This window comes from Oryctolagus cuniculus, chromosome 4 (assembly GCF_051225735.1).
Source record: "Oryctolagus cuniculus isolate XC-2025 breed Fujian yellow rabbit chromosome 4, ASM5122573v1, whole genome shotgun sequence".
NCBI lineage: Eukaryota > Metazoa > Chordata > Mammalia > Lagomorpha > Leporidae > Oryctolagus > Oryctolagus cuniculus.
Genome location: NC_142870.1, coordinates 88,131,151 through 88,275,329, shown reverse-complemented (window position 1 = coordinate 88,275,329; position 144,179 = coordinate 88,131,151). Strand labels below are relative to the sequence as shown.

The 144,179-nt window shown below is 36.9% G+C and overlaps 2 protein-coding genes across 3 annotated transcripts; one reads left to right on the top strand and one right to left on the bottom strand.

Moving 5' to 3' along the window:
* Nucleotides 1–61,518: 61,518 nt before the first annotated feature.
* On the top strand, nt 61,519–98,665 carry OSTN (osteocrin). 2 transcript variants are annotated; one of them, XM_070073176.2, is made up of 6 exons: nt 61,519–61,736; nt 75,120–75,218; nt 78,107–78,321; nt 94,912–95,009; nt 96,197–96,230; nt 98,347–98,665. In XM_070073176.2, exons 2-4 carry the CDS (start codon nt 75,120–75,122, stop codon nt 94,994–94,996), a joined length of 399 nt encoding a protein of 132 aa, XP_069929277.1. In that variant the 5' UTR covers nt 61,519–61,736; the 3' UTR covers nt 94,997–95,009; nt 96,197–96,230; nt 98,347–98,665. The 2 variants fall into 2 exon arrangements, with proteins under 2 accessions (XP_069929277.1, XP_017202195.1); XM_017346706.4 differs by lacking the exon at nt 96,197–96,230.
* Nucleotides 98,666–100,024: 1,359 nt separating this feature from the next.
* On the bottom strand, nt 100,025–126,783 carry UTS2B (urotensin 2B). The gene is made up of 5 exons (XM_008266658.5): nt 126,430–126,783; nt 119,967–120,065; nt 118,768–118,805; nt 109,302–109,395; nt 100,025–103,340 (listed from the first exon to the last, which is right to left on the bottom strand). Exons 1-5 carry the CDS (start codon nt 126,530–126,532, stop codon nt 103,315–103,317), a joined length of 360 nt encoding a protein of 119 aa, XP_008264880.1. The 5' UTR covers nt 126,533–126,783; the 3' UTR covers nt 100,025–103,314.
* Between the last annotated feature and the right edge of the window lie 17,396 nt (nt 126,784–144,179).

Below are 144,179 nucleotides of genomic sequence, written 5' to 3'. Positions count from 1 at the left end.
ATATGATGGAATGCTATTCAGCCTTAAAAGGAAAGGAAACTCTTGCACATGCTTCAACATATATAAATCTTGAGGACATTACTATACTAATTAAATAAATCAGTGGAAAAAATAAACTTTGCAATTCCACTAGTATAAAATATCAAAAGTAGTCAAAAATCATTAACATGTAAATTAGAATTCAGATACCAGGACATGGATGAAAGGATGAATGAGAATTTAGTGTTTAATAGGTAATATTTTCAGTATAGGAAGAAAAAAAACTTTGGAAATGGATGTGGTGATGGTTGTATTATGTGATTGTACTTAATGCCAATGAATTGCATGCATAAAATGGTTAAAATGGTAAATTTATGATATATGTATTTTACCACAATTATAATATTATTTTAAGTGTAGAATTAAAAAGTAGGAAAATTTATATGACCTGCATCAACCCATACCAAGAAACAAACAATATAAAATGATAATTAAAGAAGTAAGCAAATAATGTTGGACACATACAGTGATGGCACAAAAATATAGACTGGAAAACCCAAAAAGAAACATATTATATCTCCTCAGTTCCTTCTAGCATGCCTCTTCACTATATTTTCATTGTGCTTTATATCCAACAATAGGTCAATAAGAATTTCACAGAAAAGACTTTTCTGTATGCCCAAGTCTGTGTTCTATAGTATGGGGAATTCACAATAACTAAAATCACCTGACTATGATGTGCATTAGACATTTCAGAGGCATAAATATTATCACCGACTTTTTTAAATTAACTTGCCATTCCTAAAAGTGTCCTTAAATTTCCAGTCTTTAGACCTGTTTTTAGTCACTGTAAGTGACTGTACATGATTCTATTCATATTCCACACTTCTATATCCAAATGTTTTATAAATATCTTGCTTATCATTATACCATAATGTAGAAAAGAGATTTACAGGGACAGACATTTGTCACAGGGATTAAAATGTTACTGGGGACACCAACATCCTATAGGGAAGGACCTAGCTTTAAGTCCCAGCCCTGCTTCAGATTACAGCTTCCTATGAATGTTCACCTTGGAGGAAAGCAACTGATAGATCAAGTGCTCAAGTTCCTACAATGCATACCAATGACCTATGTTGAATTTTCAGCTCCCAGTTTGACCTGGCCCAGACCTAGCTGTTGTGGGCATTTGAAGAGTGAACCAGCAAATGGAACATTCTCTCTCTCTCTTTCTTTCTCTCTCCCCTGTTCCCCCCCACCACCACTTTCAAATAAAATAAAAATAAATGAAGAAATTGTTTAAAATAAAAGATTCACATATTTTGTTGGACTTTCCTACAGTTGTTTGTAGATTAATACTAAACACATCATGCTATTAATTAAAAACTTACACATAGGGAGCTCGGCAGACATTTCAGCTTCCTAGAAATCTGTTTATCTGTTTGGCATGATCCTATGTGAATTTGCCTTTCTTGAAGGAAGATATTTAATTAAAATGTTAATTATTGTTATTCTCTCCCTAGGAATGTTGATTCTGAAAGTATAAAGAGAAAATGTATACACACAGGTTGTTATTTATATATGCCAAAAATATATATTGAATAATTTCTATGTACATCAAATTATAGGAGACAATAGGAAGTGATGAAAAATACAGAGCTTAGTAAGAATATACATTTCTCATGAGTAATGAAGCAAACTATAATATAAAGAAGAAAATGACATATTGTTGAAAGAGAAATAGAAGGCTTTAGTGTTAAAAGCAAGAAGAGCTTGCTTCTGCTTGGAAGGAACCCAGAAAGCTTCCTATTAAAACAAGATATTTCCATTTGTCTTCAGCAAACGTCAACCACAATGGAAAAACATCCAGACAGCTAAGTATAAAACCCTTCAAACTGGATATGTTTCCATGGTGTCAATTCTATATGTTTACGTAGGCTTTTTTTCTTAGTCTCATGAAGATCTTAATAAATGTACATATAATAAAGCATTGAAAACCACATACACCACAAAATACCAAGGTTCTTAAATCTGAGTGACTTGGAATATTACTGTATATTCCCACCCTAGACTAGTAATTTTTAAATATTTCATGGATTATTGTCAGACTACTCCCTCTTTGAAACTATTAATGCTCATCAACTGCATCAGCATAAAATGCTTGAAGAGTAGGAATGTAAGTTTCAGGAACTCAGTTCAGCCTTTCACAAATGTAATGGGCTACAGGTGACCTTATCCATCAATATCGGCTCATTTTTGGACTCGCCTTTAAAGACGTGCTCTAGAAACTGTGCATTCCTTCTTTACTTGAATAGATGATGAAGGAATGAGCAACAAGAAATCCTGAGCAAATCATAAACTTTGAAATATTGCTACTGAAGAATAATAAACCAAAATAGTGATGATTTTTAAAAACCAAGCAAAGTAATAAGCTTTTAAAAACCTTAATAAGTGTTAATTTAGTTTCTTCTTGGTGCCCATTTCAGGCATAACAAGCACAGCAATAGAAATAAGGCTCAAGCTCTCTATGAACTCCGTATCCTAGATGTGTATGACACGGATTATGCTGGTACAGGAGGCAACAGGTGAGAAAGAAAAGGAGAGAAAATACGCATAACAAACACAGTTCAAAATATAACTTCCCATAGTATATCAGTGCTATGAAGATGGAAACTTAGATTGATTTGATATTAGATGAGATGTACATTATGGTCTAAAAACTGAGTTCACCTAAAGTTTTTATGTTAAAGTTCTAATTCCAAGGGTGATGATATTAGGATGTGAGGCCTTTTCGGAGGAGATTCTTTTGTGAAGATAGAGTCCTCAGAAATAGGATTAAAGTCCTCACAGGGAGGTGGGTGTGGAAAGCATTCACCACATCCACATTGTCAGATGACAGCTAGAAGACAATGAAATGGGAAACAAGCCCATGTCAGACATTAGGTTTCTTGGCACCTTGATCTTGCTCTTTATAATCTCCAAAAGTTTCAGAAATAAATATCTATTGTTTTAAACCATTCAGTCAGTTGTATGTTGTTATAACAGGCTGAACTGACCAAGACAGTGGGCAAAGAAGTCCTGTGTTCACTTCAGATTCCAGCTTCCAGTTAATTGGAGAGCTGCAAGTGATGTCTCAAGTACTTGGCTCCCTGCCATCTGTGTGAGTGACACAAATTGAATTCCTTGTTCCCATCTTTGGCTTGTTTATATGTGATACTTGAGTTGATACTTTAGTTACCAATTTATATAACAACAAGCCATATAAAAATCTAAGAAATAAAGCAGCAACAGCCAAAGCAATTATTGAAGAGCTCCTATGACTTAGTATCTGGAGTAGAAGGAGAAGGGGATAGATGGCGCAAACAGTCCAGACTTGTAATTGTTCAACTTACAATATTTTGACTTTTCAATGGTGTGAAAATGATATGCATAAACATTCAACAGAATAGATATGTTGAACTTTTATTTTGTTTCCTGGACTACTGATAGGTGACATCAGCAAGCCACAGCAAACAGGAGGGTAAACAACTGGTATTCTGCAGTGTGCTGTCTTGTTAAGCTATTATGTTCAGCAGAATAAGTATATTAAATGCATTTTTGCTTATGGTATTTTCAACCCATAATGAGTTTATCAGTATACAATCTTATCATAGGTTGAGAAGAATCTATACTTACTATGTAAATATATGCTTACTTAGTATACACTAAATGAGCTAACCACATTACATTTATAAAGAATTATCAATATTCCAAGGACTAATATAACTTCCAGTGCATAGGATGCTTGCATATAAACAGCCTTGAAAAGTAAGTATGATTTGAGCATACAGAAAGGGAAGTCATTTCTTACACAGTATAAATATGTAGAATAATGGAGAGAAATTCAATCAGTCAGTGAATATTTACTGAGCAAGTACTTGTGAAAGTACAGTTCCAGCTACTGATGAGCATTAATGGAGAAAAGTATCTGTGTTTATGGATCAGTCCAGTAGGGGGAGACAGACAATAAACAAATAAGTAAATACAGACTACAAGGTGGTAACAAGTACTATAGACAGAATTAAAGCAGAGTTGAAGGGAAGGCAGTATGTAGGTGCTACATTTACAAAGGGCAACATTAGAGCAGAGACCGAAAAGACATTCAAATAAGATTCAACCAAGCAGAGGGAACAGGAGGGGAGATGCCTGGAATATTCAAGAAACAGTGCCAAGACTAATAAAATAGAAATATTATAAGTGATCCTGAATGTGATAGGAGTCAGGAAGATGGGATTAAAAGAGGGGATATAGACACACACAGTACTTTGTAGATGAAAAGCAAAGTGACAACCCTTTGGGGATCAATAAAAGAAAACATACTGTAAGCTGACATTTCATCTCAAAGAAAAATATGAATACTGCTTTGAGAAGAATTCAAGAGGCAATAACAGGTAGATGGATCAACTAGTATTCCATTGAAGTTTTAAGAGGTAAAAAGTAGTACTGCCTAGGAACTGAGTGATTATAGAGGAAGTAATGAGAATGCTCAAGTCCTGGATATACTTTTGACTGATTGGATTTTATAATGTGTCAGTATTTGATCAATTTGACACCAAGTTTTTCTTTGTTATCTTTGCATAAGCAACTAGAATGAAATTTCCATTCACTCAGATGAGGAAGGCCTGAAGAAGAGCAAATACTTATCAGACAATACAGATTCAGTTTTAGATAATCTATTACCAATTTGAAATGGTAAAACATATTGCTATGGACATAGTGACTTAACATAGCAGCAGGCATTTTTATCTCGCTATTCTCAAGGCTAGGAAGTCTAATCAAGGGACCAGTATCTCTGGTGCCTGTGTAGGATACTATTCCTGCTTTGAAGAGGCATTCTTCTCTGTTTGCATCCCAAATGCTGTGAATACATAGTAGGTAGGGAGCGGGAATGAGATTGTGTTTCCAATTCTCTTAATGGCATTATGAAATCAATGTAGATTTACCTAATCAACATTAATTTCCTATCAGAGGTCTCACCTGAAAATTTGAAGACCTTGGGAATTAGGAATTCAATGTGTGAATTTTGAGGAAATACAAACATTTAACTCATAACAGAAAGTTGAAGATGTCTGTTTATAACTAGCTAGAGATGTTGATTAGACACCTAGATACGTTCATCTGGAGATCAAGGAATATGTATGGATTAGAAACAAAAGCTAAAGCTCATTAAGATATAGACTTTAATGTCTTGAACTGGATTATGTGAAGCACATAAAATGCCTGTATGGAATGGAGCCCTGAGGCATTGAAAATTTTAGAAGTCTCATCACTATTACACTTAGACAAATGAAGATTATCAAGAATTATGTGACAGGACCAAAACCAGAGCCAACATCATCTGGTAATTGGTTTTTCTTTGCACTCAGTTCTGCATCCGTATAATGACTGGGGTTGGGATGCTGACATACTTAGTAACTGTAAGGTTCTTTCCATGTCTGAAAATGTGATGATGGTACTAACAGGGAGAAAACTACAACTAAAATCCCATCGTGAACATGCACATACCATAAAATAAAAGTGGCAGTTCTTCTTTTCTCAGCTAAAATCAAAAGGTAAACCTAGCTTACGGAAATAGTAGTTGTTCAGAATACTTGGTCAAGATATAAAAGATAAGCAATTATACAAAATACTGGAACACCCAAACTGATTTCCATGAGTAGGATGAATCATTGTTGGCTAGTCTGATTAACATAATTTGGTTGATGCTCAATTTTCACTGAATATTTCATTTGAATTCGGAGAAATAAAACCAAAACTTTAAAACAAAGACAGCAAGTTTTTCCTTTATGTATATGTTTACATAATTTTTGTAACAGAAAGTTATGACAAAAAACAATTTTCAGTGGAAAAATTCAGTCTAAGTTTTTTCTACTCAAACTAGGACCAGACATGAGGAGTAGTGAAGATACCAAACATCAAATTACAAAACCAGAACAAAACCACTGTCCAATGTCTTAGACTTTGCAAAGCACCAAAATGACATGCTTTAAGAATCAACACAAATCTGAACGAAACCATCTTATTCCAAGAACAGTACTGGATTAAATGATCCAGGGATTTGGATTAAATAGTTCCATCACGGATCTCACAGGAATCTCTGTTAACGTTTGATCAAAGTTATGGAGAATGATCATTAATCATACTGAAGTGTTTACTGTTCTACAGACACCGTGCTTGTATCCACTTTGATATCCTGTTTTTAAATATTCCCTTGTGAGTCTGCTTTCTGCTTTTCTCCTCATCTGTTTTATTACTACTTATCATTTATCCTCCAGTTCAAATTCAATTATGACATAACATTTGCCATAAATACTCCACTACTCCTTTGGAGATAATCAAAAGATCATCCAACCCTCTTATTTTATAAAGTTGAAGTTATAGCTTAATAATTAAAAATTTATTTGAGATTCACAAATCTCTGTAGTTATAAATATCTATAAACCAATATTTATCATAACCAGAGAAGGGCATCCCTTCTCCCAGTTTATGAACATTCAATGTGTGAACAATAGAATCCCATGAACATTTTAGGAGCTACCCATCAAAAGCCCTAGGATGCTAGAAAAGCTCTTTAAGTGCTACAATCTACTGCCCATATTGCTCTTTTCTTCATAGGTACAGAAGACTAAATGGGTAAAGTAATTTTTTAATTCTTTTAAAGTGATTCTAGGATCAGAAACTAGTGCTTTAGTTTATTACAAAATGCCATAAATTATGGTAACGTCATAAGTTACTCACCACACTATTACACTGAAAATTTTTTTATTATTCTGGTGTGTTAGTCCATGTAGAATGCCAGAAGAAAAATACAATAAGCTGGGTGTTTTGTAGACAGAACTTTATTTCTCATAGCTTTGAAGGTTGATATATTCAAAATCAGGGTACCAGCATATTTGGTGTCTAGTGTGGACCTGTTCACAGCTGGTACCTTCTTAACATGTCTCTACCTGATGGAAGGGGTCAACAAGCACTCTGGGTCCTCCTTGACAAAGACACTAACCCTGTTCATGAGGTCCCATCACTTCCCCTCATCTTCTACAATTATAAAATCATGGTTAGGTGTCAAAGTAGGAATACAAGGGAGAGGGGAAGAGAAACATAATTAGACTATATAATGCAATATTTAAAACCCGAGTTTTTTTATTTTCTTTTTGTCAAGTATTCAACCAGAGAAGAATAACAAGATAATTTATGTTTGTCCCTGATCATAAATGAAGATTCCAAAATCAATAATGTCAAGTCACTTGGAATCAAGTAGCTACCCAGGAGATAAAGAAACTCAGTAGCCTAAAATTTCTTCATAATATATGTATATACACATGTACAAATGTATATATACATTATTATACATATATAAACATTATATGTGTATATACATTATTAAGAAATTTAAGTATATATATATGCCTATAGTATGTGTCAAATTCTGGAACCCAAGTGTTTCAGTTCTAAGCCCAATATTATTCCTCCTTGACATACAAATGTGGCATTGCCATTTGTTTCTGGCTCTTCAGGCAAGGATTCTAGTACCATTTCATCTATAGTTCATTTACAATGGGCATAGTTTCATTTTGTTTGTAACGATTTCTGGAAAGGACAAAAAATTGTTTTCTTTTTTCAAAATTTTAAGAACCTTATAAGACATGGGATAGAACAAGGATATCTACGTGATAGATACCCAAAAATGGATATATGAGTCAGTCCTCTGACTCATATCCTGGAAGCCATGCATTCATGGTGTTGTTAAAGGCTTAAACACTCTAAATTTTCCAGAGTGATTGTCTCACTTCTTGAATTCCCTAAGGGTATTTTTCTCTGATACATAATCCTTAATAAATTAGCAGATTTAGGTAAACAGCAAGGGTATAAGGATTTAAGATAATAACACCATCAACTTTGAGAAGTTAGATGTGAAGCCTTCAGGATCAAGGATTAATATCTCAGTAAATGAACTTCTTGTTTATTTATTCTTTCAATTCTCTAATTTGAGAAGGTCACATGATAGCAATTCTGGAATAATTGGATGACAAAAGCATAAAATTACAACTTGCCTTTATTAGTTAATCTATACGTAAGGGAAAATTCAAAAATGTACAACCTGATTTCATAAGGCATACAATTAAGGAGGAGAGAAAATGCCTCCTTAATACGGACTTCATATTAGTTTACTTATATAAAATTCAAAATACCAAATCTGACAAGTGGAAATAAGAATGAAAACATAAATTACTGTTATTTTATATCTCTAAAACAAGAGGGGTACAATTTTTTTTCAATGCTGGTCTCATATGAAATTACAGATGGGAAATGAGAGGCTGTTTCAATTTTATTTTGGTGTATTTAAAAATTAGAAAAATAGATTACATATGTAACTCATAGATGAGCAATATTTGTACATGAATAGACTGTAAAACTGAAAATCCAATTCAGTAGAAGGAAAAGGTAAATATATTCAAAGGTATATTCTGAGCATAAGGTGTGTTGGAATGAGAAGGCCATGCCAAGATGGCCGCTGGCAAGTAAGCTCAGTTACTCAGGAATGACTTTGAAACCCACCTGACAACGGAGCCTGCCTGGCAACAGGCTGTGATTGGATGGCTTCAGAGCCTGCCTGGCAACAGGCTGTGATTGGATAGGGCATAAACCGCCCCTTGACCAGATTGGCTGTCTTGGCTATATAAGCTGTTGTACCAACTGACATAAACGAGTCTGCAGGCTGCTCGCCTCTGGCCCACTTTCACCCAGCTTCCGGGGTCTGTGTGGTGACTCCGCGCCTCTTGCCCCCACCACACTCCTCCTCTCAGGAACAAATCCACTGCAACAATAAGGAACAAATATTTCCTGTTATATTATCTCTCATAGATAATCAACTGAATATGGGAAAGTTCTTTATTCATTATAAGAAATTAGAAACCCAAACTACTGCTCTCCCAACACACACAGAACTCTAGATAAAGTCTTATTTACATGCCTAAATTCAAAGTATCTTAAATAATGCACTTAAAAGTTTGGCAGGCAGAAAAATTAAAATATTCTGGAAAACAAGGGCAATGTTCCAAATATGTTCATAATATTATGATTGCTTCCTTAATGTTTCTAATTTATTGTTAGACTTCTTTTAACATTTGTCTGGCCTATGCTAGGTTTTCATTTCATAATTTAATGATGTATTAATTTATTTGAAAGACAGAGTTATAGGGAGGCAGAGGCAGAGAGAGAGAGATTTTTCCATCTGCTGGTTCATTCCCCAAATGGCTGCAACAACCAGAGCTGGGCTGATCCTAAGCCAGGAGCCAGGTGTTTCTTCCAGGTCTCCCATGTGAGTGCAGGCGCCCAAGGACTTGGGCCATCTTCTAGTGCTTTTCCAGTCCATAGTAGAGAGCTGGATTAGAAGTGGAGCAGCCAGGTCTTGAACCAGCACCTATATGGGATGCTGGCACTGTTGATGGCAGCTTTATCCTCTACACCACAGTGCCGGCCCCTTCATACCATGTTTTGGTGGATGTTATCTAACCTGCCCCAATTCCCCCTCTCTCACCCATCACAGTCTCTAGTAAGTTCAGATCTATTATTTTTTGATTTCAATGTATGAAGTCAGAACATCAAAGAGATAATTACACTCCCATGATCATTGCAGTATTAATCACAATAGTCAGATATGAAATGAACCTTGGGTTCAAATTGCCAGATGAATGGATAAAGAAAACATGATGTAAACATAAAATGGAATATGAATAATGTGCAATTTAGAATAAAATCCTGATACTTGCAATGAAATGGATAGGAGAAGACATCATTTTATTAATGTGAAATTAGCCAGATATTTAAATCAAATGTATGTTCTCATATGTGAATTTAAAAAAAAAAGAAGAGAAGAAAGGAATGAAGGAATTCATATGTAAATTTAAAAAAGAAAGAAGAAAGCAATGACCTACAATGAGGGAGGGAGGGAAGGAGGGAGGGAGGGAGGGAAGGAGGGAGGGAGGGAGGAAGGAAGGAAGGAAGGAAGGAAGGAAGGAAGGAAGGAAGGAAGGAAGGAAGGAAGGAGAGAGAATTAAAGAAAGACATAAATTCATTTTTTATAGCTTTCCTTTTCTTTGATGATGTCTTTTTCTGGCTTCTCTCTTTTCTCCTTCTCAGACTCCTTTTTTCTGAATTCTACTCAAATTCTGAACATTAGCATTATTCTGTATTTGTTTATTTGTTCTCTGTTTACTTCAAACTTGTCCTCTTTATCCATCCCTGTAGCCGTAAATTTTTTTCTGTATAAAAAGGACTTCAAACTTATATATCCCTATCTTAGATCTCTCTTCTTGGCCCCAGAATAAAATATAAAATATCTTAAGGTCTTTAATCATATTTCATAAGCCTGTCAAGTTGAAGTGCCCTCTTCAATTATAACCCCAGGAAAATATCAATTTACCAACAAATATGACTAACTTTCCCTCCACCAGTTTTACATATATAAAATATACACTCCACTGAAGTCACTTTAATCTAAGAGGCCATATTCCTGCATTAGAATTACTACATTAACTTCTTTAAATAGTTGTTCCTTCTTCTATTTTTACATCCTCCTTATCAACTTTCTTTATTACATTAGACTTATCTATTAATATTATAAGCAATCTCATATCACTAATAGTGATCCCTAAAGACTTAACATATTTTCCAGTTCATTTATACTGAGTAATATGAACTTATGAACTTTCACCCTTTACTTCATGGCCCTGAATTATGCAAAACTTCTATTCTGTTCCTCCAATCATTTTTTTCTCCCAACTTACTCCTCATCTTTCGTGTTCAAATGATTGTACTTTCCTTTTTGTTCCTCAAATATTTTGAAATTCCTTTCTGTCTTAGAGCTTTTACTTATATACCCTGGGCTTAGAATACCCTTCTCTATACTCTATCATTTGCTAATTTATTCTCATCATGGCATCTCAGTCCAACCTTATATTTGCAAGGGAAGAATTCAGGGAGAATAATATTTTCTTCTTCTCCATAGAGAATGTTGTGTTTCCAAGGGGTAGACTCCCTTGTTAGAGTGAAAGCAAATACTCTTTTGAACTGTTAAAAGATAAGCTCCTTCTTGGTGGCAGAAAGTAAACTGGAATGTATCTATTGTCTGTAAAGACCAGCATGAAAAGGATTGAACCTCAGAGAATTGAGGGAGAAAGAGTACCAGATCTCATATTTGGATACCTAGATCCTATCCAAGTTGCAATTCAGAGATCAACCAGTGACCTACAACCAAAGGACCAGAGTTGAAAGAAATTATCAAAGCAAAGCATGGAATTATCTACATTTATCCAAGTTTTGAGCAATAGTCAGTACAATTGCCAAGAATGTCTCATCTGGGTAAGATAAAATTATCATTCCAACTCAATATTATCATATTTGCACATCACTTTATCCTTATATATTTTATCAGTTGAAGTAGTAGTCTCAAAGAGTCTTACGTTATTTATAATTATCTATCTAAACTCTGTAAGGACATATCTAAACTGTAAGGACCAAATTCCTAACAAAAGTATTTGAGCCTATATTACTTCTGTTTATCACTTATGACAACAAGAACTGAAAATTCTTTTGGAAAAGGGATCAGTAATTAGAATATTCTGTGTTTGTTTCACTGTATTATCACTTTATCCCATCTTGAAGTAGCCAGAAAAGCACCTGGTATAGTACTCACTTTATTCTATTCCCCTCAGGTGACTTTGAAATGATCATACCAGACACAAAAATACAGATCTTGCAAAAGATTTCAAACAATACAGCTATAATTTTAGGAATAGGAGAGTAGTTACCATTTTCTTGTTCTTCAATTAGGTAGAATGTTTTGGGCTGGAGATCTACTTTGATCTCCAGTTTATATGATAGATCTCTGGGTGTCAGAGGACCACGTCAACTCCAGAAAGTGATTTCTATGAGCCTATTTAACCTTTACGTTTTCACTAGGATGGTCATTATGTCTACTGTTTTTTTTTTTTTTTTAAGAAAGGTCTAAATTGAATTACAATGTCAAATATTAGATTATTATTCAAATGTTTTGGTGGTCTGCATATTGAATAAAAGGGGTTAATAATAATCCTGTGCATGTAATTGTCCATTTAGCTGACTGGTTTGAGACCAGGGCATACTTTTGAATGTCAATTCAACTTGTGAAAATAACTTGGACTCCCAAACACTTGTGTCTGTATAATAATTTATAAGCATCAGATTAGAATCTCAGAGTAATTTGGAAATTTATTTAGGTAGATTTTATTCCAGGAAAATCTCATCATGTAAATTTGATAGCTAAAACAGTGTGCTAAATGTTCCATGCAATTGCCTGCAAACTTGAAATCTTGCCCACTCAAAAACTATGATCATTGAATTTTCAAAAAAATGTTTTATTCTCTTCAGTTAGGCAATATACTTATATTATATGCTCATCTACCTACTAATTAAGGGTAATGAAAAGGTCAGATAGCGCCTGACATTGTCTCTATTGTTTATATAATAAAACTAAAGTCTGAGGGGGAAAGTGGCTAATCTGGTTATACAGATAATTACTGCAGAGCAAAGAATAGAGAACAGCTTCCTCTACCAGTGCTCTCAATAGAATCACATATCTTATTGGTCTAACTATATATACATGTGATTACTGTTCATCATTTAAAGTTTCAATCTCTAATTGTGGTATATCAACTAGTAAAATGAGACAGACTATCTTTGTATTCAAATAACAAGTATAAAAACATTTTTCTTGAAAATTGTTAAGAAAAAATAATTTGCCATTATAAAAAAAACAGTTTATCATTTGAGTTCTAATAAAATTTGAGTTTCAAAGTGCTGGTTTTCAAGTATAAAAGAAAAACAGGCCAAAAATGATGGAATTGGACAGCCACCAAGGGATATTTACTCAAATATAACTAGGCAACCTTTTAATATGCTATGTATATGAAGTTCAAATGACTAATGATACAAACTACTTGGAGGAAAATATTTTCCCCACTGAGTCTTTTAGTTTATTGGCTTATAATATCTTGTTCTGTAGTTAAAAAGGTCATACTAAGTAAAGAATTTTTTGATATTTTACCTTTAATGATTTTAGGCTTATTAGGATGTTTAACTAAAAATCACTCAGTTTCAATAAGGTTTAAATGTACTCAAAGTAGGTTATTTTTTTCCATAGAAAGAGCATGTAATGAGAAGGATTTTTGAAAATAGAAATATCATAGGATGGTAATTTGGATCAATTAACAATGTTATAAGTAAATTTTGTATGATCTCTTGAACAATAACAAAATCTTTTCTTTAATCTTTATTTCTTTATTTTTATTTTATTTGAAAGGCAAAAAGATAGAGACAAACAGAAACAGACATCGCTCATCTGATGGTTTACTCTCCAAGAGCCAAAGTTGGGCTAAGCTGAAGCCAGAACTTCAGAATTCCATCTGGGTCTCCCACATGAGTGGCAGGGACCCAAGTATTTTATAATCACCTGCTGCCTTCAAGGCTGCACCTTACCAAGCAGAGTAGCCAACACTTGAACTCCAATGTGGGCTGTGTGTGTTCCAAGAAGCAAATTAACCACCATGTTAAATGCCTTCCCCCCAGTCACCAAGTTTTATTAAAGAGTTACAAAAACTTTATTCTCTCCCTTTCATTTTTTTCCAGAATATTCATAGGGTTGTAATTGTAAAAATAATGGCCCTCAAACATTTTTAATCCAAAACATAAAGTCCCACAGGAATTGTTTCTTTAAGATTTATTTGTTTGAATGGCAGAGTTACAGAAAGAAGAGGCAGAGAGAGAGAGAGGGAGATAGAGGCAAAGAAAGATCATCCACCCCCTGGTTCACTCCCCACATGGCTGGAAAGGCTAGGACTGAGTCAAGTTAAGGCCAGGAGCCAAGAGCTTTCATCTGGGTCTACCATGTGGGTTGCAGGGACCCTAGTATTTGGGCCATCTTCCACTGTCTTCACAGACACATAAAAGAGAGCTGGATCAGAAGTGGAGTAGCAGGGAATCAAATTGGCTGTCATATAGGATGTTGGTATTGCAAGTGGGAGTTTAACTCACTGCACCACAATTGCTGCCCTTACACAGGAATTTCCAAAGAAAATTATGATGGTTTGAGGAAATATTGCTTCACATTGGTGACTCCACAGGAAGGAAGGGCTTCACAACAACGCTGCTGATAAACATAAATCCAAAAATCCTCAACAAAATGCTAGCTTATCAAATCCAACAACATCTCAAAAAGATCACTTACCTACACCAAGTGGGATTTATCCCTGGTATATAGGGATGATTCAACATTTGCAAATCAATAAGTGTGATATATCACATTAACAAATGGAAGAGCAAAAACTATATGATTATTGCAATAGATTCAGATAAAACATAAGAAAAAATACAATATCTATTCGTGATAAAAGCCCTAAGCAAGTTGGTTATAGAAGGAACATACCTCAAAACAATCAAGGCAGTATATGACAAACCCATATTGAATGGGAAAAAGTTGGAAGCATTTTCACCAAGATCTGGAACCAAAGATGCCCACTCTCACCATTGCTATTCAATATAGTTCAGAAGGTTCATCCAGAGCCATTAGACAAGAAAAAAGAAATCAAAGGAATACAAATTGGAAAGGAGGAAGTCAAATTATCCCTGTTTGGAGATTATCTGATCCAATACACACAGGAACCAAGGTACTCCACTAAGAGACTATCGTAATTCATAAGAGAGTTTGGCAAAATTGTAAGACATAAAAATCAATACACAAAAATAGTATTTGTATACACAAATAATGCCATGACTAAGAATGGACTTGTGAGATCAGTACCATTCATAGTAGCTATTTTTTTTATTTTTCATTTTTTTATTTTATTTATTTATTTTTTGACAGGCAGAGTGGACAGTGAGAGAGAGAGACAGAGAGAAAAGTCTTCCTTTCCCATTGGTTCACCCTCCAATGGCCGCCGCGGCTGCCGCGCTGCGGCCAGCACACCACGCTGATCTGATGGCAGGAGCCAGGTACTTCTCCTGGTCTCCCGTGGGGTGCAGGGCCCAAGTACTTGGGCCATCCTCCACTGCACTCCCTGGCCACAGCAGAGAGCTGGCCTGGAAGAGGAGCAACCGGGACAGAATCCGGCGCCCCGACTGGGACTAGAACCTGGTGTGCCGGCGCTACAAGGCGGAGGATTAGCCTAGTGAGCCATGGCGCCGGCCACAGTAGCTATAAAAGAATTAAAATACCTTGGGCAAATTTAATGAATGATGTGAAATATCACTATAATGAAAGCTACAAAGCATTAATGAAAGAAATGAAAGACACAAAAAATGAAAAATATCTTCTGTGTTCATGGATTAGAGCAATACCATCAAAATGTCCATACTACTCAAAGCAATTTACAGATTCAATGCAATCTCAATCAAAATACCAAAGATGTTTTTGAATCTGAGAAAAATAACTCTAAATTTTGTATAGAATAACAAGAGGTCCTGAATCACTAAAATGTTATTAAGCAATAAAAATAAAGCTGGAGGCATCATAATGCCATATTTCAAGACATATTACAGGGCTGTTGTAATCAAAATAGCTTAGCAATAGTGTTAGAATAGATATGCTGAACAATGGAATAGACCAAAACCCCAGAAATTAATCCACACATCTATAGCCAATTAATCTTTGAGAAAGAAGCAAAATTGACACCCTGCAGAAAGGAAAATCTCTACAACAAATGGTGTTGGGGAAATTTGATCTGTGAATGCAGAATTATGAAAAAAGACCCCTGTATTACATCATATACATAAATCAATTCACAATGGATCAAGGATCTAAATCTAAGACCTAATAACATAAAATTACCGGAGGAAATCATAGGGGAAACACTGCAAAACATTAGCATAGGCAAAGACTTCTTGGAAAAGATCCCAGAAACACAGGCCATGAATGTAAAAGTAGACAAATTGGACTACATCAAGCTAAAAAGCTACTGCACAACAAAGGAAACATTCAACAAAGTGAAGAGGCAGCCAAAACAATAGGAGAAAATATTTGTAAATTATACATCTGATAAAGGATTACTATCCAGGATATCTATGGAGCTCAAAAAACTCTACAACAACAAACAAGCAGTACAGTTAAAAATGGGCTAAGGGTGTAAACAGGCATTTTTCATAGGATGACATGGAAAGATGCTCAGGATGACTAGTCATCAAGAAAATGCAAATGAAAACCACAATGAGGTTTCACCTCACATCAGTTAAAATGGCTATCTTCCAAAACTCAGAAAATAACAAATGCTGGAGAGGATGTGGAGAAATAGGTACCATAATCCACCATTGGTGGGAATGTAAACTAGTACAACATTTATGGAAGACACTATGGATATTCATCAGAAACCTGATGAATATCCAGCCATTCCGTTCCTAGAAATTAACTCAAATCAACTGAAATTAGCATGTGAAAGAGTTACTTGTACCCCCATGTTAATAGAAGCTCAACTCACAATACCATAAGATATAGAATCAATCAAGATGCCCATCAACTTATAACTGGATAAAGAAATTGTGGCATATATTAACTATGGAATACTACTCAGCTGAAAAAAGAATGAAATCCTGTTGTTTGCAACAAGATTGATGCAACTAGAGATTATTATGTTCAGTGAAATAAACCATTCCCCAAAAGATAAATATCACGTTTTCTCTGATTTGTGGTAATTAATACACAGAGCACAAAAAAATGCAATGTTATATGAGTGAAATTGACATTTTGAGATTTGATTATTGTATAGAACCTTTGTATATACTCTTAAAAATTAGTGGTCTTTTTACTTACTACTTGTTGAATTATTTATATAAGGAGAGTTAAGTTTATGATTATCAAATAAATTGAAAGTATTTCATTGCAAAAATTAAAAGAAAAATAAAGGAGGAGGAGGGAGTGTGGGATTAAAGGAGGAATTTAAGGTTGGATGGGAAGTATTATTATGTTCATAATACTGTGTATATGAAATACATGAAATTCGTTTCCTTTATATAAATCAAAAAAAAATTTTGCACCAAAAAGAAACCAAAATATGAAACAAACTAGAAAATAAATGAAGGGGCCATACAGAGCTGGCATTAACTAAAAATTATAAAGTTAACCACATTGAAAACAATATAATGAAAAATTTTAGAATTATTCAGCTGAAATTCTCAATTCAAGATTAAATTGAAAATTGTAATAGCAATTATTTAAATTAAAATTTTATGTATTAGTTGTATCCTACTGTTGTATTAGATATTATCTACAATATACAAAAAATAGAAATTCACTTAACAAAGAATTTATTTTGGAAAAGAAAGAAAATGTAATAATACAAATGGACACAAATGATATAAGATGGACTAAAAGCATTATTTTTGTGTTTATGGAGAAAATTAAATATTGTACATATGAAAGTGCTCCTAAAATTAACCTATAAATTCCTATAATTCCAAATTAAAATTAAGAAGACTCTTGAGGGACTCAAAAATTTATTTTAAAATTTACCTTAAAGAATGAAAGTAGGCCGGTAATCATCTGCCTGAGGTGCCAGTACCCAGGCTTCTAGTCCCAGTTGAGGTGCTGGATTCTGTCCCGGTTGCTCCTCTTCCAGTCCAGCACTCTGCTGTGGCCCGGGAAGACAGTGGAGGATGGCCCAAGCGCTAGGCCCTGAACCCGCATGGGAGACCAGGAGGAAGCACCTGGCTCCTGGCTTCGGATTGGCGCAGCAAGCCAGCCATAGTGGCCATTTGGGGGTGAACCAGCAGAAGGAAGACCTTTCTCTCTGTCTCTCTCTCGCACTAAATCTCCCTTCAAAAAAAAAAAAAAAAAGAATGAAAGTACACAATAATTATTTCAATTCTAAAACGGGCAAAGATTCATTTTATCACATTATAAAGCACATTAATAAAAATGTTATAGGGCTAATTAATAAACATTTGTACTTATAAATGAACACTGTACTTATAAATCAAGCAGATAATTCAGAAGAATATTCACACACATAGAGAAAAACGATGACTAAAATGTTTGTGTTAAGGGCATGGAGCTAGACAATTTGCACCAAAAATAACATTCTGGCATTTAATAGTTGCATGGCCTTGGCCCACTTATGGACTTCTCCACCTTTTGCCTGTTTTTCATTCTGTAATACAGTAATTAAAACAAGTACCTTCTTTATTGGGTTATTGTAAGTATTAAGTAGAATACTTAGAGGACTACCAAGTACAGGGTAGGTGCTCAACAAATACAAGTTTGAAAACCTATTAGAAAGGAAAATGTGCACTCCTTAGTAAGTACTTCTCCCTTTCCAAGTTGTATCCTTTTGGTTTCCTTTTCTTGCCTAATAGCTCTGGATAAAATGTCCAGGACTCTTTTGGATAGCAATGATGAAAATGGGCATCCTTTTCTGGCTCTGAATCTTAATGGAAATAATTCCAAATTGTCCCCATTCAATATGATGTTGACTGTGAGTTCGCCATTAATTGCCTTGATTGAGTTGAGGAATGTTTTTTCCATACCCAATTTCCTTAAGATATTCGTCATAAAAGGATGTTGTATTTTATCAAGTGCTATCTCTGCATCTATTGAGATAAGCATATGCTTTTATTCTTCAGTTTGTAAATGTGGCATATCACATTTATAGATTTGCAAATATTTTTTTTTTTGACAGGCAGAGTTAGACAGTGAGAGAGAGAGACAGAGAAAGGTCTTCCTTCTGTTGGTTCACCCCTCATATGGCTGCTATGGCCGGCACGCTGTGTCAATCTGAAGCCAGGAGCCAGGTGCTTCTTCCTGGTCTCCCATGCAGGTGCAAGGCCCAAGGACATGGGCCATCCTCCACTGTCCTCCTGGGCCACAGCAGAGAGCTGGACTGGAAGAGGAGCAACTGGGACTAGTACCCAGCATCCCAACTGGGACTAGAACCAGGGGTACTGGCACTGCAGGCATTGGATTAGCCTAGGAAGCTGTGGCTCCAGCCTAGATTTGCAAATATTGAACCAGCCACGCATACCAGGGATGAATCCCACTTAGTCTGGGTGAATGGTCTTTCTGATGGGTTGTTACATTCAATTAGCTAGTATTTTGTTGAGGAACTTTACATCTATGTTCATCAGGGATATTGGTCTATAGTTCTCTTTCTCTGTTGCATATTTTTCAGGTTTAGTAACTAAGGTCTCATATAAGGAGTTTTGGAGGATTCCCTCCTGTTTAACAGTTTTAAATAGCTTGAAAACAATAAGTTCTTCTTTAAAGGTCTGGTATAATTAAGCAGCTTGCCTGGAGACCCAGCTACACACTGTGCCCTACCATGCAATCACAAAGTTCCCACAGTATCAGAACACAAGGCTCCCATGGTCATGTGGTATAGAGGATCTGTTCCACCCCACTAGCCTGTCGGGTCCACAGAGAGAACAGACATTCCAAGAGCCAGCTGCCTGTGCATGCTCCACCTTGGCGGTTTGAACACTTAATTTCTTAAATTTCCTGCAACTCAAGCCAGAACTGATTATTCCAATTTTACTATCCCAGTTCAAGTCATTAAGTATTTCCCCTAATCCTAGTTTCATGAAGGAATTATATTTATAAAGAGTTTCACTATATCCATAATGCATCTCTTCAAATTTATTTTCTGTTCATCCTTATAACTATTATAAATAAACTTATTTGTCCCTCTCTTTGCTCAAAAACTTTAAGTAGGTGAGTCTGTGCTGTAGAGTACTGGGTAAAGCCACTGCTTGTATTGTTGCCATCCCATATGAGCCCCACTTCAAGTCTCAGCTGCTGCATTTCTCATCCAGTTCTCTGCTATGACCTGGAAAAGCAGTAGATGACCCAAGTCCTTGGGTCCCTGCACCTGCATGGGAGACCAGGAAGACACTCCAGGCTCCTGGCTTCAGATCAGCCCAGCTCCAACTGTTGTGGCCATTCGGGGAGCAAAGCAGCCAATGTAAGACCTCTCTCTCTCTTTCTCTCTCTCTCTCCTTCTGCATCTCTATAACTCTGTCCTTCACATAAACAAATAAGTGTTTTTAAAAAATTTTACAAGGGACAGACATTTGGCATATCAGTTAAGGCATTGTTTTGGACACCTGTATTTCATATCTGAGTGCATGGGTTCAAGTACTAACACCATTGCAATTTCCTGCTTATGGGCACCCTGTGAGGCATCAGATGATAGCTTAAGTTGTTGGGTCCTTGTCAACCATGTAGAAGACCCAGATGGAGTTCCTCCCTCCTGGCTTCAGCCTGGTGCCGCCCAACTGAAGCAGGCAACTGGAGAGTGAACTACTGAATAAGAGATTCTCTGTGTCTCTGCCATGCCAACAAAATTAGTTAACTGATTAGGAGTGAACCCAGCACTCTGTCTCTGCCTCTCTCTGTAACTCTTTCAAATAAATAAAATACTTAAAATAAGTAAACAATATATTATCACCTCATAATAAAATATTAATTCCTTACTATGAGCAGTAAGGCTTCAATTAAGTTTTCCTAGTATATATAAAAGTTCTGGGGTGCCCATTGTGGCACAATTGGTTAAGCTGGTGCTTTGGGCATCCACACTCCATTTCAGAATACTGTTTCCAGTGGTGGCTACTCTTCTTCTCATCTGACTTCCTTCTAATGCTCCGGGGAAGGCAGCAGATGATGGTCCAAGTATTTGATTTCCTGGGTCCTTGCCACCCATGTAAGAGAGCCAGATGTAATTCTAGGCTGGAACTCTAGTCCCATCTGTTGCACACTTTAGGGGATGAAACAGTGTATTAGTATTTTTTTTTTTTTGACAGGCAGAGTGGACAGTGAGAGAGAGAGACAGAGAGAAAGGTCTTCCTTTGCCGTTGGTTCACCCTCCAATGGCCACCACGGCCAGCGCGCTGCGGGCGGCGCACCACGCTGATCCGATGGCAGGAGCTGTGGGGAGCAGCCCGGACTGGACTGAGTTACTGGAATTAAGACTTATTCTATGCATCTGCTCTCCCACAATATGGCGCTGGGAGAGAAGTAAACAGCTTCTGTACAGCTGCCTCCAGTTCAACCAATAAACTGTAGGACTTGCTCCTGATTGGAGGAGAGCAGCGTACTCGGCGTGTGGGCAGCCGAGTTGGGATTGGCAGAGGAGGACTATAAAGGAGGAGAGAGACGGCATGCACCAGGAACATCTAAAGGGAACATCTGAGGGAACACCTGTGCAGCCCCCGAGAAAGCCGGCCGGCGGTGTGCCGCTCCCCTGCGGAAGTGGGGAATGTGGCCAGGGGGAGCTGCCCTTCCATGGAGGTGGAAGGGATAGTAGCCAACCCGGGAAGAACCAGCAGCAAACCCGGGGAGGGCCGAGCAGACGAAAGAACAGCGCAGGGTCCTGTGTTGTTCCTCCACGAAGAGGGGGAGCGACAGGAGCCAGGTACTTATCCTGGTCTCCCATGGGGTGCAGGGCCCAAATACTTGGGCCATCCTCCACTGCACTCCCTGGCCACAGCAGAGAGCTGGCCTGGAAGAGGGGCAACTGGGACAGAATCCAGCGCCCTGACCGGGACTAGAACCCGGTGTGCCGGCGCCACAAGGTGCAGGATTAGCCTAGTGAGCCGCGGCACCAGCCAGTATTGTTTTTACTAATCCTGTGATTAATGTCCTTGAAATTTTCATTGGGATTGCATTGAATGTTCAAATGACTTTGAGTAGTGTGGATATTTTGATGATATTAATTCTTTTAAAAAAAAAGAACATTGAATATTTTTCTATTTGTGTGTTTGTTCTATTTCTTTCATTGATGTTTTGTAATTTTCATTGTAGAAATCTTTCACATCCTTCGTTAAATTTATCCCAAGGTATTTAATTTTGTTTTTCACAATTATGAATATGTCTGATCTTAGAAGTCACTCTGCAGGAACTTTGTTTTAACATAACAGGTTAAGCCACTGCCTGCAATACTGGTATCCCATATGGGTACTAGTTCAAGACCCAGCTGCTCTACTTCCAATCCAGTTCCCTTCTAATGCACCTGGAAAAGCACTGGAAGATGACCCAGTTGCTTGGACTCCTGTACCCACTATTTCACCCACATGGAGTTCTGAGTCCCATGCTATGCCTGGGAGAAGTGTTGCTTTTCTAGACCAGAGAATCCAGCATGCCATAATATTGTGTAGTTAGGCACAGTACAAGCTCTCTTGGAAGTCCTGAATGGTGAGGTGTTGCTGGGCCAGGTAGAGCAGGTAAGAACCTGAGCTCCAGCAGTGTGTACTCATTGGGGCCAAAGTAATCCAGCCACTGTGATGGGGGAAAGGGTGAGACTAACACTGGAGATGGGCCAGGTGAAGCACCTCTGGCAATAGTCAATAGGAGGAGTGTGCTCAGAGTCCCACCTTTCCTCTGTGCCCAAGTGAGCTAAAGTAAGCTCAAGGTGACAGCACACTTCTTTTTTTTTTTTTTTTTTTTTTTACAGGCAGAGTGGACAGTGAGAGAGAGACAGAGAGAAAGGTCTTCCTTTGCCATTGGTTCACCCTCCAATGGCCACCACGGCTGGCACACCGCGCTGATCCGATGGCAAGAGCCAGGTGCTTTTCCTGGTCTCCCATGGGGGTGCAGGGCCCAAGCACCTGGGCCATCCTCCACTGCACTCCCTGGCCACAGCAGAGAGCTGGCCTGGAAGAGGGGCAACCGGGACAGAATCCGGCGTCCCGACCAGGACTAGAACCTGGTGTGCCAACACCGCAAGGCGGAGGATTAGCCTAGTGAGCCGTGGTGCCTGTGACAGCACACTTCAATTGCACAAATGTGCTCACAATTCAGAGCACTGACTTACTCCACAATGACCCTCTGTCCTCATTGTGAGAGCCATCCCTGGTGTGTAGGAGCTCTAAGTCTCTACAGACTAAGTGGCATATAGGAACCCATCTAAACCTGTGATAGAGTTAACCTAGGAACTTTCCTAGGTAACAATTTAGCTTCCCCTTCTGTGAAGTCCAGAAGCACTGAATTTTCCAGGGAGTGCTCCTCACTGAGATACTGGTCTGTGAGAGCAGGATACCTCTCCAAGGATAATGGGGTAAGAGTTCCCACCAATAGGCTATGCCTATAATCTTTTTTTTTTTTTTTTTTTTTTTTTTTGACAGGCAGAGTGGACAATGAGAGAGAGAGAGACAAAGAGAAAGGTCTTCCTTTTTTCCATTGGTTCACCCCCCAGTGGCCACTGTGGCCGGCGCACCTCGCTGATCCGAAGCCAGGAGCCAGGTGCTTCCTCCTGGTCTCCCATGCGGGTGCAGGGCCCAAGGACTTGGGCCATCCTCCATTGCCTTCGCAGGCCACAGCAGAGCTGGACTGGAAGAGGAGCAACCAGGACAGAATCCAGCACCCTGACCGGGACTAGAACCTGGGGTGCCGCAGGCAGGGGATTAGCCTATTGAGCCATAGCACCGGCCTCTGCCTATAATCTTTTGTTCGCCCTTTCCCAGGGAACACAAAGACTCTGGTCCAGGACATTTGACAATGCTTTGTGCTCTTTACAGATACCCCAATGTATTCCTACTTCTCTCCTACTATCCCTGGTTCTCTTCCTGCTGTACTCACCCTTGACATAGCTGCTTTGGAGTATCTTAGTGGAGGAGCAGGTAAACACTGCATTTCTCTACTTGGTCATCTTGAATCTCCCACTCCTGGTACCAATTTTTGAATCCATTACTTCAGCTCTCCAATCAGAGGTCTAATTCAACCTTGTTGTTTGCTTCAAAGGCTCTTTTTCAACTCCCACAGATTCAGCAACATGGTTCTGGAATTTTTTGTTTTAAATATTTATTTCATTTATTTGAAAGAAAGGCAGAGTTACAGAAAGTGAGATATATATATATAGAGAGAGACAGAGAGAGAGAGAGAGAGAGAGAGAGACAGAGACAGACATTCTTTCATCCACTGTTTCTTTTTAACTTTTATTTAATAAATATAAATTTCCAACGTACAACTTCTGGATTATAACAGCTTTTTTCACCCATGACCTCCCTCCCACCCACAACCATCCCATCACCCACTCCCTCTCCCATCCCATTCACATCAAGATTCATTTTCAATAATCTTTATATACAGAAGATCAATTTAGTATATATACATAGTAAAGATTTCAACAGTTTGCACCCACACAGAAACACAAAGTATAAAGTGCTGTTTGAGTACTAGTTATAGCATTAATTCACATAGTACAACACATTAAGGACAGAGATCCTACATGGGGAGTAAGTGCACAGAGAATCCAGTTGTTGATTTAACAATTGACACTCTTGTTTATGGCATCAGTAACCACCCTAGGCTCTTTCATGAGTTGCCAAGGCTATGGAAGCCTTTTGAGTTCACCGACTCTGATCATATTTAGACAAGGTCATATTCAAAGTGGAAGTTCTCTCCTCCCTTCAGAGAAAGGAACCTCCTTCTTTGATGACCTGTTTTTGTTTTTGTTTTTTTGCCAGAGTGTCTTGGTTTTCCATGCCTCAAATACCCTCATGGGATTTTTAGCCAGATCTGAATGCCTTCAGGGCTGATTCTGAGGCCAGAGTGATGTTTTGGACATCTGCTATTCTATGAGCCTGCTGTGTATCCCGCTTCCCATGTTGGATTGTTTTCTCCTTTTTAATTCTGTCAGTTAGTAGACACTATTCTTGTTTATGTGATCCCTTTGACACTTAATCCTATCATTATGATCAATTATGAACTAAAACTGATCACTTTGACTAGTGAGATGGCATTGGTACATGCCACCTTGATGGGATTGAATTGGAATCCCCTGGCACATATCTAACTCTACCATTTGGTGCAAGTCTGAATGAGTATGTCCCAAATTGTACATCTCCTCCCTCTCTTATTCCCACTCTTACATTTAACAGGGATCACTTTTCAGTTATATTTAAACACTGTGCCACAATGCTGGCCCCTTTGCAGAGTACTTCTAAGGAGTACAGAGGGAAAAGTTTGAAATTGCACAGTACTTAAAATCTTTCACCCTATAGTATGCAAGCTGTTATTTAATAAGCAACTGCTCTGTTTTTCTTTCCCATCCTCTCTTCCTTACTCAATGAGATCTATCCAGGTATCTTTTTCCATTTCTTCTGTAGGATCATTTAGCCTTATTTATGATGTTTTTAAAGTAAAATCATATACTTGACTTCCAATCACATCACCAGAAATAGCGACAGTAAAAATATTGATAAACCTTGACAATAATATGAAATCTCTATAACCTATTTCATTGACATTAATACAAATAGAAAGTCTGTGGGTTTCATAGTTCCAAGATTACCACTTCTTTTTCAATTACCATTGATAATAACTTGAAATGAAGAAACCCATGATATCTTAGATTGCATGGTTATTGTTTTTTATCCTAGTGCAAAGAAAAGAAATATATAAATTGAAAAATAAATTCAAAAGACAATGTTATAGAAAGATTCCAAGCAGAAAATTAATCTTGAAAATAATAATAGTCAGCCAGTGCTGTGGCTCAATAGGCTAATCCTCCACCTAGCGGCACCGGCACACCGGGTTCTAGTCCCGGTCGGGGCGCCAGATTCTTTCCCGGTTGCCCCTCTTCTAGGCCAGCTCTCTGCTGTGGCCCGGGAGTGCAGTGGAGGATGGCCCAAGTCCTTGGGCCCTGCACCCCATGGGAGACCAGGAGAAGCACGTGGTTCCAGGCTTCGGATCAGCGTGGTGCGCCGGCCGCCGCACGCCAGCTGCGGCAGCCATTGGAGGGTGAACCAATGGCAAAAGGAAGACCTTTCTCTCTGTCTCTCTCTCTCACTATCCACTCTGCCTGCCAAAAAAAAAAATAAATAAATAATAATAATAAGAAGAAGAATAGCAAGTTGCTTCTAGATTGATTGGTAAAATAAAGTTTCCTTTAGTATGATCCACTTGAGCCAAAAAACCTAAACAGTAAGATGCAAAGATCTGATTACACATTGTGGTTGGTTATAAACCATACTATAAATTGGTTTAATTTTCATACAGACAAAAAGGAAGATATATTAGGATAAAGCTAAATAAGCATTGACTATGCAAACTAATAAAAATCTACTAATGTTTATGCACATGCCTACACTTAAATATACATATATATATATATATATAGACAGAATGAAAATCAACAAACACAACAAATATCATTTAAAGTGTGGTAAATCCTTTGAACATTTTAAGAGCAAGGTAAGAGTATTAATTAATATGCTAATGCTAAAATATATGAAGAATATTAGCCAACTAACAGAGGAGAAAATGGACCCAATTGAACACATAATCTTATTCAAGTGAAATAGACAGAAATTGAACAAAAAGAGGAGGGATAAGTAGGGAACAAATTAGGAATGTGATGAACTTAGTACAAATAAGTCAATAATTAAATAACTCTAACTGGTCTACGTGTAATAATTAAAGAAAATATATGACAATACATAATAATATGTCATTAACAAAAAATTTCTAAATTGAAAGAGTACAGCAAGATTGAGATTAAAGTTTGATAAAAGATGCACAGAATAGAAACACTAATCAAAGGAAAGTTTTTAAGTTTCATCACATTCAAAGTAAAACTTATACAAGAAATCATTGTTAGAAATAAGTGAACATACACCAAAGGGTAAAATTAACCTACTTTTAGTACATGGGATAAAGATGTAAATACATATTTGTATGCACATAATGTATATATAAGAAAAAAATGCCAGTGTCTGAAAATAGAGTGTTATTTATAGGAAAATATCTTAACATAGATTATTCTTGGGCTAAGAATCAACAGAAAAATAAAACATAAATAGGGAAGAAACTTGAACAATGTAATTGATAAACTTGACCCAACTGAAATATATAGAACACTATACAAAATATCAACAGAAAACACATTCTTTCAATAACACATAGAATATCCAGAGAAAATAGCAAAACAGAGACCAGCTCTGTGGCACAGAAAGTACTTGTGGTGCCAGCATCCCATAGGGAACAGGTTCAAGACTTGGCTGATCCACTTCCAATACAGCTACCTGCTAATGTGTCTGGGAGAGTAGTGGAGGATGACCCACTTCCCTGGGCCACAGCACTCAGGTGGGAGCCTCAGAGGAATTTCTGGCTCCTAGATTTGAAACAGCCCAGCTCTGGCCATTGCTGTCATTTGGGGAGTGAACCAGCAGATGGAAGATCTCTCTCTGTCTCTCTCTGTCTCTCTGTCTCTCTCTGCAACTCTGCCTTTCAAATAAATAAGTAAATAATTTTTAAAAAAGAACAAAACAAAATATTTTACAATAAATGACGACATTTTCTTCTAAGGTTGAAGAAGTACATGCTTTAGGAAAGGAATTCCACTCAATGTATATTAAAAATTATACATATATGCACCAAAAGACACATGCAAAATTGTTCCTAAGAGCAGTATTAGTAATGGCCAAAAGCTTGCAAAAATTACATGGTCCATCAGCACAAGAATGAATATTTAAATGACAGTATATTTAAACAATGAAATACTATATGGTATGGAAACAACTGCTAAAGGCAGCAAAATATTTGAGTATTACTATTTCCTTTGAATATGATGAAGCTTAAAATATTATATATATTACTAAATAATCTAATATTGATTAAAAATTATGTTAAGGGACAATACATACTGCACATTGTCATGTATATAGAATTGAAAAATTAAAGAGTGATGAAGTCAGAATAAAGGATCATATTAGAAATTGCTATTCTTGTTATGTTTTTTGGGAGAAAAGGAACAGTGAGGAAGAGGAGTAATGGGTATTGAGAATATTCTTGTTGTTTGACCACTGCAAATAAGTTTCCTCTATTTTCAGTACTATATATGAGTGAACGTCAAAAAATGGAATTAAAAGGTAAGTTTATCTTGGTGTGAATGTTTTGAAATCCATGCATACTTTTGTCATAATATGCATTCTACATGAACCCTTGATATGTTACAAATGTATATGAGAATGTGAAACTGCATATGTATATACTGTGTGTGTATATACACATATACAAATACATATGAGTATATGAGTGTGCATGTTTGTGTATATAAATGATATCATAATACATATAATTTGATATTAGAGGAAGAAAGGTGTAACTTTATCTTCTCTAATTGATGTCAATTTACTATCAAGCCACTATGACAACCGATAATAGATAGCACTTGACTGAACAAATAAATGTGTCTCAGTCTCATCTTTTTAAAATATTCTATTTTGGTAGCACCAGCTGTCCTTTCTTCTTTAGCTCAAATCCTTCCTCTAATGTGTGCTCAGTACCAACTCTAAATTAATATTGAAGAAATATTTAAAGTTTATAATGCTTAAGCAGTGTCAAAAGATTAGATTTCATAAAACACCTTCATAATTCACTTGTTACTGTATGTCAACTGGTTGTGTGTTCTGTTTCCTAAAAATCACTGTTATTTATTTCCCTTAAAGGTTGGCTCTACATGTAATTCTTCTTTATATGTATATTAAAATAGTATACCTTATAGATTAGAGATTAATTATATTTTGTAAATACTAAAAAATGATTTTTTTAAAAAATGAGTCAATTTGTTTATTTTTGAATAGCAGAATGACAAGAAAGAATGAGAGAGATGGGGGAAAAAGAGAGAGAGAGATCAATTGATCTTCCATTACTGATTCATTCCCCCAAATGCTACTAACATTCAAGGCTAGGACAGGTTGAATCCAGGAGCCTGGAACACCTTCCAGGTCCCTACATGGGTGATAGTGACTCAAGTAGTTGGGCAAATATCCTCTGCCTTCCAAAACACATCAACAGAAAGGTAGATCAGAAACAGAATAATCTGGACTGGAATCAGCCCTTGGGTGGAGGATATGGGCATCCCAAGTGGCAGCTTAACCCACCACGCCTCTCCCTCTCTCTCTCTCTGTAACCCTCTCTCTCACATAAATAGATAATTTTTTTTTTTTAATTCACAGGCTTTTATTGGGGTTCCGCTCCCGGGCGAGGTTCCCCGGTCCCAACAGAGCAACAGAGCGGGGACCGGGGAAGTCCCGTGTCAGAGATTGGGAGAGCTCCTTTTATAAATTCAGGGCATGGGAGTTAAAGGTTGAGGTGGGTCTGATCCTCATTGGTTGAACTTTAGGCACCCTCAGGGACCTTGACAAGGACTTTCTGCCCCGGAAGTAGGCCTCTCCATTCCCGGAAGTGTAGGCCTTCCCCTTTGCAGATCCCAAAGCTACCATCCCAACCTTTTGATGATAGGAAAGTGGGCAATGATGAGTCTCTCTGGCTACTTCCTGTTGACTGGGGACGTCGTCTACAGGGGCCCACTGGGGGTATCTTGGGGCTCTGCAGGGACAGGCATGTATGGATGGAGAAGCATCTGGTTGACTTCCTGGCTGCTGAAGGCCTTGGTTACAAGTCAGGGTGAGAATAGCAACCAATGAACCTAAGAGTGGCATTAACCAGGTAATGAAAGGATTTCACAGAGGAGAGGAAATGAGGGGGTTCTCTGGACCCTTATGGGGACAGTTTGATGGATGTGGTTTAAATCTGATCCCAGCCAAGACCGGGAGAAAGGACACTCAACTTTTGCAGGTAGTGGGATTTGTCTGTAGAGAAATTCTGAATAATCATACAAATTAAGTGGTGGAGAGGATCATCAGTACATACAGGTTGGGAGTAGAGCCATTGCTGGTAGAGTAGAGGCTATGATTACAAAGGAATGAGTCCCAAGTGGGCTAGACAGGGTCTAGGACAAAGCACAGAGTCATTATTAGAGGACCCAAGAAAGGTGCTATCTCAGCCACAACTAAGTTCTCTGAGAGACAAATAGAAACTGACAGAAGGGGCTTGATAATAATCTGGTGGGCTTTTGGCCTTGTAAGTTAAAGAGGCCCAAATCTGTCTTTCTCTTCACATGGGGTACATCTTAAGGGAGGTGTGAACCTTCTTGGGGGAGGCACCCTGTTGGCTGCCATTACCTAGCTTGTCTGGGAGGAGAGCTGGCCAGGTAAAGGCAGGTGGTATCTCTAACAGGAAATCTACAGTTCTGCCTGCAGTGTTGCTGACCCTACTTGACCATCCCTTCAGCTGCAGTGGTCACCTTGGAAGCTGGGCCAAGTGAAGGGCTTTTCAGCTTGGAGCCAGCAAGATTGGTGGCTCTGACCTGAAGTCCTTCAACTCCAGGGCAGGTCCATTTCCAGTGATGCAACTCTTGGCTGGCAGAGCTGCCAGGGCTCTTCATAAGCTGACTTCTGCTGAAGCCCAGGCTTACCACATTGCAAGCCGCTGCAGTGGACTGGCCTGTTGGGTCTCCTTGAGGGCAGATCACTGTACAGAGCAGCCTTTAATAGGCCTGCCACCCATTGCTTGATGCCTAGCTTTCTTTTCCTCCTGGTTTTTGTTAAAGCAGACCAGAGGATGCAAGTCAAGGGGGTGCTCAAGTCCTAGATCACTTACTGACAATAGTAATATCAAATGAAAATTTAGAAAGCAGTTTCAATCATTAGATAACAAATATAGCAGTGACAATACTAGCTTTTTAAACCCTTTAACTATTTTTTAATTTACCAATTGATTCGAATTACTTTCTGCTCTTAGCAACCTCAACTAACCATACTTTCAGTTGGTACCTATAATACATTATTGGCTTCATCTGTTTACAGCACCATCCCAAAGTACTGAATACAATAGAAGTGCCTGGAAAAAGTCCATCGGAACCTGTAAGAGGACAGCTAAACAAAGAACCAACAACACTTTAGTTTTATGAGCAGCAAATCTGATATATAAAACTGTAGATGACAAAAGGCTTTAAGTTGCCAGGTTTAAAATTATAAACTCATTATAAACTCAACAAGAGGCACTTGCTTACTTCACATAGCATTTTTGAAAGCACCTGTAGGATTTTACAGAACATTTAACTCTTTAGGCCTCTGTGGCTTTCTCATTAAGATCCAAGATTTCTTTTGTAACCTTCTGTGACTTCCACACACCCTCTTCAACTTACTTGAAACATTCCATCATTTCCATTCCAGTCTAGAGTAAACTAGCCATCAGGATGAAGTCAATCTTACAAACTTTGTCCTTTTTTATACAAAATAACTCTTTCCTTTTAACCTTCAGTACCAAATGCACATTTCTATAACATTTTTAACACAAATTTAACATGCTGAGGATACAAGAGTTTACAATAAATTAGCAGTTACACCTAAATGACTTAAGATGCTGATATATCTCTACTTGAATTCAATTAAAGTAAAAATTGCATTCATCTAAAACAAGTACTAATTACCCATTGCTGTTTCATTGAATACTGATTACCCAGAAACCTGTTAAAATAAATTGCAAAAATAAGCTCAGCAAGTTACAAAGCAATATTTTCAAAGGTAGTGATCTTAGATTCAAAGAAAGGAAACCAGAGGAGGAGGCTAGAGAGCCATGTGTCCAGGAAGAGGTCCTTTTAAAACTTTGCCAGAGGGTGGCCAGGGAAGCAAGAGCAGTGAATCCCATTAGGATGAGGGTGGGGAGCTTGACACTGGTGGTTGGGCCACGTGGCTACCTGGCTTCCAGCAATGGTGGCAGGGAGAGGCAGGACATGGGGTGGGGCAGGGGGGAAGAATGTGCTATGGGGACGGGAGGTTCCTGGCTAGCTGTGGGATCCCCAGGAACTCAGGAGGGTCCAAAAAGGCGGAGGGTCAAGAGTTTGGCAGTAACACAGAAGAGGCATCCTTAGGCAGTGGGGGCCCGATCTTGGCCAGCAAGACCTGGGCCATGGAGCAGGCAGAGAAGAAATTAGGGGAGAAGAGGGTAGGACAGGAGTGGAGGTTTCAGAAAGCCTGGAGATATGGGACCTTTTTCTCTTCCTGCAGCAGAAATTCTCAAGGTAATTAGGCCATGCCTGGGAGGAGTAGAAGATTAGGCGTTTATGCCATAGGTCCTGGGCCACTCCCAGTTTCTTCAAGTTCTTTAGGAGGCAGGCCAGGGGGCATTTTGAATCCCACCCGCAGGATTGGCCAGATCCCATGGTCTCCCCGGTAGCCCGGATCTACTGAAATTTGGTCAAGGCGTCCCCTGTCCTGGACTTCAGCAGATGGATTAGAGGTCAGTCCTCTATGGGGCCAAGCCAGTGGCGGGACGTCTCCACAGCCACTGGGAGGCTAAACAGCGGAGAGAACAGAGCCCACATACACACGATTTGGAGGTCTCTGTCCGGACGGAGAGCTAGCCGGAGATTGCAGAGACTGGGCCAACACAGAGGAGGGAAGGAGAGCAAGGGAGGAGTTACTTAAAGTTGGTCGAGCATGGTCCGTAGTTAGCCTGGGGCACCAGACAGGTTCAATGAGTGAGGGGGCCTCGAACCCAAAAAGGGGAGGCTGTAAATCTCAGCTCCTGGGTTTCGGCACCATCTGTAAGGTGTCCGGCGTATAACAGATCTTCCCCGGGCAGACGAATCGATTAATTCACAGGCTTTTATTGGGGTTCCATTCCTGGGTGAGGTTCCCCAGTCCCAACAGAGCAACAGAGTGGGGGCCAGGGAAGTCGCACATAAATAGATAAAATCTTAAAAAGAAAAGAAAAGAAAAAAATGATTTTATATATGATACTAAATTTCTCATTTGAATATCTATATATTACTTTGTACAGCATCATAAAAATAGGATATATTCATCAGAATCTACTCAAGAGATAAACAAATACACACATGTTATCTGCACAGAACAACTTTAAGATAAAGAAATGTAAACTATATGGGCGCCGGTTTGAGACCCAGCTGCTCTACTTCTGATCCTGCTCTCTGCCGTGGCCTGGGAAAGCAGTAGAAAATGGCCCAAGTCCTTGAGCCCCTGTACCCACAGGGGAGACCCAGAAGTGCCTCCTGGCTCCTGGCTTCAGATCGGCATAGCTCCAGCCGTTGCAGCCAACTGGGGAGTGAACCAGCAGATGGAAGACCTTCTCTCTCTCTCTCTTTGCCTCTCCTCTCTCTGTGTAACTCTGATGTTCAAATAAATGAATAAATCTTTAAAAAAAAAAAAAAAAAGAAGATAGTTAACTACAAAATACAAAAGGAAATACAAAAGAATTCAAGAAATCCACAGATATCAGGTGCAAAAAAACAGTAACTACTTTCAGATGAACAGAGAGAACACAACAAAGGAATTAAGGATCTTCCCCTAAAGCTAAAATCAGACCTCACTGGCATGACATGGCAACCAATGGAACACACATATCTCCCCATCACCAAAAATTGCATGAGAGTTTAGCCTGTAGTTGGTCTGCAGAAGCAGCCAACATTTGCACAACGTATAGGCAGGCCAGAATTGCTCTAATGAGACACTATGCTGCTTGGAAATGGTATCTTCTAAGGAAGTATGGTCTGAGAACAAAACTTGAGCTGCTTCTCAGATAATAATAATGGAGGCTCAATCAGAAGGGAAGCACTATTTTCCTCCATCATCTTGCAGTTTCACTCCTGTGGCCTTGATTAATGAAGGCTTACAAGATCAAACCTCAGAATCATAAAACATCAAAAAAAGGTTAGTATAAATATGAGCAACTATAAATTGATAACAGGCAATTTGTGGAAGATTAGGTTTACAGAGAATAGGTAAATGGCTTGCACATCTCTCTTTTTTTAAATGGATTCAACTAACATTTAGGTCATACAGTTAGATTAGATGCAGTGGGAACATTTTCTGAGAGAAGGCTGAAGTGTGAAGAGCCGGTTAACTTCTTACTACTGATCTAACTTGATAATAAGAAAATGTTAAGGGTGGGGCCCTGTGGCATAGCAGGTAAATAGGCCTCCTGCAGTGCCGGCACCCCCATATGAATACCTGTTGGAGTCCTGGTTCCTACACCTCCAATTTGGCTTGCTGCTGGGACATGGGAAAGCTAAAGATGGCCCAAGTCCTTGGGCACCTGTACCCATAAGGGATACATGGAAGAAGCTCCTGGTTCCTGCCTTTGCATTGGCCCAGTTCCAGTCATTGCAACCATTTGGGGAATGAACCAGCGATGGAAGATCTCTCTCTCTCTCTCTCTCTCTCTCTCTCTGCCTCCTCTGCCTCTGCCTCTCTGTAACTCTGCCTTTCAAGTAAATAAATAAATAAAAAAGCTTAAGGTCCATTGGACATTCATTGTAGAAAAAATTGTTCAGAAAATGCAAGTTTAAAAAATGTGTTATATGTAGATTCTATAGAAATATAGTTTAATTATGCTTTGTTTTTCTGTAGGGAATCTGTATTGGAAAGAGTAAATTAAAAAGAGAGATAGGTGATTTTATAATAAGAGTACCAAAAATACTCTGTTTTGCTTTGATCCTGTGCTGTGAAAATTTCCAAGCCTCTTCAAACTCTGCCATACTAATTCATAGTATTTGCCAAAACTACCAAAAATGTGCTCACAATAATATGATCCCTCCCAGTAATCATGTGTTATCTGCCATGTTTCTCCTCATCTGTTCCAGATAAATGGAAAAGATTGCTGCTGAGAATGCTAAAATCACCACTAAGCCACAGAGACACTGCCAGAGCAGCCAGTGCTCCCTGTACCCAGGCCAACATTGTGGGTGCTTTTGCAGAAGATGACATGCCGCCTCTGCTGTTGTCAGAGCTGCCCATAAATGCTAAAGCTTGACATCTTCCCCTACATTTATTCTGGCCCATTTGCTGAAGGGTGTTACCCATTTGGACTACTTGCCTTACCACCACTGTGAATTGAACATATGCAGTACTCCATATACATTTTAGCAGTTATTTAGAGACTCAGATCTTTCTTCTCCTTTTTCTCCATTCCTTAGGGCCAAACCAGACGTCTGCAAGAGGAGAGCCAAAAGAAAGTCCCTTCTTCCTCTGAGATACAGACCTCTTTTATACATCTCAATCCATTCTTCTACTTGGAGGTCTTTACCAAAACACTTTTCAGTCTCTCGTGCAAAGAAATTCCAAATGAGTACTCCTACTGAACCTTCAGGAAACCATATATAAATCCTCTAGTGCCTATTGATGCCAAAATCTGTGAGTTCTTAATATAAAGGTGAAGGGTTTTTTTTCTTGTATAAAAAAGTGGAGATTTAACACTGTATCATGTGACTTCTTATACCATCCTTATACAAATCAAGGATCTATATGTGTCTCTGCCTCTAATTGATAAATTTCTCAAAAGCAGATTTTTTATCTTTTTAAAAAATCATTTCCTGAACACTTAACACAATGCTTAAGATTTAATTAATGTTTGTTCATGTCTACGTGAAAGTGAAGTAAAATAGCGAGTGAAGGCAAAATACCAAAAGGAAAATCCAATATTATATATCTATTACTAAGGCTATTCATTTTGGCTTAGTTTATATGAAATAATTAAGATAAGTTTCTTTATTCACATCCACTTGTCTTATATTAAAATGCTCACAAAGAATATTAAAGATCACTTCCTCTATATGTGTAGAATTATTTCCTGAAATATTACCTTTGCAAAGCTTTCCACTTTTCCAGGAGGATTTGGTAACTGATGGAACATGGAAGGTGGGATAACAGTAGTTGCTAATGGTAGCGAAAAGAGGCCTTGTTGATGTATTGGTCAAAGCTGTTAAAGTAACTCTTATGGTCAATTCCTCCTTCTCTGTCGAAAGTAGCAATTTCTGGCCACATTTAGCTGCCATTGACTACTTAGTACTGAAAGATCTTATAAGCTGTGACTTGATTCCTGGAAGTTGCTGCTTTAATATCTCAAATAATGTTCCTTACATAAAATATCTGGTACAGCAGCTAAAAGGTGAACTTCAGCATATGTTTCTAACTAATCCCTTTTCTTTTGGTGGATCTCAATGGACCCACTGGCTTTTGATGTTGCTGGGTCCTTTATTGCTGCTCCTGCCTTTTTGTCCATGCCTCCCCTGTATATTCCAAGGCCTCTCTGTCATTTGGTGCCATTTGGTCTGAGATTTTAAAGTTGCATTCACAGCTTCACCCCCGAGCCAAAAAGGATGGCATTGAATTCCAATGATAGGTAAGACTCTGTCTCCTTGTATCAACCTAAGAGAGGAGCTTCAGAGAATGTCTGGGGTGTCCAATGATGGGTAAGGACAAGAAGAGACACTGGCAACCCAAGACAGGAACAATGCCTTAAAAAAAAGGGGGGGGAAATGTGGGCAGCCACAGGTAGTCACTCCCTTTGTTTACATTTAAACATATGAATGGAGACTTCTCGGCACAGACAGTTGGGCTAGGGAGATTCCGGGAAGAGGCAGGAAGAACCTAAACCTCTCACAAGATATAATATAGATAATCAGTCACACCTGAAACCTGCATTTATCACCTAAGTGTTTTATTGTAAACTTAAAAGCCTTTTTGATATGTAAATCTTTTGTGCTCCTCTTGTAAACAACTGGTCATGTTTAAATACTACTGGATCTGTTCAATAAAGGAGCCTTGATCAGGAAAAAAAAAAAAAAAAACAGGAGGGAGATCCTGGGAAGCAGCATGGAGAAAATTGTAGAGTTCCAGGGAGGATATCAAAGTAAAAATAGAATAATTTAGAAATCACCATCTGTCTTTGAATGGATATCCTGGCAGGCAAAATCCCTAAACAGAAGCTACTTGAGCCAAGACTTCCTTTGAAACCACTTCTATTTCATGGAAACTAATTTTTAAAATGCTCTGTGGTTTAGGAACATGAAGCGTCGGTTTACAAATCATCCTCCACTTCGTGAAAAGAAAAAGAGAAAGAAATCGTCAGGAACCCAGATTCTAAAACCATATAAGAGTTAAACATTAAGTCATGTGACAAATTAGAGGGACACCAGAGTAATTTCAACACAGTCAAATCATCAGCCTTCAGCCCTCATAGTGATTATGCTCTCAGCTTACATACATCTCTGGGTTACTGTGGCATCTTAATAACATCTGTTAAAAATCCTGACATGTCAGTAATGTGAGCAGAGGGCATCCTTCAGTGTACCTATGCCAATAGGCAAATGTCTGTCTAGTTCCTGAGGTTTTGAGTCTTTATGACTATATATATTTTATGTTTCTCTAACCCCCTTACTTCAGAATGGGATATACTTAATAGCTCAATGAGAAACATAAGTTGAAATTATTAATTGTAACTGATCCCTAAGTTGTTTTACAACCCCAGGTCTATTCTAAAATGCTTTAATAATAGGTATAACGTGCATATGTGTTAAATATGGATATGAAAAGAGAGATACACTAATTTTAAATTATGTCTGAAGTTCTCATCTTGCTACTTAGTAGATAGGGTTTTCTTTAATTTTCAAGATTAAGACATTACTTCCCCAATTATTTTATATTATTTCCCAAATATAATATTCACTTCTCCTAAACCATGCTCTTTCATCCAAGAATGCCTTTCTAGATAGTGTTTACTTAGCACTTGGTCCTTTTACATACCCTTCAAGTCCTAGCTCAAGCATCTTCATTATGAAACTTTCCACTAACCCAGGGAGAAGCAGTTAGGGTACTGTACATTTTTAAAATATTTATTTATTTATTTATTTATTAGAAATGCAGAGTTATGGGGTGAGGAGAGAGAGAGAGAAGGGAGAGAAAGAGAGAGAGAGAGAGAATCTTCCATCCATTGGTTGAATCCCCAAATGTTCTCAATGGTCAGAGCTGAGCCAGACAGCCAGGAGCCGGGAGCTTCCTCTCTGTCTGCCAAATGTGTCCAAGGGCCCAAGTACTTGGAACTGCTTTCCCAGGTGCATTAGCAGGAATTTGGATCAGAAGTGGAGTAGCCGGGACTGGAACCTGTGCGCATATGGGATCCAGTGCTGCAGATGGCAGCCTTACCCACTACTCCACAGTGTCAGCCCCAGTTAGGGCTACTTTCTTTATGCTCCCACTGAACTGACAGCATCCATTGCACTTGTTATAACTTGCTTCTTTCTACATTTTCTTCCAGAATGCATCTATTCTCAAGGGAAAGAATGGCATCTTTTGATCCCAATCCACCTCTATTGTTTATTTGATTCTAGATCTAGATCTAGATTACATTCTAATTCTAGATCATAGCTGGGAACAAATAATTATTTATTTAAATAAGGAAATATGCAGAACCTGCCTTCTGGAATTTGTCTCCTATATGCCTCACTCCAGTACCATGTATGCATTTTGTTTTGCTTCAGACACATAGTATTTGCATTGTAAAGTCTTCACATTTCTGGTATAATAATTTTGTTCAAAGAGTTGTGTCAGTAACTCTTGCTCATCTCTTGGCTTAGACAGAAAGATTCATACATATCAATATAGGAGCTCTGTTCCCTGTTAAATTCTAAGGTGCTCAACAGAACCTACTTAAATTGTGCATCTTCATTTACATTACATGCCAGTCCTATTTTAGCTTTCAAATTCTTCTAAACAGATCATTTATTTCTCTGCATGTTAGCATGTCTGAAACTTTCCAGTGTGTCTGAAATTGAGAGAACAGTTTGCTCAAATTTGAAGAGAATCACTAGAATTTATTGGAAACATGATTTTGGAGCAGGTCACTTCACTTTGTTTCAAGTTCTCAACTAAAAATGTGCTAATGATAAATACCTCAAAATATCACTATTTTGAAAAGTTCAGTTGGATGGGAAAATGTAATGATAGTTATCACTTATTCAATATATATAATGCATTTACACCCACTTTATATAAATCATTAAAGTATATCATCCAAATAATCTTACATGATAAATATTATCATCTATCTTGTATAGAAAACTTACTCAATATCATGGTGTGAGGGGCTGCCTCTGTGGCATAATGGGTAAAGCCACCACCTGTGGTGCCAGTACCCTTGTGGGCACTGGTTTGATCCCCAGCTGTTCCACTTCCAGTCCAGCTCCCTGCTAATGCACCTGGGAAAGCAACAAAAATAGCCCAAGTTCTTGGGCCCCTGCACCCACTTGGGAGACCTGGAAGAAGCTCCTGGCTTCAGATCAGCCCATCTGCTGTTTTGTGGCCATTCCAGGAGTGAACAAGTGGATGGAAGATTTCTCTCTCTCTCTCTCTCTCTCTCTTTGTGTGTGTGTATGTAACACTGCTTTTCAAATAACCAAATCTAAAAAAGAAGCATGGGATGTGTGTGTGTGTGTGTGTGTGTGTGTGTGTATTGGAGTAAGGTACAGGAGAAAACAAGATCAGTAGAGTAACATGGTCAAAATTAGCTGAAATATAAGTGAACAACTGGAATATGATATGGAAATAGAATCACTTGATTAATATGGATTTTATCAAGTATAATACTAAATATTATATAATCATTTGATTAATATGGATTTTTATCAAGTATAATACTAAGTATAATACTAAGGGTGTTAAGACATTAAACCAGTAATGAATTTTCAAATAGGACTGACTTCCATTAACACAATAATAACAAAGCTAAGAATATTGTAGCATACACTGAAAGAAATTATGAGGTAGAACTCCAAGAACAGGTCATGTAATCTTGGTAAACTTTAAAAAAAGCATCACTTAAGAGAAAACTTAACACTTCCCTGGACTTTGGCTGCGGAAACAAAGCTTGTAAGACACTGTTAGGCCAGCCCTGCAGCTCACTAGGCTAATCCTCCACCAGCAGTGCCGGCACTCCAGTCTCTAGTCCCCGTTGGGGCATTGGATTCTGTCCCGGTTGCTCCTCTTCCAGTCCAGCTCTCTGCTATAGCCTGGGAAGGCAGTGGAGGATGATCCAAGTCCTTGGGACCTGCACCCACATGGGAGACCAGGAGGAAGCACCTGACTCCCGGCTTCGCATCGCCGCAGCACACCGGCCGTGGCGGCCATTTATGGGGTGAACCAGCGGAAGGAAGACCTTTCTCTCTGTCTCTCTCTCTCTGTCTAATTCTGCCTGTCAAAAAAAAATAAAAATAAAAAAGACACTGTTATTGCCATGAAGCATGTGGTAGTAGAGCTAAGAAATCAGAAATACAGTAGAAATTTGAAATTAATAAGTGATTATAAAACAAAAGTATTTTATTATGGAATGTCAGAGTAAGAAACAACTAATTATTCCAATGGAAAGATTAGATACTCATGGAAAAATATAACATTTATGTGGCCTTTGGTCGCTGAGTAATGGTTAATAGATAGGAATAGGGAGATATTAAACCTAAGGTTGTTATGTCTTATTTAGAAATATCTAGTGTATTTGGAAAATATTGAGAAACTATTTTTGTACCTATATCTTTTAAGAGGCAAATGTGCCAAAAATTGAATCAAAATCTAGATAAATCTTATCACTTTATCATGTGACTGTTAAATTTTGATCACGTGATCAAAACATATTAACCATCAGAATTTTACCAATAATATAAAATGTTATAGGGCTGGCACTGTGGCGTAGCAGGTAAAGCCACCACCTGCAGTGCAGGCATCCCATATAGGCACGGGTTCAAGACCTGGCTGCTCCACTTCCAATCCAGCTCTCTGCTATAGCCTGGGAAAGCAATAGAAGATGGCCCAAGTGCTTGGACCCCTGCACCCACATGGGAGACCTAAAGAAGCTCCTGGCTCCTGGCTCCAGATCGGTGTAGCTCTGGCCATTGCTGGCATCTAGGGAGTGAAGAGCATATGGAAGACCTCTTTCTGTCTGCCTCTCCTTCTCTCTCTGTGTAACTATTTCAAGTAAAATAAATAAATAAATCTTTAAAAATACATAAAATATTATTTCATAATTAATATAAAATATGTCACACCCAAAAAGTACTAAAGAGAGCTTTTAACTTGTGTTTTCCATTTCTTCCAGTAATAAGCCAAATTTGGAATTAAACTATACTTAATTTCTCTTTAAATAGGATCTATGCAATAGGAAATGAGAACAATATATTCAAAAATAAATTATGAGATTAAATTCTAAAGTAAAATTTAGTAAATAAATTTTTTAAAGATTTTTGTTTATTTATTTGACAGAGTTACAGACAGTGAGAGAAAGAGACAGAGAGAAAGGTCTTCCTTCCATTGGTTCACTCCCCAGATGGCCACCATGGCCGGAGCTATGCCAATCTGAAACCAGGAGCCAGGAGCTTCTTTCCTGGTCTCCCACACAGGGCCCAAGCACTTGGGCCATCCTCCACTGCCTTCCCAGGCCACAGCAGAGAGCCGGACTGGAAGAGGAGCATCCAGGGCTAGAACCCGGTGCCCATATGGGATGCCAGCAGCACAGGCAGAGGATTAACCTAGTGAGCCATGGCGCTGGCCCCAATAAGTAGATTTTTTAATATCAGTTTCTTGCATACTTTTCTTTCCAACTACAGTACCCTGCTTCTTCTACTTATCCTACTCCATTCCTTGCCCAGGATAAAATGAATTACAGGGAGTGCTAGTTAGGACAGTTTCAGTTACTGGGCTGAAACTGAGCTCAGAAATGGGAACCTTGTATTATGATGAGTTGAATATAGAAAGCAGATGTCAGGAGATACACACCAAAGACTAAAGTACATTGACAAGGTGTGAACATTCAGCCTAGAAGTCAAGACATCCATGTCTTACTTTTGAGTTTCTGAGTTCAATTCCCAGCTCCAATTCCTGACTCCAGTTTTCTGCTGGTGTAAACTCTAAAGGCAGAGGTGATGAATCAAGTAATTGGGTTCGTGTTACCCATATAGGAAGCCTAAGTTTAGAGTTCCTGATTCCAGGCTTCAGCCTGGCCTAGCTCTAGCTGCTGCGGCCATTTGGGAAGTGAACCAATTAATGGGAGATCCATTTGGTATTCTCCTTCTCACTCTCTTGCGCTCTCTCTCTCTCTCTCTCTCTACCTCCCTACCTCTCTCCCTCTCTCCCTTTCTTTCTTTCTTTCTCTCTCCTTCATATTTAAATTATATAAAAATACAATGACTAACAAAGTCAAATAATTCAAACTAAGTGCATTTAGCGCAGCAGTTAAGATATTGCTTAGGATACCTGCATCTTGTATCACAATGCCTGAGTTTAAGTCTTGGATATGCTTCCAACTTCAGTTTCCTGCTGCTTTGCACCCTGGGAGGCAGCAGACAAAAGGCTCGATTATTTTGGTCCCTGTCAAACTTCTGGAAGATCCAAATTATGTTCCATACTCCTGGTTTTAGCTTAGCCTAGCATCAGCTGTTATAGGAATTTGGGCAGTGAACAAATGATGGAGGATCTCTCTCTCTCTCTCTCTCTCATTTTTCAAATAGACATAAAACTTCATAAATAAAAACTTAAAAAAATTTAAACACACTAAGCAGGTGATCAGTGGGGGACAGTAACAAAGGCAACTGATGATTTAAGAAGCCAGAAAATCTAAGAACAAATGTAGTGCAGTGCACATAAAGTGACCTGGACATTTTCTGAAACAGAACAAAGGTGTCTGCAGAAGCCAAACCAAGCCAGGTATGGATTTTGTAGGTTAGGGGTACTTGATTAAATAAGAGAAGAAAAGAAACAGCATCAAACAAATCCTATCAGAAAAAAAGAAAAATATGTGCCAGGAATCAAGCAATACCTTTTGGAATTTTGGTCCCCACATACTGACCTAAATCAGCCTGTTCTGTCATCAGGATATCTGGCAGCAATTTTATTTCAGTAAACCTACCTGCAGAGATATAGCTGAAGAACTAAGATTGTTGTCTCTGCCCCAAGAAAGACTTGTTGATGTATGAGAGGACTTCACACCAGATTAAACCGCTATTTGCATTGCCCACATCAATAATTGGAGTGCTCCTGCAGATAAGGGCTATCCAGCTTCCTGGTAATGAATCATGGGAGGCAGCAGATGATTCCCAAGTACCTGAGTTCTTTCCCTGTAAGTGGGAGACCAGCAGGGAGCTCAACTTTGGCTTGGCCAATCTTAGCTATTGTGGCCACTTGAGGAGTGAACCAACAAAGGAAGATCGCCTTTTCTGTCACTCGCCTTTCAAGCAGATGAAATAAGTAGACATTTTTAAAATTAAAGATGCTTAATTTCTTACCAAAAATGTGAAATTTATGCCTAATATTTCATAATTTACATATTACATGAACTTTTGGAAAACCCTTTGTGCAAGAGAAGATAAGGCCTTTTTGAAAAATTGAAGTAGATGTTGAAGACGACCTAATGAGAGAAGGTAATAATGGAAGTATTGTACTGCTTCTCATTTTGGAACTCACTTTTAGTATTCTTGCATTTAATCATGTAATTTTACATTTTATATCTAGAACCAATATTTCAACCAATTAAAAAGTATGTTAGATCAATTTTTTATTATATTGATAAATGAATAAATGTTTAATTTTAAGATATTCAGTATATGAAAATATTTCCAATAGACATTTGCTTCATGATAGTTCAGCATATCAATAACTCTTGCATTTTGCATTCCTAATTCTTACAGAGAGCTTTCTCTCTGGATTTGGAATTCTTTGCACTAAGGCAACAGATACTTGGCCAGATTCTATGTTCCTACCTCCAATTTCAACTTCTTTAGTCTGACCTGTTTCCAAAAAGAAATTTCTATATATATTTGTAGTCAGGATATCCTTTTCCATATGATTTCTTCTAAATTTTCTCAAACACTTTTTTTACCCCCAGCATAATATATCAGAAGAAAAAATAATAATAAAGAAAAAATAGGTGTGTAACTGTAGATAACTTGTTCTAATTAGAAACAAAATATAAAGAAATTACCAATATTTAGGTGTCATAAAATATATAGCTAGAAGTGTAGACTCTGAGCACAAAGACTGGAATACCAACTTTCCCACTTACTTGCTGGGTGACTTTTGATTAGTCATTTCAACAGCTCATGCCAAAATTACCTCATTTTAAACCTATGAATAGTAGTACTACCCCCCTTTTAGAATTTCTGTGAAAATTAAACAAGATAAAAATATAACACCATTGGCAAAATGCTAGTTCCAAATAGATAATGAGCAATTTTTATAATTAATAAAATAATAATGTAATATTAGTTATTGTTATTATTAATAGATTTCATGTTTTGATAATATGGAAGTAAGTATGTGTCCTTTTTTACCTTACTTTAATCAAAAATATCACCCTGTGGTTTTCAGGAATGATGGCTTATGAAGTTGTTTACATTAGATGATCACAAATAAACAAAGGTATTTTTCCTCAATGAGACAAAATTCAATGAATAATGATTATTAAATAGTTTTATGCCAAAGATTTCCTGAAATAATTCAGGTAAACATTTCTTGAGGGTTCTGTAGCTTAATGAATACAGAATCTTTGCAATGGTAACTAAAAGACTCATACTTTCAAATTTTCAAATTAGTAATTTTAATACAGTAATATTTGACCTTTACTTTTTTTTAGTATTTTCACTTCATTCTGTTTAGTGTCAATAATAAAATCAACTTTTCTTCCAATAATGTAATTTTACTATTGTTTCATGCTATATTTTAAGCATGTGTAAAAAACAAAAAACAAGATGACAGCACTCCAATGCTTCTTAGAAAGAAGTAGATGAAGTTGGAAATTATTATGAGACACACAGGGAAAAGGATAATTTTGTTTGCAACAATATAACTTTCATTTGGCAACTTTAGACAATTATAAGCTCCAGTTTTACATTTACTTTCGTGTTACCGTATCTAAATTTACAATTAGACTTAAGAGTACAGTTTACACTTTAACTAGAAACGTATTATTTTCCTTCACTTTGGCAGATCAGTGAATTCTAGTAACTTGGCAGATGTATGGATGAAAATTTAGTTCAGGTAATGAGAAAGACTGTTACAAAAGTTAGAGGGAAAAACACTCAGTGTGATGAGTAGGAAACAGAATTGTTTTATAGCCTAAAAAATACAGAGGAAAAGGGCTAAGCAGGTGTGCTGTCTCTTCAAGGAAATAGTTTATGATGATGATGATAATTTTATGAAAAAGCATTTTAAGTCTAGATTTGACTTATAGTTTCAATTTTTAAAAAGAATCCATGAAAATGAAAGAGAATGTAAATCTTATATGTAAAAAAGTTACGGGCCGGCGCCGCGGCTCACTAGGCTAATCCTCCACCTGTGGTGCCGGCACCCTGGGTTCTAGTCCTGGTCTGAGTACCGGATTCTGTCCTGGTTGCTCCTCTTCCAATCCACCTCTCTGCTGTGGCCAGGGAGTGCAGTGGAAGATGGCCCAAGTGTTTGGGCCCTGCACCCGCATGGGAGACCAGGAGAAGCACCTGGCACCTGGGTTCGAATCAGCGAGGTGCGCCAACCGCAGTGGCCATTGTGGGGTGAACCAATGGAAAAAGGAAGACCTTTCTCTCTGTCTCTTTCTCTCACTGTCCACTCTGCATGTAAAAAAATAGTTATGTTTGTGCATTTATAATTTTAATGATGTGAACATTAAAGGCCTCATCTTATTCTTGTCTTTGTGTTTTAAGAATCATCCTTATTCCAAAACCATATGTGCACATGATTAATGTTGAGTTGAAATCTGTCAGCCACCCCTCAGATACCCTGGCAACTAAAATAATATGACAGAAGGTAAGTCTCTCAAATTTTGTTGAAAGAATTTCCATAAAATGCCGTGTCATTTGTAAAGCACCAATCACATTGAAATACCATTATTTCTTAAAATTAATCGTATCATCTGTAAGACTTTAAGATACTTGAAGACACAGATAGCCCCACACACAGTCATCTACTGTTTTTCAATGTTAATTATTTTTAGCTTTAAAATTTAACATTTAGCAACATTAGTTTCATATATAAACATCATATACATACTTATATATATGTAAATATATTTTTTCTTTGAAAAACAGATGGACATACATTTTGCCTGTTTATTAACTAGATCGTTTGTTTTGAAGGTTAAGTTTCTTGATCTGTTTACATATTCTGCCTATTAATCCTTTATGAGATGCATAGTTTGCAAATATTTCTCTCCATTCTGTGTGTTATCTCTTCACTGCTGTGCAGAAGCTTCTTAGCATGATGTACCGTATAAACTCTTTATTCTACACAGTGACTTTCTCAGGAGGAGATACATAAATAGTACTGGGAAAATATTTGTGGGAATGAAATACACAATAGTATAGTTAATGTAGACACTTTCTCAAAAAAGTTGTTGCCTGACTTCCAAAGTGATTTGAAAACTGCAAAAGTTTTGGATATCTCTTGAATACATTTCTTATTTCATAGATAAGAAACTGGAAGTGTAGGAAACATAATATTTGTCCAAGACCAGTACAGGACAGCAGAGATCCAATCTCACCAGGCTAGGTTCATGAAGAGCCAAAAGCACCACAGAATTATTCTAATGAACACCCCACAATTAATCTGCTTAGGGAAAAACTGAGGGGATAATCTTAAATTAGTTCGTGGCTGGAAGCCAAAAGTCTAAGTCTGTAGAAGTGATGTAAAGATTCTAATGGAGAAGAAATGATTTGGTGTCTCTGTTATATATCTATTCACCTTTAATGCATAACATCATGAATGTGCTCAAAATCCAAAATCTTAGTGTGTGTATAAGAGAAAGGGAAGCAATGAGAAAAAGAATAATTTGGATGAGAAAATATTCCCAAGGAAATTATCATAATTAATTGCATGCAATTCTAAGCATAAATATAACATTTAGATATCAATTTTGACTTCTAAGTGGGTGCTTGACACAGTGGTGAAATTACCACTTGGTATACTTGCATATCATATCAGAGTGCCTTTTTCCAGTTTCTTCTTCTCTCCTTCTAATTCCAGATATCTGATAATGCACACTTTGAAGGCAGCAGATAAGGGCTCAAGAACTTTGGAACATTCCACCCACGTGGCATACCCGAATTGAGTTTTAGGGTCCTGGCTTTGGTTGGGAACAGCCTTGGTTGTTAAGGATATTTAAGAGTGCACCAGTGGATGAGAAATCTTTCTATGTCTGTTGCTGTGGATTCATTCCTGAGAGGAAGAGCGTAGTGGGGGCAAGAAGCATGGAGTCACCACACAGACCCTGGGAGTCAGGTGAAAGCAGACCTGAGGCAAGCAGCCTGCAGACTCGTTTATTTCAGTTACTACAGCAGCTTATATAGCCAAGGCAGCCAATCCAGTCAAGGGGCAGTCTATGCTCTAACCTATCACACCCTGTTGCCAGGCAGTTCCGAAACCATCCGATCACAGCCTGTTGCCAGGCAGGCTACACTGTCATGTGGTTTCTGAAACCATCCGATCACAGCCTGTTGCCAGGCAGGCTCCGTTGTCATGTGGTTTTGAAACCATCCAATCACAGCCTGTTGCCAGTCAGGCTCTGCTGTCATGTGGTTTCCGAAACCATCCAATCATAGTTTGTTGCCAGGCAGTTTCTGTTGCCAGCGGCCATCTTGGCATGGCCTTATTCCACCACATATGTCTTTCTGTATCTCTACATAAAATGCTAAAAAATATAATGACCTTAAAAAAGGAAATGTCATCTTCACTAAATATTCCATATATTTTATGTCTAAAACCAAATGCTAATACTGCTAAAACTGCCATTTTGTCACTGTCTTGACACAATGTGTTTTCTCAATCAATGGAGTAATGGCTGGTATCTGTCCTCTGCATTAATCAGAATGTGTTGATTAACTTTTCTATACTTCATTTTCTCTATTTCAAAATGAACATATTGTATTGATTAATGTTATAAAGATTAAACGTACTGGGCATTTAAAACACCTTAGAGCAATGTATGGTTCCTACTAACTACATTGAGTTATATATTCCTCAACATGCTTCCTGACTGAAAATGAAAGAAAAGAATATTTTGAATTTAAAGAAACTATGAGATCACTTGTAACACATCCCTTTCTTCTTCAAATTGTATTTATTATTAAAAATGATTTATAGAAACAGACAAAACTAAGAGTTTTAAAATATCTTATTAAAACAATGATGTTTTTGCTTAATATCTAAAAGCTTATAATTCTAGAATCTCTTGCAAATAGTTTCCAAAAAAGTGTTCAATAATAATATAATTGATAGTTTCTGTTACAATTTAATTCAAACTTATATTCCTGTAATTTAGAACCCATAGCTTCAATATATACATTTTTGGCCTTCAAACTAAGGTGATTATGTTTCTAAATGGTCCTTAGATTAACTAGCTTCCAGTGCTTGTGCTATACTGGGCCTCATTTGGGGAATTTCTAATTTATTTATATCTATATCTTAACAAATATATAAACTGACTAATAGAATAGAGTTGGACTATTACTTCCTTCATTTGGATTTTATGTTTCAGTATCTATATCTAGCCATGATTGGCACTGAGTGTATGAGCTTCACAGGACACGTGGAGAAATTGGCAATCTTGTTAGCAGCATGTTGTGTTGACTTTAGAGGTTCCAGTTGATTTACCTCCATTAGCATGGCATACTGAACAAAAAGTATTTATTTTGTGATCCCTGAGGATCTTTCCTACTGTAATTTCACAGAAAAGAGTGAAAGGAAGGCACAAACCACAGGGGCACTACTCCTTCACATGATCGAAGTTGATGGTCTAGATAACTATCTACCAAGAATGTCGTGAACAGCAAGAGCTGTTGAATTTATCTCTCAGTGTCATTGGTATAGTAGAATGCACAGCAGGAGTGTTCAGTAGGATTTAGAAAAAAAGGTTTTGGAGTCATCTTCTTTGCACACAAATCCAAGCTCTGGCATTTATACCTATATAACTTTGAACATATTAAAAATCTAGTTAACTATTTTTTTGATTTTGGATAATACCTACTTGGTAACGCAACTTTTAGGATTACAGAAACAATCAAGTATAGTTGTCAAAAACGTAGGCTTTAAGATCAGTAAAAAAAAAATTGAAATTCTGACTTTATGCAAATACTTTATTGATTTTAACAAAATTGTGATTTATTTTTCTATATAGGGTGGGCAATGATAACAATTTATCCTTCACTGAAAAGAAGTGAAGATTCAATAACATAATGAGGGCATATGGTAGTTCTAAATAAATTGTGTTGTTACAATGACTGTAAAAATAATATAGTACTGACTCATAGAAGGTAATTGATAAATGGTTATTATTACCCAGTGTCCACCCTTAAAATATCCTATAATTTTAACTTAAGACAAATAGTTCCTGACTCAACATGAGAGAAAATACATGATACATGATGGTTGTTGGATAACTTTCTGGAATTTCAGAAGAGATCCATTAGGAAAAGAAATAAAGTGGAGAAATAAGAACTTTAAAAAGGAGGGTTGAATTTCTCATAGAAATATGGAGGCCTTTCTGGAGTTATCTGCATTTAAATTTTGCCTACCCCATTAGAATACAGAATCCTAGAGCACAGAACCACTTGCAAAGACCCAGCAAATTCCTTGCACATCAAATGGAAAAGGTAAATATGGTTCTTTAAACTTTGGATTTTTTATCTGTCTGATGCTGTTCATAATAGCTGCTCCATTATTTAAAGTTTTTGTACAAATAAGAGCAGAGTTACTAAACAATAATGTGGATATTATGTAAGATATTATTACTGGTTATGAATATATTAATACCTCATTATTGTTGATAATTTCACTGGGAGGGTCCTGTATCTATATCATTCATTACATTGTTTTATGTTTAGGCACATAGAAAGAATGTGCATATATGTATGTGTGAAGTATGTGTGCATGTGTGTGTGTGTGTGAGAGAGAGAGAGAGAAAGAAAGACAGACAAAGAAAGAAAGAAAGAAAGAAAGAAAGAAAGAAAGAAAGAAAGAAAGAAAGAAAGAAAGAAAGAAAGAAAGAAAGAAAGATTGGTGATAATGGCAATCGATCTTCTAATGTGGTTTTGATGACCCTAGAATTTCTGTATTTCCATGTCCTCAAACTCAGGGTCAGGATTGAGCAGTTAGAATTTATCAGGTAAGATTCTGAAGTTCATTTTACTAATAAGGGTGATCTTAATTGGGAAACTGTGTAAAGGGTGGAGGTATCAAATGGCAGAAGTATTCTGTCAAGGACAGAAAATAGTATGGTTGTAAAAACTTCTTAAAATAATTCCTACAAGGCTGAGTGCAGCTCTAGCCTCACAAAAATAAAGGTGAAAACTTGGGTTTTGGCTCAAAGATACTCTGTAAATCCCTGGTCTGTTGAAAAAGTCTCTACCACAGCAATTCCATAGGCTCAGTGAGCCCAAACATGGAATACATTGAAAATCAGTGCAAAGCCAGAAAAACATAAGGAGTGCTCTAGTCCTAGAAGTTCAGAGGTGTAAATCAGTCCTGTGACCTGGGAGAAATGTAAGCTTCTGAAATTCATTTCGTGACAAATACAAGGAGGCTTGCGAATGTGTGACTCATACTTCTCTGAACTCCAGGATTAAAAGTATGATTGATGCAGGTGAAAAATGTAGAGAAAAAGGTAGCTAACAGACATACTTTGTATCTTATTTCTGTATTACAAGTGCTTTTAAACTATTTTCGTATTTACAAAATCGGGTTAATAATTAAAGCAATAATTTCAGAAAATAATGGAAAAGGATTACCAAAATGTTTTTATCCTGAAAATAAGCATAAAATAATAGGTAGGAAATGTGTGTTCCTACTCAGTATATACAAAGACACAACCTAATGTCATTTCCACAAAATCATTGGAAAGCACAATCGTTTCTTTAGCACATCAGAAAGTTCACAAGACATCTAGCATTACTAAATTTAAACAGTTATAAGCCCTTCTAAGAGTAATGAGATCACACGCATTTTTCCATTTGGGTACATCACTGAAGAAGGAATTTTATGGTGGGGATCTATTCATAATAAAAGTGATTTAAAGTTAATAAAAATTTTAGTAAAAGTTTAAGATAAATCTGTAGACTGTATAAAATTTGAGAATTCTTATAGTCCTGAGGTGTTAGTGAAATTCACATTTATTTATCAGACTCATAATATACTAATACACACATACACACACACACTATTTAAGACCAGATTCAGAATAAGAAACAGTAAAACAATTTGAATCCAGGTTAATAGAAATTATTCAAATTAAAACACATAGAGGAAAATATTTTAAAAAAACAGATTTGAAAAGAGGTGTGGAGCAATATCAAAAGATCTAACATACACAAAATTAGGATAACAGGAAAGAGAAAGAGAGATTATGAGACAAGAAAAGTATTTAAGGAAATAAGGTCTTGTAAGTTCCCAAATTAATGAATCAAAACAACAATTTAGAAAACCACAAATAGGAAAAACATGAAGAAAAGTACAAGTACATCATAGAGAAAAAGATGATAGCAGACTTATTGTCAGACACAGTGCAATCCAAAAGAAAAAAGAGCATCAACTTTAAAATATTAAAAGAATAAAAACTGTCAACTTACAGTTGTATTCATGAGAAAATAGCATCAAAATATAGATGAATTAAACATGGTTTGAATAAAACACTACAAGAAGAAAACACTAAAAAAAAGTTCTTCAGACAAAAGATCGGTACTACTTGGAAAAATGAATCTACACACACACACACACACACACACGAACAACAGCACCAGTGTAGGCAAACATGAGAATTTTTTAAAAATGTGTATGTCATGTCTGGTGGTGAGAGACAACAGATTAAGACACTACCTTCGACACGGGCATCCCACATGAGCTCGGGTTTCAGTCTCCACCACTCCACTTCCAATCTAGCTCCTTGCTAATGTGCCTGGAAGGCAGTGGAAGATGGCCCAAGTGTATGGGCTTTGTCTACCCATGTGAGAAACACAGTTGGAGTTCCAGGATCCTGGATTTTGCTTTGACCAACCCTTGCTACTGCAGACCTTTGGGAGTGAAGCAGCAGATGGAAGATCATTATCTCTGTTTCTTTTTCTCTCTGAACTATGCCTTTCAAATAAATAATTCTTCTTATTCTTTATTTTTTTTAATTTTTGCTTATATTTTTAAAGATTTATTCATTTATTTGAAAGTCAGAGTTACACAGAGAGAAAAGAAGAAGCAGAGAAAGAGAGAGAGAGAGGTCTTCCATCCACTGGTTCACTCCCCAATAGCCACAAAGGCCGGAACTGTTCTGATCCAAAGCCAGGAGCCAGGAGCTTCTTCCAGGTCTCCCACACGGGCGCAGGGGCCCAAGGACCCGGGCCATCCTCTACTGCTCTCCCAGGCCACAACAGAGAGCTGAATAGGAAATGAAGTAGCTGGAACTTGAACCGGCAACCCTATGGGATGCCAGCACTAAGGACGGCAGCTTTACTCGCTACACCACAGTTCAACCCCTAAATAAATCTTTTTTTAAAAGAAGGTTTATGTCACTAAAATTGTTAAAGCAAAAATAGAAAAAATTGTGGAGCTATGGCATGCAAAATTAAAATATAGGAAGTAATGGTTATATATTATAGAAAATTGTTATTACATGTGAATTGGAAAAATATGATTTGAAGGGAGACTATAACAATATTTTTATTCATACTGTACACATATAGTAACAACATTAAAAAATAAACCTCAATAATAATGCAAAATGAGTTAGAATGAAAAGAAATGGTGAAAAGAGACTAGATAGTATAAAAAGAAAATATTGTCAAGATGGTATTTTTATATCCTACTATATCAATAATTACATTAAATGAAATGCCGAAGACTTACCTATTGAAATCTAGAGCTTGTCAAGGGGAGAAAAGAGTGAATTAATTTGTGGTCTATACACCAACCTATTTCAAAGGCAGCATGGATCAACTAAAAGTGAAAGGATAAGTATACCACACCAAAAATAGTCAAAAGAAAGTGCAGTAAACAGATTTATATCACCAAAAGTTAACTTCAAAACATTGAATTTTAATGGGCTAAAAGACAAAGGGATATTCACCTAATTAAGAGTTTGAAATTAATAAAGTGAAAAATAACAGAACATAAAAGAGAAATAGAAAACTTTACAAATATGCTTAGAGCTATCAGCAACCCTTCTTTAGTAAAAGGGAAAATAAGTAGACTAAATTATTAACATGTAACATTACCACCTAACCACTTAGTTGAGATTTATGGAACATTCTAAAGCAATGATATGCATATTTTTTAAAATCACAAAGAACTTCACCATGACATAATATATTGTTTAATAAAGCAAATATTGATAAATTTAAGATAATTGAAATAAAACAAATAATTATTGAAAACAAAAGAATTAAATCAGAAACTAAAACAGAAAATAACTTAATATTTGGAAATTAATGACATATTGCGTAATGGCAAATAATAAAAAATTGGAAATATTTTAAATTAAATAAAATCTGAAGACAGGATATATCAAAACATACAGGTAGAGTGGTAGTTAGATAAAAAGTTATAACACTAAATGCCTACATTAGAAATTAAGAAATATGTTTATTCACTCATTTAAGCATCAGGTATTATAAGAAACAGAAAAATAAACAGATTAATGTCAAATGGGATGGAAGGAAAGAAACAATACAAAGCAAAGATCAATCAAATTATATGATGCACATAATAGAGAAAATCATTGAAATGAAATGCTGATTCGTTGAATAAATGTAATTACTAAAACTCTAGGTTGAATGACCAAGAAAACATTGAAGAAAGAAATTACTGATATAGGAATGAAATGGAGACATCACTACAAATAACACAGACATCAAATAAAAAAGGATAGTATAAATAACCTTAATTTGATAATTATTAATATAATCGTATTTATAAGACAGATGCTATAAACATACCAAAAACTTTGAGACCTACTATATGTATTCAAGTATTTGAAGATTTTTAACAAAATCTCACAATGACAAGCAACAGCTCAGATGGCTTCACTCACTAAAGCGTCTTCAAAAACTTTAAGGAAGAAATAATAAAAATTCCACACAAACTCCTCTAGAAAATAGATGCAAGTATGATTCTTCCTAACTATTTTATGAGATAAACAAAACAATGGCACCAAAACCTGAAAATATATTTAAAAGAAATTAAAGGCCTACTTCCCTTAGGGATAAAGATTCTTTAAAATATTAGTATCTCTCTTTTGATTTCTTCTATGACCCACTGTTCATTCAGAAGCATGTCATTCAGTCTCCGTGTGTTTGCATACGCTCTATGGATTCCTGAGTTGCTAATTTCCAGTTTCATTCCATTGTGATCTGAGAAGAACTCAAGAGGCTTCCATTGCCTTGGCAGCTCATGACAAGGGCCTCGGGTGATTACTGACATCATAAATAAGAGTGTCAATTGTTAAATCAACAATTAGAGTCACTGTTTACTTATTCTCCATGTAGGATCTCTGTCCGTAATATGTTGTACTACGCGAGTTAATGGTAAAACTAGTCTTCAAACAGTACTCTATACTTTGTGTGTCTGTGTGGGTGCAATCTGTTGAAATCTTTACTTAGTATACACTAAGTTGATTTTCTGTATATAAAGATAATTGAAAATGAATCTCAATGAAGAATGGGATGGGAGAGGGAGTAGGAGATGGGATGGTTTGTGGGTGGGATGGTGGTTATGGGGGGAAAAACTGCTACAATCCAAAAGTTGTACTTTCGAAATTTATATTTATTAAATAAAAGTTTTCTTAAAAAAAATTAGTATCTCAAATCCAAGAACATAAAAATATAATAAATAATGGTCATGAGGAGTTTATCTCAGGAAGCCAAATTATATATTCACCCTATCAATAGAGTAAAAACAAAGATAAAAAGATGTCTACTTAGAAATTGAAATTTTTAAAATTACTGTTTACAATAACATCAAAAACATGAAAAATTTGGGGATAAACTTACCAAAACACTTGAATATTTTTATATTGAAAATAGAAAATATTATCTAATAAAATATATAAATAAGAGCACTATCTTATATTTATTAACCAGAAGACTCAATTATTCTCAAATATATCTATAGGTTCATTCAAATCCCAACCAAAACACCAGCAGACTCTTTAGTTCACATTGACAAACTGATTCTAAAGTTTATATGGAAACGCAAAGCACTTAGAATAGTCAAAAGAATTTTGAAAAAAAAGGTTCTGGAAGAAAACATTGGTGAAAGTTTTTATAAACTTGCATGAGAATGCTTTTTTAGGTAGAGGACAAAAAAGTAATCCAATTTTAAAAGGCTAATTAGACTTCAGCAAAATTAAAACTTCTTGCTCTATGAAAGAACAATGTATATGTTTTAAAATTATAAAGTAATTAAATGGGCAAAGTACAAACCTTATAAAAGCTCTATCTAGAATATATAAAGAATTCTTGCACCTCAATAGTAAACAAAATATTTGAACAGACACTTTACCAAGGAAAATATAGAGGTATTTTAAAACATCTTCCCCATCATTAATCACTAGTGAAACAAAGAACCAAACAAAAAATCCACAATGAGATGCTTTACAAGTATATGCTTATTAGTTACTCTTTTCAAATGTTAATGTTAAATGATAGCAAGTATGCTGAGCAAATACAGTTCTCATACATCACAAGTGGTGATGCAAAATTGCATAACCCTTTGGAAATTAATTTGGCTATCCCCTACCAAGTTAAATGTGCATGTACAACATTATTTAGGAATCCCATGTCTTTTTTATCCCATGTGACATGAAAACATATGTCCACCTAAACAACTCAGTATTAACCATGTGGCAATTTTATTCATGATTGTTGAAAACTAAAGCAACTCAAATTTTCCACAAGAATGAAATTTCCGCAAGAATGAAAACTAAAGTTGTAAAAGTCATGGTACATCCATTCAACAAAAGAGTAATCATTTAAAAAATCATTTTTTGTTTGCTTTGTGTTGCATTTTGATTTAATCTATTCATTTCAAAGCCAGAGACATAGAGACAGAGAAAGCAAGAGATGGAGAAACAGGGATCTCGCAACCACTGTTTCACTTCTTAAATACTTGCAATGGCCTGGATTGGGCCAAACTGAAGCTAGGAGCTAGGAATTCAATCCAGGTCTACATGTAGGAGTCAGGGACCCAGGTACTTGAGCCATCACCTCCTGGCTCCCAGGGTGCACAATTTAGAAAGTTGGAATGTAGAGCAGAGCCAGGACATTAAGCCAGGTATTTTGATATGGAATGTGGGAATCCTACATCATGGCTTAACCACTGCTAAATGCCCACTTCTGATATGAAGTCTTATACTGATTGGTGGAACTGAGGTCCTTGCTTGTTCAAGAAAAGAATTTCAGACCTGAAATACAAAATAGCAGTAAGCAAAGCAGCCAAGTTTGTTGAAGAAAATACACTTAACAGACCAGGCGACCATCTCAGAAAGGACTGTGAGACCATTCAGCTATCAGACTGGAGTTTTTATATAAATATAGGACCACAGTTTCTTCTCCTCCTTCCCTCTTCTAGGAAATTGTTGGGCAGTGGGGTTTCTGGACAGAGAATTCATGAAGTTTCTCCCAAGACTTTATCAGCACATTGTTGATGGCCCTACTATCCCTCCTGAGGAGGATGATCCCAGAGGAGGGCTGGGACCCGCTGAACAAAGTTATTGGACATCAACTAGGCTTTTGATGTGCAAATGCTTGGCCTGCTTCCAAGCATTTGGTCTCCACACTTCTTCCTTCATTCAACTACACAAAATTCCCATTTTTGTTGTTCAGCTCCTCTCCCACATATAGGTTAATGACTGCCTTCCAACCTAAACTTCCCCTCTCAAATGTTAAGCCCTAATCTCATGGTGGTAGAATGGGAAAAGGTCTGTCTTCTGTACCTTCTTTGAGCTGGCATATGGGCATAGAACTTGGTGTGGGTATTATTGTGTTGCTTTGTTGTTTGGGGTTGCCATGAGGAAAGATTCTTCTGCATGGCCACAAAGGATGGACAGAGCACACAATGGGATCTGATAGAAGCCCTGCCTCACGACAATCTAGAACTGGATAGCATCTATTCTGTTAGATCAAAAATGACTGAGGCTATTAAGAACACATGGTCCAAGGAGAGGTAATAAGAATATGCAGCTGGGGCTGGCACTGTGGCATAGGGAGTAAAAGCAGCTGCCTGCAGTGCCGCCATCCCATATGGATGCTGGTTTGAGACCCGGCTGCTCCACATTCGATCCAGCTCTCTGCTATGGCCTGGGAAAGCAGTAGAAGATGGTCCAAGTCCTTGGGCCCCTGCACCCACATAGGAGACCCGGAAGAAGCTCCTGGCTCCTGGCTTCGGATTGGTGCAGCTCCGGCCACTGCAGCCAATTGGGGAGTGATCCAGTGGATGCAAGACCTCTCTCTCTCTGCTTCTCCTTCTCTCTCTGTGTAACTCTGACTTTCAAATAAATAAATAAATCTTAAAAAAAAAAAGAATATGCAGCTTCTAGGGCCAAGAAAATGAAATGGCCAGAATCTTCTTGATCCAATACTAGACAAGAAATTCCATCCCTGTTCAGCCTGGAAAGAAACGACTATGGTTTTATACTCATCTAGTTTTATTGATCCAAAAACGGCATTCATGAGGATGGCACAATTCCCCTGTGAGCCACAGTTAGCATGTCTAAGACATACCTGCCCTGTTGAAGGGGTCTTAATTTTGTTCCCATAGCAAAAGATCTATAATCCATTAGCTTCAAAATACTAGAGGTGTGTTAAGGTTGTAGGGGCATGAATCTGCTGTGTCCCTCGTATCTTCCAGGACCACTTTCATTCCCCAGAGAAGAAAATGAACTCCTAATTTACCTCCTAACAGACCAGTTGTGATTTTTCCTTGGAAATCTGTTAGCTATATTCTGTTAGGAAGTTAAGCATACAAGTCGAATACCCAAAACTGGAGTCTTAGGTGAGATGCCAGACTATCAAATCATCTACATTTTAGATCATCTCTCCACACCCTAAAGAGGTTGGTCCTTAGATCCTCCACAAGGGCTTGTCCAAATAGGTGGGGGTATCTAAACATTCTCATGGCAACACTGTCCATGTTAGCTGTTACCCTATTCCCTGTCTGCTAACCTATTTAAAGACAAATAGGAACGGAAACAAGAGGTTTTTATACTTAATGATAATAATGCAGGCTTCACACAACTAGGTATCCCACTGACTCCCATTACCTGGCTAGACTGGGAGAACTGGGCCAAATAGGAGGTTAGCAGAGTAGATGGCTCCCGTATCTAGTAGAAAACCCATGGTCCTCTCTGATATGCCAACAGTGACCCTAGGCTCCATCTCTACAGCAGCAATAGTGGACTTGGGAGCTGGGCAGAGTTAAGAGTGTCCTCAGCTTAGGGTCAACAGTGTCACAGTGTCTATAGTTCTGACCTGGGAGTCCTTCAACCCCCAGAGCAGTTGTTTCCAGTGAGCCAGCGTTTGGCAGAGTGGATAGGCTTTCTCAGCAGCCAACTTCTGTTAAGACAGCTGTTTTCCCAATGCCTTGGCTTCCCACACGGATGATAGGTGCTATTTCAGGGTATACTGGGCTTGGTGGGTCCTTTTGACAGCAGACCATTGTGTAAAGCAGCTATTAGCTGGGCCTGCCATGTATCATTACAATGCTCCTTCTGCCTTGCTTTCTCCTCTTCCTCCTGGTCTCAGTTAAAGCAGATTATGGTGACAGCTTTCAGGATATCAGCCAAGGGGTTGCTTGGTCCCATGCCTAATTTTTGAAGCCTCCTTCTAATATCAGGGGAAGCCTGAGCCATGTATCTACAGTCATGGGCATATTATGGGGATAAATATTGAACATAATTCTAAGTGAAGAAGTCAGACACCAAAGACTGTATGCTACATGTTTATTTCATTCCTAGGGCCTCTGGAAAAGGCAAAATGATAAGCATAGGAATCAGATCAGTGGTTATCAGGACCTGGAATAATGGTGAGGATTGACTGCAAAGGTACATGGGGTAAATTTGGATGGTAATAGAATGATCCATGTCAGCATTGTAGTAGAAGTTACATACAATATACATTTGTCAAAACTCTTCAAACTGAGCATTCTAAACAGGACAATATTGTTTATTAAAAAAACTCAACAAGGGCCGGCGCCGTAGCTCACTTGGTTAATCCTCCACCTGTGGTGCTGACATCCCATATGGGTGCCGTGTTCTAGTCCCGGTTGCTCATCTTCCAGTCCAGCTCTCTGCTGTGGCCAGGGAAGGCAGTGGAGCATGACCCAAGTGCTTGGATCCCTATACCCTCTTGGAGACCGGGAGGAAGCACCTGGCTCCTGGCTTCAGATCAGTGCAGCGCCGGCCGTAGCGGCCATTTGGGGAGTGAACCAACGGAAGGAAGACCTGTCTCTCTCTCACTGTCTATAACTCTACCTCTCAAATAAAAAAAAGGGAAACAAACCTGAATTACACCTCAAAAAACTTGATGTTGTAAAATAACAAATCTGCACTTTAAAAAAAGTATTAGATAATAATGTGAATAATAATGGCATTTTAGATGTGTTGCCCTTTACAAAGTACAGTTTTGAAAATAAATAACGTTACTGGATTTCTTTCATTGCCCCTTCCTCAAACTTGTTTCCAGTTAGATTTTGCCAAAGGGAAAGACAACAACAATGAACTAAAGAAATACAGTGAAATTCTGGTGTTCACTCCTTACACTCACCCCCCCTCCATAGATTGCTCCGGACTCGCTGTGTCCTTGAAAAGAAGTCACACTATTGCCACGCAATTTCCTCTACCCACATCCCTTTGTCTCTCGGTCCCTGTAACTACCCTTTGCTGGATAAGACCAGGAGACTGGAGAGGACTGGGTCACTGTACTGCACGATCCCTCTAGCTCATTTATACCTAGGCCACATTGCATTCTCCTCAAATGATTCAATTTAGGCCACCACTTTCCTGCTAAAATCCTAACAGATATAAATAGCAAGGTCTGTAACCTTTGTCCCCTGACATCCACTTAACAAATGTGAACTTCAGTTTTCTCATCATAGTAATACACCCTTAGCAAAGTTGTTATGGGAATTACATAATGATATGCTAGCTGGAAAAGTTTTCAGTAACGTTTTCTTTATTTCTCACCATAGTCTCTCCCTATGCATGATTTGAAGTGAATTCTCATCATCTTTGTATTTTTTGCACGCTTCCATTTTGCCTCTCTCTTTTAAAATAATGGAATTTTTCCAGCATGCACAAATGCATAAGTAAATCACATAAGGGTGTTTAATGCACAGAAGCCTGTGTAAATGGCTTAAATGTACCATGGTTATGTTCCTGGAATAAACTGTTGCTATTTCTACTGCTGTAGGACAGTTAAGTCAAACTTTTGAATTAGGTCAACAAAATCCACAAATAGGGTGGAATCTTTGGACTGTCTAAGCAGGGACAGATCTGGAATAAATCAGCCACAGATATCACTTGTCAGCATGCTAAGGAAGGCATTTCAAATAAGTGTAGAAGGTGCGTCAAGAATATTGGCTTCTGGTGGCATTATGATGCATCCGTTAAATCTATATTGAGAGTTTTCCATCATGTGGATTCAAACTAACATAATTGTTTTATGGCAGCAGCGTCTAAACAAGGGTCCACAATTAGGCTGTATTTTTATCTTGACTTGTGAACTGTTGCTGCCAACTGCTCAGATTTCAAGCTTGTTGAAACCCATGTTATCCCTGGAAACCCTTCATAAAAAGGAAGCATTTTACTGTCCCACCAATTCAGTGTGCTCTGGTCAGTTTCCCCATCTAGATCCAAATTAACCATATAATCGTTTCTATCCTTGTGAGTAGTATTTTAAATGGCTTTTTAAGCAAAACCAAAAAGAACGATTTTATTTCTATTTGCACAAAATCATAATCTGGTTTGGATTCTGTTTTCTACCTTTTAAAACTAGACAGCGAGACAGAATGCAGTTGTGGAAAAAGAATTGGATATGGAATTAGGAAGATCTGTATTTTAAATTCAATTCTGCTGTAATTGCTTAGCTATAGGATCTCATAAAGTCACTCAATTTACCTGAGTCTCAGTCTCTTTCTCTGTCAGACAGTGGGTCTCATGGGTGAACCAAATGAGCTGATAATTATCTGATAACATAACAAACTGCCTTTAGAATTTAATAGTTTATTTGTAATTATTTGTGCATCCAAGAATGCCAATATGATTAGTAGGAAATGAAAATGAAGGAAACCTATGGACAGAAGCAGGAATATCCTGGTTTGAAAGGAAATTAAAATGCTTGAAAACATGAGCATGATAAGAATGATTGCAACATCTGCAATTATAGTTCACATGTCACAGTTCAGTATTTATAGGTTTGTTAGTGACAGTCTTCCTAGTATAGCAATGTTAATTATGAAGTAGCTGCCATCTCACTGAGAGCACTGTGCACCTGACTGAGGCTGAAACTACTCTTCATTTGCATAGATGCCATTTAATTTAAAAGTCAAAAAAAATGCCAATAAATAATCAGTTTGAGTGATTATGATTTCCTTAAATCTTACTTTGAAATGCCTTACTCATTTTTTAACAAATCTTAGTGCATTTTGTTTCCAAAACATGACTTGTAATCGTCAGAGCTGAACTAAAACCTCAGGAAGAATTGATGGGTTTGCAGCTCAACACATCTCTAACTGTACACCCAAATTTTCCAGAGTCCAAGCTCCTTTGCTACTTAAATGCAATGATCAAAGCAATAGATAGAATAAATATGGAAAGTAAGAACAGGGGGAGGAAGGGTGAAAGGGAGGGAGGGAGAGAGAGAGAGGAAAGAGGCTTGGGAAAATGTTCAGTGGAAAATCTGTAGAAATGATGTAAGAGAAAGCAAAGGCAGGGATTGGAGTAAGGGGTGTATAACTGAGACTATAAAAACTCAAAGAGAAATCTCACCATCAGGGCTGAGTTTGGGAGAAGCTGCACAGACAGAACTCTATAAAGTTGGAATCTCCTGATTTTTCAGAAGGTAAGTTAGTTGTAAAAGCTGGTGAAGATTCAGTGTTTATTTTTGTTTTAACTATTATCTTTACTTTCACATACTTTTTAGTGTTTTGATTATAGCTTGATTTTTTTAACATTAGAAATGTTTTGGTAATATTTTCCTATCTAAAATGAGTAGAAAATCTATGCAGCTTTTGTGATGCAAACTTAAGCTGTAACTAATTGTTTGCCCAGAAATTTCATATTTATTTGCATTGTTTTTTGATTTTTCATTTCAAAACAAAGATGAAGGGGAATCAAGATAACTATCTTATATGTAAAGTTAATAGTACTATTTTGACTTCATAACGATGTATAATATTAAGAAATGATTCAGCATGCAAAATGATCTGATTTAATCATCTAAGTATAAAAAGTTTTTCTCGTATCTTTATTTTTATCAAAATTGGAGATTAAGAAACAATGCCAAATCAATCAGATTCTATATCCCGTATTCCTAAAACATAAAGCATCCTCTATTTTTCTTCCATTAAATCAAGTATGAAAATATGACATTAATGTTCTTCAGTGCTTGCAATGCTCTTGCCATGTAGTGATGCAGTTGAGTGTTAATGTGAAACATGCATCTGAGTTCCATTTGAGACCAGATTTAAAATTCTGCTTCAGATTCTGATCTGTGGAAATATGTGTGCACTTAACAAATTCAATTATATCATTGCAAATATTGCTTCTGTGAATTACAATAGTAGACTTTATAGGTTTAAAATGTGCTTATTATTCATGTCTGTTATCCTTCTAAAAATTAAAAATAAGTAATGGATTATGATTACTGTAATGCTCGTGTAAGCTATACAATTGGTAGAGTTATATTTGATTGCCTATGAAAAATACCAGGCACATTTTCTATCTTCTCTTTGCTTTGATACTACTATTCAGCATGTTTCCAGAGCTTTGCTTTGGACATGAGTTCAAGTCTCCTGTCAATGAACTGCACCATGTCTTCATTCAAAAAGTTACTGAAAGTACTTAAGGGTGACGTTTACTCCTCCTCCCTTACCTTTATTTTCCAGGGCTCTAACCTAATTCTTTATATAATGAAATGGGAGAAGTGGAGAAGCAGATATCTTCAGCTACTAGGTCTGGGGCCTCGAGATTATAGTCTTACATTCTTGTTCAAATACCTGGTTATTCAAACATTTTATTAATGAAATATTAATAGAGCTTGCCTCAAAGGAAAAGGACTCTAAGGAAGAAGTTCTAGAATATTGTCCTAGCTCTGCCACTATCTACCTATGCACCTTCAGGCAAGTCTTAAGAGTAAGTGCTCCACAGTTTTCTGTTACTGAAAGTTATGGGAGAAATAGTAGTGTAAGGGATCCTGACTGTGAGAATGAAATGAAGGCAGTTCCCATATCAGTCCTCTCTTTATTATAGAATAAGGACCCAGTAATACAGACTCATAGGGCTAATCACTAGACAGGATATTATTAACTTATTTGCCAAGGTGTCTCAACTGTGTGATCCCTACCCACTAAGCAACTTTGGTTAAATTCAGTGGTACAGTCAAAGGGGCACAGAGGCGTCAGAAAACCAGAATTCTCCTCCTACTCCTGACTCCAACAGCAGTGTGACCCTGGGCACATAACTCAGCCTCCCCAGGGCTTTATTCTCTCCTCATTAAAATTGGATTCTGTGAAGGAATACTAGGTGAGCTACAAGGGAACCCCTGAGCCCAGGCACCTCTGTAAACCAACCAACATCCCCTATGCCTGAAGAAATCTCTAATCACTGTTTTTATCTGACCCTTGCTCTCCTTTCTCCAAGTAAGTCTCAGAGTGTCTTTCTGGAGCAGTGATTAGCATCACTTGACAATAATTTCCTGGTGTCTTATTTGGCTTGAACTGGCTGTCACTCAGCTTTCCCCTGCCCACTATTGATAACCCATCAGAGAAAGCCCTCAACCTAGAACCTCCTCCCCATAGTGGCAACACCTCTAGAGCTACCACCTCTTTCTGCTCCTACCCTTCCTTCATCCATTACTGTATACCCATTATCTCCTCTCCCTTGTGCAAGTTCATTTTCCATGAGCCTCACTTTTTTCATCTATTAGCTGAGGATTTTAAATCTCTAATGTTTGATCTCTTCCTTTCCGGAATTTTTTTTGACACATAAGGCTTTAAACATGTGAAAACTGCAGTTATAAAATATCATAAAAATATACTAAAATTCAGTTTAGTCAATATAATTAGAGTTTGAGGAATAATTATTCTTAGAGTGCGTCTAAGTTATTTGCTCATTGTGTTCTGCTCAGGATGATATTCTCTATAATTTATGCTAATGATTTCAATATATATTAACATTGAAAATAATGATCATGAATCAAATGTTAAAGTGAATGCTACTTATAATGCTTTTTAATGAAATTTCCTCCCTCCTCTCAATATCATTTTTATTATATTTTTATTACTAAGCTATAATTCTAGATTTCTAGGGATCAAATCATTTTTATAAAAATAAATATACATATGTTTTAAATTGCCATATTTTGAAAAAATAGGGTAATGATAATCATTATTTATTCAGTGAATCTGTGCCAAAAATATTACCTTTATTATTTTTAATCCTCATCATAAAATTGCAAACTAAGCCTGTGCCCCATTTTACTCATGAAGATGCTAAAACAGAGAAAGACTCAGTAACATTGCCAGGGAGGATTTAGATCTAAATCTACATAACTTGAGGGCCACCAGATTTCTACATATTCACTTGTATTAGAAAGTGTACACACAGCTAGCATACCAACATTCTCAAGTAATTCAGCTTGTTTTATTTCATCAATTAAAAATACAATTATAATATGTTTTCATAATGATCTAATATGACTCTTCTAAAGAAGAAGGGAGATAAATTAACACATGATAAGAAATAATTACACAAACATTATTTCTTTTAAAAAAGTTATTTACAAGAATTGCCCTTGAAAGAAATGACAGATTCTGGAGTCTGCTCTTGCACAAGGAAATCCTTGGGAAGGGTCAGTGTTTGAAGGGTTTCCACTTCAATGAGGCCGCCAGGAACTTCAAGGATAAGGATAGTGCTTTACTCTATCCGTGGTACCTGACATACACATTTGCATAATTAATGCAACCTGTTGTGAATATTATAAAATTTATCTTTGCCTATGTTACATTTTAAAGAGTACTTTTTCATTTATCTTATTAGTTAAATGTAATTAAGATGTGAGATATTTATTAAATATGCATTATATACAAGTACAAAGTAGGATAACAAGTGAAAGGGGTAGTAATAGCCATTTTGCCCTGAGGATTATTAATGCTATATTTAAATTCACTTATCCAACTTTAATGTCTAAAAATCTTTTTATGCCATGTAAAAATGATCCATCAATCAAATTGCCAAACTATTTCAGATTATCGATACCCACAGTTTTAAAGCTTCTCTTTTCCCATTAGTGAGCAGTAGAATTAATCAAGAAATCTCCTTAGCAGAATTCTCTACAATCATATACCAATGTTGCTCTCTGCTTGTTGGTGACAAAGTTTAGTACCAAAAAATGCTTAGTAAGTCAGGGACCTCGGTTCACATTGTTTAGTAAGGGGAAATCTTAAATGGCAGATAAATGCTTATAGGAAAAAATTGATGTATTCTACTTCATTTGAATGAAAACCTATGACGTGAAACTTTAATGGACAAACCAGAATTCTAGCATGAGCTTCACACAACTTCCTGGAGATTTAAAAACAGGTCAATCACTTCTCTCCTCCAAGCCTATATTGGATAATCACTGTGTCTCAGTTTCCACAGCAATAATATTGAAACATTAAAATTTGCCTTGTATATCGGTTTAGTCTCCTCATAGGACTTCATTCCTTCATTCAGTGCATTGCACTGACTCTTTACCAGGCCTTGCACAAGCTACTGAGATGCTTTAGTAAGTAAGACATAGTCCTAGTCCTGCCCTGTTGTTGACAGCAACAACTTAGTAATTTGTGAAACACACAGAGCTGGGGTCTTCAATAATGGGATCTTTCTTTAAGGTGGTGTTATAGGTTTCTGACTTTTTTATTTATTTATTTTGCAAAAAGAGATAGGTAGTAAGGTTGAAAATTGGGAATAGAAAAAAATAAAGATACTAAGCACAATTATGAGGCTTTGGAAGGAAAAAATGTCTAAAAATGGTACCAAGTAGAATAAGATTTATTTAATGCATGTACACCAGTAAATTATCCTTCATCCCGATTTGTAGCATTTAGGGAGTCATTTTAAAATTCAGGCATCTACTATTAAGAGTACTTCACACATTAAAAATACTAATTTATGAACGGGGTCATCAAAGAAAGAGGTACCTTTCTCTGAAGGGAGGAGAGAACTTCCACTTTGACTATGACCCTGTCTGAATAAGATCGAAGTCGGTGAACCCAAAAGGCTTCCATAGCCTTGGCAACTCATGACTAGAGCCTGGGGAGATTACTGACGCCATAAACAAGAGTATCAAATTGTTAAGTCAACAACAGGAGTCACTGTGTACTTACTTCTCATGTGGGATCTGTGCTTAATTTGTTGTCCAATGTGAAGTAATGCTATAACTAGTACTGAAACAGTATTTTTACACTTTGTGTTTCTGTGTGGGTGCAAACTGATGAAATCTTTACTTAATATATACTGAATCGATCTTCTGTATATAAAGATAATTGAAAATGAATCTTGATGTGACTGGAATGGGAGAGGGAGCGGGAGATGGGAGGGGTGCAAGTGGGAGGGAAATTATGGGGGTGGGGAGCCATTGTAATCCATAAACTGTACTTTGGAAATTTGTATTTATTAAATAAAAAAAGGAAAAAATTCCTTTAAACATAAAAAATACTACTTTATAAGAAATTTGTTTTGGAGATGAAAAATGTTTTATACAAATACGTTGTTTTCTAGCTTTTCTTCTAGTTTTGTGACGAGAAACTATGTACCTTCTTTTTATGATCATACACAGCCTTAAGTAAAATACCTAACACACAATGTATCAAAAACAACAAATTTCACAAGGAGAATTTTATATAAATGGCTAAGTACTCTGAGCAGTTCTCAGTATTTTTGTAAGGATGTGGAGGATGTCTATGCTACTGTTAGGAGCTATAAACCATTATTTAGTTGCTCTCAGGTGAAATCAACCCTCAGTGGTTTTAAATCTCTTCTTTGAGTTTATGAGGATCTTAAACTAATACGCCACTTCTAAAGTGCTAAGTGCCATGACCACACTAGCTGTCCTGGTTACCGGGCCAAATTCACTAGACTGAGGAATTGTAGCTCCAGGAATGAAGTGGCCTCCAAGAGCAGGAGGTCTGAGTCTCAGCTTTCAGCAGATAGGAGTCCTAGTCATCAAAAGACTAGAAAAAGCCTTCATTAGAACTGTTTAAAAATTGTTATTCATTGACATATCAAGATTATCTATATAATGACATTCTGTAATTCATCTTCTTGATTCTTTCAACACAAATTCTGCAGATTGTCTCTATGAATGGCTCTAAATTCCCTGGATGGTTGTTAAATGTAAGCTTTGTGTTCACTGCATGAACTTGGCTTCAAAGTCCCACCTTCAGCTCAGTAATAATATAATACGTGGTTTATTTTTTCATATTGTTTTATAGCTCACAAAATACTTGTATGTATCATTTTAGAGTTTCCATTGAAAAGTTTTGAATTATGATAAAATAAGCATGAATATATAATGAATATATAATATATAATGAATATATAATATTATATATAATAATATATGGTGAATATATAAGCATGAATATAATGAATTTTTCATAGATAAATTTATATATTCATATCTTTTAGTAAATTAAATAAAAATGTATTATATTTATTGTTCTTAATCACAAGTCTAAGCAAATGTGATTATTTGTGCTATTTGTAAATTTATTAAATAACTTGAACTACAAATCAATTAAAATTTTGTAAATCAATAAGGTGATTTTTAAAGGTATGTTTCAAATCTTGCTGTAGGTCACCAAGCCAACAAGGAGTTCAGCAAGCATACCTCCTTACCCATATGCTCCCAATATCACCTCAAATTTTTCCCTCACCAACCCAGAAATAATTTTCTGATGTTACTGGAGAACTATTTATGGGCTGAATTATTTTACTCTGAAAATATTTATTAATTTATAGAGAAGTTTCAGAGAAATATTATATGAACATGTACATATTGGGGATATGTGTGGGACAATTGTACAAGTTTCAGACTTACGAAAATTCTTATCAAAAATTGCTATTTTGCATCCATGTTTTGCATACACAATGTGACAACTGAAAGAATACTCAAATTATTATTATAACTTGACTAATGCCAATTTCAAATGCTTGGGAGTAGGACTCAATCAAATCTTTAGAGTCTATTAAAATTAATTATGTGATTTTTGAAATTTATATCCAAAAATCAGGGGAACTGTCCTACCAACCTTTCCTTCTATAAGCCCCCAAAAAGGGGATAAAATTCTACTCTATGGCATCTGATACCTCAATTCTAACAATTTTTGTTTTAAAATTAAACTGTAGAAGAATGGTGCAGTCACATTTATGAGGGAAAAAAACTCAAGTAAACATAGTATTTCATCAGTTTCATCAATTTTGCCTTGCATTTAATATCTCTGAACCTGGAATGCGTCACACTTGAAAATATGACATAATTCAATTGGTGGCATTCTTTTCCTTCTTAAAATACATTTTTAAAATGTAACATCTGAGAGTAGGCATTTGGCTTATAAACGAGGATTCCCAATCCCATATCAGACTACCTGGGTTCAAGTTCTGCCTCTAAGTCCAATTCCTATCTTCAGATTACTACTCATGTAGACCCTGGAAAGCAACAGGTGATTGCCAAAGTGCCTGGGTCCCTGACACCATGTGGGAAACCTGGACTGAATTCCTAGCTCCCTGCTCCAGACTTCACCCTGGCCCAGCCAGGCTCTAGCTACTGTGGGCATTTGAGGAGTGAACCCCTGGATTGTACCTCCATCTCTCTTCTATCTCTGTATGTCTGCCCCTTAAATTCTTTATTTTTTTCACTTTTATTTAATAAATATAAATTTCCAAAGTACAGTTAATGGATTACAATGGCTTTCCCTCCTCCAATAACGTCCCTCCCACCTGCAACCCTCCCATCTCCCACTCCCTCTCCCATTCCATTCACATCAAGATTCATTTTCAATTCTCTTTATATACATGGGATCAATTTAGTATATATTAAGTAAAGATTTCAACAGTTTGCACCCACACAGAAACACAAAGTGTAAAATCTCTAACCATAAATGACATTTTAAAATTTGAAGACACTTTCTTTTCAGCTAAAAGCATTAAAGGGAGTATCTATTCCACAGCCTATGTGCAATCTTCTGCATAGACTCCAGGTGATTTGAGGAGCAGCAGAAAGTTTTTCCAATTTAAACCTGCACCAGCTATTATCATTACCTAATAATATGTCAACACTTCCACCAAAAAAGAGCCACTTCACAAAAAGACTTTTTAAGATTTTTTTTTCCATCTGAAAGGCAGAGTAACAGGGAGGGTGAGAGAGGAAGATCACACACATGAGATTTTCCACCCACTGGTTCATATCCCAAATGACCAGAACAGCCTGGAGTGAGTTAGGTTAAAGCCAGGAGGTTGGAACTCCTTCTGGGTCTCCCATGTGGGTGTCAGGGGCTCAAGTACTTGAGTCTGAGTCATCTTCCATAGTTACCCACTCACATTAGCAGGCAGGTGTATCTGAAGCAGAATAGCTGGGAGAGGAACCCACACTCAAATAGGATGCCAGTGATGTTAATCCACTGCACTATGATGCCCACACCACTGAAGTACTTTAAAACCTAAAAGCAACATTATAGGCCTGTTAGATCAACTCAATTTCACTTGTCTTGCTGAGGAAAGCGTTTGCCCCGCATCACATCATTCAATAGCAATACTGTCAATGAAGAGCCTGCCTCTCCAAACTGTTCCCTAAGGCCTCTTTCTATTACAGTGATGTAATAGATTTGGAGCCAAGCATCAGCCCTCTTAGTTCTGTCACTCTGTTATCTCTTATTCTTGGAGCTCTTCTCTGTTATCACAAAGATATGAGTGACTGTAACTAACTGCAGTGGAGTAAAAGTAAGCTGAAGAAATCACTGTTTTACAGATCATTTTAGGGGTCAACTTGCCTAGAAAACACTAGAGAAGGAAGAATATAGAGAGTATTGTCAGAAAGCACTCATGATTATGTCATGGTGTAGGATGAGGACCTCTCCATTATATCCTGTTATATCTCTTTTAATTATTTGTTCTATCAAAGCGGCAAGACAAATGAAAGAATAAATAAAAGTTGAATTAGTTTATAAGTGTTTATCTTTAATTAAGTCCTTTACTTTTAATTTTTATTGAACATAAGAGTATATTTTGAATACTTTCAATGAATAAATTAAAGAAGAAATTAGAGTAAACAAAGACTCACAGATGCTAGAAGATTCAAACATAAACCCAGTACTCTTGTGAATTTCCAATGATTGGATCAACTGTAACTCAAGTTAATCATAGAGTCTCAAAGTGAAAATAAATTTCCTTTGCCATGAGTGTCTTTTTTTTAAACTCTTCCTTCCAATGCCAGTCTTCAAATATAGTTAGTTTAAAAGTTTTATCAGTTAAAAACTGCATTAGCTCAGATACTAGTCCAATTTTTCAACTAAATCACCTTTTATGTTCAAATCTGCCTATATTCTAGAATGCTCTTTTTTAAATTAGTGATTCTCAGTCTTTTAGTCATCTGTCCTAGCCCACCTGAGAAATTTTTTGTTTACATTAACAATTGCTCATTGCTGCACTGATTCTTAATATTGAAGACATGTTTCTTCATTTTAACAGGCTTCTCATTAAACATTGATTTAAATATGATTGGACCAATTTCACTGAAGCTAGACTTTCACAGCAGCATGTCTATAGGAACTTCCAATGTTCTAAAGAGAAAAAACAATAAACATAATTTCCCAAACTTAATGATGAACCTTGGGGCTACCATTGTTGTGTAGAGGGTTAAGCTGGTGCCAGCTGGAGTCCAGCTGCTCCTATATGATCAGCTCCCTGCCGATGTCCCTGGAAAGTCAGTGGAAGATGGCCTGGTGCTTGGGTCCCTGCTCTGGCTCCTGGTTTTCAGTCAGCCCAGCCCCACAGTTGAGGCCATTTGGGAAGTGAACCAGTAGAAGGAAGATTCTCTCTCTCCTTCTCTCTCTGTCTCTGTCTCTGTCTCTCTCTCTTTCTGTAAGTCTGCTTTTCAAATTAATTAATTAATTAATTAATTTAAAAAAATTAGGAAACCTCATCCCTCCCCATCTTGATCCACTCCCCACCAACCCAGTAACACAATCTCTTCTTGCTGCTACACAATGTGGTGGGTTCACATAATAGTCCAGTTGGCTAAAAATGAATGAAGTACAAATGGACGCGTCTGTAGGGCAGAGTCCATGTCCATTGTCTCTTTAGAAAGAATTCAGTATTCTTAGGAACACTGCTCAAGAATTACTCATAAAAATGGCTGCTATTCTGGAAAACCTACAAGCACCTCTACCTTGGTGTATTCATATGGGCAGTGAGCACCTTTTTAGTGTCCTTTCTGTGATCTGGAATATATATGGGGCCAAAGAGATTTTTAAACCATGGGCTATATTTATCTACTATCAACAAAATAGGGAAATGGGCCGAACCTTGTCTTTTCCTTTCCTCCCTATAATTTCCCAGGTTTCTAATTTTGTAGCAATCAAGTTTCAACTAGTTAATCAAATGTCTTTTGTGTGGCAGGTGCCAGGGAGCTTGTTTTAATTTGTGTACCTAACGCCATATTTAGGAACTTGGCCTTTTGGTTAACTGGCTATAAGCATGGCTTTAAACCATTAAATGTGTGTATTTAACTCAGCATTTATTTTTACATCACTATCCAAATAATCAGGATGTGGTTATCTGTAATATGAGGCATTATGACTTTTTTCCTATACACACCAGAGCACAAAAATATACGCCTCAGACATAATCAGCAATTTTATAAACACCCGTCATCCTGTGCCATTTATAAGATGGTAGCAATGAAGAGAAACATGGTTAGTATACGTGCATAAAATAAAGGAAGTCTACATAGAAAGCTTATAAAAGTGGACAATTTTACACTTTGTAACCTATTTTTAACATGAGAAGCAGCAAAGAAGGAAAATATCACAGTTGTAGTTTATCTTTGATTAAATACAAAAAATACTGAAAATAAAGATGTTTCAGAAACATGAGATCATTTTAAAAACAGTTATGTTTTTAATATGCCATCCTTTGCGTGAAGGAAAGGCAAAGAAATATCAGCAAAATTAGAAGGAAAAAAATAATCAGTGCCAAGTTTTTTTTTTTTTGACAGGCAGAGTGGACAGTGAGAGAGAGACAGAGAGAAAGGTCTTCCTTTGCTGTTGGTTCACCCTCCAATGGCCGCTGCGGCCCGCGTGCTGCGGCTGGCGCACCGTGCTGATCCGAAGCCAGGAGCCACGTGCTTCTCCTGGTCTCCCATGTGGGTGAAGGGCCCAAGGACCTGGGCCATCCTCCACTGCACTCCCGGGCCACAGCAGAAAGCTGGCCTGGAAGAGGGGCAACCGGGACAGAATCCGGTGCCCCGACTGGGACTAGAACCCGGTGTGTCGGTGCCGCAGGTGGAGGGTTAGCCTATTGAGCTGCGGCGCGCCGGCCAGTGCCCAATTTTCTAAGGGAAGAGCTAATGAAGTCTTTTGTTGGGATCCTCACAAAGTAACTGTTGCATTCTTCCTTGTTATTTCGTGTTTTCTCAATTTATAGACCTAGTTATATTTTGTTTTATGTTGATACTTACCAAAAAAATCAGCTTAAATATCAGTTTGGCAAAAAAGAGAATAAAAAGAGAATTTACTGCACCTTCTAGGGAAAGACAGAATACAGAGAAGTAGCTAATGACTAGCATTATATAACAAGGTTCCAAAACAGACTAATGGGTATCATAATCAACAGCTGGTTTAAACTATAGTACATGAAAATTAAAGTTTCATTTAATAAATAAATGTTATAGGCAATGCTAAAATATTCTCATTTCCATTTTAAGTCTTAATAGACATGGTTAATGTGGATGCTACTCTGTCTATATAAAATATTTGTTCTTACTTTAATATGTAATTTAATTTTTAAAATCAACATTGAGGTTTCATGGTAACAATAGTTTAAGTGTCATAAAGAAAATCTAAGTCACACCAAAACAAATACAGTGCCTAATAAGTACTTACTAATATCTGATTGGTATTACTTCACTTAAAATTTATGAATTCTATGTGAGATAAAGGGATCATGCATTAATCAATTCAATTGCCTCAAAGCTGGCTTGAGGTGGCAATACTTACCACTTAATAAACAAGGAAAAGGAAACTCAAATGCATTAAATTAGGCATATTCAAGATCACACTAATGTGAAAGCAAAGATAGACTCAAGTCTAGTTCTTCAGATTTCATGCCAGCATCCCTATGACCCCAGCAAGTTCTCCAAGTGACTGATTTTAAGGAAATAGATGTTTGCTAAGGCTGCTTATCCATAAAAGATGGACCCTAGATGATTTTTCCAGTGCCAAGTACTATGTGGCAAATGAGTCAAGCTCACTCTCTTCTAGCCCATATCCTGTGATCTTCCTTTAAGAGCTCAGTGTCTCTCCCCCTTTTGATATAATATTGAGAGTTCCAAGGCCAAACTGGCAGCCAACAAACACAGTTTTTTAATTGCATAGTGGTTTTTTGTTTAACATAAAGAGCAAGTATAGGTGCACGTGACTCACATTTGTGCTTAATACTGAGAATTAATAAATATAATATTTTATATATTTGACTTCTTAAATTATAGATTAAAAATTGAGTCCTTATGTTTTCTCCTTAATCATTCATTTTCACTCTCCACAAAAGCAATCATAAACATGAATCAAGGTCCATTTTTTATTTATTCCAAGATATATGAAACTGCTTTGTGCATTTCCAGTTTAGGTAAAGGTATCATGCCATATGTATGGTCCACATTTCCCATATCCTAACAAAACTGCTCCTTTGAAATCTGTGCATATATATATGCACATACATTTAAGTCATTTGTTTTATAGGAAAAAACACATGTTAAGATGATTCAAAATGTCTGTGAAAGAATAAAAGAAATGTTTTGGGGGGCAGGTGTTGTGGGTTAAGCCACTGCTTGGGATGGCCACATTTCATATTAGACTATTGGTTCAAGTCCTGCCTGCTCCTCTTCTGATCCAGTTCTCTGCAAGTACTCCTGGAAAAGCAACAAGTACCTGAGTCCTACTACCCATGTGAGAGCTCCAGAAGGAATTCCTGGTTCCTGGCCTTGGCCTGGCCCAGCCCCTGTTGTTGTAGCCATTTGGGACATAAACCAGCAGATGGAAGACTCTCTCTCTCTCTCCCACCCCCAACTCTAGCATTCAAATAAATAAATCATTAATAACACATTGGTTTAACTTGGTGCAAAAAATTTTCAAATCCATGGTTATTTTCTTCATAATACACATTTATATGAGCTCTTAAAATCTTAATTTACTTAACTCATTTACTTTAATTCCATAGTTTGTATCTCAACTGATAAATTTATTTTCTTTTAAATGAAGTACTTCAGTTGATGCTAATCTTTTACTACTATAAACCATGAGGCAATGAACTTTCAGATGCATGTCTCTTCATAAACGTTAAAGTTTCTGTGGGATTTATAAAATAAAAAAAAAGTCATAAGCAGGACATAAGCATTTTCAACTGTTCTATATGTAGATCAATTTTCTCCAAATGATTGTATTTGTTTAAGTTTCCACCAGCATTTTTTATTTTTACCTATTTCCTAACACTCTGCCTGTCAAAAAAAAAAAAAAAAGAAAGATATCTTCCTATTGGATGTGTAGTGTCTTCCAAATTAAATTATTTTAGATGTACACACTCCCTGTGATTTACCGCATACCTTCTTTTATACCTTGCAAATTTTCCTTATTTCTCCTTAGGTACATGAAGTTGAACTCACTCTATTTGACAAAGAATAAAGCTGCATGAGCTGGATTTCTCAGATCATGGGTTCATTTGAAATACATTATCATTGTAGCTGTATTATTCCAACCTAGGTTTCCATGGAAATGAAGCCTTGATAAAATTCATTCTGGGAGATTGGTAATCTCTATAAGTATTATTTAAGTTTTGTAGAGATGTCCTCTAGTGCCTACAAGCTGAATAATTTGCCTTCTCTTGTTTCAAACAATCTTTATAAGAATGTTTGCTTTAATCTGTATATTCCAAACTAATTAATGCTAATACCAATTTATGTAACCCTTAGATGCTGGACTGGAGATTGCCATGTGTGCATTTCACCCTGGCTGTGATGTTGATGCTGTGGGGCTCAGGAAAAGTGCTCTCAATGGACGTAGCAACAGAGGTATTGGAAACTAGCATAAGTCATTCCTGCTAGAATCAGAGACAGGTGCAGTTGACACTTAGGAAAACGCCTTGATGACACAGAATTAAAGAAATAAATGTGTTTCTATTGCTTTATTTTATTGCCAACCTGATATTCAAGATAAAAAAATTAATTGTAAAGAGCAATAACGATTGATTTTCTCTTCACAGTGCATTCAGAGCAACCCAGTTATCTAAATTTTAGAAGACACTTAAAGCATGTATAACGATGTGCCTTCCTTGAACAAAAAAGTGTTGAGGAAATATATTTTCACGTTAGTCACTTTTTTTTAAGATTTTATTTATTTATTTGACAGGTAGAATTACAGACAGTGAGAGGGAGAAACGGAGAGTAAGATCTTCCATCTGCTGGTTCACTCCCCAAATGGCTGCAACGGCCAGAGCACGGCCGATCCAAACCCAGGAGCTTCTTCTGGATTTCCCACACAGGTGCAGGGGCCCAAGCACTTGGGCCATCTTTCACTGCTTTCCCAGGCCATACCAGAGAGCTGGATAAGAAGAGTAGCAGCCAGGACTAGAAGCAGTGCCCATAATGGATGCCAGGGACACAGGCGGAGTATTAACCTACTGTGCCACAGGGCCAGACCCCCAGCCACATTTTAATTACATCAATTAACATCAAGATGAATTGCTTTTATTTGAAAGTTGAAGTACTTGTCATCCCAAAGTTTCAGTAGTTTTGGTCAAACTTTGCATTACAGTACCAGTTCTGGGTACCATGAAAAGAGGTATAAAGGGAATTGATATTTCTACTCAGAGAAAAGTTAATTTGGTGTATTACATCTTACTGGAAATATATTTTCTATGTAAGTCTTAACAACAAGAACCTGAAGTGCATTTAACAAAAGAATAAATTTTATATAGTTCTGTTTGTTTTTTTATATTATTTATTTGAAAGAGAAAGAATGAGAGAGAGAGAGAGGAAGAAAGAAAGAGATTTTCTCTTTTTTATTTTTTATTTTTTGACAGGCAGAGTGGACAGTGAGAGAGAGACAGAGAGAAAGGTCTTCCTTTGCTGTTGGTTCACCCTCCAATGGCCGCTGCGGCCAGCACGCTGTGGCCGGCGTACCACGCTGATCCGAAGCCAGGAGCCAGGTGCTTCTCCTGGTCTCCCATGGGGTGCAGGGCCCAAGTACTTGGCCCATCCTCCACTGCACTCCCTAGCCACAGCAGAAAGCTGGACTGGAAGAGGGGCAACCGGGACAGAATCCGGCGCCCCAACCGGCGCCGCAAGGCGGAGGATTAGCCTAGTGAGCTGCGGCGCTGGCAGAAAGAAAGAGATTTTCAATCCACTGATTCACTAACTACAGTGGCCAGAGCTGAAGCCAGGATCTGAAATTCCATCAAGATTTCCCCCGTGGATGACAGGGACCAAGTACTTGAGCTGTCACCTGCTGCCTCCCAGGGTGTGCATTAGTAAGAAGCTTGAATTGAAAGCAGAGTTGAGACTGAAACTCAAAAATTCCTATATGGAATGGGAGTGTCTCAGGCAGAGTCCTAGCTAATGTATCAATAACTACTTCACTATGATTTTTGTGTGTGTGAAAGTTAAGAGTACAAAATAAAAGCACTTTTTTTTTTGAAAAATGCCTTAGGATATAATTAAAAATCCTTTACCCTTTGAAAGTCTCTTGCTGTCTAAATTTTTTCCTGATGAGTATGGAATCCTGTTCTATATTTTCTATGTTGTTGGGCTTATATAGGAAATAGAACTTGAGAGTTTAAGATAGTTTTAAACCATTTTGGGTTCTGCATAGTAAGTAACAAGGAGCTGTAAGAGGTTTTTAATTTCCTCTTTATATGATGAAAATAGTGTTGGAGATAACTCATTTGGTAAGAGTTTTCAGGGTGGCATAGAAGAGAGGAAACAGGGAGATACAGAACCAAGCTATAAGGAAAATGATTAAGTGGTAATCCCTGAACTACAGAATGACGGGGGAGCATGAAAAATGCTCTCTGTGGGCCTCGGAAGGAAACAGATACATTTCACAAATTAAAACACATACTTTTGTGACTTGGATAAAGTACAAAGTGGCACTATACACAACAAATTAATAAATAAGAAATTTTACATGGGGTAATGAGGTTATAGGATACCTCTGACATGTTGTTGGCACTTTTTAATATCTATCAATAAATTAGATGCACAGAGTTGGTAATCTCCTTGGGCTCAGAGACTAGATTCTGTTCCCTTTTGTATCCTTTAAATCTAAAGCAGACCTGGTACATAGTGAATTCCTAGTAGCTTCCATCACTATAGAATGAATGAGTGGTGAAAAGAAAATAGCTTGAAGTTCAAGTTTTTTAAGAATTTATTCAACAAACACTCATCAGAAATAAACTGAGTGTCAGCTCTCAACAAAATACTAGCTGGGCCTGAGAGCAAATAAAAGATAAATACACAAAGTCATTATCCTCAAGTTATGATTTAACAAGGAAAACAAAAACAAAACATTACAAACACTCTAACACAAGGTAAAATGTAGTGAGTGAGATGATGAGAGAGGGATGGATGACACGCTGTGGGAATGAATAGGAAGAATGAAGGGAATGCTAATGGGAAAATTTGAAAGAATGATCAGTTAACATCCTGTATTTTAGAGGTGAGCCTGGAGCCCTTTCCCTCTGTGTTCTGTTTTCTTTGGTTTTCTCTTAGATATACCCCACCTCTGCATGTTTCAGTTCCCAGAAGTCTGGCTTTTTCTCTGGAACATGATTCCATGAGAAATTATAAAAACTTATGTGATGAGCATGTTAGCAAAAGGTAGCAAAAGCCAGATGCAATGGCTGTACTGATTTGAAATTGTTTTCTCTAGAAGAATGGAGTCACCTTTCTCTGCCCTCTAGGCCCTTGATCCTGGAGTCACAGATGTGCAGTCACCACCCACAATCAGGGAAGAGAAATCTGCCACTGAACTGGCAGCAAAACTCTTGCTTCTTGATGAACTGGTGTCCCTGGAGAATGATGTAATTGAGACAAAGAAGAAAAGGAGCTTCTCTGGTTTTGGGTCTCCCCTTGACAGACTCTCAGCTGGTTCTGGAGATCATAGAGGCAAACAGAGGTGAGTGAACTCTTGGAGAAGGGAAATTTTCGTTTTCTAATTCTTCCTTACTGAATTCCAAAACAGAGAATTCCACATAGAAATACAGCACAAAACTCATGTGTATACAGATTTGAGAGTGCATTAGCTAACTTGTGGGTTTAAAGGTGTGATCTGGGATGTAACTAGCGGTCAGAATGATTCGGTAGTATGCATTAATATCTGTGCAACGTTTCCTAAGGAAAATCCTGTGGTATGCAGATATGAAGCATTCTTAAAGACAATACTGCATTTGAGAGGTGAGAGGCAATGTATGTACTGGAATAAATGTTCTAGTCAATTGAGTTTTCTATTCAACAGAGGTCACCAGAATACTATTTTGATTTTTGCCTTTTGTACAAGATTTTCTAAAAAGGTGAATGAGTCCATTTTCTTCTATCAGGAAGCAATAAAGCCCTCCCAGGACTTGGAATTAGAATACACATGTTTAAGTCAAATTTCTGCTCATTTCATGCCAAATATCTTACCCTCATATCTTTCCAGCTTACTTATCCATAAACTGAGAATATTTACTTACCTACATAAAAATCAAACGAGATGATCAAATGAAAGTTCTTTCCATGCTGTTAATTGTAAGAATTACAATAATTATGTCACCTATTATCATTAAATAACTGCCAGTAATTTAAACTAATTTAATTTTTACTTCAGGATCTGTGCTTCATGCTGTATATTGGAAATGGCATGAGACCACCAAATTAGTGGACCCAGGTATTTGAAGAATTGACTAGGATGAATTTGCTTACCTTAAATATCCAATTTCTTTATAAATTCCTGAAATCCTATTTAGTTTTATATCTTAAATGTCTTCAGAATAACTTCTGCCATTAAGGCTTTCCTAATTCAGGACTTCTTTTTATTTTTCCAAATTTGTTCTTTGTGCAATCTTTCCTCACCTGCACTTCCATCACCACTATCACTCATTTATCACCAAAGTACCTTCTGCTCTGTACCAGAGTTTTTGCTATCACTACAGCAAAAACCTCTGTGTAAAATGTAATCCATTGCTTGCAACATGAAAATCAAACTCCTTAGCTAATCATATAAAGAACTTCAATATCTAGGACCTCATTTATTTGCATCCTAGCTCCAGTCTGAGAGACAAAACAATAATATCCAAGAGAAACTACAGGAAACATTGGGAAATAGATAGAAATATTTTAATAATAGGGGGTTTTAACTCATTTTTAAAAATCATAGACAAATTTATTATATCGTAAAATTTCATAGATGACCAGGCCGGCGCCGTGACTCACTAGGCTAATCCTCTGCCTAGCGGCGCCGGCACACCGGGTTCTAGTCCCGGTCGGGGCGCCAGATTCTGTCCTGGTTGCCCCTCTTCCAAGCCAGCCCTCTGCTGTGGCCAGGGAGTGCAGTGAAGGATGGCCCAGGTGCTTGGGCCCTGCACCCCATGGGAGACCAGGAAAAGCACCTGGCTCCTGGCTCCTGCCATCGGATCAGCGCGGTGCAGCGCACCGGCCGCGGCGGCCATTGGAGGGTGAACCAACGGCAAAAAGAAGACCTTTCTCTCTGTCTCTCTCTCTCACTGTCCACTCTGCCTGTCAAAAAAAAAAAAAAAAAAAACTTCATAGATGACCTACACAGTGTAATCAGTAAAATACACTTATAAATGTATCTTTAATTTTGAACTACAATATTTAAGAATATAATTTCTTTTCAAGTGAATAAGAATATTCATAAATTGTTTCTAACTTTAATTTATTTCAAAGATGGGTCAGGGGAAGATGCCAGTGTTGTGGCACAATGGATTAGGCTACTGCCTAAGATGCCTACATCCCATATGAGTGCTAGTTTGAGTCTCGGCTGCTCTGCTTTTTATCCAGCTCCCTGCTATCGCTCCTGGGAAAGCAGCTGAAGATGGTCCAAATGCTTGGACTGCTGCAATCCATGTGGGAGACCTGGATGGAGTTCCAGGCTCCTGGCTTTAGCCTGGCTCAGCCTCAGCCATTGTAGCCATTTGCCAAGTGAACAAGCAAATGGAAGATCAATCAATTTAACTTTCTATCTATATTCCTCTCTCCCCCTCTCTGTACCTCTGTGTTTCAATAAATCTTAAAAAAAAAAAAAAAAAAAAAAAAAAAAAAACAGGAAACTCTTCTATCTGTTGGTCCTTCCCCAAATTTCTACAATAGCCAGGACTGAGCCAGGCTGAAGTCAGGAACCCAGAACTCCATCAGGACCTAAGTATTTGAATCTTCACTTGCTGCCTCCCAGGGTGTGCATTAGCAGAAAACTGGATCAGAAGTGGGGCCAGAGGCATTGTGACACAGCGGGTTAACACTTTGGCCTGAAGCACCAGCATCCCATACGGGCGCTGGTTCGAGACACAGCTGCTCCACTTCCAATCCAGCTCTCTGCTGTGGACTGGGAAAGCAGTATAGGATGGCCCAAGTCCTTGGGCTCCTGCAGCTGTGTGGGAGACCTGGAAGAAACTCCTGGCTCCTGGCTTTGGATCCGTGCAGTTCCAGCCATTGTGGCAGGTTGAGGAGTAAACCAGTGGGTGGAGGACCTCTTTCTCTCTCTGCCTCTCCTCTCTCTGTGTAATTCTGACTTTCAAATAAATAAATATATCTTTTAAAAAAAAGAAGAAGTGGAGCCAGGATTCCAACCTAGGAACTACAATATAGAATGCAGTTGCCCTATGCAGTATCTTAAGTACTGTGCCATGATACCTGAGCCAAATATTCATAAAATTTACCATATCTGAATTAACAAACAAAACTTTAAGAAATTCTACAAAATATATATATTACCAAAGCATTCATTTACTAGAATGTAGTAAAACTAGAAAAAAAAAAACAAGACTTTCTTACCTAGAAATTATAAACCATGTAATTAATTGCTTTATCAATTGAGAATGCTCATACAAAATGAACTTTATTAAAATGCCTTATTAAAAGCAATAATGATGAAAATATGTTACAGGCAAAGTAATTGTAGAAAAATCAAGATTATTGTAATGAAAATAATGCAAACATCATTCCAAAAAACTAGAGAACAGCAAAATAAACCAAGAAAGGCAGAATATAGTAATTAACAATGACAAAAGCTGAAATCCGTAAGTTAGTACAGCACAAGATGTAACAAATAAACGCAAGGCTTGTTTTTCTTATACCAATAATAAGACAAGTCAGTAAAACTAACTAATAAATGATTAGAAAGCAATTTACAAAATCAGAAATTATAAGAAAATAGCCAGCAAAGAGGAATTTCATAAAAAGATTAGGAAACTACTTTATTCAACTGCATATAAATAAACAATATCTAGGGGAAAATGGACAGATTTTTTGAAAAATACAACTTATAAACATTTAATACAATAGACACAGACACAATCCTATCACCTTGATTTTTGACTTTTTTATTAATAGAAACAGATTTCATATATTTCATAGATAAAATCCAAGAAGATAACCATAATTCCTTATTTCTCTCTCTCTCTCAATCCACCCTTCTTCCTTTGTTTTCTTTCCTTTCATTTTTGCAATAACATACTTTTAATTTACTTCATAGCCACAGACTTAATGAACCACTAAACATAATGTCCTACAAATAAAAAATAAAAGACAACTGTTCCACAGGAATATATACAGGGGCTATAAACAATAATCAAATCATAAGGTGTCAGTTTCATGCATATAGATGGTTTTATCTTGTCAAGAGAAAGCCCCAGATCCATATATTTTCACAGGAGAATTTTACTAAACCTTAAAGTAGCCAATAATACCAATATTATTTTACGTTTTCAGAGCATAATTAAAAAATAGAATTTCCAAATTCATTTGTTGAAATAAGCACAATATTGATTCCTAAACCAAAAACATTATGCATAACAAGATAAAATCATATCTAACATTCTTAACAAACAGAATCCAACTGCACTTTAGAAATTCTATCTTGACCAAATTTTTTATTTTTTATTTTTTTATTTATGTTTTATTACAACAAAGTAAATATGATTCAAGAATTTTCTTCATTAACAGAACCTTGGGTGAAAAGAATATAATTATAATTACAAATGAAAGAAAAGGCAGTTAGCAAAATCTAACATTTATTCAAGTCTAAAAAAAGATAATAAAAAAGAATTGACAGATACTTCCATAACCTGATGTATGTGTATATGTGTATGTATGTACCTCAGACCAAAAGTCAAAAGTCAGTATCTTACTTAATTGTTGGATTTACTGGGAGCTGTACTGAAGAGAGGAATAAGAAAACAATGCCTATTATTTCCACTATAATTTCTAAATGTATTTATTAAAGAGAAGATAGTTAAAGTCATAAGGCTTGGAAATGATGAGGTAAAAGTTTGCTTATTTCCACATGATATGTTCGAAAACCAACACAATCATTGTAAAAACTACTAGAACAAAGCTCTAAATAAAAATAAGAAAATATATTAAAAGTTAATAGGACACATTGTATGAGAATAGAGTTAATCTATTAAAAAGAGAATGGAGTATATTAAAAAGAGTACATTAAAAGAGAGTATATTAAAAAAGAGTGTATAAAGTTAATTGAAAATAAATCTTAGTAAAAAATAAGACTGGGAATAGGAGAGGAAGGAGAAAGGGGGTGGGAGAGTGGGTGTGAGGGCAGGTACTGTGGAAAGAATTACTATGTTCCTAAAGCTGTATTTTTTAAATGCATGCAAATAAATAAATAAATACATCTTTAAAAAAGTTAATAACTTCTGCATACAAACACATCTCATATGAAAGGTTAAAAGACTTATGTACTGTAGCACAAAAATAATAAAATATATAGGCAAAGTATGATTTTTAAAGATTTATTTATTCATTTGAGAGGAAGAGTTACAGAGAAAGGGAGAGACAGAGAGAGAGGTCTTCTATCCATTGATTCACTCCCCAAATGCCCACAAAGGTCAGAGATTGGAGATCTGAAGCCAGGAGCTAGGAGTTTCCTTCCAGGGCTCTCACAGGAACCCAAGCAATTGGACCACCTGCTGCTGCTTTCCCAGGCCACTAGCAGAGCTGAAGTGGAAGTGGAACAGCCAGGACTGGAACAATCGCCCATATGGGACACCACCACCCGTAGGAAGAGGCTTAACTTACCACACCACAGCACCAGCCCCAAGAATTTTCAAGTACATGAAAGAAAATGCAAAACATAGAAAATACCTTGGTAACAAAGAATTTTCAAAGTGCATATAAGCTAAATGATAAAAATACAGGTGAAATAGACTAAGACAGCACACAATGGAATACTACTCAGCTATAAAAGGGACTTCCAAAGGTTCAGAGAAAAGATGTATTATGAAAAATCCTGCATGGATTTCAAAAAAAAATTTCACCTTATAGCATTAACTTGTCTAATTAATGAATAAAAATGATAGAATAGTAACTTTAATAAAATGATGGATGAAGCATTAACTGCTGCTAGTATCACAAAGGAAAACCAATCATTGTATGCCTCCTGCTGAAAGAACACAGCACCACCCATAAAATAATATTGCCAGAAACAAAAGACTTATCTTTAGATTTACCTACCAATTTTCAGAAAATATGGAAAACGGAAATAACTTCTGAGACACTACAAGATACAATCAGCAAAATCTAGACTGAGGAAACTGCAGCAAAAATAACCTGTCTTGTGTAATAAATAAATTACAAGGATTTCACCAGAGGGGAAAAAAAAGGTAGACTTAGACTTATTAACCAGTTGCAAGGTTTTTTGTTCCTGATTCAAACAACTATCTTTTATAAAATTAACATATGAAGAAGACATTTATGAGTATAAATAGTGACTACTTAATGACATTAATTTAGTTTCAAGTTTGAGTAAGGTTTTAATTTTTGTTAAAAATGAAATGCCTCAGTTAAATATATAAACATGAATGATAGATTCTCCTTAACTTAGCAAGGGTTACTCAGATGGAGTCATGTCCTATCCTGATCATTGCCTTATTTAGCACAACTGACATCCTGACCATCATAGCTTAGCAACACAGTACATCCCAGGGCCTCTGTGGTTTACTGTCAGGATGGCGTGGCTGACTGAACTGGGAGCCACAGCTTCCCAGCATCATGACAAAGTGATGTCCCACCTATGAGTAGCCTAGGGAAAGATCAAAATTCAGTGCATGGGTTCCACTGAATATGTTTATCTCCCACACAATGATGAAATGGAAAAGCTGTGAGTGAAATCACAGTGAGTGGCAAACTATCCGTATTTATCTGAAATTTGCTTCATGGTATGGGGGAGTAGAATAGAAACACAAGATTTGCAATAAATTGGTAATGTTTTCCTTTAATGATGAGCACACAGGTGTTCACTACACTTTTCTGTTATGGCGTGTGTCTGTACTATTCTGAAATACATTTATAGAACTAAGCAATGAAAAATAGAAGATTAGACCAATAGAGTAACAAATACATCATAGGATAAGGCTAAGGAAATGACTCAGAATACATCAAAAGTATGGCAAATAGAGTGAGAAATTGTAATTTATAGTAATTAAGAGTTTTATGGGGAAATAAAAAAGAAACAATTACTATTTGAAGAGATTATGGGTATTTCATCTAAATTCTTTAAGAAAGTTTTAAAGACATTCTCAGATTCAACAATAACAACAAATTTTGACACAAAGAACTAGTATCTTTTTGACCAATGAAATGGATGAACAAGAATTATTGTGTTAAGAGAAAAACATGTAAGAGATAGCTTTGAGTTTGAACATTTTGGGGCATGTTCTTGAAGGGTGAGCTGAGTAGCATGGCATGGGCTCCATATTAGATAACAAGAATCAGAGGATGCCGGCGCCGCGGCTCACTAGGCCAATCCTCCACCTAGCGGTGCCGGCACACCGGGTTCTAGTCCCGGTCGGGGCGCCGGATTCTGTCCCGGTTGCCCCTCTTCCAGGCCAGCCCTCTGCTGTGGCCAGGGAGTGCAGTGGAGGATGGCCCAAGTGCTTGGGCCCTGCACCCCATGGGAGACCAGGAGAAGCACCTGGCTCCTGGCTCCTGCCATCGGATCAGCGCGGTGTGCCGGCTGCGGCGGCCATTGAGGGTGAACCAACGGCAAAGGAAGACCTTTCTCTCTGTCTCTCTCTCTCTCTCTCTCACTGTCCACTCTGCCTGTCAAAAAAAAAAAAAAAAAAGAATCAGAGGATAAGAAATAATGTTGGGGAGGACAACTGAGGTCACACAGGGATATTGTTCACATAACTATTCATATCTGTGCCCTTGGAACTGAATAGTGAAAAGTCCATGTTGGCTTGGTCTGTATCCTGGAGCAGTTTGTAAAGGACCCACTGAATGCTAGATAAAGCAAGATGTTGGATAAAGCAAGTAGAATAGTGATGACCCTAGGAGGTTAAAAATGGCCTTGTCCTTTTCCTCTTTTCTCTGTTTACCTTCACCTCCAATTATTTCCAGGCACTTGCACATAAGCCCTGTGCACATAAAAGCTAAATATTTCCCCTGAGTTAGATTCTTTAGGCCTTTATAATTTTGTTTTTAATAATTAACAATATATGCATTCAACTTCAATTCAAATGATATTTCTCATGAAATTTCACTGTAGCTTTCAGTTTTTACACTGAATTGCTGTGCTTGGTCTTAAACCAAAAATTTGTATTTATTTATATTTATTTATTTGAAAGGCACAGAGCAGAGAGAAATACAGATTTCCCATATGCTGTACAAATTCTATGTCAAATTCTATCTAGAAGAAACAAATAAATATATATTGTTTCCTATTTTATATTGTTTAATGTATTTTTCACCTGAATATTTTTTCAACATTTTCAGTTACATATACAAATTTAATTATCAAGGCAATACTAACTGTGTTTTAAAGTCTAAAATATTTTTTCACTTTATTTCACTTGTTTAAAGCCTTCAGTGTACGAATGGTCACTCCAGTTATGCAAATAAGGAAGCAGACATGATTATATCTGTGTCAAAATAGTATATACTATCTAAATGACCCTCTGATGTTAGAAGATGATCACTGGCCCAGAGTAAAAAAATGGTTTGCCTCATTCCTTCATATAGTACCAAAAATATATTGCAAATACAAGAATAATAATATTCTACATTTGAATTTAATTATTATTAAACATTTCCACAACTATCATTGCTCTTTAATTGTCTCTTTAACATTTTGAGGTCAGTCAAGCAAGTAATGTTATGCGTCAGTCAGGGTACCTATAGGAAACGGGCATCTTGAAATAGGAAAATTTGAGGAGGCTTTATTCACAAGAAGACTCTAAAAATCTGAGTATAAATGGATGGATCATGGTAGATGTTTTGGCCCTGGCCAAAACACACAGTGATGGGAGAGGATCTGAAAATAAGAAAGAGGATTGTAGAGTCAGATGCTTTAAGAGAAGCAGTGAACTGCTCAAAGGCATAGATGACTGGAAGGGGTCTTGCAAAGAGAGGGCCAGGAGAAAATTATCCTGGCTTTTCCTCACTCCCCTCCAATCTCGCTTGTGAAGGCTGCCTATTGGTTGACCCAGATCAAAGCCAGTGGGAAAGGAGACTTTTATGTGGTCCAAAAAATCAGCATCCTGGGGACTCAGAGTAGGATGAAAAAATGTAGAGAGTAGATCTGGAGAGTATACGGAAGCACAATTACACATGTTCTGTATACCCAGGTACATAAGCGCTTTGTTACAGAATATTACTAAAACTAAAAGACATCCCCTATTACATAATCTGAAAATCAATTTCATCTCCCACCGACATGCACTAAAACCCACTGAGAGGTACCTGTTCTTTATCCCTAGGAAAAATCAAAGGCAAATCCTATGGCTCTACTCGGCACATTGAAATAATAAGAATCCTGTTGGTCATTTTTACTAGAAAAAATAACCATATTTCAGTAATTTTAAAAAATGCTCATATCTTAGCCCAAATCATGAATACTATGAAAGCTTCTCATTTCCCAAGGTTGGGCCCCAATAAAACTCGAAGTTGCAGTGGGAAGGGCATTGTGGTCAGTTTATCTTTACTTTCTCCATTGTACTAGAAGAGGCTGCCATTTGTCTTCATTATAATTGAGGATGGAGGCATGAGAAGTAAAAGAATGCCTTACTTGACTGATACTTCCATGATGTGGCACTCGTATTCTCCGGCTTTGGTAAATTCTCAAAGCTATTAATTTTTTTCAAGAAGTATTGTGGGCCGGCGCTGTGGCTCACTTGGTTAATCCTCCACCTGTGGCGCTGGCATCCCATAGGGGTGCCGGGTTCTAGTCCCAGTTGCCCTTCTTCCAGTCCAGCTCTCTGTTGTGGCCCAGAAGGGCAGTGGAGGATGGCCCAAGTGCTTGGGCACTGCACCCATGTGGGAGACCAGGAAGAGGCACCTGGCTCCTGGCTTCAGATCAGTGCAGTGCCGGCCATAGCAGCCATTTGGGAGGTGAACCAACAGAAGGAAGACCTTTCTTTCTGTCTCTCTCTCTCTCACTGTCTATAACTCTACCTATCAAATAAAAAAAAAAGTATGGCACATAGTGGTCATCACACAACCCTCATTAGGAACGTTAAGATGACCACAGTCAAGCAAATTAAGTATCACTTCACATTATTACTTTTCTTGTTCTGAAAACACTTGCAATCTCTTAACAAACTTCAAGTATGCAATACATTATTATTAACTTTGTTAATAGCATAACTAATTGTACTAATAATTATTAATATTAACAATATTATCATTAACTATAGTCACTAAGTTGTACATTATGTCTCCAATACATGATTCTTTTTAAGTACAATTCTAGAACTGTCTAAACTAGACAATAGATTTTTGAATAATATATACACAGGCTGTAAGATAAGGAAGAGCAAGGAAATGATTAGACCAAAATTTAGTCAAAAGATTACCTCTGAGACTGAATCATGAGAGAAAGGCAAGATGGGATGGGGAACACTTGGGTTGTCTACAGTGCTGGTAATACTTTATTCCTTATGCTAATGCTGCATACAGGAATGTTCATTTTCCTTTTATTTAAAACCGAGCATAAATTTATAGACTCCTTATGTGTACTGATTTTCAACTAAACTTTTAAAAATAGTTTTTCTGCCTTTTTTGAATGTAAAATAGCTTTAGAAATGGAATTACCCATGAATTTAAGTCCTAATTTGTAGTATATGTTTTAGAGTAAAGATTAAAGTTGGGTTTAAAAAAAATCCAGTCATTCCCTTTACATTAGTTTGACAAACATTCTTTATTTTGAAACTACTTACAGAATATTTTAGAATGGAAAATGTGGACTGTTTTAAATGCATCTGTAGTCATGTCATACCATTATTTTGTCACAAGAGGGACTAGATAGTCAGAAAGTATAGCTTTCCCTTTGGTGTTAGGAATTTCTTCTAACATTTATGTATATGTTACTGCATGTGTGATAGAGCTTAGTACTATTATATTCATTTTATATAAACAAAAATTTTAAGATTACTAGATTGCAATTTACTTCCTAATAGCTAGGTTGTATAGATTTTAATTTCCTGTGCAACTGATTTTTATTCATGTATTTTGAAAAAGTGATATGACTTTTGAGTTAGTACAAAATATATAAAGCATTGAGTGGATTTATAAATATTTTAATTGTTTTTTTTAAATTTAGTTTCAAAATATTCATGAGCAAGTCTTAATCTTAATTTTGACAAGATAAAGTAATTGTGGATCTGTTGTTAGAATAACATCATAGTGCAGTGAGGATTATCTTAATTTTATCAAAGATAAAGAGGCTTAGAATAACAGACTTTCAGAGGGTCACACCAACAGTAAGTATTAGGATCAAACAGTCCTCTATCTCCTGGTTTCTGATGGCTTTTTAATCAAATCTGGGGGGAAAGAAGGGAAGGAGAAATAGGGAAAGGGAGAATGAAGGAAGGAGAGAAAGAAGGACAGATGGAAAGGAGGAAGGGAGAAAAAGGAAAGAAGGAAAGGAGGGAGGGAGAGAGGGAGGAAGGAAGGGAGGGAGGGAGGGAGCGAGGGAGGGAGGGAGCGAGGGAGCGAGGGAGATTGGAAGAAGCTAGTTAATTTTGATTTTCACCAGGAACTCAATTGCTTCTCATTTGCTTCAGCAGGCACAGATCAACTGTAATAAATGAATAAAGAAAAAATGCTACTTTCATTTATTTTTGTCTTCATTAAAATATAAATTGATAATAGGGACCAATAAATGTCTGATTAAATTTGTAATGGTTTATGAGAGCATCATAAATCTGATGGGAAGAATCACTGTATTCCTAAACTTGTACTTATGAAATTGGTACTCATTAAATAAACAGCAGTTTCTTTGGGGAAAAAAAAGAACAGGAAAAAGAAAAATTCTTGTTTTTATTGACAACATTGATTCTTTTTATTTATTTTTTTTTTGACAGGCAGAGTGGACAGTGAGAGAGAGAGAGTGGACAGTGAGAGAGAGAGACAGAGAAAGGTCTTCCTTTTGCCATTGGTTCACCCTCCAACGGCCGCCGCGGCCAGCGTGCTGCGGCCGGCACACCGCACTGATCCGATGGCAGGAGCCAGGTGCTTCTCCTGGTCTCCCATGGGGTGCAGGGCCCAAGCACTTGGGCCATCCTCCACTGCACTCCCTGGCCACAGCAGAGAGCTGGACTGGAAGAGGGGCAACCGGGACAGAATCCGGCACCCCGACCAGGACTAGAACCCGGTGTGCTGGCGCCGCAAGGCGGAGGATTAGCCTAGTGAGCCATGGCGCCGACCAACAACATTGATTCTTGATGGGAGTAGTAGGACTCCTTTTTCACGATGCTATTACCTCTCCTTCTCCCCCTTATTTTTTTTAAAAGATTTTATTTATTTATTTGAGAGGTAGAGTTATGGACAGTGAGAGGCAGAGACAGAGAGAAAGGTCTTCCTTCTGCTGGTTCACTCCCCAGTTGGCCGCAATATGGGACGCGGGTGCCACAGGCGGAGGATTAACCTACTGTGCCATGGCATCAGCCCCTTACTCCCCATTCTTAAAATACCTGGAAAGGATTATTCTTCTTCCTTTTCATCTGAAACTACCCCTGAGAATTCTGTCCATCCTAGATGGTTTCTGCCTTACCCCTTCCCTGGACTTAAAATGGTAGAACAGTTAGAAAAGGAACTGAAGGATCAAAGAACCTCCCAGAATCTTATTATTTTAATATTTTCTATTTTTAACTACATTACACTTAGACATAAGCCTTAAATCTTATAGAAAAATTTACAAGTATAGAAAAATGCTGCTATAATAAATTATAACATTTATTAGCTTCAAACAATATAAATTAATTATCTTAAACTCTATCAGTCAGATTCTATCATATCCTCACTGTGCCCCATAGCAGGGTACTTCAAAAGTGTGTTGAAAATGGAATCAGAAAAGAGGTATAGGATAGAATATTTGATTTAGTTATTAGACACCCACATTCCATACTGGAGTTCCTAGTTTCAGTTCCCAGTTCCAGATACTGATTCCAGCTCCCTACCAATGCAGACCCTGGCAGGCGGAGGCGATGTCTCAAGTAGTTGGGTCCCTGCCATTCATTTGGGAGAACTGGGTTGAGTTCCTGGCTTCTGGCTCAGTCTTGGCAATTGCAGGCGTTTCAGGAATGGAAGATAATGGAAGATAATCTCTCTATTTATCACTCTTTCTCTCTTTTTCTCCCTCTTTTCCTCTCTCCCTCATATTCTCTCCCTGTCACCTGAATAGAAAAAAAATAATTCCACTTGCTCCACTTGGGTACAGAAAAACATTGAAACTCATGCATACATTTTCCACAAAATTTTTGAAATACATTGTATGTCATTCCCAACAACATTTTCGATTTTCCTTTTGCGTTCAATAGAGTCACATGACTCGGTTTTAGCCATGATTGGCAGCTAATATCCTCTTACATGTTACTCTGTATTCTGTCTTTCACTTTTTCTGCCATCTGAGCACAGAAGATGTCAAGATGTGAGATGGCTTGAGAGGAAGATTAATGTCCTGCCTAATCAAGTTATTGGCAGAATTGTTTCTTTACAGCTTGTAGCACCAAAGTCCTCATTTTCTTTTAAAAACTTTCAGAGGCCACAGGGTGCTGTGATTTCTTGACCTTTTCCTGTATCATCACAGGCAGCGGTGGTGGGGGAAGTCGCTCTCAGGTCGCTGTTCTCTTCTGTTCCTTCTTTCGTCATCATCGTTACTTTGAGGACCCCAGGGAGTAGACTGCACCCAGCAAGATGATTCAGGAAAATCTTCCTATCTCAAAGTCACATATTTACAGAATGTGGGATTATGACATGGATACCTCGGGAAAGCCATTTTGTGACTACTAAAGTAAAATAATTTCTTAAGAGTATATAAATTCACTTATGTGTGAAAAGATAATTAAAAATATAAAGGAGAGATTTTTTCCTTCTATTTAAATAGCCATTATCTACAAATATATAAAAGAACTTAAAACATGACTGATACTCATACTTTTTATTATTCTTGACAATGATTTTTATGCTAATTTTCCAAAAAGTATTTTTTCACTTGGTTATGAAGTTAAAAAATACAAGAGAATTTCAAAAAGTTCACAGAAATGTTATAAAAGATAAGTTTATTTTGGTGGAAAAAAATCACATGGAAAAAGTCCATGTGAGGGGGTCTTCAACAAGTTTCTGGAAGGGGACCGCAGGTTTTTCCACTGCATGTGGGAGACCCAGAGGGTGTTCTGGGCACTGGCTATAGCCTGGTCCAGACTTGACCATTGCGGCCATTTGAGGAATGAACCAGTGGATGGGAGATTCTCTCTTTGTCTTTTCCCCTCTCTCTCCCTGCCACCATGCCTTTCAAATGATTCAAAAAAAATTTTTTTAAAGTTAATTATTTTGGGCCAGCGCTGCGGCTCAATAGGCTAATCCTCCGCCTGTGGCACCGGCACCCCGGGATTCTAGTCCCGGTCGGGGCGCCAGATTCTGTCCCAGTTGCCCCTCTTACAGACCAGCTCTCTGCTAAGGCCCAGGAGTGCAGTGGAGGATGGCCCAAGTCCTTGGGTCCTGCACCTGGCTCGTGGCTTTAGATCAGCACCATGCACCGGCCGCCGCGCACCAGCCGCGGCGGCCATTGGAGGGTGAACCAACAGTAAAGGAAGACCTTTCTCTCTGTCTCTCTCTCTCACTGTCTACTCTACCTGCCAAAAAAAATTTTAAAAAAATAAAAAATAAATTTTAAAAAGTTAATTATTTTTAATTAAAAGTAAGTAGTGTTTGTTAATTGTAAGTTACAGCAATAAAAAATCTCCTGTGTCCACATTGTCCTCCATACTTCTCAGAGCCTTTTAATAAAGTATTTACTTACCAATATATCAGACTGCTGTTCAGTCCTGATAGTTAAGGAAAAAAAATATTTATTAATAAAACTGAGAGATAGTATTCCGTATTTACATAAAATTTTCATTATTCTGAGAATAGTTAATTATAGGTTTCTTAAAGAAAAGATCCATTTATACAAAAATAGTCACAAAAGAACTTTATATATATATTAGGTACACAGTAAATTATGCTAGGAAAAACCTCAAATACTGAGACATTCATTTCCTTTAGGTGCTTAAATTATTCTTTTGTTTAATCTATCAATTTTGTTTTATTTTAAGGTTATAACTTCCTATTTTTACAGACAAAAGCTGCACATATTTTTGGAGGTGCTATGTGATATGTCATTAACATGCATATATTGTGTAATGAACAATCAGGGTAAATATATTAAGCTCTTCAAATGTTTAATATTCTTTATAGTAAAAACATCCATAATCCCATCTTCTGTACTTACATATTAATAACATAATGCAAGTAATTAGAAAAAAGAGAAAGAGCCATTAAAATTTTGGAAGTAATATTTCCTTTAACTCTTTAAAGTATTTAAAATTAGGTTGTCTGGTGGTAACATCACTGAGATTTTCAAGGAATGAAGTTTAATTACAGTCAAAAATTACAGCAGAAATCTTTGCTTTTAGGGGAAAATAACTTTAAGATTCCTTCCTATTCCAAAAGTGTTTGATTGTTAATGATGTTCTACTTCTTGATCAAAATGCTTATTGCACTTGCAATCTTTCAATTTCTTATATTGTTTGCTTAAAATATGAATGGAGCTTCAAAAAGACAGTGGGAAAATGAAATTAAAACATAAGTTTAGAGACTGGTGCTGTGGGACAATAAGTTAAGATGCAGCCTTGAATGCTAGCATTCCATATGGGCACCAGTTAAAGTCTTGAATGCTCCACTTCCAATCCAGCTCCCTGCTAATGTACCTGGGATAGCAGCAGAAGATGACCCAAGTTCTTGGGCCCCTGTAACTCAGAAGGGAGTCCTAGATGGAGACTCTGTATCCTGGCTTTGGTCTGGCTAATCCCTGCTATTGCAGCCATTTGGAGAGTGAACCAGCAGTTGGAAGATCTTTCTGTGACTCTCCCTCTCTCTATGTAACCCTGTCTTTCAAATAAATAACTAATTCTTAAAAAGAGATAAATTTATTTTGGTGCAAAAATTTAGAAATCCTTACATACGAAAGGTCATCAAAAAGTATATGAAAAATACATATAAAAACTATGAAATATTTTCAAAATTATTATGTGCCAAAATAACATTTTTACATTCTGTTTTCCATGAACTTTTTAAGTACCTCCTTATAACCTATTTTCTGTTTAATAATTCAGCAAGAACACCAACATATTTTTAAGTCACTTACCTTCAGCTATAAGGCAAGTCTCTTACATCAACTTGTTCACATCTCTCGCCTTTATCATTATGAATACTCAAGCATCTCTTTATTCCAGGTGAAAGTTACACACAAAAGTTTTGGGACCTGTCCTGTTAGGATTTTGGCTTGATAACTCTAAGTGATGGTAACAACAAAATAAATAGAAATGTTTTAAAAATGTTTCTTTTTAAAGAGCTAATTCTTAGCATACTTGAGCTGAAAGGTACATTTGGCCTCTTGTAGCCCCATGTGGATTTTTTAAAGCTTTATTTTAATATAGAAGCTGTTTACACCATTTCAGCATAAACTGGACATACAGAATACAAGTAAATGTAGACCATCACATCCAAAGCTTCTGTGGGTTGTCTCAATGAAGACATGAGAAGCACACTTACTCCACATTAAGTCTTAGCATCAGCACCATTTCCTTTCCCATCATCATTCTTTCTCCAGGAGAACCATTCTAAGGCAGAGATTGCAAAACACCATGGACCCATTCCAGTCTTTCTCAATTAATAGGGAAATACCATCTCAAAGAAAGAAGGAATATACCCAAACTAAAGCACTTATCCGATTAATATGCTGCAAAGGCATGGCTTTTTCATGTGGTCTATTTGAATTTGGTTAAGATAACTACTCTAAGCCTCACATTTCTCATGCATATGTAAAATACAGCTAGTAATACCTACCTCAAGAGATGTTGAAACTAGAACATGCTTGGCACATGGTGGGTCTTGGTGAATGGTTAACTATCCTGATTATTCCAACTCCAGATCTGCATGAAATGAAAGAGCCAAAGCAATGATTGATTAATTTAAAATTCACCTTGATTTTCAGAAAAGTAGTAGATCATCCAAAAAGGAGATTTGGTATTCCCATGGATCGGATTGGTAGAAACCGACTTTCAAATTCCAGAGGCTAATTGACTCCAAATTGTAAGTACAATTTGGGTAAGTAATCAAGTGCAGGCACTTGATTAACATTTCACGATCAACAAAAGTATCCACCTGGTTCATAATCTCACTTTTGATATTTTGGCTTATAAATCACTTTCCCAAACACTTCTGTATTCAATTTCTTTATTCATGTCAAAGAATTTAAATTATACCTAGGTCTTCTTCACCCTCAAAGAGTAATGAATTAACATTTTTACAGATTTCTATGTGATTATTGACTGTTAATATACAAAACAAGGTTTAATATTCCAATTAACCTAATAAATTGCCTTCATAAATATACATAAGTATGTAACAATCCCTCTGTTAAGGAAACGCATTCCAGAAATACACATCATTTTGTTGCTCATAAATAGATTACTAGAATTATAGTAACATGAATCAAAAGACAGAATGGTGTACCAGGAAAGTATTAGCTACGGAATCAAAACTTATCTAAATTCGAATTATGTCACTCATGCATGACTTTGTTTATGACAAGTTATCTTTTCCACATCTTTTACATTTAAATAAACATATATTACATATTTTGAAGATTAAGTTTGGTGTTTGATGTGGTCCAAGAACCTGATGGACACACATTACATGAAAGATTAACAGTTTATATTATAATTGTGAAAATTCACTTTCTGCCAAGCCCTTAATGAGTGCTTCACACACATTTCATTCATCATCCTGTTCCATAAAGTAATACCATTACCATCTCTAATGTCTTGAAATGCAGTACTGTACCATGAAAGGGGTAAAATTGCCAGGGAGGGAGATCAGGACTTACAGTTCAAACAGCAGGTCACCTATTTGTTAGCTATGAGACCTGGCTTACATTCTTAAACCTTCTTCCATAAAATTAGAATCATAGTAATTTCTACCACATAGCATTTTCTTGAAAATTACAGAATTGACACATATTAAGCACTAAGAATAGTGTCTGGCATGTGTCAAGTACATTAGGATCATTAGTTACCATTAAACATATAAGAGGAAAGAAAGCTTTGATATGTTAACTTAAAATTCCTCATAGACAAGAAGTGATGCAGATAGAATTAACATCCAAAAGCTTAAGTTCTGAGTTGTGCTAAACATACATTTCATCATATATATTGCATATTTTAAACACTAAAATCTTTTTGAAGATGAAATCTACATGATATATTTTCTCCCAATAGGGCTTATATAAGGTGAATCCTCCCTGCCAAACAGGTAAGACAACCTGGACTAGAGAAGAGGAAATTAAGCTTTTGACTTTTCTCATGAGGGCCCTCAGACCAATGATGCAGAAAATCTCCAAGCATCACATCATCCCTAATCCTCTCACAATTAAAATGTCCCATTTGTCCCCTCTTTTTCAAATGTTCTAAAGCTATAGAAGGAATCTCAACTATTTTATTCAAAGAATGACTTGATTCAAAGAAATTTTATTCTCCAACGAGTTGATTGATGAAGTTCTACAGTTATTTAATGTCTATAAATACAGGAGGACTTACTGAATGCTGCCAAGAAAATCATTAAAAATTCAGATGAAACCTTGTTTTTTTCAGATCTAGAATCCCAATTATGAAGAGAACTGAATTAATATAATGGTTTCTAAATCACTACTGGGTGAGACCCAAAGTAGTAAAGTATGTCCTTCTCTTAACATACTTTGTTGAGAATCTTGACAATCTTTATCATTACTATTAAAATCTGAAGACAATCTTTATCATTACTATTAAAATCTGAAGACAATATCACACAAAAAATAGGTTTAGAAAACTTACCACATTTCCCCTTTTTCTTTCATCAGTCACTGTGGGTTTGCCTGCCCAACCATTGTGTTTCTATTCATTATTTCCCACACTCTTCCCAGGATTTCTGAGACTTTTTTTTTTTTTACTTCCTCATGGGAAGCTTCATATGATATAATATATGAATTACAGAAGCCATAATATAATAATGTTTATAACTCTTTCAAATTTTCAAAGTTATGTTTTATATATTCTGTCTTACCATTACATATTCCTTTGAATTAAACAGGAAATGTAGTATGTGCATTGCTCAACAAATAACAACTTACAAAATTATATAATACTCCCACACTCATGCTGCTAAGTTTGAGGACATAAGGTTTCATTGAATACAGCCCCACTTTATTAACAATTAAATAAACAAGGGCTACAAGAGAAAATCAATTTAGCAACATTTTATAAACTCTTAGGCAGACCAGATCTAGGTCCTAGTTCTTTGGACTTCTAGACCAATATCCTCTTCATGACCCATAAGATTTTGGTGCTAAATTCTCTTACTTGTATGCTAACCTCATTAGTCACACAATTCTAAAATAAACAGAAAAGATATATGAGATGTTATGAATATCTTGTTTTGCTTTTCTGGGGGCCGATATATTCTCTTTAGGAGCAGGTTTATTTGTGGATTTTTACCTTCTTGGGTTCACTGTGAGTCTACATACTATATGTAAAACTAGTATCTAATTGTGGAAGTTTTCCTTGATTTAAGATCAAATTCAGATACAGTGCTGTGTGCTATTTAATCTTCCCTCATATATATGTTTTGTGAAGATAATCTTATATTTATACAGTGTCTTCCTCCACTCATTAATATAGTAAATCAAGGCTTTAGTTTTTGAAGTCTCTAGTTCTATCCAAATCCAAAAACGTATTTTCTCTAAGTATATATAGCTTTTCAAAACGTGATTATCAAGTTCTAGGACTCTTCCATTGAAATCAGGAGGCTTACTTGATGAAATTAAATTACTGATGTGGTTATTGATTTTTCTGCCACTTGGTACCGAATGCATTGATTTTTGGTCATGAGAGACACATGTTGCTATATTACAATGACAATTTTTCTCTTAGAGCCATCATCATTATTGAATAATATAAATAAATTAATATAACTCTTAAATACAGCAGGGTTGCCCTATTTAAATGCCTGTATATAATTGGATCTCTGAAACATCATAAAAATACAATGCATTCCCATAAGAATTGTGCAACATCCTCTGAAACAATATTGAAAACTAAAGGCAAATATAGTAGGCTCTTGAATAAAAGAATTCAGACTAAAACATTTTATAATTTTATTGAAACTTCAGCATCAGCACTCAGCCTGGACTTTAAAATGCACTTTTGATGTGTTTTAATCTGCTGTTATCTTTTTGCTTTATTATCCTTAAACTAAAACTATTTTATATAAATATAAGCTATAGTAAAACATCATGTAACCAGGGGTCAAGCTCTTCTCATGTATGGTTGATGAATTTCCAATTGATCTATAGATTTTGCATTAGCTTTAACAATTTCAACTTTTGTTTTTGTAGATGTGACTTCTTGGATGAAATGTCACAGAGATATGGAAGATGCGTTAATGAAATTCTTCACACTCCTGAAGCATTAAAGAATTGACATTCTGCAAATCTTGAACTTCACATCACAGTATTGTTACATCTTCAATTAAATTGAGAGATCATTTTAATGCTTTTATATTTTTTAAAAATATATTTTGATTATTTAGGGAAAGTTACCTTCACCTCAAAACTTACTTTTTACAGTAACAATAAAAACCACAACCCAGTGAAATGCTTCCTTATATGCCTTTTCCAGTCACATTTTTGCAATAAAAGTAAATACTGAAAGATGGATTAGTTTCTATAATATTTATATACACCCTGTTTGTTTTTTGTAGGGAAATAAGAAAATGCAACAGTATATTCTTTTATACTTTTACTTCTCTCTTTTCCTTTTCCTACGAGTCTATTGAGTAATAGTTATAAAATTATGTGCCTTTTACCATATTCAAGTTTCAGCCAAAGTCAACCAAATAAAGCAGCCCTGGGAGCATGTTGACTTAGGATTAAGAAAGTGAAGGATAGCATTTCTTTGCCAAGCTTGGATATCTTGTGTCCACTAACAACTTTCCATTTGTCTAAGTTTTAACTTATAGTTAATCAAGAACAGCAATGGCTCATTAAGAGGAGGAAGACTATACATAAAAATAACACCTAAAAGTTGGAGGAAAGTTAAAGTTTTACCAAGTAGTAAACCATCTCAGCTGTTAGAGGACAGTTAGGTACAAACAATTTTTAGTTCAGCACATAAGTCATGGTATGGTAATTTTTTCGTATTACTGGCTCATGTAAAAAAATTATTCTGTTTCATATTCTGTGCTCAACACATTATTGAAAAGTATATTGTATGTGAGAATTTCTTTAAAATGATTCAGATTCTTTATAGTTGACCTATCACAGAATCAGCCTTGGTATTTTGGAAAATTCAGATCTCAGCAATACTTTGATATTACTGTAACATGAACACATAAATCTGTAATATGTTTGATATGCTTTCAAAATAGAAAAATAACTTATTTGTTGGACCATAAGTTACTTAGCATAAGTGTATAAAGTGTCTGCAAAACACATTTTCCTTAAACACTAGTAGTCATTATCAAACAAACCTGATAATGTGAGAAGGAAAAAACTTTGCATGAAAGATCAAGGACTTTTTTAATATGAAAACAAAGAGCATTGTTGAGAGAGTACCTTCATATTAAAAGAAGAGAATATAAATTAGTAGTTGCTAAACTTACCTAAAAATGAATGTACAATTCAAAGAGTTAAAAAAAAACCTCACAGAAGTATCATAATAAAAAAAATGCGTTAGAAGAAAGCTGAACTAAATAGTTAACCTTTATAAAAGATTAAAAGACTAATTTTTAGTTATATTGTTTTAGTTATTAAGTTTCTTAGAAATTTGTTTAGAATATCTGAAAAAGATTAAAGAAATGAATAACTGTCTTTACACAGTGGTTTTCTGTATAACTTAATAGTTTTTCAAATTGTTGAAAATCTGTGATAGGTTTAGGAAAAAAAAGTCAACGACTATTTTGTTCATAGAAAAGGACCACCAGAAAGAGAAAAATTTTTAACATTTTTATTAATACAAACAGAACAGATTGTGTATATTTGACAGATACAATTTGCCTCCCCTCCCTCCCTTCTCCTTCCATTCATTTTCTCTTTTTATTTTTGCAATGACATACTTTCAGTTTATTTTAAAATCACAAGCTTAATACTACATTAAATAAAGAATTCAACAAGTAAAATGTAGAAAGACCACTGTTCCACCGGAGTACAGACAGTGGATATAAACAATAATCAAATCACAAGATGTCAATTTCAATCATACACATTTAGGGTTTTTTGGTAGTCTATGTATTAGCTACCATAAATCAGAGGGAAACATATTTGTCTTTTTGGTGTAGCTAATTTCACTATGCATAAGGGTCCCCAGTTGCAACCACTTTGTTGCAAAAGACAGAAACGGATTTCGAGAAAGCTAACCAATTTTATTTTTTCACAAACTTGTGATAGTGAGCTATGAGTGGTCCTTGGCTAAATTTCCTATGAACTAATGGTTTGAAATAATTATTTAAAAGAAGTTATGATCGGCCAGCGCCATGGCTGACTAGGCTAATCCTCCACCTGCAGTGCCGGCACCCGGGTTCTAGTCCTGGTTAGAGTGCCCGATTCTATCCCGGTTGCTCCTCTTCCAGTCCAGCTCTCAGCTGTGGCCCAGGAAGGCAGTGGAGGATGGCCCAAGTGCTTGGGCCCTGCACCCACATGAGAGACCAGGAGGAAGCACCTGGCTCCTGGCTTCAGATCAGCGCAGCACACCAGGCGCCAGCCGTAGCAGCCATTTGGGGGGTGAACCATTGGAAAAAGGAAGACCTTTCTCTCTGTCTCTCCCTCTCTCACTGTCTAACTCTGCCTGTCAAAAAAAAAAAAGTTATGATCAGTTTCCACCTTTGCCCAGTCTTCTGATGAACTACATACATGCTGTCTCTTCCTGGGAAGTTCCTTCCTTGCTCTCCTATTTGAGTATGTGTAAGTTTCAAATCAAACTGGGTGCTGCTTCACACTTTGTTAAAACAAATCAACTTTAGCCTTAATTTTTTTCCTGGCAATGATTTGAAATGGTATTAAACTCATTAATTTTCTACATTCTTCATTTATTAATTCAAAATTTAATTGGAGTAAGAGGTCACAACTTATTGATGCCTGCTGTATTCTAGATGGTATGTGTTTTTCATAACATAACCCATATACAAGACTTCTATGAAGAAAAAAAGAAAAATATTTTCCCTGCATACAACTCTTTAATTCATTTTTTAATCTTATCACTAGATTAGAAAATAAATCAACAATATACAAATTTAAATAAGTTATCCTTTAAGCATTACAGTAAATTAAGACACAATTCCTATTAAGAATATGATGAGTCATCTCATTTATTTGTCCAATACATTGTGTACTATGAAATCCAACTACATTTCATAGGAAATTCACAACTCAAAGTGTTTTTTTCATTTAGTTTCAAAATAATAACCTACATTTTTTTGTTCCCTATACAGCAAATGATTTCTGAGTTCTGGTGTCAACATAACCAAATTTTCCTGAAGGAGATTAAATTTTGGATATATCATCCCAAAATTTACCACATTACAAAACGTCTATATAATTGCACATTCAATATATATTTAGCTTTAGGGAATTATTGAAGTGAATTATTTTTAAAAGTAATTTAGTGATATCTCCTGAAAGAATCATCAAAGTTGACCTCTCAGCCACAGATTGATTAAATATGCTTGTTCAGGTGTAAGCAAGAGTAATTTGATGAATAATTTTGAATCAAAAACTAGAGGGCCTGGGCCGGCGCTGTGGCATAGCAGGTAAAGACACCGCCTGCAGTGCTGGCATCCCATATGTGCACCAGTTCGAACCCTGGCTGCTCCACTTCCCATCCAGCTCTCTGCTATGGCCTGGGAAAGCAGCAGAAGATGATCCAATTCCTTGGGCCCCTGCACCTGCATGGGAAGACCCGGAAGAGGCTCCAGGTTCCTGGTTTCAGATAGTCACAGCTCTGGCCATTGCAGCCAATTGGGGAGTGATGGAAGACCTATCTCTCTCTCTCTGCCTCTTCTTCTCTCTCTCTCTCTCTCTCTCTCTCTCTTTGTGTGTGTGTGTGTGTGTGTGTGTGTGTAACTCTGACTTGCAAATAAATAAATAAATAAATAACTCTTTAAAAGGATTAAAAAAACTAAAGGGAAAATCAAGAAGCGTCTTTTTTGTAAATTTTTGTTGTGGCTTTGTTTGTTTCATTTGAGAGGCAGAGAGAGACAGGGAGCTTGATTTTGTTTCTTAATATTTTAGCCAATTTATTTGAGAAGGAGAAAGATAGGAAAGAGAAGAGAAGATATAGAGATAGAGATCGAGATCGAGATACATGAGAGAGGGAGAGAGAACAAGAGAGAGAGAGAGAAAGGATTCCCATCCACTGACTCACTTCACAAATGCTGTCAATGGGCACTGGTCAGAACTGAATCCAGGACTCCTAGGTGGGTGGCAGGAACCCAATTATTTGAGCCATCACCGTCTTCCAAGGACTGATAAAGCAGGGAACAAGAATCAGGAGCCAAAGTCAGGCATTGTACACAGTTACTCTGATTTGAGACACAAGTGTTTCACCCAACACCTCAACCCCCAATCCAAATGCCTGCCCCAGTATTTGCTTTTTTAACATGTTAGATATAACCTCTTGAAAGCATGTTGACCATCTCAAATAGTTTCTGATGTTATGGAAGTAGTAGACATAAAAACTAAATAATCAAAAGGCAAATCATTCTGTGAGAAAGTTTTATTAACACTTTCTCTCAAATTTTTAGATTTTAGATTTTCTCTATCTTTGATAGAGCCCAATAAATAAAAAATTTCTGCTTGCTAGCTACATATTCATTTGTTGTAGCAGACTCAATGTCAAGTCTCCAAAAAACACAAAAACATCATAATATTAAGAGCAAAAGTAAAATGCACATTTTCCACACAAATTGAGGTAATATAATTTTTTCACTTTCCAAGATGCTTTTTAACATATTTTAATTAATTTTCAATTGTGTAGTCATCGTAGGGAAAACTATAAGCAAATAATGAGTTTACAGGAAGTGTACAATACATACAACACTCTCAACTTTAGCTTTACAAAGTCATTTGAAAATCTGATGCCATTCAAAACTGCAACAGATTTGTCATTACTCACAACCTAAGCCTTAAGCATTTTATAATCTCCTTAGTAACAAGTAAGCAAACTGAGAAAATACATAAAATGAATGCCACAGTTTCTTTATGCTTGCCACAGTTTCTTTATGCTTTGACAACTACACTACTCAAGCAGTAGAGTGAATAAATGTGCATCCTTTTCTAATGTTCCCATGGTTTTTATGGCCAGAGAAAGCTTTAGACACAGTATTTCCAAAAGCAAGCTAAAGAAGAAAACAAAGCAAAAAATTTATTAGTCGGTTAGTTAATTAAAAAAAATTTTCATTTAAATCAAACAGTTTCTATGTATCTGAATAACAGAGAAAGAGCTTTGTAAAAGGGATGCTCATATGGTACCTACTAGCCTTATGTGGACTTTAAAAGAATTAAAATTCGATAAATTACAAATTTAGCTACCCAGGCACACTAATCACATTTCAAGACATTCATAGGGCTCCATAGTGATTTATCATCAGTGACTACCATGAAAATTAGAGAATGATCCCACCACAGAAAATTCTACTGGACAGCACTGCTATTTATCATAATGCATATAATATACTTCAAAGGATGCAACAGGTTATCTTGCAAGATTCATTCCTTTATTTTCTATTTGCAGTAGTTGAAATTCCAAAGGTGAAGTCACATAAATAAAGAGCAATGGTAAAAGTGTTTCGACTTATTGAGGGAAGAAGGAGTAGGAATCTAAAAGATTTTTTTTAAACCACCAAAGATATTTAAGTAAATTAATTCTCTATCACACTAGATCTTCATGTTCTGACCATAACATGATGCTTCAGGAAAATAAAACCAAATTCAGCATAATTTCAGTCTCAAAATGAATAAACAAATCATTTTCAACCCTCTGTAGCCTGTTCTCAAGCAATTAACCCACAGTAGTTTCATTTGACTATGAATTTCTCAAATTTCCTTCTAACAAAATGGCTTTATAAAACTAAGACCTTTGGAAGACAAACTTTGGGCTCACTATTGATTAATGGGACTCACAGTGAAAACTGGATGAAAACTTCACAGTACAGTTAAGCCCCTCATTGAAATAAATGATAAAGGCCCGTATGCTTGTCCGGATTTCCCTCTGCAGCCAAACTCACTCTTTAAACTGTAGCCCTTGTGCTCATCATCACGTATACACAGAGTGCTATTCTAGTACTCAAAGACTACTTTTCATTTCTCCAAGAGCCACAGTTTCCCTTAAACAAGACCACATTCAAACCCTGGGAAAGCAGAAGTCTATTTTCAGGCATTGAACTGACAAGCTTGGTCCACTGATCCAATCTTCTTTTTATAGTGTGCTTTGGAAAGTTATCATCACTGCCCTCTCTGTCCTTTCAGATATCTTTTAATATCTCAGTCTGGCCAAAAAAAAAAAAAAAAAATACAAGCCTACACTTAGCCAAGACTTACACCACATAAGCAGTTCAGTTCAGAGGGCAGTGAAGTATATTTTGAAGAGCCTTTTGGACCTGGTCAAAGGAAATTGTCATGATGGGTATTGCCATTAAAACTAACTCCTCAGTACTTATGTATTGCTTTACATGAAGTAAAACCCCAGTCAGCATTCAGCTATCCCTTGAAGCCTTTCTGGTATATACTCTTGTGATCACTGCTTTTACCATGATGCCTGATGTTGGACAAAAATATTTGTAGCAGGTATCTGTCAACCATATATTAAATTAGCAATGAAAATAAATAGCAGTATTACACAGTAAGTAGAAATTCCTACTGCCTTAAGCTGTATCTTTGGGTCCATTTCACCTTCATATATTTATATTCATGGTGCTTAGTTTCCAGTTAGGCCAATAGCTATCCTTCCTATATGACATACTAGCATTTTGTCTCCTAACTTGGACATCTACTTCACATACTCATTACCACAAATATTTATTTTGTTCCTATCACAAAGAAAAATGTCTCAACATAACCTTTAAAAAAAACAAAAGACTTCTCTGACTCTCACCATTCATGTTAATGCCCCAATTTTTTCTTCCTTTTGGAATGAAATTCTTCAAAAGAACTATAGCCAATGGATTGTGTTCTTTAATCATGTTTTCCTTAACCCAAATTTCACCACACAATTGTTTTCAAGGTCATGAATGAATTATTCAGTTGAATTTAACTAGAAAGTGTAATCCCCTGTTTACTGAATCTATTGTAACTTTAGACACAGTTCAACACCTTTTCCTGGAAACAATATTTTTACTTGACTTTAGGACACTATTTTTTTTGTCTCCTCCTGTGGTAGCTGCTCCTACTCATTCTCTTTTGCTGATTTTCTCTCACTGGCCTATCTCTAACCTTTATGTTATTTGGTCCATGGTCCTTAGATATCATCGATTTATGTATCACTCACTCCTTATATAGATTTATCACAATATTAAAAAATGCTAATATGCTGATAACTGTCAAATATCTTTTTTTAAGATTTATTTAATTTATTTACTTAAAAGAGAAGGAGATACAGGGAAATAGAGAAATCTTTCATCAGCTGGTTCACTCCCCAGATGGCTGCAATGGACAGGGCTGAGCTAGACCCAAAGCCAGGAGCTTCTTCCAGGTGTCCCACAAGGGTAGCAAGGACCCAAACACTTGGGCCATCTTCCACTGCTCTCCCCAGGCCATTAGCAAAGAGCTGGACCAGAAGTGGAACAGCTGAGCACAAGCCAGTTCCCATATGGGATGCCAATGCTACTTTACTTTGCCAATGCAACTTTACCTGCCATGCCAAGATGCTGGCTCCACTGCCAAATTTCTGTATTCAATCTGGGCTTCTTCCTTGAACTCCAAATGCATATTTCCAGTGATCTATTTAAGTCACCACCAAATAGGCATAAAAAGCCCAGGGTATCTATGATAAGGATAGGACTCTCCCACAATGATTTGCCCTCCTCTGCATTTACCAGATGCTTCCTAGCCACATTAAGTTAGATTGGGATTGTGTGCCTAATTATGATGGTTAAGAGCAGGTTTACCTCCTTAATCCTTGTTCTATCTTACTATTGGGGCTATAGGGATGATATATTCCACACAGTGTAGGTAGAAAGTGAAGGAAAATGAGCAACATTCATTCATAAGACTTATAACAAGCTCTACCACTGAGTAAGCTTATTTTGTTAATGTACATCACCTAGCATATCCTAATATGTGATTGAATACCTTGAAGTGGAGTGCTACTCTAAGAAGTTCCTAAAATGTGGCATGGTCTCAGAACACATTAATGATACAAGAGGAATCATAATATATGTTGGAAAAACTAAGAGCCAGTTTATGAAATGACAAAATATTTGTTAAACTGGAATCTACAACAGTTTGAAATTCAGATCATATATCCCTTGCACTTCTGAAAAAAACAGTTGAGAAGTAAAACACTAGCAGTATATTTAGGCTATTATTGGTAAATTTAGCAAATAAATAAAAGAAATGGATGCACTCAGGAAGGCTTCAGAATTTTACAAACAAAAAAAAGGGGATTACAGAGAATATTTAAGAAATAGAGGCTCCATAAATATCAATTGGAATAAATAAATTGAGAGATTAAAAACAGATTAAGCATGTGATTTTTAAGGTACATTCCAGATACTTTTAGGGAAGCTGCTATTAAGTAGGAAATGAAAAAGCAAAATAAGTTATGCTAAAAATATGCATGGAAAATATTAGAGAAGCTTTCTAAATTTTTTGAATAAAATAATTGTGATCAAAGCAACAAGGAACATTAGAATAAAAATGTCTTTGGCACTGTAAGACAAGTCTTTTCTCCAACCATTTAAGAATATAAAGAGAGCTGAGAAAACTGGCAGATCCTGAGAAAACTGGCAAGTCAGAAGGGAATATTCCCCCAAGCAGGACTTGTGTCCAGGAATAATATTGGAAAAACAGAAACCCTTAGTATGTGTGGCCCTAATCAAGAAAACTTTCTGTCTAGCACTGCGGTGCAACACAGGTTAAGCCACAGCCTGCAATGCCAGGCAACCCATACTGGTGCCAGATTAGGTCCCAGGCTGATCCACTTCTGATCCAGCTCCCTGCTAATGTGACTGGGAAAAGCAGAGGGAGACGGCCCAAGTGCTTGGGCCCCTGCACTCATGTGGAAAACCTGGAAGAAGCTCCTGGCTCTTGACTTCGGCCTGGTCCAGCCCTGGCTATTGCAGCCATTTGGGGAGTGACGCTGTCTCTCCTCTCTCTCTCTCTCTCTCTCTCTCTCTCTAACTCTGCTTTAAAATAAATAAGTTAAATAAATTATTAAAAAGAAAAGAGACATTTTTCTATACCCATGCTAAGAGATTTCACAATATTGGCCCTGTGAGATTTCAGAATTGCTGTAGCCAAGCATTCCAGAACTTGTGTGTCAATATTTATGAGTCAATATTGTTTCTGAGTATTCTTTTCCTTGTCTGTGAGGAGCCTGCCCTTTTTAGTTAATAGTTCTGTGAGTGAAGAATAGCCACATTATACCTTATACCTGTTCTTTGAATACATGCAGATGGTGAAACAAATCTGTGGTTGTCTCTGATGAGAATGGGGAGACTATAGTCCATGTTTTCAGGAAGATATCAGATGGTTTACTGCAGAAGCATCAGTGCTCCTCGAATCTTACAGGTACTTCCTTGCACTTACCAGACTGTCTTCCTTACATTGATGGCACCACATGTGACTAATTCTGGCCAGTGGAATTCAGTGCAAGTCATGTGTGTCACTTCTGAACTAAGACAATTGAGAGTTGATATGTGTCCCCTATCCATCCCTGTCTGGGCAATCATGATTAACAGGATATATTTTAAATAACATATAAAATAGAGTAGCACTGTGCCACATGAATTGGAATTTATACTTGAACTTTATTACTTTAAGCTTCTGAGATTTTTATTAAAAATTTAACACGATTGTAGCCTAAGCTATACTGTCTAACGAATGGCCCAAGTCTCTTTCAACCCCTGTCCAAACATACTTCTCCAAAATCAGTAAACAGAAATTGCTCCTTTTTCACAGTTGCTCAGAATAAAACCCCCAAAGACATTTTTGACACCTGCCATTCTTTTATACTCCATATGGAATTATACAGAAAATGTGTTGATTTTTTATTCAAAATATATTCAGAATCAGAGCTCGTCTCATTCATTCTTGCATTCCAATTCACACTGCCACTGTTTCTTGATCACCAAAGTAGCTTTATTAAAGGTCTCTGCTCTCATATTTGATTTTCTTTTCCATATGAATTTTCCATAAAGCCTCAAGAGTCTTTTAAAATCTATTACATATCACTTATTGCTCAAAGCTTTCAGATGGTTTCCTATATGATACAAAAGTAGAAATTAAAGTTTCAGGTTCCCTGCCTCCCACTTTCCATTTCCTCTCCTACAACTTTTCTCCTTCACGTTTGCTAACTACTTTACTTAGCTAGAATATTTTCAGTATATAATTTAATCCTTCTAAATTATAGTTATCTCATCTATAAAGCAGTACATTATTAGTTATATTTGATGTCTCTGTAGAGAATAAAATAATAATCACAGCAACAATGATCAGAATAATAAAAAATAAGTATTTATTATTTACCGCACACCAGATATTATTCTAAATTAAATTACTTCATTAAATCTTCTCAACAATCCCATGAAGACTTTATTTCCTACATTTTGGGGCAAAGACAATGAAGCAAAGGTAGTAAGATCATTACCCAAGATCTCATAGGTAGGAAAATGTTGAAGTTGAGATTTGAACTCAGCTCTGGAGTCTAAGTGTTTAAACACTATAATTTGAGATTTAAAAAATAAAACACTAGTTCAACCTCATCCCTTTTTAGGACTACTATAGGGCCAGTGTTGTGGCGTAGTGGGTAAAGCTACTGCCTGTGATGCTGGCACCCAATATTGGTGCTCCACTTCCAATCCAGCTCCCTTCCAATGAGCCTGGGAAAGCAACTGAAGAGGATCCAAGTGTCTGGGCCCCTGAAACCATATGGGAGTTCTTGAAGAAGTTCCAGACTCCTGGCTTTGCACTGGCCCAGTTCCAGCCTTGTGGTCATTTGGTGAGTGAACCAGTGTCGTACAATTAATCTCTCCTTCTGTCTCTCCCTCTCCTTTGTAACTCTGTCTTTCAAGTAAATAAATAAATAAATATTTTTTTAAGCGCTGTAAAAATACACTTACATAACTTAAATGAAAGCTTACCTCGCTTGTTAGGATGTAAAGAGGATAAGTCATCCATAGCATAGGACATCTTAGCACGCTTTGCCTCCAGGAGCTGTTCTTTTAGCTTTTCCAGCTGTTAAAAGTGAAAGATAATAACTAGTTTTTAAAAAACAACCATGCAGGCTGGTGCCTCGGCTCATTTGGCTAATTCTCTGCCTGCGGCACTGGCACACTGGGTTCTGGTCCCAGCTGGGGCACCTAATTCTGTCCCAGTTGCACTTTTCCAGTCCAGCTCTCTGCTGTGGCCCGGGAAGGCGGTGGAGGTTGGCCCAAGTGCTTGGACCCTGCACCCGCATGAGAGACCCAGAGGAAGCACCTGGCTCCTGGCTTCGGATTGGCACAGCGTGCCGGCCATAGCAGCCATTTGGGGGGTGAACCAACAGGAGGAAGACCTTTCTCTCTGTCTCTCTCTCACTGTCTAACTCTGCCTATCAAAAAAAAATGCAATTCTATTTAAGAAGAGATATAAGAGCAAGCAAGATAGAAAAATGGAAGAAAATATGGAAGAGACAAAAAAGAAAATAGAAAATGAACAAAGAAATTAAATGCCCCAAAGAATAAAAAAAAACAGGAAACACATTTAGATACTGGCTGAGAAAAGCACATGACTCAACCAGTGATCAGTAAGAAGTATATTTTGGGAAAAGGAAGTAAACTTTTGGTGTAAATGAGGAATCCTTTCCAAGGAGCATCAAAGAGTAATCTGAATGTTTGGATTTCCTGAAATCTGTATCCATTATAGAAGGAAGAAAGAAATATTTGAGGCCCTAAAATTTTAACCAGAATTTCAGTCATCAAATAAGTCCTGTAAACCTAACTTTATGATAGTAAGATTCAGCCTGGACCACACAAATCTCAGAAGAGAATGTTGGATATAATTTTCCTAAATGGCCACATAGGCTTCAGATTAATAATGGAGTTGCATTCAGTTATATTTGAATGAGTCTAGTAAACATCTGATCTATTGATTTTCAAAGTTTCTTCATAGCATATCAAGAAGTGGAGAAAACGGTGCTCCAATGGGCTCCCTGTCCAGAAGAAATCCCTTCAGCCTTCCCAGAACAGCTGCTTCAAGCAGAGCAACTCTACTTTCCCATATTTTCTTGGCTGAGACCACATAACGTTTTGGGGGAAAAATGACCAGTGTTTAAAAACAATAATGAGGATTCCAAGATAGTTGAATAGGGAAAGGAAGTACTGCTTTAGGCAAGGGGGAAACAGAAGATAAAAAGGGGAGGGGGGAAGTTCATTCCCAGGGGAAAGTTAGAAATTTGCAGTGGAAATTCGACAGAAGGAAGAGGGAAACCATGGATCAGTGTGGAAATGAGCATGGGCCTAACACTTGATCCCTGCAGCTGAGAACTAGAGCATAAACTGCTTTGGAGAGTATATGAGAGCAGACTGCAACAGCCTGTATTACTGGTGATATTGTCAGAGGGAGAGCCTTACATTCCATACTGCCTTTGATTTTGACCTGGAGCCTTAAAGGGGGGAAGCATACCTGTTAACCCAATGGAAAAAGGGTGTGTTTCTTTCTCCCCATTCCCCCACAAAGATGCCTAGCAACTGACAGAAAGAAGGCACCATTTTGACAGCAGTAATCGTTGTAGTGGCTCTTGTGCATGAGTGTAATCCATGGATTTTACCAGAGGGAAAAATCTGCATTTCCCACTGACACTGAGTCTGGCTAGGAGGGTCAACAGGTGAATGGACACATACACAGGACTGTGAGGTACGCCTAGCCTCTTAACATATCATAGGCTCTGGGGTTCAAACTGCCAAGACAGAGAACCCACAGGCAGCTGGTTCTGGGAATGTCTCTACTCTTTCCTTAGATGGGACAGGCTAGCAGGGTGGAGCAGATCTTCTGTACCCCATGAGTGTGGGAGCCTTGTGTGTTAAGACTGAGGGAATTCTGTGACTGCACAATAGGGTGCAGGGTATAGCTGAGTCTCTGGGCAATGACAATGTATGGTGCCAGAGGGTCAGAGCTCTCTTATTGGCTGGGGTGGATCATTGAAGTGGGATCTGTGCTCATGCTGAGGACTGCACCAATCCCATGTGTGATTCACGTGGTAGTGTGGATGAGTGTTGCACACTCACTGTGGGCTAACACCAGGCACTGATCACCTTGAAAAGAAGTGAGGGTGTGAATGCACCAACAGGGTGATCATACACTGCCCCCTGCTGACAATAGAGGAGATGTACCACATCTAACCTGGGTGTAACCCTGGATATTCACCACAACCTGGAAAACTGACTAGAGCTCATTGGCCAAAACAGCAAATGTGTCTGGGTATTCACTGAAATAACAGACACTCCATTGAGCCACAGAAAATTAAGCAAATGATAAAAGCTATCAGAGGATAAAACCAACAAATATTTCCATAAATGCCTAAAACTAAAGGAAGAAATTCAAGAAACAAGAATAAGGAAGAAAAAATGACTCCCTCAAAAAGCAGACAACATTTCAACATTAGAATGTAAAGACAAAGAGACTGATGAAATGCTTGAAAAGGAATTCAAAAGAATGATCATGGTATTACTTAGAAGCAATTCACAAAATACATGTACAAGGTACACATGGAGGAAAATTTTCCCATTAAATTGAAATTTTGAATATAAATCAAACAGATTTTAAAAATAAAGAATTCACTATGCCACATAAAAAATACAGTGGAAAGCCTTAATCATAGACTGGAAGAGGTAGAAGAAAAAAAAGCTGAGCTAGAAGATAAATCTTTGGAAACATCTTTCAGACCAAAAAAGAGAAGAAATTAGAATAATTAAAAATAATGGGGGCTGACAATGTGGTGCAGCAAGTTAAAACTGTAGCCTACAGCACCATCATCCCATATGGGTGCCAATTCGAGTCCTGGCTGCTCCACTTCTGATCCAGCTCTCTGCTATGGCCTGGGAAAGTGGTAGAAGATGGCCCAAGTCCTTGGGCCACTGCACCAGCTTGGGAGACCCAGAGGAAGTTCCTGGCTCCCGGCTTTGGATTGGCACAGCTCCAGCCATTGCGGTTATTTGGGGAGTGAACCAGTGGATGGAAGACCTCTCTCTCTCTGGCTCTACCTCTCTCTGTAACTCTGTCTCTCAAATCAATAAAATAATCTTTTTAAAAAATAATGTTTGAGATTTATGGGATATTTTCAAATGATCCAACATATGGTCTTTGGAGCTTCTAAAGGTGTGGAAAGAGAGAATAGATTAGAAGGCTTATTCAGCCAAAAATTACATAAAATTTCCCTAATTTAGAGAAAGAAATGGACATTCAAACAAGAGGCACATAGAACTACTAGGAGACATGATCAGAAAAGATCTTCACCAATACACATTGTAGTCAAACTTTTATCGGTAAAATATAATAAAAAGATTCTAAAATGCCCATGAAATAAATGCTAGGTTACTTTGAGAGGATTGCCAATTAGACCCACAGCTGATATCTCATCAGAAAACTACAGACTAGGAGAGAATTCAGAGACATATTCCAATTTTTAAAAGAAAAAACTGTCAACCCAGGATACTGTACCCTGAAAATTCTCATTTATATATGAAGTTGAAGGAAAGACCTTCCAAAACAAAAAGAAATTCAAAGAATATATCATCTGTTATCCAGGCCTATAAAAGGTGCTTGCATGTGCTACACAGAGAAACACAGAAAGATATTCATCATTATGAAAAAATGTAAAGGCAGAAAATCTCCTAATAGAAGTACAAGGGAAATACAAAGCAAACGAAAGGAATATTTTAGAAAAAAGGCAGGTCCAAGTTGTTACTTATCAAAAATAACCCTGAATGTAACTGGCCTAAGTTCTGTAATTAAAACATATAGACTGGCAGAATGGGTTAAAAAATAAGACCCATCTATTTGCTACCTACAGGAAACACATCTCATCAACAAATATACAGACTGAAAATGAAAGGATGGAAAAAGATATGCCATACTAATGGAAAGCAAAAGCAAGCATGTGTAGCCATCCAAATATCAGACAAAATAGAATTTAACACAAAAATTGTTAAAAGAATGAAGAAAGACATTATATAATGATTAAAGGTTCAATTCAATAAGAAGACATGACTATAATAAGTGTACAAGCACCCAATTCCAGGGCAGCTGGCAACTTAAAACAAATGTTAATGGATCTAAAGGGAGACACAGTCTCCAATACAATAGTAATGTGGGTCGTCAACACTTCATTTTCATCAGTGGACAGATCAACAAGACTGAAAATTACCAAAGAAACAACAGAGCTAATTTTCACTATGGACAAAATGAACATACATATCTACAGAACATTTCCCTACAGTGGCAGAATACACATTCTCTTCATGAGTGCATGGAACTTTCTCTAGGATAGACCATATTCTAGGCCATAAAGCAAATCTCAGCAAATTCAACAAAACTGAAATCATATCATACATCTCTTCTGATGACAATGGAATGAAGTTGGAAATTAACAAACTATGAATCTCTAGAAAATATGCAAATACATGGAGACTAAATACATTGTTTCTCAATGAACAGTGGATCATAGAAGAAATAAAAATCAAAAAATTTCTGGAAATGAATGAAGACAACAAAACAACCTATCAAAGCTTATTGGATACAGAAAAATCAATGTTAGGAGGAAGTTTATAGCAGTTGGTGCCTGCATCAAGAAATTGGAAAGGCATAAAACAAATGAGCTATCAATCCTCCTCAATTACTAGAAGAAAAGAAATAATTAAAATTAGAGAAGAAATAAAATTAAACCAAAAAAACTTCAAAAAATTGTGAAATGAAGAGCTGTTCAAAAAAAAATTCAACAAAATTGATACAGTAGTCCAACTAACCAAAAAAAAAAAAAAAAGACAGAGAAGACCTAAATCAATAATCAGAGTTGAAAAAGGAGATATAACAGTGAATATCATAGAAATAAAGAGAATCATCAGGAATTACCACAAAGAGCTATATGCCAACAAATTGGTAAATAAGAAAGAAATGGATAGATTCCTGAACACATAGGATCTAGCAAAATAGAGTCAGGAAGACACAGAAAACCTAAACAGACCATTAATCAAGATGGAGATAGAATCACTAATAAATACTCTCTCAACAAAGAAAAACTCGACTTGATGATTTTACTGTTGAATACTAACAATGTTTAAAAAAATAATTCCAATTATTTTCAAGCTATTCAAAACAATTGAAAAGGAGGGCATCCTCCCAAATTCCTTCTATAAGGCCAGCATCATTTTAATCCAAAACCAGAAAAGCATTCAACAAAGAAAGAGAACTATATAGCAATAACCATGATGAACACAGATGCAAAACTCCTCAGCAAAACACTGGTTAATCAAATCTAACAACTCATCAGAAATTCATTCACCTGGACCAAGTGGGGTTTATCCTTGGTATGCAGGGATGTTTCAATGTATACAAATCAATAAATGTGATACATCACATTAACGCACTGAAGAATAAAAATAATATGATTACCTCAATAGATGCAGAGAAAGTATTTGATATAATACAACATCTTTTCATGATTAAAAAAACTTACACAAACTGGGTATAGAAGGAGTATTCTTCAAAAAAAAAAATCAAAGCAAATTATGACAAACCCACAGCCACCATCCTAGGGAATGCAATGCAACTAGAAACCATTGTAGTTACAGAAATGAGCCAGCTCAAAAAAGACAAATACCATATGTTTTCCCTGATTTGAGTTTAAAAATAGTATACCTAAAATGCAATGTATTAGGGGCCGGTGCTGTGGCACAGTGGGCTAATCCTCCCTCTGCAACACCAGCATCTCATATGGGTGCCAGTTCTGCTGCTGGCTGCTCCTCTTCCAATCCAGCTCTCTGTTTTGGCCTGGGATGGCAAATCTTTAGACCCCTGAACCCATGTGGGAGACCTGGAAAAAGCTGCTGGCTCCTGGCTGTGGCCATTTGGGGAGTGAACCAGAGGATGGAAGACCTTTCTTTCTGTCTCTCCCTCCCACTGTCTGTAACTCTACCTTTCAAGTAAATAAATAAAATCTTTTTTTAAATATAATGTATTAGAATGAAATGGAAATTTTGAGGTTTGATAATTGTTTACACCTTTTGTCTCTTTTGCTGAGGAACAGTGTTTTTTATTTTTCCTCATACTATTTGTTAAACTCTTTTACTAAGGGTAGGGTTCCCTGTACACTCCCTAAGTAAATTGAAAGTAGATCTTTGTAGAAATTAAGAGTGGGAATGCACCTTATACAAAAATCCACTCTAAATGGATCAAGGATCTAAATCTACACCTGATACCATCAAATTACTAGAGGAGAACATGTAGGAAACTGCAAGACATTTCCAGGGCACCCAGGCGCCCCGTGTTTGCTGGGCTGACATATGACTGCTGAGCGACTCTGAGCTCTGCCAGGTATTGTACAGTTGTCTGATCTGTGCAAGACAACGTGTAGACTTAATTGAATGCCAACTAAAGTCTTCATGGAAATATGGGGGAGGATATTATAAAATGATTCTGTAATGAAAAGACCCTCAAAGAAAATTCCAGAAAAGCTAAGCTGTGAGCCTCCTGTGGGTAGGACACACTTCTCCCTCTTGATCCATAGGTCGTCTTTCACACACAGAAACCCCTCTGCCCCACCCGCTGGGTTGTGTCATGGGGCAGCCCCTGAAGGCCTGATGTCCCAGAGCCGATGAATCTTCTTCCGTTGCAGGAAGCAGAGAGGGCTCAGGGTAGACCGGGACAGGGAGGTCTGGCACTTGTATGGAAACTTTTTGGAAAAGATCCCAGAAGCATGGATAATCAAACCCAAAATGGACAAATGGGATTACATCAAGGTGAGAAGCTTCTGCACTACAAAGGAAACACTCAGCAAAGTGAAGAGGCAACCAACAGAAGGGGAGAAAATATTTTCAAACTATGCAACTGATAAAGCACTAATATCCAGAATCTATAAAGAACTTAAAAACTCAACAATGACAAAACAAACAATCCAGGTAAGAAATGGGCAAGGGGGAACAGTGCTGTAGTGTAGTGGGTAAAACTGCCACCTAGAGTGCTGGCATCCCATATGGGCGCTAATTCAAGATCTGGTTGCTCTTTTTCCAATCTAGCTCCCTGCTATGGCCTGAAAAAGCAGTGGATGATGGCCCAAGTGCTTTGGACCCTGCAACAGCATGGGAGACCTGGAAGAATCTCCTAGCTCCTCGTTTCTGGTCAACTTGGCTGCTACAAGCATTTGGGGAGTGAACTAACAGATGGATGATATCTCTCTCTCTTTCTCTCTCTCTCTCTTTCTATCTCTCTGCCTCTGCCTCTTTGTAAATCTGCCTTTCAAATAAATAAATAAATCTAATGAAGCTTTTTTTTTGACAGGCAGAGTTAGACAGTGAGAGAGAGAGACAGAGAGAGAGTTATTGACAGTGAGAGAGAGACAGAGAGAAAGGTCTTCCTTCCATTGGTTCACTTCCCTAATGGCTGCCATGGCCGGTGCTGTGCCAATCTGAAGCCAGGAGCCGGGTGGTTCCTCCCAGTCTCCCATGCGGGTGCAGGGACCCAAGCACTTTGCTGGACTGGAAGAGGAGCAACCGGGACTAGTACCTGGCACCCCAACCAGGACAAGAACCTGGGTGCCAGCGCTGCAGCCAGAGGATTAGCCAGTTGAGCCATGGCACCAGACTAATAAATCTCTTTTTAAAAAAGATATGGGCAAAGGACTTGAAATGGCATTTTTAAAGAGAGGAAATTCAGATGGCCAACAGACACATGAAAAAAAAAAATGCTCAGAATCATTAGCCATCAGAGAAATGCAAATCAAAGCCACAATGAGGCTCTACTACACCCCAGTAAGAATGGCTCTCACACAGAAATCAACAAACAATTAATGTTGTCAAGGATGTGGGGGAAAAGGTACCCTAATTCACTGTTTGTGGGAATGTAAACTTGAATAGCCATTGTGGAAGACAGTATAGAGATATCTTTTACAAAGCTGAATATAGACCTATCATATGATCCAGCCATCCCACTCTTGGGAATTTACCTAAACCAAAAGAAATCAGTTATCTATACTTCCATGCTTATTGCAGCTTGATTCACAATGAATAAAAGATGTTATCAACTCAGATGTCCATCAACTGATGACTGGATAAAGAAATTATGATATGTTCATATAAATATACATACATACATATGCACACGCACACACACACACACACACACACACACATATGGAGAGAGAGAGAGAGAGTATGGGATGCTTCTCAGTCATTAAAAAAAAATGAAAGCCTGTCTTTTGCAACAAAAGGGATACAATTAGAAACCACTGGACTTTGTGAAATAAACCAATCCACAAAAGCCAATACCATATGTTTTTCCTAATCGGTGGTAACTAATAGAATACCAAAAAGATTATCTATAGGAATGAAATTAACACTTTGAGATGTGATGATTGCTTATAGCCCTTGTCTCTACTGTTGAGGAACAGTGTTTTTTTTTTCTTCTTACTATTTGTTGAACTCTTTGTTTAGAGTACTGTTAATCTTATGAGTATAAAGTAAACTGAAAGTAGATCATTGTAAAAGTTAAGAAGAAGAATAAGAGATGAAAGAGGAGGCAGGTTAGAAGCACAGGCAGGAGTGAGGGTAGGGTGGGAACTATCACTATCTTCTTAAGCCTACATATATGAAATACATGGGCCAGCGCCATGGCTCAATAGGCTAATCCTCCACCTGTGGTGCTGGCACACCAGGTTCTAGTCCCAGTTGGAGCGCCAGATTCTGTCCCTGTTGTTCCTCTTCTAGTCCAGCTCTCTGCTGTGACCCAGGAGTGCAGTGGAGGATGGCCCAAGTCCTTGGGCCCTGTACCTGCATGGGAGACCAGGAGAAGCACCTGGCTCCGGGCTTTGGATCAGCGTGGTGTGCCAGCTACAGCACGCCTGGCAGCAGCAGCCATTAGGAAATGAACCAACGGAAAAGGAAGACCTTTCTCTCTGTCTCTCTCTCTCATTGTCCACTCTGCCTGTCAAAAAAAAAAAAAAAGAAAAGAAAAGAAATACATGCAATTTGTTTATTTCTAATCCAAAAAAACTTAAGGGAGAAAATATAAACAATAACTCCAGGAAGCACCAATCTATTTCCACTGTCCCATGCTACACATGAGGAGATTTAGGTCCAGAGAATTTTAGATTTTCTGAGGTCTCATGGTTAGGTAATTGGAGATGTTAGACTGGAATTTGGACTTCTAGACAATTCTGTACTAAAACTACTTCAGCTATAGTTTTGTGGTTTTATTATTCAGTATATTTTGATTATTTCTTTCCTATTTAATTTCTTTGCACTTTCTCTAGCAGGAATAAGTTTTACACTAGTATTTATATTTTTAAAAATTATATCAGAAAGATATTACCTTATAATTTTTATTACAATTCAGCATTTAATTGCTTAATAGTCTTACCTGGTTAAGTTCTTCCAATTTCTTAGCCAATTCTATATCTGTAAGACATATTTGTCAGTTGAAACATACATCATAAGTGATATTTTATTAAATTGAAACCCATTTTTGAAATTTCATATGGAAGAGTGGTTTGCAAATAATTTGATAACCTATCCATTTCAAATCTAAAGCCTCTGAGATTATATACATATACATATATATATATCAATGTCTATGTATTGAAATGCAGCTAAGTCATCAGAGAGAACATAATTTCCAACAAGCATAAATTTTTGTAAAGTAAGCTATATTTCTTACATGAAGCATTATTCAGAAACAAATTACTGTATATTTTACTGACATGGGAGAATTCTCATGAAGCACTATGAAATGAAAATAAAACTAAGACACAAATTCTATATATTTTAATCAAGAAGAATTTTTCCCAAACTATTTTCATTATTCTCTTCAGATTTTATAATTTGAGTCATTTTCTCTAATGAAAATATCTTCTAATTATATAACCTTGCATTTTAAAAAATGTATTAAGGTATCCATTTAATCAATTTTTAAAATATAAATATTGTTAAGAATGTTTGAGATATTGAATGAGAGGATACCACATTGTCATATTGTCATATTTGCTCTTCATCTGGACTTGCTAATTTCTGACAATATACTAGTAATTTCTTGGAGAGCAGCCAAAAATATATTTGTAAATCAGACTCGCTTGTTCTTCAAATGAAAATAGCTTAGGTACAGCTTAAATTCCACAATCATGATTGCTTTCAAAATGAAACTATTTGATTGAAAAAGTGCCTACTTAGCCACCAGAAAGTTCTGTTCATTTGTGAAATTTATTTTGGAAATTTAAAAATGCAATACTCCTGAGACATTTAGTAAAAGAAAATATTAATTGTACCACTGAAGAATTGCATAGATAAGAGTGAAATATGAGTAAATATCTTTTAACTGGATAATTACCAACCTTATCAACACCCTCTTATTGAAAAAAATAGGCTTTCAATAATTTTTGTATTTCCATGGCTGTTAGCACAAATGTGAAACAAATAAAACAGATAAATAGTCAGTGCAGCCTATGAGAAAGAAATTATTTTATTTTATTTTATTTAAATTAACACTTAGAAAAACCAGATCAGAAGACAGGACGGATTCCATCATTTATCAATAAATAAATCTTGACTTCATTATTAACTCACCAATGTTGGAAGCTCTTTGGAAATCAAAATGTTTATTCAACAGAGCCAACAAGATTTCTTCATTGTTTGTATCTTCTTTATCAGGAAACAAGTCCTTTCCTATAATGATCACAAATACCCATTTCCAATTTGACTGGCTGAAAATGTTTCTAATAAATAGGATTTAAAAGCAACTAACAATATGTATATTCAACAAAGAAATAGGAATAAAGAGAGGTGTATAATCCAAAGAGATGGACTGCTTTAAAAATTATTGAATGTATATGAACATGCAGAGACAGACAGAATGTACTTGGAAGATTATATATTTCTGTGTAGTGGAATTGGAAGTGAATATTACTTTCTTCTTTCGAATCTGTATTTTTGAATCTCTATACTTATTGCCTTTAACAGAAAGATATGCTTTAAAGTTGTATTTAAAAGAAAAATAACTTTGATTTCTAAAAAATTTTGTTATGTAGGTTTAAATATGAGTTTATTTGCATTCTGAGATTAACTTTAACTCACTAAAAAAAACTCGTGGAAGTTCTGGAATGCTGTCTACCTTTTCCATATTGACATCTTCCCATCTTGTCAGTTTACCTCACAGCCATTCCTTTCTCACATATCAAATTGCTTCAGCATTATAAATGTCTTTTTTCTGGAATGGAAATTAGGGATGACAAACTTCATTCAAGATATAAGGCATAAATATTGTAATGATATATATTGATAAACAATGCAATTGAAATATTTACTAGTATTTTACAATGAACTTCTGTGAAGTGGCCTGAAAAATCAAGTTTATTAAATAATTTCTATAGGAAACATTTTTCCTCTCCGTGTCTCCTCATCTTAACTATTATACTGTAGGTAGAAGCTAAATCAATATGGTAGAAGTTTTGGAATAAAATTACTGTGGGCTCAGCTAGAAAAATGATTAATAGTTATTAGATTCTTTAAATCATCTGTTGTATCTACAAAATACCATTGATCAACTCAAGCAATTAATGGTTAATTACAGGAAGAAAATGATAATTTGAAACAGGTGATAGCACCAAAGTTTTCCATATTAACTAATTAATTATTGCCCAGTTTCTAAGTTTTATTTGTTTCAAAGACATATAAATTGTGAGACTCTGATTTCTATTGAGTATTAAAACATTAATATATAAGTATAACTTTTGTTCAACATCAATTATACACAGGAACTCAAGATAAAATTTAAGAAAAAACATTCTGCAAAATTTGTTCTCATCATCTATTACATTGTGTTTAAAATGCTTTGATTTTAAAAATAAGACATTTAGAATCAGATAATAATGACTATTTGTTTCAGGAAGAGAATTTTAAAAAGAGAAACTGATTCATCTCCTTTCTTAGAAAATATGTAAGACCAATAGAAAAGTCACTGAGAAATGATAAACCAAAAGCCGTTATTTGATGAATTACAGCCCATTTCTCTGATATTTAAGTGGAACATTATTTGTAAAAACAAACATAATATCCCTGCCTGGCATTACTACATTCTAGTTTTGTTTCCAGTGATTGAACATTGAAAATTATTTGTCCTTGAAAATTCCTGTCAGCAATGATTTAAGACAACCATCTTTTTTTTTTTTTAGAACTATACAGCTTTATAGTTTCAAATAGCATACACTTCATAATTACAACTTTAGGAACATGGAGATTCTTCCCACCATGCCCAACCTCACATCCATATTCCCAATCCCTCTTTGTGAATCTCTGAAGAAAACGTGTTTCAGAAACTTTTTAAAAGATTTATTTATATATTTGAAAGTCAGAGTTACTCAGAGAGAGAAGGAGAGGCAGAGAAAGAGGTTTTCCATCTACTGGTTCACTCCCCAATTGGTTGCAATGGCCAGAGCTGTGTCGATCCAAAGCCAGGAGCCAAAGGATGGACTTGGGCCATCTTCTACTGCTTTCCCAGGCCATAGCAGAGAGCTGGATCAGAAGTGGAGCAGCTGGGACTCAAACCTGTGAACCTGTGCCCATATGGGATGTTGGCACTTCAGGCAGCAGCTTTACCTGCCGCGCCACAGTGCCGGCCCCAGAAATTTTTTAAAAGGTTGATTTCTTTTTTTTTTTTTTTTGACAGGCAGAGTGGACAATGAGAGAGAGAGACAGAGAGAAAGGTCTTCCTTTTCCGTTGGTTCATTTCCTAATGGCTGCTGCTGCCAGGCGTGCTGTAGCTGGCACACCACGCTGATCCAAAGCCCGGAGCCAGGTGCTTCTCCTGGTCTCCCATGCGGGTGCAGGGCCCAAGGACTTGGGCCATCCTCCACTGCACTCCCGGGCCACAGCAGAGAGCTCACTGGAAGAGGAGCAACAGGGACAGAATCCGGCGCTCCAACTGGGACTAGAACCCAGTGTGCCGGCGCAGCAGGTGGAGGATTAGCCTATTGAGCCACGGCGCCGGCCAAAGGTTGATTTCTAAAGTTAAATAAGATGTTGGTTTAAAATCTGGAAATAACTTTTTTTGTTTCTTGTTTTCATTTTTAGTTTTTTTTTTTTTTTTTTTTTTTTTTTGACAGGCAGAGTGGACAGTGAGAGAGAGAGACAGAGAGAGAAAGGTCTTCCTTTGCCGTTGGTTCACCCTCCAATGGCCGCCGCTGCAGCCGGCGCACCGCGCTGATCCGATGGCAGGAGCCAGGAGCCAGGTGCTTTTCCTGGTCTCCCATGGGGTGCAGGGCCCAAGCACCTGGGCCATCCTCCACTGCACTCCCTGGCCATAGCAGAGAGCTGGCCTGGAAGAGGGGCAACCGGGACAGAATCCGGCGCCCCGACCGGGACTAGAACCCGGTGTGCCGGCGCCGCAAGGTGGAGGATTAGCCTATTGAGCCACGGCGCCGGCCTCATTTTTAGTTTTAAAACAGAGCCTTAAAAAATAAAAAAAAAAGTGGGGCTGGCACTGTGGCATAGTGGGTTAACACCCTGGCCTGAAGTGCTGGCATCCCATATGAGTGCCAGTTCGAGACCCGGCTGCTCCACTTCCATTCCAGCTCTCTGCTATGGCCTGGGAAAGCAGTAGAAGATGGCCCAAGTCCTTGGGCCCCTGCACACATGTGGGAGACCAGGGAGAAGCTCCTGGCTCCTGGCTTCAGATCTGCACAACCCCGGCCATTGCTATAACTCAGACTTTCAAATAAATAAATCTTAAAAAAAAATAAAATAAAAAGTGTACTTTTAATATGTTCCTAATTCAAAGAATTAATATTAATAAACAAATGAATATAAAGTATCTGAGTGTAGATGCACCTTGACACAATGCTTGCCAAAATTACTCTAATAGGAGATAGTGAATGGTTTTGCAAATACAGCAGAAATTCTGATTCTTTACAACTTGTGATACTGAATGCCAAAAACTTGGTTGTTGGGGGCGGAGCTGTGGCACAGTGGATTAAAGCCCGGGCCTGAAGCACCGCTATCTCATATGGGTGCCAGTTCGAGACCTGGCTGCTCCTGTTCTGAACCAGCTCTCTGCTATGGCCTCGGAAAGCAGTATAAGATGGCCCAAGCCCTTGGACCCCTGCACCCATGTGGGAGACCCGGAGAAGGCTCCTGGATCCTGACTTCAGATCAGCACAGCTCCGGCCGTTGCAGACATCTGGGGAGTGAACCAGTGATGGAAGACCTCTCTCTGTCTCTACCTCTCTCTGTAACTCTCTTTCAAATAAATAAAATAAATCTTTAAAAAACAAACAAAAAAACTTGGTTGTCTTCATGTTTTCCATTCATATGCGAAGCTTTTTACTGGATGCAGACAAAACATTTTAGCAGGAAGATACCTGTAAACCCCAAAAATGATAAAAAAAATTATTTTATTAATTTATTTGACAAGTAGAGTTATAGACAGTGAGAAGGAAAGACAGAGAGAAAGGTCTTCCTTCTGTCGGTTCACTCCCCAAATGGCTGCAAAGGCCAGAGATGCACCAATCTGAAGCCAGCAGCCAGGTGCCTCCTCCCAGTCTCCCATGTAGGTGCAGAGGCCCAAGGACTTGGGCCATCTTCTACTGCTTTCCCAGCTCACAGCAAAGAGCTGGATTGGAAGAGGAGCAGCTGGGACTAGAACCGGCACCCATATGGGTTGCCGGTGCCACAGGCGGAGGATTAACCTACTGTGCCACAGCACTGGCCCCATGATAAAATATTAAAAAAAAAAAAATCTGGCGCTGATGCTGTGGCATAGTGGGTAGCAGCACCAGCATCCCAACAGGGCACCAGTTAAAGTCCTGGCTTCTCCATTTCCAATCCAACTCTCTGCTAATCCACCTGGGAAAGCAGCAGAGAATGGCCCATTCATGGACCCCTGAACCCATGTGGGAGACCCAGAAGAAGCTCCTGGGTCCTGGCTTCAGATTGGCCCAGCTCTAGCTATTGTGGCCATTTGGGGAGTGAACCAGCAGATGGAAGACTTTTCTTGCTGTCTCTCCCCTCTCTGTAACTCTGCCTTTCAAACAAATAAATAAATATTTTAAAATAATAATAATAAATTTCCATAGTCTTCTGGGGAATGATATTTATTCCTCCAACACCTGTGATAGGAAATTGCATCTACTTCAGACATAGCCACTGCAGCATCTTTTACATGGCCTCCAAAACATGAAAGCTGGCCTAAGCTATTTGTCTTAGATGTCATCTAACAGAGAAAAGTCTGGCAACCATAATTCTGTAGCCTTTGTCAGTAGATAAATTTTTGTTTTAAAAATATATTAAAAGACTAAAAAAGTGATTATTTTGTTTATTAAAAATGTATATATGAAGTTTATTCCAGCCTTGAACAATTCATATCAGAAAATGACCTTAATAATAACTTAATCATCCCCATTAATGTATTGTGGAACTGAGACCAAGGAGGTTCAAAGAGAAATATTGATTCCATCTTGTCCATGAGAAATGCCTATCACTGTATGACTTTCTCAGGTCAGAGATATTACCAAATTGTACCCTAGCAACAGTTTCAGAGTTGGTCTTCCTATTATTTCACATGCATATGTATATATGTGTGTGTGTGTGTGTATGTGTGTGTATATATATATGATATGTATCTGTGGCGCCAGCATCTCATATGGGCACCAGTTCTAGTCCTGGCTGCTCCTCTTCCTATATATATATATATATATATATATATATACACACACATATACTACCTAACACTACCTTCCACTATATATATATATATATATACCTTCCTATATATATGTATATGCACACTACCTAACAAATTCTAATTTTTCAAATTCCTCAGCGAAAGGTCACATTTTTCTTTAAACTGTGTCTGTATTATGTAAGGAAACATTGGAAATCTCACCATTTCATAGAAAGATCAATGGAGGCCTACCAAATGCCATGATTTTGAGTGGCCAGGCAACTAAAAAATGTGAGTACCAAGAGCAAAATTCAGAAATTTTGATTCCAAGGTTTGCAGTTAGGTTGCTGAGAGTATTTGTTTTTCAGTGAAAAATCTTTATAAATGAGTCACTGAGTTTATGCAATTTTTATTTCAACTCTGAAAGGAACTTTAAACTTTTATTGACTTTTAAACCACCCTTGAGGCAACGGTGTCTAGTAAAGTTGAATTACATCTAAAAGTGGGAAACTTGATCCCTTTCTCAACTCAATGACACATAAACAATATTTATTACATTCTGTCTTGGTTCCCCCTGTGTAAGATAAGTATAAAATGATGTCTTCCCTCTACTGACAAAGAGAGTTAGAGAAAAGAAAATCTAAGCGTCAAGCTGGAAGGGATATCAGAGAGGAGTATTCTAAGTCGATATTTATTTAAAACAAAGAAGCAGAAAATAGTTTCAATGAGGTTGTTGCCTAATAAGTCAGCACTAAATTAATTTTATTGATTGTTACATTAAGAACTATTTCTACTATAGAATGCAGTTAATATTTAAAGATTTGTATGTTATAATATTATAAGAGCAGAAACTTGTTTTTGCCTATTTTATGATGGTCTGTATTTGTAGATGCCATAAATTATAATGTTGCTATCCCCATGCACTGTTATTCTCAAATCTCACAAAATTTTATCTCAATATACTCTACTTTCCTGGATAGCTGACTGGTAATCTCTTAGGACAAAAATATCCTTTTTCTTACTCCAAGGTATACTTTTGAAATATGCATAAATTATGTGACTGACTGAGTTACTATTAATACATTCCCAATCTTTGGTAATGGAGTACAAGTGATAAAAAATGCTCCATTATTACAACAAAGTGTAGTTGAAGTTAATGTAGAAGAATATTGGATAAAGTAAATTTGGTCCAACATAGTTAGAACAGATTACACAGATTACATTTAATTCACAACACTGACTGCTCAAGGGAAGTTTGGTGATAAAATAACATCATCATCGCAAAATCTTCTTCAATAATGGCAGAAAAATTAAAGTGAAACAAGATACGAATTATTTACCCACCTGTAGGACTTTAGATTCATGGTCACATACCTTGGATTAGATATGGTCTTCCATGCACCGATTCTAAAAGGATCATTACAGATAAGAAAGAAAGGAATCCAAAGCACATTGGGGTTGAAAAGATCTTGTTCATGTTAAATCCTCTGCGCTATCCCAGTCAGGTCAGATATTTCAATGGCCGTTGAATGCAGCAGAGCTCACTTTTAAAAGGCAAGTGTGCCTCAATTACAAATGTTCTGGATGAAGAAAAAAGCTTATAAAATATAATGCATCCTGTCAACATGATTCACCACTTGGAGAAATGACAGGTTTGTTACACAGCCAATGTCAGGAAGAACCCAATCAATAACTCTCATACCTTCCCATTTCACTAAAAGCAGCCATTCCTTTGCGTGCTCACGCACTCAAGCACATGAGCAAGCAGAAAGCAAAAACCTGGAATGTAGAATCTTTCAGATATTTCATAATTTATTGTTTAGTTTCCTGATTCCAGGATTAATTAACATCAAATCCTATTAATACAAAGGCTGAAAGCATGGAAGGCAGGTGCAAATGGGAACAATGCCTTTCATTTCACTAATTTAGAGTCAGGAGGTGCCCGACTGATAGCAACATTATTTGCAACCATCACTTTCTTCTTAACCAACCAAATCCATTACAGTTGGTAAGAACCCAAATTTCAAATGAATCATAATGAGATAACATTACTGTCACACTTTATTGAAGAAGGATCGTTTCATTTTGCTACAACCAGCACTTTTAAAAATTAAGACTGAATTTCATTAATTCAAAGCTGGCAAATGTCCCATCAATTACTCTCTTTAAAACTTACTTTAATTATGATGGCTTTCTTTTTAAGTCTTTCAGGATATTTCCAATTCCAGTTTTATGGCTCCAGAGATGCTATAATGACCTCTAATCTTGGCATTTGCTTCTCCCAAGGGACTTAAAGTGCATCAGCTCTAATACTGACTCAGTTCCAAGTGCATTTACTACAGCACACGACAATGTTAAGTTTGGGCAGTGGCCAAATATTTCACTAACTCATTGCTTTAAAAAATTTGCCTAAATAAGTTGTAAGCTATTAAGTTTGATATCCAGGCTTATACCCTTTTAATTACATATCTTTGTGCATCAGCAACATTTGGACTCCTAATTCCTGAACAAATCTTGCATTTTCTTCACTTTAGTGCTCTACTGACTTATTTCTATCAGCCTGGAATACTTTATCACACAACATGCTTGTGACTGAAGCTTCTGGTCAGATGCCACCAGCTCTGTTTAGCCTACCTCTCTCTCTCTCTCCCTATTCCAACCCTTTATTTCAGTCACAACATTGTTTCCTACTTTCTATTGACACAATATTTTGCTCATGTGCATATTCTGACTACAGCTCAAAATTCACTCCTCTTTTCATTATAGTTAGGTAATTGTGCTGTTATTAGGAAATGGCTTGAGTGTGTGCAATTTAATCCCCAATGTGATATGCTAAGAGGTGGAAACTTGATTGCACTATATGTTAATATGGAGGGCCTTTAGGAGGTGATTAGGATTAGATAAAGTTGTCGGGGTGGAACTCCTGTAATTGAATACCAGTGCTTTATAAGCAGAGGAAGAGAGACCCAAGGAGACATACATGTTTGCTCCTTGTCACTCACCAAATGATGCTCAGGACTCTGCCAGCAAGGAAGGTCATGCAAAGATGTGTACCGTCACAGTTGGACCAGGATTATCAGTCAAAATAAACCTCTTTTCTTCATAAGATAGCCTGCCTCAGGTATTTTGTTACAGCAATCAAAAACAGACTAATATAGTTTGTGAGTCTGTCTCTATTTTCAAATTGTACCTTTTCTGAGAGAAATTATTGTCATAGCCATGTCTGTCCTGATTTACAAGTATTAATGTGATTGGAAGAAATAGAAGTGAAGACTAGTTTTATATGTGATAAATAATTTGGTATTAAAAGACAGAATTGGAATAATGACTTCAAATTCTACATTTTTACAAAGTTAAATAAGTTGAAAGAATAATTGCAGGCTTTTAAGTATCATTTTTAAGTCTAAAAATGATAGAGTGAACATTGTCTTTTAAGTATTATCCTAAAACCTTATTATACCTTTCAAAACCTTCTGTCATTCAAGGATACTTTGGCAATATCTTTTGTAATTTATTTAGATAAGATTTTCAAACTCTATTTTTAAAAAATTACATACAAATGAAAAATAGAAAATCAGTATCAATTGATATAGAAACTTGGCAACTCATGACAAGAGCCTAGGGTGATTACTGATGCCATAAACAAGTGTCAATTTGTTAAGTCAACAACAGGAGTCACTGTGCACTTACTCCTCATGTAGGATCTCTGTCTTTAATGTGCTGTACATTGTGATTTAATGCTATAACTAGTACTCAAACAGTACTTTTCACTTTGTGTTTCTATGTGGGTGCAAACTGTTAAAATCTTTACTTAATATATACTAAACTGATCTTCTGTATATAAATAGAATTGAAAATGAATCTTGATGTGAATGGAAGGGGAGAGGGAGAGGGAAAGGGGAGGGTTGCGGGTGGGAGGGAAGTTATGGGGGGGGGCATTGTGATCCATAAGCTGTACTTTGGAAATTTATATTCATTAAATAAAAGTTTAAAAAAGAAATATATAAATATGATTAAATAACAGTATGATTACAAGTTAAAATAAAATTAATATTTAAAACATATTTGTAAAAAGCTTAATAAAAGCCTAAGTGGAAGATCTGAGAATAAGCTTCTCAGTACAATGAGAAAGTTAAATGAGTCACTATTAAAGGCATATTCAGCTAATGCTGCCTTAATTTTTAAAATCCTTATACTTTATACATCTTTTTTAAAAGTTTTGATGTAAACTTCACAAGAAGTCCCAGTTCTCATAAGTAAAGTGGCAAAATAATTTAACTGTCTTATGATAAGATTGAATAATAATGAGTCATTTCTAAATTAAATGATCCTTATGACTTTGTTCTCTGCCCATTTTTTCCACAGAATCTTGTTTCAGGAGATATGAGTTAATCTCCCAAATTTGAGGCAAGAACAGCAGAGATAGACTTCCCAGAACAAAAAAGCTGAGGGAGTTCATTACGAATATAGTCTTATAAAAATGTTGAAGGCAATTCTTCACATTAAAAAAATGACTCTAATTGATAATGTGAAAACATAAATCTGTATGTATGAAATACATGAAACTGGTATAAATTAAATCATTTTAAAAGGTAATCTAAAATTAAAATATAAAAGTGTAAAAGTATAGAATTATAAAAATCATAAAATTAAAATGAAATATTAAATAGAAATAAAACAACATATACAATAACATTATAAATTATATAATTATATAACTAAGTGCAACATTAAATACACATTGAAACTCAGGATACCCTAATACTGTAATGGCAGTAGGCAAATCAATTAGATCTTTATATCTTTTGTACGAAGGATGGAAGATAAAACTATTAGGGAGTAGGCATTTAGCATACTGGTTAAGATGCCCATAGCTCATATAACAATGCCTGGGTTGAGTTCCTGACTTGAGCTTCTCACCAATACAGACTGTAGAAGGCATCATCGACGACTCAAGAAACTCGGTTCCTATAACCCTCATGGGAGAACTGGATTGCATTCTTATTTCCTGGCTCTGGCCTTGGCTCAGCATTGGCTACTGCAGGTATTTGGGAAATGAATCAGTGTATGGGAGTGATCTCCCAATTAATCTCTCTCTCTCTCTCTATCTCTCTCTCTCTCCCTTTCTCTCCCTCACAATCTCTCTTTCTGTATGTCTCTCCCTCTCCTTCCCTCTGTCACTCTGCCTCTCAAATACCAATATTAAAAGACAAAATTATTAAAGATAACGATAGCTACAGTAATTAGGTAAAGGACGCACAATATAAATACACATTGTGACATCAAAACACAAAATATGAAAAGGGGATGGATCAAAAGTCGTGAGATGTTAATGTAATCAAATTTAAGCTGTTAGGACCAGCGTGGTGGCATAGCAAGTAAAGCTGCTGCCTGCGATGTCACTATCCCACATGGGCACCAATTTGATTCCTGGTTATTCTACTTCTGATCCAGATCCCTGCTAATGGCCTGAGAAAAGCAGCAAAAGATGGCCCAAGAACTTGGCCCCCTACCACCTTTATGGGAGACCTGAAATAAGATCCTGGTTCCTGGTTTTAGCCTGGCTAGACCTGGCCGTTGAAGCCATCTAAGGAGTGACCCAGCAGATGAAAGTTTTCTCTCTCTCTCTCTTTTCCCCCTCTCTCTGTGCAGCTCTGACTTTAAAATAAATAACTAAATACTAAAAAAATACAGTTAAGCTGTTGTTAGCTTGGAATATGTTGTTATAACTAAAAGATACCTTATATAGACATCATAGTAACCACAAAGCATGAACATAAAGTAGACACAGAAGACAAAAAGGAAGGAATCAAAACACAACACTAGACAGAATTTATAATCACAAAGGAAGAAACTAAAATAAGAAAAAAGAAGAAAAGCCCATAAAGCAACCAAAAAATAATTAATAGTGACAGTATTCTTTGCCTATCAATAATTACTTTAAAGGTAATGGATTAAATTCTATAATCAAAAACCATAAGTGAATGAACAAAAAATAAGACCAAGTATATGTTCCCTGAAAGAGGTTCATTTTAATTTAAATAAATAAATAAATTAAAAGTTAAAGGATAGAAAACAATATGCCTGGGGCCAGCGCTGTGTCATAGTGGGTAAGGCCATCGCCCACAGTGCTAACATCCCATATGTGCACCAGTGGGAGACCTGGCTGCTCCAGTTCTAATCCAGTTCTCTGCTATGGCCTGGGAAGGCAGTGGAAGATGGCTCGGGTCCTTGGGGCCTTGCACCCGCATGGGAGACCTGGAAGAAGCTCCTGGCTCCCAGCTTCATATCAGCACAGCTCTGGCCATTGCAGCCAGTTGGGGAGTAAACAATAGGATGGAGGACCTCTCTCTCTCTCTCTCTCTCTCTTTCTCTGCCTCTCCTCTCTCTGTGTAATTCTGACTTTCAAATAAATAAATAAATCTTTAGCAAAAAAATCATTTATGATCAAGCATAATTTATTCCTGAGATGAAAGAATGGCTCACATATGCAAAGCTATGAAAACCAAAACAGTATGATCATTCCAACAGATGCAAAACAGAAAAAAAATTTACATAATTCAATGGCCTCTCATGACACAAAATCTCAACAAATTACTTATAGAACAAACATACCTCAACACCATAAAGGCTGACAAACCCACAGCTAGCATTACACTCAATGATAAAATGTTGACAGAATTTCCATTAAGAATGGAAAAATACAAGGTATCCATTTTCGTCACTTCTTTTCAACATAGCACCAGGAGTCCTAGCAGAGAAATATGCTAGAAAAAGAAATAAATGATATACATTTTGGAAAAGAATAATTTAAATTGCCCCTTTTTGTAAACATAATCAATCATATATATGGAAAACCCAAATATTGTTAACAAAACCTTGTAGAACTATACACAAATTCAGTAATGTTGCAGGATATAAAATTAACATAAAAAATCAAAAACCTTTCAACACTAACATGAACTACCAAAAAAAGAAATTAAAAGTTATGTTGTATTTATAATAGCTATCAAAAATAAAATATATTTAATGAAATGTAATATGAATATGCTGAAAACTATAAAATATTGACAAAAGATATTTAAGGAGACACAAATAAGTGAAATTATATCCTTGTTCATGGATTGGAAGAAATAATATTGTTTAAATGCTCATTCTCCTCAAAGCAATCTACAGATTCAATGGGATCCTTGTCAAAATTACAATGACATTTTCCTCAGAAATAAAGAGTCATAAATTGTATGAAATTAGGAAAGATCCAAAACAGCCAAGGAAGTTATGAGTAAAAAGAACAATGCTGAAGTTTCACATGATTTGACTTCAAACTATACCACACAGCTGCAGTACCAAAATAGCATGTTACTAGCATAAAAATAGACGGACCACTGGAAGAGTATAACTAGTCAGAAACAAATCCATGCATTTAAAATCAACTGCTTTTCAATGGAGTTGCCAAAAAAAGAAAAAAAAAACAGTTTGGAAAGGCTGGGCTCTTCAATAAATGATTTTTAGAAAACTGGATAACTACATTATGAAAAACCAAATTAGACTCATGTCAAAACATATACAAAAGTCAACTCAAATTTCAGGCATGGAAAGCCAAAACACTCTGGGGAAAAAAAAAAAAAAAACTAAATGAAAGGTCTCTGCGAGTGAGACCCCAGTGGAAAGAACGGGTCATCAAAGAAGGAGGTACCTTTCTCTGAAGGGAGGAGAGAAATTCCACTTTGACCATGGCCTTGTCTAAATATGATCAGAGTCGGTGAACTCAGGGGGCTTCCATAGCCTTGGCAGCTCATGACAAGAGCCTAGGGTGATTACTGATGCCATAAACAAGTGTCAATTTGTTAAGTCAACAACAGGAGTCACTGTGCACTTACTCCTCATGTAGGATCTCTGTCCTTAGTGTGCTGTACATTGAGATTTAATGCTATAACTAGTACTCACACAGTATTTTTCACTTTATGTTTCTGTGTGGGAGCAAACTGTTGAAATCTTTACATAATGTATGCTAAACTGATCTTCTGTATATAAAGAGAATTGAAAATGAATCTTTTTTTTTACCTTTTATTTAATGAATATAAATTTCCAAAGTACAGCTTATGGATTACAATGGCTTCCCCCCCATATCGTCTCTCCCACCCACATCCCTCCCCTTTCCCACTCCCTCTCCCCTTCCATTCACATGAGGATTCATTTTCGATTCTCTTTATATACAGAAGATCAGTTTAGCATACATTAAGTATGGATTTCAACAGTTTGCTCCCACAAACATAAAGTGAAAAATAATAATGATTTTTAAATGATGATGCAATCAGATCAGACCTATTGTCATGTTTAATCCCAGTGAGAGTCAAGTTGGGAGTTGATAATTTCTTTTTTTTTTTTTTACAGAAGATCAGTTTAGTATACATTAAGTAAAGATTTCAACAGTTTGCACCCCCATAGAAACACAAAGTGAAATATACTGTTTGAGTACTCATTATAGCATTAAGTCTCAATGTACAGCACATTAAGGACAAAGATCCTACATGAGGAGTAAGTGCACAGTGACTCCTGTTGTTGACTTTACAAATTGACACTCCTGTTTATGGCATCAGTAATCTCCCTATGCACCAGTCATGAGTTTCCAAGGCTATGGAAGCCTTTTGAGTTCACCGACTCTTATCTTGTTTAGACAAGGTCATAGTCAAAGTGGAGGTTCTCTCCTCCCTTCAGAGAAAGGTACCTCCTTCTTTGAAGACCTGTTCTTTCCACTGGGATCTCACTCACAGAGATCTTTCATTTAGGTGTTTTTTTTTTGTTTGTTTTTTTTTTTTTTTTTTTTTTTTTTTTTTTTTGCCAGAGTGTCTTGGCTTTCCATGCCTGAAATACTCTTGTGGGCTTTTCAGCCAGATCAGAATGCCTTTAGGGCTGATTCTGAGGCCAGAGTGCTGTTTAGGACATCTGCCATTCTATGAGTCTGCTGAGTATCTCACTTCCCATGTTGGATCACTCTCCCCTTTATTTATTCTGTCAGTTAGTATTAGCAGGTACTAGACTTGTTTATGTGCTTCCTTTGACTCTTAGTCCTTTCATTATGATCAATTGTGAACTGAAATTGATCACTTGGACTGGTGAGATGGCATTGGCACATGCCACCTTGATGGGATTGAATTGGAGTCCCCTGGTATGTTTCTAACTCTACCATTTGGAGCAAGTCAGCTTGAGCATGTCCCAAATTGTACATCTCTTCCCTCTCTTATTCCTACTCTTATGTTTAACAGGGATCACATTTCAGTTAAATTTCAACACTTAAGAATAACTGTGTATTAATTACAGAATTAAACCAGTCATATTAAGTAGAACAGACAAAAAAACTACTAAGAGGGATAATGTATTAAGTTGTTCATTAACAGTCAGGGCTATGTGAATGGAAGGGGAGAGGGAGTGGGAAAGGGGAGTGTTGCGGGTGGGAGGGACGTTATGGGGGGAAGCCATTGTAATCCATAAGCTGTACTTTGGAAATTTATATTCATTAAATAAAAGTTAAAAAAAAGAATAAGTTGATAAAAATTTTTAAAAGTCAACTCAAAATTGATTAAAGATTTAATCATAATACCCAAAACTGTAAAAATACTACAAAAATACATAGGGAAAGTACTCCATGACAGTGATCTGGGAAATCATATTTTTAATAGCCATTTGGGGAGTGAAATAGTGGAGGAAGATCTCTGCCTCTGCCTTTCTGTAACTCCACCTTTCAAATAAATAAATAAATCTTTAAAAAAAATAAAGTGTATAAGCAACTCAAACATCTCAACAGCAAGAAGACAAACTGACTTAAAAATAATGAAAGCCCTGAATAGACATTTCTCAAAAGAAGACATATAAATGGTCAGCAAGTATATAAAGAAATGTTCATCATGGCAAATCATGAGGGAACTGTACATTAATCTACAATAAGATATCATCACATACTTGTTAGAATGGTTGTTATCAAAAATAAGAAAGAACTCTCCCCTTTATTTATTCTATCGGTTAGTGTTAGCAGGTACTAGACATGTTTATGTGCTCCCTTTGACTCTTAGTCCTTTCATTATGATCAATTGTGAACTGAAATTGATCACTTGGAATAGTGAGATGGCATTGGTACATGCCACCTTGATGGGATTGAATTGGAATCCCCTGGTATGTTTCTAACTCTACCATTTGGGGCAAGTCAGCTTGAGCATGTCCCAAATTATACATCTCTTCCCTCTCTTATTCCCACTCTTATGTTTAACAGGGATCACATTTCAGTTAATTTTCAACACTTAAGAATAACTGTGTATTAATTACAGAATTAAACCAGTCATATTAAGTAGAACAGATTAAAAAAAAACTCCTTTTTTTAAACTTTTATTTAATGAATATAAATTTCCAAAGTACAGCTTATGGATTACAATGGCTTCCCCCACATACCATCCCTCCAACCCACAACCCTCCCCTTTCCCACCCCCTCTCCCCTTCCATTCACATCAAGATTCATTTTCGATTATCTTAATATACAGAAGATCAGCTTAGTATACCTTAAGTAAGGATTTCAACAGTTTGCTCCCACACAGAAACATAAAGTGAAAAATAATAGATGATTTTTTTTAAATGATGATGAAATCAGATCAGACCTATTGTCATGTTTAATCCCAGTGAGAGTCAAGTTGGGAGTTGATAATTTCTTTTTTTTTTTTTACAGAGGATCAGTTTAGTATGCATTAAGTAAAGATTTCAACAGTTTGCACCCCCATAGAAACACAAAGTGAAATATATTGTTTGAGTACTCGTTATAGCATTAAATCTCAATGCACAGCACATTAAGGACAGAGATCCTACATGAGGAGTAAGTGCACAGTGACTCCTGTTGTTGACTTTACCAATTGACTGGGATCTCACTCACAGAGATCTTTTGCCAGAGTGTCTTGGCTTTCCATGCCTGAAATACTCTCATGGGCTTTTCAGCCAGATCCGAATGCCTTTAGGGCTGATTCTGAGGCCAGAGTGCTATTTAGGACATCTGCCATTCTATGAGTCTGCTGAGTATCTCAGCTCCTCTGTAACTCTGCATTTCAAATGAATAAATAAATCATAAAAAGAAGAAAATAGATGAACCTGGAAGACATTATGTTAAGTGATTTAAGCCAGGATAGGGATTAAAAAAAAAACACACATGATCTCATACAAGGGTACTTGAAGGCATTTGTAAAAACAATAATAATAGAAAATGGGATTAAAATGGTGGAGTAGGGAGGGAGTTTACTGTTCTAGTGTAGGAGAAGATAGTTTAAAAAAAAGTGGAGAGAGTGTAGTCTCAGGGAAGAGTTAGGGAGAAAATGGCAGAGGAAACCCAAATTAGAGGGACACAGCAGACATACATGGAAGGTGTGGACATGCACAAATTACGATCCTAGCAGCTGAAAGCCTTTGCACCAGCTTTGGAGAGAGGTGAGACCAAACTGCACCAGCCCAAGCAACTTATGATAAAGCTGTTCCACATGTTCCCTTAAAGCAGACATTCCACTAACTCACACAGACATAGTCCAAAGATAAAAGACATCACAGCAAAAAAGAAGAAGAAGAAGAAGAAGAAGAAGAAGAAGAAGAAGAAGAAGAAGAAGGAGGAGGAGGAGGAGGAGGAGGAGGAGGAGGAGGAGGAGGAGGAGGAGGAGGAGGAGGAGGAGGAGGAGGAGGAGAAACCAATGAGTATCTCCACAATGCTGAGTAAGAAATGCATCAATTAAAGAAACAAGAATAAGGAACATAACATGAAAAGAATATGACTTCAATACTAGATTTTGAAAATGAAGAGTTTGAAGAAATGCCAGAAATGGAATTTGAAAAATCGATCATAAGATTATGTAGAAGTAATCAAAAGCAAATGCATGAACTAATGAAATTCATACATGACATTAAAGAAAATTTTGCCCATGAAATTGAGATCTTAAAAAGAAAGCAAAATGAAATCTTGGAAATGAAGAATTCAATAGAACAAATTTAAAAATGCAGTGGAAAGCCTTAATAACAGAATCAGTGATGCATAAGAAAGAATATCCAACTTAGAAAATGAACTGTAGGAAATTATACAGTCAGACAAAAAACAAGAAGAGGAAATTTAAAAACTAAAAAGCACTTTTGGAAATATACAGAATACTATCAAACAACTCAGCATATGGGTTCTAGGAGTTACTGAAGGTGTTGAAAGAGAGAAAGTATTAGAAGGTCTTTTTAGTGAAATAATAACAGAAAACTTCCCTGTTTGGAGAAAGAAAGGGACATCCAAGTTCAGAAAGCACATAGAACTCCTAATAGACATGACCAAAATAGATCTTCACCATGACACATTGTAATCAAATTCTCCATGGTAAAACATAAAGAAAAGATTCTAAAATGTGCACAAGAGAAATGCCATATTCCTTTCAGAGGATCTGCAATTGGAGTCACAGTGGATTTCTCATTAGAAACCCTATAGGGTAGGAGAGAATGGTGAGATATATTCCAAATCTGAAGAGAAAAAAACTGTCAACCCAGAATACTATACACTGCAAAGCTCTCATTTATGAATGAAGATGAAATAAAGACCTTCCATAATAAACAGAATTTGTTACCCCCCATCCAGCCCTACAAAAGATGCTTAAGGATGTATTGCACACAGAAACACAGAAACATGGTCATCACTACAAAAGAAGGTAAAGGGAGAAAATCTATCATTAAAAGTTCAAAGGAAATTCAAATAAAAAATAGGAATTTTTGGTAAAATGGCAAGGCAAAGTAGTTATTTATCAATTCTCACCCTAAATGTAAATAGCATCAGCCCTCCAGTTAAAAGACACAGACTGGCTGAATGGATTAAAAAACAAAACCCATCTATTTGCTGCCTACAAGAAACACATCTCACCAACAAAGATGCACGCAGACTGAAGTTGAAAGGATGGAAAAAGTTATTCCATGCCAACACTAACCAAAAACGAGCTGATGTAGCCATCCTAATATCAAACAAAATAGACTTTAACACAAAAACTGTTAAAAGATACAAAGAAGGGTAATATGTAATGATTAAGGGCTAAATTAAACAGGAATACATTACTATTAGACACGTATACGCATCTAATCACAGGACACCTGGCTGTATAAAAGAAATGTTTAGGGGTTTAAAGGGAGACTTAGACTCCAGTACAATAGTAATGAGGGACTTCAAAACTCCACTTTCAGCAATAGACAGATCAACCAGACAGAAAATCAACAAGGAAACAGCAGATTTAATCAAAAAATTAGACCAAATGGACCTAACAGGTATCTACAGAACTTTTCATCCAACAGTTGCAGAATACTCATTCTTCTCAGCAGTGCATGGAACTTTCTCTAATATTGACCACATGCTAGGCCATAAAGCAAGTCTCAGCAAATTCAAAAACATCGAAATCCTACCTTGCATCTTCTCAGACCACAATGGAATGAAGCTGGAAATCAGCAACTCAGGAATTTCTAGAATATATGCAAACACTCAGAGTCTGAAAACATGCTCCTGAATGAACAGTGGGCATATCTGCCCATATTTTTGTTCAGTCAGAATGGTCCGCTTCCAGCTCTTCAAAAATGTTGAGCTACTTTGTGCCACAAGGACTTTGCCCCTGCAAGGAGGCATACTCCGGCCTCTCCACTTACACACACACACACACACACACACAATTTTAAACCTCAAAGCTTTTAGTTCCTCAGAAAAAATCTCCTCCAATTTCTCCTAACTAAATGGGTAACTCTGGCATAACCTCTTACTGCACTGTATCTATTTCCTAAATATCACATGTTCCAACTCTAAATCTATTTGCTTTTGTATATTTTTTTGACAGGCAGAGTGGACAGTGAGAGAGAGACAGAGAGAAAGGTCTTCCTTTTGCCGTTAGTTCACGCTCCAATGGCTGCCGTGGCCGGTGCACTGCGGCCGGCATACAACGCTGATCTGAAGGCAGGAGCCAGGTGCTTCTCCTGGTCTCCCACGGGCTGCAGGGCCCAAGCACTTGGGCCATCCTCCACTGCACTCCCTAGCCACAGCAGAGAGCAGGCCTGGAAGAGGTGCAACTGGGATAGAATCCGGCACCCTAACTGGGACTAGAAACCAGTGTGCCGGTGCCACTGATGGAGGATTAGCCTATTGAGCCACGGCGCCAGCCTGATTTTGTATATTTTTGTTCAGTGTCTGTCTCCATTGCACTATAAGGTCCAATACGAAAATTGCTTTGTTTATGAGTATATCTATAACCAATAATCAGAATTTCTGGCCCATAATTTTCACTCTTAAAAACACTAGTAAGAGTCTATTTGTATTGGAATCCCCTGGCACATTTCTAACTCCACCATTTAGGGCAAGTCCGATTAAACATGTCCCAAATTGTACATCTCCTCCCTCTCTTATTCCCACTCTTATATGTAACAGGGATCACTTTTCAGTTAAATTTAAACACATAAGAATAATTGTGTGTTAATTACAGAGTTCAACCAATAGTAATAACCGGAACAAAAAAAAAAAAACTAAAAGGGATAAAGTATTAAATTGTACATCAACAGTCAGGACAAGGGCTGATTAAGTCACCGTTTCAATTATCAATTTCAGTTCACAATGGATCACACTGATAGGTCTAAGAGTCAAAGGGATCACATAAACAAGACTAGTGTCTGCAAATACTAACTGATAGAATAAAAAAGGGAGAGAATGATCCAACATGGGAAGCGGGATACACAGTAGACTCATAGAATGGCAGATGTCCTAAACAGCACTCTGGCCTCAGAATCAGACCTTAAGGCATTCAGATATGGCTGAAGAGCCCATGAGAGTATTTCAGGCATGGAAAGCCAAGACACCCTGGGGGAAAAAAAAAAAAAAAAAAGAAGACCTAAATGAAAGATCTCTGTGAGTGAGATCCCAGTAGAAAGAATGGGGCCATCAAAGAAGGAGGTACCTTTCTCTGAAGGGAGGAGAGAACTTCCACTTTGACTATGACCTTGTCTGAATAAGATCGAAGTCGGCGAACTCCAAAGGCTTCCATAGCCTTGGCAACTCATGGCTAGAGCCTAAGGAAATTACTGACGCCATAAACAAGAGTGTCATATTGTTAAGTCAACGACAGGAGTCACTGTGTACTTACTTCTCATGTGGGATCTCTGTCCTTAATGTGTTGTCCAATGTGAATTAATGCTATAACTAGTACTCAAATGGTATTTTACACTTTATGTTCTGTGTGGGTGCAAACTGATGAAATCTTTACTTAATGTATGCTAAATTGATCTTCTGTATATAAAGAAAATTGAAAATGAATCTTGATGTGAATGGAATGGGAGAGGGAGAGGGAGATGGGAGGGGTGCGAGTGGGAGGGAACTTTGGGGGGGGGAAGCCATTGTAATTCATAAACTGTACTTTGGAAATTTATATTTACTAAATAAAAGTTTAAAAAAGAGTCTATTTCTGGTTCTCTTGCTTTGATAACTCACTAGTTTGGCTAATTCATACTCCACCATGCTACCAGGAGAAATTTCCTGGCTAATTGAAACACAGAATAGAGCCATCTCAAAGCAAGTGGAAAACTAAATATCTCTAAAACCAGGCAGAGTTGAGACTTTTAAATTCAGAGTCTTGGTGCTGGAAGAAAATAGAACAAGAAATGGCAATGACTGGCATGTTTGCTTTTTTCTCCTAAGTAGAGGATATAGCTGGCATTGGGTAACTGAGGTGGAAATGAAAGTAACATGATTTTGATGAATTGGTAGGCAGGTTAACTAAATGTATGTGAACACTTTAATGAGTACATCAGTCAGGCAATTTATTGTAATGATACTTGTTGTGCTTGGTAAATTAAGTCAATATCATTGAGGAAGAACACTTGAAGCTGAGGAATGCCAAGTTGGAAAGCGGAGAGCTGCCTGAAAATCCACTGAGGATCTGAAGTCCAGGCTCTTTTCAGGGAAGCTTAGGTGCAAAAGCATTGTCTATGAGTGTGTCTTCAAGTGATGCATCTCCTGTAACTTCTGCCCTTCTCTCCTTTTGTGTGCCTTTTGGATTTGGACTTCAGGTTAATTTAAAGGCTCTGTCCCTTGAAGGTTCATGGAGTAATGCATCTGTCCTAGACCACTTAACTGACTTTACACTTGTTCAGAACCCATCTTTGGAGTCATGATTGCATTTCTCTGAAGCTGGCCTCAAGTTTTTCTTTCTTCTCACCCTGATAGCTGATTTAGATCTTGCTTGACTGCTCAATGAAAATAAAAAAATTCTTTCAAGGCGCCACCCCTTTGTTGACACAATTCTCCTATCTAAAATTCTGTCTAACAGAAAAACTCATCATTTAAAGCATCAGAGGCTCAAGATTTTATTTTCCAATCAAAATTCCTTGATCCTTTATTTAGGGAAGGATTCTTTCATCTCTCATATTCTTGGAGCCTAATAAAATGTTTTATTTTATCTGTTGCATTATATTTGTTAGAGATTAGGTCACCCACCAAATTCTGAGTTACTTAAGGATAAGGATAGTAATTTTTTTTTTCTTTGTACTAGATATCTTCTAGTCTGTGGTGGGGATCAAAGTAGAAAACAGATGTAAAATATACAACATATCCCTAGCACATACAATAGGATTTTACAAGTTGATTGCATTGTATAATTGTTCCATCATTGATTATCCCAACTTAAATAATCTCTATTTACTGATCAAATTAACTTTAAGACAACCTTATTTATAGAGAATTCTCTTTAAAAACATTTACTTTGTTGTTCAGCAGGATAAATGATTCCTGGTTACCTACCTTAGAAAATAAATAATACCTTCTATTTCTCTTACATAACATTTGAATGTCCAAGTTCTGCCCTTCAACCTGTCATATGTGAGATGGTGGAATTAATTATACCTGAGATATTTTCCCTATGAATATTCAGTGGCAATAGGTTCATGAAAACTTTCCCACCTCATATTGCACTCCAGTTGTAACATTTTTATTAGGTTTTTTTTAATAGGAAAAAAGTAATTTGTGCTTCTTCTCACATTTTAACATAGTAAAAGTGCAATCAATAATAGATCCACAGTAAAGTAACCTGGTGAAAAATTATTTATGAATTGAGTTACAAAAAAAGTTACTGCTCTATTTGACTTGCTACTGTTACTTTTTTGTTTTTGTGTGCATTCCATTTTATTTCTTTCTTTGCATTTGTTTATAAGCATGAGTTATTGCCCTAACCTCAACAGGTCACCTTTCTCTCTTGAACTGAGCTACTGCCTCTTCTTTAACTGGGTTATAGCCATATTTCTTATGCTCAGATTCAATAATTACAAAAGCCTTCATCAAACCATAAGAACAATTTGTCCCATTTTAGCTGGTGGTATGAATATGTGCATGGAAAGCAAAAGGCAGTTAAAATATCCTTGAATTTATAGAATGCCTTTTGCTCAGTCCTGGTTGATTCATGATAGTACCTTACCCTCCACAAATTTCACATTGTTTCTCACTAAAATATTTTCAAGATTTTATTGTGAAAAAATTCAATGTTATTGATACATTAAAATAGATTAATTTATATATTGAATGTTTCAGGTTATTTATATTAATTAAAGTATTGGTAATATTTATATATTTACAGGGTTTCAGGGAATGATGCCATTATCACAGTGAGATTATTTCTTTCTCTGACAGAAGCCATTAAGTAGAGTCAATATTTATGGAGCTTTTATGCTGACTAGTATAATTTGTGGCTCCTGCCTAGCTTTGACATTTCATCTCAGTTATTTGTAAGTCCATTAACTAATAAAACAGGATGAACTCAGATTTAGTGGCACTACCAGGTTCCTTGCTAATAGACAGGGATGGCGATTAAAGGCAAAGGATTCTCTTGAAGTTTGAGGATTTAGAAACAACTGATTTTGCTGGTTGTTGAGGCTCAGTTCCACTTACAGCTTTGGTATGCAATGTATCCATCGGCATTTCTATGTCACTTAAACAGACATTCCCTCTAGGAAGGGAGAATTTAAGATAGGAATTAAGGCAGTGTATCTAGGAATACATTCCCTTCTTTAAAAATCTCATAGTTAGGGGTAGATGTTTGCTATGGAGGGTAAGTCACCAGATACCTGCATCCCATATTGAAGTGCCTGGTCTACTTTCCTTCTAGTCCAGCTTCTGATAATGTATACCCTCGGAGGCAGCAGATGATGACTCAAGTACCTGGGTCCCTGTCACCCACCCAGAAGACCCAGACGGAGTTCTAAACTCCTAGCTTTGAGCTGGCTCAGCCCCAGCTGTTGTGCACATTGCGGAATGAACCAGAAGGAAGATCTCACTGTATGTTTCTCTGTACTGGTTTTCAAATAAAATGAAAATAAGTAAACTTAAAAAAATCTCACAGTTAATTCACAAGTATCTGTTTAGCCCAACCATGTGATCTCTATGGAATTATGTGCTATGAAAAGTACAATCATTTGAAAAGCTGTGTTTTGTATTGGAAAGAGCCCACTACCAGGACTCAGAATGCCTACATTCAACCTATGATATACTGTGCATGGATCTGATTTATCTTCTTCCTTTTCTTTCAGTGTTATTCCTAGTAATTTAGGTTGATATTACAATGATCAGTTGTCTATGGAGTATCATATTTAAATTTTGATCCATGGTCATAACATTTGGGTATAGAGTTTTCTATGTAGCCAAACATAGAACAGAATTAGACATACTTGTTTAGACCCAGCTTGGTATCAAACATTTATTGGAGAAGGCTGTATTACAGAAGAGAGAGTAGGCTGATGACTTTAAAATGAAATCTAATGAAGTTCTGTTTAGCAGCCTTCATCCTATGAAAGAGGAGGATTTGGAAAACAAGGATGATGCCAACCTTAATCTTGATTGGGACAACTCCAAAATATGTTGCTACCTGAAGTTCCCTAGAAGGATCATTCCCCAATACCTACAGTACAACCTCCTAGAAAACATATTATGCTGGCTTTCTTTCCTTCCCGTGTGAACTTCTCTCCTCCTCTTCATTCTCCATTGGTATTTCCTCCCAAATAAACTACTTGTTCTTTGATCCTTGTCTGAAGTTGTTTCTTTAAAAAGAAAATCAAGGCACCTCTAACAC

Coding starts and splice junctions, on each gene's coding strand:
- OSTN (XM_017346706.4), top strand. CDS start 75,120: ATGCTGGACTGGAGATTGCCATGTGTGCATTTCACCCTGGCTGTGATG. Junction 75,219..78,106: donor CAATGGACGTAGCAACAGAG/GTATTGGAAACT, acceptor TCTGCCCTCTAG/GCCCTTGATCCTGGAGTCAC. Junction 78,322..94,911: donor GATCATAGAGGCAAACAGAG/GTGAGTGAACTC, acceptor CTTGATTTTCAG/AAAAGTAGTAGATCATCCAA.
- UTS2B (XM_008266658.5), bottom strand. CDS start 126,532: ATGAACAAGATCTTTTCAACCCCAATGTGCTTTGGATTCCTTTCTTTC. Junction 118,806..119,966: donor CCAAAGAGCTTCCAACATTG/GTGAGTTAATAA, acceptor TATGTCTTACAG/ATATAGAATTGGCTAAGAAA. Junction 109,396..118,767: donor AATTGGAAGAACTTAACCAG/GTAAGACTATTA, acceptor CACTTTTAACAG/CTGGAAAAGCTAAAAGAACA.